Source organism: Salminus brasiliensis, chromosome 9 (genome assembly GCF_030463535.1).
Source record: "Salminus brasiliensis chromosome 9, fSalBra1.hap2, whole genome shotgun sequence".
NCBI classification, from domain to species: domain Eukaryota; kingdom Metazoa; phylum Chordata; class Actinopteri; order Characiformes; family Bryconidae; genus Salminus; species Salminus brasiliensis.
The window spans coordinates 26,264,572-26,407,269 of NC_132886.1; the positions used below are offsets into that span (position 1 = coordinate 26,264,572).

Sequence of the window (142,698 nt, forward strand, 5' to 3'; positions counted from 1 at the left end):
TACAGTCACTTGTACTGATGATCTTGGAATGTGCAGATGGTTTCGATGGGTCTGCAGAAGACATCAAAATTGTTTAGATATTTGGTTGCTGACTTCTTTGTAAACTCCAACCACTGTAAAGACTTGTTCAACTCCACCAGCAGCTCAATTGATTTACATCAATGAATGTCTGATTAGACAAACTAACCTTTAAATGGTACAGTAATGTAAATACTGGGATTTCTTTGAATGGCCATCAAACCAACATTAACATGATGTCAAGTTTCTTGTTAGCTACAACTAAGCACAGACCAGCTCGGCTGCATTTGTAACTGGAGACTCAGCGCTATGTAGGAACTCTAAACCCCAACCCTAAATTCATATGGTTGAAAGGTGATCCCCCCCCCCCCCCCCCCCCCCAAATGCTCTGTAAAGCAAAAGAAGCATGAATTGGCTAACATTTCCACACAGGTACTTGATATCCCAACTGGCTGAGGGCCAGGGGGCAGAGGTTAATGACTGGCTAAGACAAGAGCTATAGGACTGTAATGCAGGATGCTAGCAGCTGTCAGTGCAATCTATCCATCTATCCATCTTAAGTGTCTACTCTATAATTACTGTTTCCCCTGGTTTATTCCTTCCTGTCCTGTTTGTCTCTGTTCTCCTTCTTTCTACCTGCTCAGTGTCCTTCATCTAATTTAATCCTGCGTCCAATAGCCTTAAAAATCCATTTGAGAACAATTTGACAATTCTACATGATCACTGCGTAATTGTATTTAATCTCTTTATGTGACACGGCTTAGCGTGAGTCATTAATATTAATACTGAGTCTTCTCAGTTCATTGCCTTGGGAAGATCTGTGTCACAATTTAATTTCCTGCAAAAAAAGAAAAAAGAAATTGTTCTGAAAGACAGCACGGCGTGTTCCTGTCTCACTCTAATGATTCTGCTGTATTCCCCTGTATGCCTGATCTGATGTTCTCAGCGTAGTTAATATTTATTTCTTGTATAAATACTAAAAACGAGAGCATGGAGAAACGTTGTGGAGTCACTGTATCTTTTATTTCTTTTTTTATTAATAATCTATTATGTATTGATAACAGATTATCTCCCTCTCACCCTGCAACGCTCATCAGAGCTCAGAAATGTGGAAAAGGAGTGAGCTTTGAGCTTTGAGCTCTTAATGACAGAGGCAGCCCTCCCAGTATGTCAGTACTAGTTGGCAGTATGAGGACACACAAGTGACTGAAATGAACAGAGTATAACAAAATGTTCATGAGCTACAGATCACACAGGGCTCCCAACTACTGCAGTTCTCTTGGACTGAGATTAGGGCAGCAGTGATGGGTGGGGGTTGCCCATCATTGAGCTGACTGGCTGCGTGGGAGGGGGAGGCTCTCCTCTACCCCTTTTAGTAGGCCGTCCGCCAGTCCAGAGTGTGTTTAATGGGTCAAATCCAGAGCAGCAGCTGTAGGAAACTTTCTCAGCAGTGAAACTGATCCAGAGGTTGTTTTGAAGAGGAACAAGTAGCATTAAAAATGTGTGAGAAATGATTAGATTAGAGTTAACGGCGTGAGTCTCACGGTCAGTTGTAAGAGTTGGCAGTTCTGGATCACATACAGCAATACTATTAGCTTTTCTCTCAGAGCTGAAGTGGCTCTTTTGAGTTCTTTGAGTTTAGCGTTTCACTTTAATGACCCAACAGTTACCTCAAATGGTGCAGAGGCACCAAATTCAGCTCCAACCACGAAATAAACTCATTCACAGCTAACTGGGTTTATACACTGTAAAATCTGTACTACTGCACTACTTACTGCACTCATTATATGAGTAAATGCTAAATGCTACAGAAGAACAGGGATAACTTAAGGTGAATACAGAAAAAGAATACAGTTTAAAATATCATTTCTACTTGAATATATCACTTTACTAAATAGTAAATATTACAGTATCTACATTCTAGCACTTTGGACATAACCCAGCATTTGTCTTTTTTGGAGTGTTATTTATGCTATTGCCACTAGCTTTCAGATCATGTGAGGTGCACTGTTTCATGGTAATTTTAGAAAAAAGGCTGCTTTCCATAAGATATTTATGTTGATATGCATAATTTTTATGAACACTTATATTAATGCTTACCGAACAAAACAGATTGTTAAAAATCAATGAAGACTTGCTTAAAGATTAAGTGTTAGCAGTGCAATTTTGTATGTGTGCAAATTCCTGTATGTGGCAAATCAATTGGCCCGGGTTTACTGTTCTGATTTATTGAGTGATTTGCAGTACAGCGGTTATTCGGTTGTTTCTGGCATCTGCTTCTCGCTCATAATAATGCACTCTTGTCAGAAGAAAATTATAGCTAAGTACTTTTGCTTAGTGCGCATGTTTCAATCTTGAGCTTTCTGGTTGGACACATTGAAATGCAACTAGGTCGCCCAGTTTCATCATGCTAATTAGAGCTGTGTAATCACAGCACCTGCTTCTGTTTATGCTGCCAATGAGAAGTGTCAGACAGCATTACAGACACTGCTGTTAGAGGCAGCATCTCCAGAAGTATTTCGAAGGTAAGCTTACTCTGCTCAGTTTTTCTTTTTTTTGGATTATGTTTATAGATTGTATTGAACTATATGTTTACAAGAACTTTGCAAAGTGGAGCTGGGAAAGTAAGCAGTAATGGCTCCCCAGAGAGCATGTTTTATGTTTTATGTTTTTCTTAAAGAACACTTTAACATTCACATGCATATTTCAATAGCTCAGGTATTGGCTATTTTAAGCCAGATCAAGTTCTGACCCTTTGTTTTTACCACTGTGTTCTAGCAGAGCACCCTCTAGCATCCTCATATTCTTCACTAGGTGAGCTAGTGTATGCCTGCTGTCCACCAGGAGAACAGTACAGGCCTGAATGCCTGACCCTTAATGGGAAGGCTCCCTGTAAATCAAAGCAAAGTTATTCTGATGGATCCAGTCTTCTTCTGGATTATTCTGAACATCTTTGTCCCATGATGAAATCGTTCTATCCTGATGGCAGTGGTCTTCTCCAGGATGACCTGGAGAATGCCTCTATCCACCAGGCACTAAGTGTCACTGAATGGTTTGATGAAGATGCTATAAGAAAATGCTATAAATCGTATGCAATGGCCTTCTGCTGATCTGCTGTCTAGTTTGCAAGACTACTATCATCAAAATATCAATTGAGGGAATTTCTTTTAGGAGAGTGATGTTCCATCCCTGCAGCATAGGTCCAGAGACTTGTGAAATATATGGCAAAGAAGTACTGAAGTAGTTCTTCTCTCTTGGCTCGACACCTTCCTTTATATGGTTTTTTTGCCATTCCCTTTAAGAGCCAGGTGCAGGCTGACTTTTTTAGGTGGATTGCTATTTCGATGGGGCATCGCATGCGGTCTGGGAAGGCTTGCTGAAGCTGTGGAGCCTCACATCTAGAATAATGTTCTTTTATTTTGTATTTTGTTTTTTGTTGATGTAAAAATGTGCATAGCTGCCAATTGGTGTACCGGGGGTGTACGTGCCTGTGTTGACAATTCACTGCCAAAATAGCAATGAACGTCTGACTGTTGACGTCTGCCTAGGTTGTTTTCAGTCAGTGGTGCACCTGTGTTTTTCATTGCCAAGATAGCAATACGCCAGAAATGAACCTGAACACACCTCATTTCACGACCACCACGCCCATTGGCGTAGATATATTCTCAAGCACCACTGCTATTTAAACGATACAGGCGGAGGGAGTGAAAAGAGACTGTTGGCGGGGGTGTAATATAGAGCCCTATGTCCGACATACCCACTAAAGCACTGAATTGGTTGGATCCAAATATACATACTTTCCACATAAGCAAAATATATTACATCCATAATTGTTTTTACATACTTTTATCAATAACTGTGCTACTGTTATACCCCCTCTCCCATTCTCTAACCTTGTAACCAGCCAGTGACTCAGCAGTGGCGAGTAACTATTGATCTTTGTAACAGCATTTGTTGTAAAAAGGGCTACATATAAATAAATCCTAATCTTGCAATGAGCTGGACACTGCCAGAGAAACAGGATTCCCAATGAATGTGTTCCAGGAGAGTTGGGCCTTGTTGCAACTCCCATCTCCCACTCCCTTTCACCTCTAATACAAGTGCAATTCTTCAAGTACCCAACCTGAGTTCATTTATTTTAGCCCTCAGATCATGAGAAGCAATCAACAGTTTACAGAACATTAAACCTTAAGGCTCAAATAGCCAACCTACTCAAACACTACCATGTAATGGAAACCATGTAACAGTGCAGTTACTCTAAAGCAATTGTGGATACTCTAGGGATACTCTAAAGCAATTGTGGACCATTTCTATAAACTATAAACTATACATGTAAAAGGCAGCTGCATAAATATTGTAGAGAATTGAATACAGGACAGAATAGCAGACAAAAAAATGCACCTTCATTTACTATATACATTTAAAACCAGAGAAACATAATAAATGCCAACAAAGCACCCAAAAAAAACATCCTAATCAGAATTGCTGCCCAGTCAGCTTTTGAGACCACATCTCCTCTGGAAAATGCTTCCTAAAGATGTTGACTAGACAGAGAAATAGGAAGGTGAAGAACCACAAACCACGTAAACACCAGCTTTGGCTTCTCACAGGGGTTCAGAGCATTCTTTCTTCCTCAATCTGGCTTCAGCAGCAGATTTTCTTGCTTCACAGATTCACTGATTTGCTGAACTTGCAAAGCAGCGACTTAGCATTGCGGTTCAAATTTCTCTGTTTTTCATCACAAACCTGAGGTTCAGTCTTCTCAAAAACAGTTATCTTTACTCTCATATCTATGATCTAGAGCTTTAAGTTCCTCTTGCTGACAAAATCCTGCACTTAACAACAGGGGTTAAACATTGGGCCCAGCCCATCCTCTTCCCCCATACTCTACTCACCCCCAACTCGTAATCTCTGTTAGGTAGTCTCTGTCTTCTATGTTGCTGTGGCCGTTTATGAGCTGATCAGCAACATCAGTTGCAACTGATGTTTGCAGGGAAATAATACAGGATGACAACAAGACCCTACACCTAATAGTTAAGGTTACACATTGGACCCAGCCCATTAAATTCACCCACACTTTAATCACCCACTACATCGCAAACTCTTCACAGGGGTCATCAGCTAGGCACCTCCCTTCGTCAGTGTTTGGCTTTATTAAGCTCATGACACCTCCGTTAAAGACTGGCGTCCCAGACCCACTCCCCTCCAAGCTCACTTTATGGGATTTCACAGAATGTTACTCACAGCCCACTATACCAACATCAAATGCACCAAACAGCCTATAACAACCAACCATGCTACACCTTTAATCACACACTGCCCTCAGCATACGTCCTCTAATTCTGAATTCAACCAGTAAAGACATAGCAGATCTAAGTACCAGATTCTGCCATCGCATGTAGCGACACTGCGACAAACTAACCTTACATGCTGACTAAATGTGTGTTTATCATTCCATCCCACATAATTCACAACTCGAAGCTTGGTATTATTGCTCTTCTCCTTATGTTTGAGAACGCAGAGAAGAACATAGCACAATTCCTATTTTGCTAAATCATGTTACCCCCTTTTTTTAAATTAGTGCTATAACATATTACACTGAACCGAGTAATACAACTTACAACTTACAACTTACCCTGTAAGTGGATTTGAGTATAATTGAGGACATAGATGTTCCTAGAAAACTAGAGAACAGTTCCTAGAAAACTAATTTGTAAATTGATGCAACACAATTTATTCAAAACAAATACACAAGCATATTTGTGATGCAAAATTTGCATTTATATGGTAAGGATATAGTCTATTCTCATTGTTCCTTAATTCTTCAGAAGAAGTTCTAACACTGTGTTAAAACTAACCCTGTATGATGCTGGCTAGGCGTGGCAGTAAACTGGAAACACTTGCAGGGATGGAATGACTACTTTATTCAAATAGAACAGGGTAAACACAAAACAGGGAATATAAATAAAACAGGATAACAGAGGGGAGCAGCAGTCTAGAGGAGAAACTTTAAACTGAAAACGTAACGTAACTGAGGCAGGACTGGGCAAAAATAAAAAAACAGGGAACTGGGAGGAATACAGAGCTTGGAACAAGGAAGAAACAAACAATGCTGGATAGGGAAAACCAAGGCTGCTGAGCAGAGCTTAGAAGGGACAAGGAGAACACAAAAACACAAGCAGAGCTTGGGTGTGAAAGCAGGACAGGGCAGGAAGGGAAGACAAAACACGAAGCAGAGATTCGAACAAACAAAACCAACAGAATAATGAAAGGGGAAAACAAGGAGCAAGACAAGGCAAGGCTAGCCTGACGGTTTACCTTGGAGCAGAAGAAACCACACTCCCAGGTGCCGTGAATCATGAAAATGAGGGGGAAGTCCTTAAATGGGCCTGTGGGCGGAGTCCTGGAATTTCCCCGGGGGAGAGCGTGGCAATGTGGAAGCCGTAGTTTAGCATGACTAAATGTAGATCTACACTAGATTACATAAAAAAACTGAAATCTATGATTTACACAAGAAAAATAATTATGATGTAAAAATGCATTTTTATGGTCTTGGAGAAATATCGGCCTGATTGCTGTAAAAGTTACTGTAGTTGTTGCTACAGAAAACATGAGGAAAGCAATTCTTCTTCTTCTTAAAATCTGTTTACCTACATTAGAAACGACTGTGTCAAAGTTTACTCTTTCATTAGACTGGGCCCTGCTCTCCTCAACAAATATTCACAGCAAGGCCTGGTGTATTTTACTCCCTATCAGGCTATCATAACTTGGGTAATCGAATCTCTCCTTATAAGAAATTGCACCATGCAAGAGATCCTTGTGTACAAATTACTTAGTGCCTCATATCAGGTGTGCATTAAGCTCGGTGAGAAAGGTGCACCCTTCATAAAAGTGTGGAAATTGAGCTCCTTCATTGGAGACAGAGTGCATATAAGAGTAAACATAAAAAAAAGGAGGAAAGGGAGTCGCCTTTTCTGTAGATAATCAGGCCTTGTGGAAGCGTCTGATGAAACAGCTGAGGAAAATAACCTTTGTCTCTCATAGCTTCAAAGGATTGTGTTGTGATTTTTATGATCTAGTCTTGACCTGTCTTCCTCAAGGAGCCCAGGAGTAGTGTGTGCCAACTTCAATTTAGTCTTTTCTCCTACAGCTCACCTTTCATGCCCTATAGCTCATGCCACAGTGAACCAAGATCACTGACATGTTCTCAATATCCACTTCATCTCAGAGGCAGATAGTGGTGAAGCATTATTTATAGAGTATAAAAAATACATACAAACTGAAGACATAAGACATAAGACACAAAAGAGCATTTCTATTTTGGTCCATTCGTCATGAACGTTTGACACAATGTAAACAACAACGGTCAGATTTACATTATAGGGGGTGATAAATCTTATACTAGCCTCCTTTCACTCAGTTCTTCAATGATCTGTGACACTGACATGGTGGTGGTGTGATAGTGTGTCTTGGGCTGTTTCGAGTGGATCAGACTCACTGTCCACTCTATTAGACACCCCTACCTAGTGGGTCCACCCTGTGGACAGAAGCTCCTTTGTCGCTACACAGTTTGTGTGGGTCAGCCTCTAGTCCTTTATCAGTGCTCACAGGACGCAGTTGGCTGGATGTTTCTGGGTGGTGGACTATACTTAGTCCAGCAGTGATTAAAACAGTGTTTAAACACTCCAGTAGCACTGCTGTGTCTGATCCACTTATACCAGCACAACACACACTACTAACATACCACCACCATAATATCTGCTCTGTGGTGGTCAGCCCTTTGGGGTTCTGATGATTTGAAGAACAGGGTGAAAGGAGGCTAAAGTATGCAGAGAAACAGATGGACTACAGTGCGGAATTATAGAACTACAGAGTGCTCCTATATGGTGAGTGGAGCTGATAGAGCATTTGTATCGATCCCTTCATCATAAAATGTTGACACAATGTATAGAACAACTGTCAGATTTACATTATGTGGGAACCAGTGAAATTTGTAATTAAGGAGATCCATATCTGGGAAATGTATTTGCTGTGTAGAACACTAATATCAGAATAAATACCAACACCATTCATACAGAAAGTAGTGGTTTTACATCACTGTGTTCATTAAAACATATCCAAAGTTCTCCTCATCGGAGTCTAGTATTAGTTATAGTCCTCATCCAGCACCTGGTTTGGTAAATCAGTGCTTAATGATGGTAAATCAGGTGAGCTGCTGATTGAACTGAACAAATCCAAGCTCTGGTGTTTCTCTAGGAAGAATCTGGAATCAAGACTTTCTTCAAATTGAGAAAGTCTTGCTCCTTTCTAGTGTATTTATGTTTACATACATCTGATTTTGTGTGATCTGGAGTTTTTACAAGCAAAAACTCTTCTCTATCTCTGCTGAGTTTAAAATCACGAGCTTCATTGCCTACAATACTGTAGATGTATCAGTTTATACTGAGTGTATAAACGTGTTATGATGGTTGATATGCTGTTGTAATATGCTACATAAGATGCATGTGTAACTCCTAAAGGCTTCTGAATTTCTTCGCTGCTTTTTTTTAAGGTTATCTGTGAATGCTGCTTTTTAAATGACCCAGAATAGGTGATATCAGGCATATCTTCATTTATCACCATGCCTTAGCCAGAGAATAACAAAGAAATATTTTGTGAAAATAAAAGTGTCGGTTACAGGACAAAAAAAAGCACTAAATGTCTCCTTCCTTTGACTCAGTCATACGTTATCCTGTGGTTATGACACAGCCTGAGTCTGAATGACAAGTAGATCCTGAACTGCGGGGCTGCTCGCAAGGTCATCTGGATGAGAGAGAGAGAGAGAGAGAGAGAGAGAGAGAGAAAGAAAGAGACAGAGGGAGAGAGCTAGTGAACTCAGTGATGGACTCTTATTGTAGTGTCTTCAGAGGTTTCACTAGAAGTGATTGTATCCTCTCTCAGCTCACCTTCTTACAGCCTGAGAAGCTGCTTTTAAGTTGTCAGAGTAAATTTACCTCCTAGGCCACGATCCTGTGTATCTCTTACCTCAGTCTTTCTTTCTTTCGTTCTTTCTTGCTTTCTATCTTTCTTTCCATCAATACAATTAATCTCACAAAAATTACTCAGATGAGAGAATCAGAGGTTATCACTTATCAGATGTGTTTTTTCTTTCTTGTATCCACCTAAAAACATATTCTTTTGTAGCAACTAGCTGTTTTTAAGTTGGAGAGGTAGATATGTTGGCAGAAATCCCATTCAGTCTAATGAGAAATTATAGTGATCTATGTGTAGAGTCACTAAGTGAGGGTTTAGCATATGCTATGCATCCAAGCTAGGGTATATTGTTCTTGGTAATCATAAATAATGAACAAATAAATACTTTCACTTTAAGTTTTGCAAAAAGCTGAGTTGTTGAATGAGACTAAATGGGAATTGTACCAGCGATCCATAAAGCTTACCAAGCAACCGTTGCAAGGAGAGATTGTATTCATAGGACGAGCATAGATTCCCAATCAGAGCTAGTTAAATAACCAATTAGTATAGGTCAGTAAAGGTCAGCTTCCTATTGCTTTGTGTGATGAACTGTCAATCAAATTATCCTAAATCTTATTATAAATATCATGTTATATGACATACCTACATTTTAGAGCATACTATTACAAAACAAGCAAATGGAAACTCCTGGAGTTTATAACAATTTGTTTCTTAATGTTTCTTGTTTCTTAATGCTCTCTATACCCCTCTAGCTCACCCCTGGCATTTGGCATGGCACCAATGGATTCATGTTTATCTGCTCCAGAGAGTCATTCTTCACAGGGACTAGACTAGCTGAATGAGTGAGCGCGCTGGCACATTTATGTCAGTGATGGGTGCAACTTAAAGTAGCAGAATGCATTCATTAGAAGGGGTGTCCACAAACATTTGGACATTCAGTGTACATGGAATGAAAATGTTACTCTTTGAAAATAATCGAGGCCTAAATGTCCTGCGGGCCTCCAGTTGAGTGAGTGTTACAACTGTGTGCAGAAAGAGTGGCAGTTAATTAGTGTGTATTGAAGCAGAACACTTGTGTCAGCCTGAGCTAATGACACTGGTTCCTCTTGCTACTGTGATGAGGACAGGCCTAATAAGAGACATGGGATTATGAGAAGGTGAATAATCTTTTTCTCTCCCTGACTGCAACACACACAATAAAATACTGTGTTAAGTGAAGTTAGAGATCCATTAAAATCCTGCCCAAGGGACCACAAGCCTATTTTGACAAAAAAAAAATATTAAGATATGGCCATTGAGATCACTAGTAGTCAGTTTCAGCCCCATTGTAACGTTACCAAGCCATTTCAGATGGATATCAGGACTGGGACGGACATTTACGTTGTGTAGAGCATTTCCATCAGCACTGACCATTCGCTAGGCATGCCACTGACAGGTTACAAGAGAGGCCAGAAGACTACACGCTCATTGCTATGAGTTAAATATTACACAGATGGCTTTAATTGAGAAAGTAGAGAGCAGAGAGATGATGATGACACCCTTAAACATAACTATTATTCAAGAATGTTAGAAAAGAGTTGAGTTATTAATTAACATTACCTCAGACAGATGCACCGACCTCACCCCAAGGCCGAGGCAAGGCAAGGAGTCCAAATAAGGAGGAGAACCTGAGTACTACATCACTACTATAAGGTTGGTAATAGTGTAATACCAGTCAGTCCATGTTATAATGTGATGTTCTTCAGATTATGACAGCTGGGCAGTAAAAGCTGATCGTCTCTATTTAGTGATTTTCTAAAAATAACCTTTATCTAGCTAAGTCTGAAAGGCTGGGTGACATAGACTGAATTTTAAAATCCTTCCCTCCCAAGTGGCAACACCTGTGTGTGAGTTTGTGTGTGTGTGTCCTCCATCTGCATGTTCTCTTTTCATCTATGTCTCCTCCTTTGATTCATCTCTCATGAGGCACAGGCCTCTAATGTATTCCTTCATTTGTTCTCCAGGGCCGAGTGATATTAAACTCAGCGAATTCCCCAAATATCAGGAAAGTTCATCCTCTTTCCATCTTCCTCCACTTGACCTTTTCAACCAAGACCAGCTAACATGTGTCTCAATTGGAGCTGATTGCAAATTCACAGATACCGCAGAGTGCAGGAGTGCTGTACGCTCCCATGTAAAGCTCTTATGAATGTCTGAATCAGTCTTTTTGGGACAGTGTGATCCTACCTGAGCCCTTTCATCTTGGAGCAGATTGCGCTTTCTTGCTCATGGTCTTTTACACTGCTTGAGGGTAAGATTTGGGTCTTGATCACTTGGCCAGAACACTTGAACTTTAGCCAAAGGAGTTATGTAGTTCTACAGTGGATGCCACTGGAGCCTGGAGAAGTCTTGGAAATCTATTTCCCACAATTAAAAGCTGCATGGTTAAGAGAATGCTGGGTTTTGGAGACAAGAAGATAACGCTAAACGAACAATAGTTTTTGGGCAAGACCCCTTACACTACATTCTTCTACCTTTGTGACATGATTCACATGTACACTCTTAAAAAATTTGAGCTTTAAGTTGCACCCATTTCTGACACAGGTGTGCAAATGTGCAAAGCTTGTCAAATCCCTGTAGAGAAGTACTGCCAAAAGAATAGGACTCTCTGTAGACTTACTGTATTCTGTACACAGAACAATATGTCATACTGTGCCATGCACCACATCAGAAATCTCGTAAGTTATGTGTGTATGGAAAGAATTTCTGGAATGTATTTTTCTTGTATTTTCTGTGCCAGTTGTGCGTTCTGCAGAGGTCAGTAGGTTTTTTGCGTTGGAAGAGGTTTAGAAAAAAGCCTGTTCTCAAGCTTATTTACTGTAATATGCTCAGGCTGCTTCTTCCTGACATTAATCTTGACCTTTCCTGATATGCAATGTAGGTTTATCAGAAAATATAAGAGTGGGAGCTGATGAATGACACGATGTGGGGGGTTGCTTACATCAGAGGGAGGTGAGTGTGTGGGGATGGTGAGTGACTCATCACTTGTTGCTGTGACCTTCAGACCCTGTACACACTCGGCATGGGAAACTAAGTTGTGTCTTCACTGAGCCTGCCTTTTTTAGGGTCCTCAAGATTGAATTTCTCTGTTAGAAACGCAGCAAACAAGATTACTTCTGCATTACATTCTGTAAAAAAAAAAAAAGAAAGAGGACAGAGGCTGATTGGATGTGACATTTGGATTGATGGCTAACTTAGGTGCTTCTATATTCTGGACTTTAATTTTGCTTTGCTTCATTTTAATCAAAAACATCTTGAAGTTGTTGTGAAGTACAGTACAGAAAATACTATAGCATTTGAAAGTTTGGAATCAATTAGTATTAATAGTATTAATAATTTTGGTTATTTTATATTAAATTATAAATGATAAAATCTAGGTTTAATAACACAAACATTGTTCTACATTTTTTACATTTTATGTCAATATGTCAGTGAGAGAAAATAAACAGCCATAGATTTCTTCTACACTGTTAAAAGTATAAAGTTCCTTAAGGATCCTTTTTGGAGATTCTTCAGTTTGAAGCTGTTAAAGAAACCTTCTAAGGTGCCTTCATAAAAAGGTTGTCAGAGGAAAAAGGTTCCTTGAAGGTTCCTCAAAGCACTGTTAGTGGTTCCTCCACAGTTTCAAGTGAGATGCTTCTTGCTGTATCTCCTTCTATGGCAATGTTATAGTATTTATGTTGTGGCTGGTTAAGCAGGTTAAGTTCATTGACTATTTAAGTATTATTTTTTTGCTCTAGTGCTGTTTTATTAGTGCAGAGTTGGATTCACTTCATGGATAATGGGTTCAAATCACCAACTGTGGAGAAAAGTGTGAAAGTTTATTACACATAAACTATTTGTGTGTGTGTGTGTGTGTGTGTGTGTGTGTGTGTGTGTGTGTGTTTCAGTGGCAGTGTACACCAGTGTAATTGTAGCAGTGGTCCTACTGGCTATTGCAGTTGGTGCCACCATGCTCTTTTTCTTTCAACAAAAACACTCAGCTAAGTAAGTTTATAATAATAATAATAATAATAATAATAATAATAATAATAATTTGTTAGATTTAGATTAGGGTAATTGTTGTTGTTTACTGTGTTTTGGCTGCTCAGAGATTCCAGTTTAATTGCCAACGAGGAAACCAACAGTTCTGATGGTAACTGGAGAGGAAAGGTCAGTCAAAATGTACTTCATACATTGGTTTCTTTAATTGGCTGCATATAAACCTAATGAAAATAAACTAAAACAGAGAAATATCATACTTTGATTAGAGCTAAGGTTCAACCTATTATCCTGTGGAAAATCTAGACTAGTCTAAAGTAATAATGACAATGACTGGGAATGGGGTCAGGCCACGCTGACAAAGAAACTAGCAGAAACTCTGATATACACACACTTCCGCACAGTGAAAACCCAAGCATGGGTGAAGCTACAGAAGTTGCCATTAACAGGGAAGCATGCATCTGTTAAACTAGGGGTATTATCATTGCACACCAACTACATCCAGTAGGGAACCTAGCAGTTTATTATCTGATTAAATATGTTACCCACTTTTCACCTTCTTTTATCTAGTGACCTTTCAAGTTCCTGCAGTTTTAAAACAGCCTGTACCAAATTCCAGTCCCACGGTGCGGCGTAAATAAAAGCTTGTTTTTTTTTCTAATTTAATACGTATTTTGGGAAGCTTGAAAAGATAGATATTTTAAGAACATACCATAATTTTAATTTCCTTTTTGATATATAAAGTTACACAAAGAAGGTAAAAAGCCCAGTATTGATTTATACATGAACGTATACTAATGAACCAGCCTGTTTCTAGTGAACTAAGGTAAAGTTGTTTTTTCATAAAAATTATAAAATATATATATATATAATTCAAATGGACTGAAATTCCTTTAAAAGACAGTAATTAGCCTTAGACTTTCTTATTGCAACTGGGCACTTTTATAATTGCCTTAAAATCAATCAATCAACCACAGCTTTCCACGAACTTTAAGGTGGATGTCGATTTACAATTTTCGACATTAGGAATCAGATAAATCCTCTCCCAGTCAACTCGAATTAAGTTATGTATAAAACCTTGATCATCAAAACCTTGAACTACTGTGCTTTGCTGGAATTTAATGTTTGGCCTAGTATAACTATCAACTGACTGAAAAAAATGTTTCAAAATGATCAGACACTGACTGATTAAAAGACAAAAGTTGTGCTATGGAAGAGGCAGCATCACTATGAGCTGAGTGTGTTCTTTAACTATCACCTGTTGAGCTGATGAGATTTAGAGATCACAAATTTAAGAGCCAATAGTTTAAATAGCATTACACATTAACTTGATACTTTTTAATATAAATCACTACATCCCCACCCCGGTTTGGCCGATCAGTCTAAATTTATGTATATACTGTATGTCCCTCAATACAAATGTGCCTATCCAAAACTGACTTAAGCCACACATCTATTTTGGAAAACACACATTCAAATGAATTCTACTCAGACTGGCTCTTTTTTTTTTTATCTACAGGAGTATCAAAATGCTATTGTCAGTAGATGGAGCGGGATTTGGTAGTACATTCCCTGACATCAACAGCATAAGAATAATTAAGCATCTTTAGTTTGTTGCTTTTGCAGGGCTATCATGTTTCTTACTAGCCATGGAAGAAATGTGTTTAGAATATGAAAACAATGGTATGAAGTAATCCTGCAAAACTGATACACATGTCAGTGGGATCCAATTTTCAATGTTAATTATTGGTACACATCCCTTGGAATTGTGCTTCAAACAAGAACGCAATCTGCGTCCCATTTTCATGTACATCTGATACACAAAGGCAAGTGAGGGGTATGTACAGTATGTACACAGAGCACTATTCAAACCTCCTACCCAGACCCAGCATGCAAACCGGAGGCTTTTGAAGTTCCCCTCCAAACCCAAACCCTGCGTGTAAACCGGAGGCTCAAAGAGGTCCCTTTTACATGCAGACCCAGGGTCCCACTAAACATGCCCCGTGTGTAAACCAGAGGCACACAAAACTGCCTCATATACAGTGAAAAGACCACAATGTATTCAAACGCAGTCTAATGCAGCACTTCACTCAATTTAGCTGCAAAATCTTAAGCTTACCAACTTACCGGGGCAGTGGTGGCTCAGCGGTTAGAGCTCTGGGCTATAGGTGACAAACTTGTGGGTTCGATTCCCGGGCTTGGCAAGCTGCCACTGTTGGGCCCTTGAGCAAAGCCCTTCACCCTCTCTGCTCCCCGGGGCGCTGGAGTTGGATGCCCATAGCTCTGGGTGTGTGTGTGCTCAGTGCCCCTAGTTCACTAGTGTGTGTGTGTGTGTGTGTCACTATCACAGATTGCACCTTTAAGCTCATTTAAAATGCACACAGCTCCATACAGACATAGACATGGATCTTGGATTCGTGATACACTAATTTACGTGATTCACTAATCTTTAGTCCTAAACCTGAGCACACAAGTAAGTAAAAAACATTTCATTAAGTCATTATGTTTCATTTCTGAGTGACTGTTGACTGAATATTGTTTTTTTTAAAGAATGAACTAAGTGACCTTTATATTACTGTGGCAAAATGCTTGGTTGTGGCTGAGGATTAGCTAGCTCACGAGCTACATAGCAACTAATCTTCAGCTGTTAAATGAAATTGCTGATATGATATTGCTTACATAATGTCAAACTAGCACAGCGTATGAACTACCTTTTTGCATAATTAGCATGGGGAGCTAGCTAACATTAGTGTGGCTAGTACAATTTTAATTATAATGAAAAAATTTAACTAGCTAGGTAGCAATTATATGTCATAATTATATCTGACTTTAATGTTATAAAGTTGTAAATTCTTTGAACCTATTCACATTTTTAATACAAAAATATTGAGGGCATGAACATTAATATAGGGGAGAGTCTCATGCAGGGTAAAAGTTAACATGGATATTTGATGTAGTTTAGCATGTGATTGTGATTTTGATCATTTGACATATCCCCTCAGCACTGCTAACTTTACTTTTCAAGATTCACATGCAAGTGGTACAAGAATAAGCCTTCTTTAAAATGTAAGTATTTTTGGGACCAGATTGTATGTATAAATATGTATTTATTTAAGCAAATGTATTCATGCTGAGAAGGCAAATATTCGCTTAGCCCACATTGCTTAATATTGCCCGGCCCTGGCATATTTGCTTATATATTTGCCTGGCAACGGCTTCCCCATTCAAGACTTAGTCTGATCCACGCAGAGTTTTGTCTAACGTGCCAATAATATCACTTATAACCATCTTATAACCATATAGGGGGAAGACGCGCCCCAACGTATCATATATAACCCAGTTTTCTCTGCCTGCGAGCAGAGCCGTCCTTAACTTGCATCTAAATGCTTGTTGCTCTCTGTAAATGTTACTCAAAGGCTTTGATGGATTGATTTTTCCACGACAATGCATATATTAAAAATGTGCTGATTTTTTGTGCTTTATTCTTGCTCTTCAAAACCATAATCAGACTTATTTTTGGTATTTCTTGTAAAGCTGTCCAGTGTTGACAGGACAAAGATAGGCTGCTCTCAGAATTTCTTCCTCTTGTTCAGAGGGAGCTTTTCCTTGCCACTGACTCCTCTAGCTTGCTGAAAAGGGGCTCGACCCTGGATTTCTGTTAAGCTACTTTGTGACAGCGCCTGTTCTCAAACACGCCATACGAATCAATTTGAACGGAATTAAACTGAACACTTGACCAGATGAAGCCTTGAGGCAATTCTGTTTGGAAAAGAAACCCCCATGTCCAATTTACCACTGTACCAAAAACACTGATCCAGAAATAGCGTTAGCCTGTAACTATTTCTAACCCTAAACTCAGGACATAAAAAAATAAGCGGCTCTTTCTTTAGTGCTAAAAGATCTATTTTGAAAAGTGTTGTGAGGGCACACAGTCAGTTTCTCTGTACTGTAGATAGCAATTCTCTAAACCTCTGTTGAAACACTATGGGTATTTGTTTATACTGTCTTTTTCTGTTTCTCTGAGTCTTTAATTAAAGAGGGGAGTAAATGTCCTTTCTGTCTGCTCCTGAAGAAACACTCCTTCTGTTTGCTTGCTCTGCTTGCTCGGAGTGCTGTAACTGCTTCTCATTAGCGAGGCCGAAAGCCTGCAGACTTCAGATTCCACAGCAGGAACAGTAAAGAACATCCGAAAAGACCACCGGAGACCTGAAAGCACAGCAGATCTGAGCACGTCTAGAGGACGTTTCATTAGATTTCTGAGCTTTGCCTTGTGGGTCAAGCTTTAAAAGCATCAGTGCCAGAAAAAAGTAAACCTATGAGGGGGAGGGGGGAAACCCACATTTGTGTACGGTCATCTATCTATCTATCTATCTATCTATCTATCTATCTATATATCTGTCTATTTGTCTATCTATCTATCTATCTATCTATCTATCTATCTATCCATCCGTCTGCCTGTCTGTCTATCTATCTATCCATCTGTCTGTCTGTCTGTCTGTCTATCTATCTATCTATCTATCTATCTATCTATCTATCTATCTATCTATCTGTTTATCTATCTATCTTTATGGCTATCTATCTATCTATCTATCTATCTATCTATCTATCTATCTATCTATCTATCTATCTATCCGTCTGCCTGTCTGTCTATCTATCTATCCGTCTGTCTGTCTGTCTGTCTGTCTGTCTATCTATCTATCTATCTATCTATCTATCTATCCGTCTGCCTGTCTGTCTATCAATCTATCCGTCTGTCTATCTATCTATCTATCTATCTATCTATCTATCTATCTATCTATCTATCTATCTGTCTGTCTGTCTGTCTGTCTGTCTGTGTCCATCTAGTTATCTCTACCATTCTCTCTCTCCCTTCTGACGCTTTCTATATCTCTCTATCTTTCTCTATCTTTTCTCTCTCCCTTTCTCTTTCTCCTTCCCTCCACTCTCTCTCTCTCTCGTTGTCCCTATATCTTTCTCTATTTTTCTCTCTCCCTTTCTCCTTCTTCTTCCCTTCAATCTTCTCTCTCTTTTTATCCCTCTTTCTCTAACTTTTCTCTTTCCTCCCCAGCCCCTCTCGCTTTCTCTCTATCCCTCTCTTTTTCCCTCCCTCCACTTTTCTCTCTCTCTCTTTCTCTCTTGCTCTCTCTCTATATCCCTCTCTTTCTCCTTCCCTCCACCTCTCTCTTTCAGTCTCTCTCACTTTGTTTTCAGCTATATGGCGTTAATGGAAGTGTTGTGCTGTGCAGGTTGTATTAGGCAGTAATGGACATGGCAGCCTCAGGAATCAGTTCATTACCTCTGTGCATGAAATGTATAGCACTGCACTGCATTGGCCTGTTGTTAAAAGTGAAGCTCTTTCACATTTCTGTTCAGTCTGTGAAAATATAAGAGCAAAAAAAAAGGGTCACAGCTGAGAGAAAGGGGCTTCATGAATAGGGAGTTTCCAGGGTAATGGCCTGATCAATTATTCAATTGTTAAAGAGACAGAATCTTCTGGAATACAAATGAGATGGGGACCAAGAAGGTTTCTCCTTATCTGTACCAGCTCTCTTGCAGCACCTTAGGTGGACCTTTCCTTCATTTGTTTAAATAGCCCTGATTACCATCAAAATAGGGCAGGAGAACAACCTGCACCTTCCTCTTAGCCTGAAGATCAGTTCTCTTAACGTTCAGACGTTCTTCAGTTCTGTTTCAGTGATTAGATCACTCCCATTCATGCATACATCCAGTCACATATCTGAGAGTGTGCCCTGAATGCAAATGGCTTGTTTCGTCCTGCCTCATCCCTCTCTCTCTTTCTCTCTCTCTCTCTCTCCCTCTCTCTCTCTCATTCTCACTCTCATTATTCTCCTCTGTCATTCTCAAGGATTCGGCTGCTTTCTTTCAAATCTGACCTGAATTTGGAGCAGAATATTAACAGTGTACAGTGATCCATTTTTCATCATTTCTGAAGCCCTACCTTCTTCACCTTTATTCCTTCTTCTCCTCTCCCACTTAGAACAGAGGAGGAAAGTCAAACGGTTTCATGTTTTCATCACAGTCAGCTTTTCTGCTCTTGATCGTATCTTAACTCTTAACTCTGAGACTTGCCTCAGTATCTGTGGGGTTATGTGAAGCGCCTGGAGCAAGAATGTTGCTCTCCAAAGCACGCCGTAATTATTGGCGCCACTTGATGTTACACTGGCAGTCGAAAATAACTGCTCAGGTGCTGTTTTGTTTTGGTAAGTCTCTGATACACACTACTAATGAATGGGAAGGGAGCATTTGGTGTCTATAAGCATTCAGTAAAGTTCTACTCATTATTCACTGCTGTCCAGACACCTCCTATAGTGCTAGTCCCTCAAGTCCCATGACCACCTAACTTCCTCATTAATCAGCCCACTCCGTCACTTGATGAGCCGTGTGACATCTTGTCTTGTCTTGTTGGCTGGTCAAGTAATTTTAAAAAAAGAACAGATCTTCATTGAAGGTGCACCCTATTTACACCAGGTCAGGAGATCAGGAGGTGCTCTCAGACACATTTGAGAGACGTTCCAGCCGTCCAGTCGTTAAGACGTCTTAACAACCAAAATGCCTCCCAGTACAATCAATACACCAGTAATAAATGCCACCCAACTAACAAATTTGCACATTCCTTCCCACACAGGATTTCAGGCTGACTAACCAGAGAATTATTTTTTTCTCCCCAAAAGCCCATTATCCAACTCCAGTTCACAAGCACAACCAGCCACCACCTCTTTTTGATCCACCGTCAATGTGGCGTCACTGGGGAACCAATGCGCTCGGCGAAAAATGAGGTGATGAGGGTAGAGAGCACCATCTACCCACCTGGAGAGAGCATGGCCAGTTGTGCTCGCTCAGACTCTGGCTGCTGCAGCCTGGCTCGAGATTCAAACTCGCGACCCCTGGGTCATGTGTTCAAGAAAGATTATTAATTATTGATTTTATCAAATATATTAAATAACATTTGTCTGCAAAAATTCTAATGTTTACAAATGATATATCAGCACATTGGGCTGTTATAGTCATTGCTTAATTGCACCAGGAAGTATGTGTCTGTTACGTTTCTCCATTCATTTATTCATTCAGGTTTTTTCTTGAATGTGTCTCCCGTCTGTTTACAGTGAGTACTTTAGGCTGTGGTGAAATCTGGACACCATGACGTACCTAATGAAAGTGTTGCCCTGGTCCGTGTAGTTAGTTTCCCCTACAACACGTCACACATTGACTGCCCTTCCTGCATTTCAGCATCTCAGGATCGATGAGGTTAACGTAGTGATTTAGCTTCTTTTGTTTGGCCCGACGTTTCGACTGACATCATTATTAGGGAACATGTAGGGCGAGCACAGTCAATCAAATCACCTCCTTTCTCTGACGTTCAATTAACTCCATGAATCAACGAGGCAGAAAATAATCTAGAGGAAGCCCTGCATTTCTCCAGAGGTGGTGCGGGAGAGGGAGTGTGTGTCTTCGGTTAATTAATGACTAATTACATCAATCAAGGTAACACCATTATTGATGGAGGTTGATGGCTGTAAACAGCAGGAGGGTTGAGGCTGTAGGAGGAGTTCTAATTGGCCGTGCAAGAAAGCTCAAATGTTAAATCAGGCGAAATTGGCCCCATCCAGGCGTGCTACTGGGTACAAATGCGCAAGCATTTACCTAGGAGCCGCTAATGACAGAAAAACTCATTCAAATATAGGTTTCATAAATCTTTAAACCTATATGGCTTAAATCAATTTTTTAAGCAATTTTTAAGTCAGTTATATAAATTGGGTTACAATGGTTTTGCTGCAGGGCTCATCATGAGTCATGAGAGTTTGCCTGTGGCACATTGTCTGATACGATAGTATTAATTAATAAAGCCTACAGAATCTGCAGACATTATTTTAATAATTCAGAGTTAAACCCTTCTTTTTTTCCTTCATACCACTAATATTAATGCCTCACACATTTGTTCTCTATGCCAGTCCAGTGTAACCTTCAGCTCTGGACATGAAAATTAAACAGAATCTGCTCAGAACAAAATCACTGAGGGCGCATTGGTAATAAATGGGGTGCACACACTATTGATTGATTGGGTGGGGGATTGAGGGCCATCCTACCCACTCAGAGAGTGAGAACCTAGTTCTACCAGATGACTTTGGAGACAGGAGCGCAGTAAAGCATGTTTAATCTTGACAATGGGAACAATGTTAGAATAAAGTATAAGGAATAAAACTACTTGTATCAACTTTGTTGATAAATGAAATCTTTGGCGTAGGCCCTGTCGAAGCCCAGGTCTTGCAACACTGGGACTCTTGCAGATCTTGATAAACTACATTACCACAGCAACCCATGCAGACACTGTTGTTGTCACAAAGCAGCTTTACATAATCAGTAATTAGTAAGAGGACAAGAGATCATCAACAAGACATTAAAAGACATGAAAACCCCCAAACCTAAGACCCCCAGTGAGCAGCCAAAGAGACAGTGGCAAGTAAAAACTGGAGGTGGAGGATGAAACCTTCGGAGAAACCAATACTCACTTGCTGGTCGGATTGGTAGTTGGCAGCTGGTCTGACGCAGGTAGAGGGGACCTCAGCGGTCAGTCTTCCGGCAGGTCGGGCTGGGTGACCATTTACTCAGAGAAGGTAAAGAGTCAGAGTTAGTTCTGGATGGATTTATAGAGAGCAGAGAATGTTGAGCAGTATCAGAGTGTGTCTGACGACTCTGGCAGGTCTGACTATAACAACCTGATTAAAAGGAGAGAGCCAGAAGGTAACACAGACACGGGAGCACCCTGAAACGCTAGCATCCATCTGCTCCACCGTCAACAAACCTGAGTGATCGCATGCTAGCAGCGAGACGACATCTCCAGCATCTCAGTATACTACAATACCCTGTGTCCGCAAACCCCTGCACCTACAACCTTTATCTAAGGGGAAACATTAATTACCAAAAGCTAAACTAAACTGATGAGTTTTCAGCCTAGATTTAAAGATTGAGACTGGGTCCCGAACATTATCTGGAAGGTTATTCCAGAGCTTTATAAGAAAAGGCTAATACCCCTGCTGAAGTTTTCTGAATTTTGGGAACTTGAGTTAACTCAACTTTAGTTACATGTTCTTCTAGTTCTGCATCTCAGTTTAAAACAGCTTAAGTTCAAACACTATAAATTTACCTTTCCATTCTTTCTTGGAGTAGGCCTGGAGTGGCACAACTGAAGACAGGAGATCCTAACCCCTTAACTCTCCAAGGCTTATTACACACTAAGGTGTATTACCCAGTAACTACATGTACTTCTGTACACACTGGTTGGGCTATTCTTTGGTAATAGAAGTAATAACACTTTCGGTCCACCAACAGGTCATAGACTGTTTAAAGGGTTAAGTTTAACTCTCATCAAAGCACAGCTCCCCATGATCAGGAGTCTGAGAATAGGAAGGTCTCCCCCCACGTGATAGGGGGGAACCTGCAGATGGGAATTAACATTAAACAAATTGAGGGGAGGAACAGAGACTAAACATCTTATTTAATATTTCATAATTTTTTTGTTGCAGCTCATTTTTGCTATTGTTTTTGAGGCTCAACTCAAGAGGCCTTTTGCTGAATATGTAGGCCTATAAAATGTTTGGTTCGCCTTTAATTTACAGTCAAATAATGAACACAATGCATTACCAAAAGAGGGTGGGTTCCCCTTTTGAGCCTTGGTTCCTCTCAAGGTTTTGTCCTCTCAGTGTGAGGGAGCTGTTGCCTTTGGCTTGCTCAAAAGAGGCTCGGACCAGGACCTCAAACATTCGTTGAATTGGACTGAATTGAATAAGGCTGAAATGTGTTTCTCCAAAGACTCCACATGGTTAGCGGAATCTTCAACTCTGCCTCTCTGACACACACACACACACACTCACCCACACACACACACACACAATAAAAGCCAAAGCAATCTGATGATAAGCGCAGAAGTCAAAGATCGCAGGGCTCACCAGTGAGGTCAGTGATGAAAATGAAAATGTAATCAGCATTTAATCTTAATCCAGCACAAACTCGCAGCATGTAATTTGTGACAAATGGCTTCTGTTGTTACACCGTCCCCAAGGAATAAAATGAGGTGTCTGTTTTTATTTACGTCAGGTGCCTTTATGCAGCACTGTGACCTCTCTTCTCACGCTGAAGGTGATTTCGGGTTATGGACCTGCAAATTCATGAGAGAGAGAGAGAGAGAAAGAGAAGGGGGTAAAGAGATTTGCATTTACAAGAGATTAAGCCTCCTGTTGCCTCTGTCCTTTTTTGAGGGTCAAAATAGTCAAAATCTGCTTTTGCACCTTTTTTCAGTGTTAAAAGTTTGCCTTCATTGTCTAAATTGGGTCATCCAACTGCTTTATGGATTAAAAATACACAGAACTCTTCAATAATCGCACAATCAAAGACACAGCCATATTCCTAGCCATATTGTTTCTGGACTAGTGAATAAAATTAATTTCTAATTGAAAATAATTATGAGGAAGTAACCAGTAATCTCTGTGAAACAGAGATGTAACATCTAGGCCAGTTAAAAGATACAGCTATAGATAACATCTAAAGGTTGGGGCACTCCAGTCAGCATTTCTGAGTAAAGTGAGTAAAAGATTATCTGATTTCCAAAAGACAGAAGGTAATCAGCCTTCTGTTACCTGAGAATAGCCCCACCAGTTTGTACTGAGGTCCCTGTAGTTACTGAATGATACACCTTAGTGTGTAATGAGCCTTGGAGTGTTAGCCTTAATACACCATACCGTGTTAAGGGGTTAATACAGTATTTTATGTAAGCTGACTTTTTTTATTTCCATCTTTAACTTTTTCTAATAAAAAAAATATCTAAAGGCCCAGAACATTTGGGCACCCTGATTGCTGACCAGGACATCTAACTCACATTTGAAATACTGAACATTAACTACAGTTGCAGCTTCCTCACAGCCATTCTTATGCTGCATTCCTGGGCCATGTGTATCATATATACAGATATTTCTGTAGAATATTGCTAAACACAGGGGGATAGTTAAAATATTGTGGGGATAACCACTTAAATGGCCAGTGGTCAAAGGATTTATTACACATCAATTACCAAAGAATGGGCCCACCAGTTTGCACAGAAGTCGCTGTGCAAGATTTTTGATCCAACTATGCTTTCATGACATTTCATGGGGCTATATTAACAATGAATTACCATGCTCCATATCCACACTATAAAAATCCTTTAATTCCAATGACATCACTTTTTAGAGCTGTTTATACGCAAACGACAGCCAAACAAGTGGTATCTTACTGTGAACATCTGTTTTGTCCAACCTCAGACAGCTGAAGCTGTTTAAAAACTTTTTTTTAAAGTAGGAAATTCTGAGTTGTATAATTATGAGCTCCTAGTTTTCATGAACACAGGATTACGACAGTCTTCAGGCACTGAACACATTTTTTTTAAATGTATGTTAGCACATTTTACTGTAACTGTCCTTTTACTATCAGCAGTTTGACTGTGATACACTGTTAAAGTATAAGATCCCTGAGGAACTTTTGGACGCTCTTAAGTTTGTAACCTTTTCTTGAAGGTTCCTCAAAGAACCTTAAGAGGTTCCTCCATAAGGAACTTTATACTTTCAACAGTGTACAGTGAGCAATGGCAGAACCAGTTAGTAAAGAAACATTTACCTTCATGGCATCTGAGAGATTTGAATTATGCTACAGGGGTAGGTGAATATAGCAATAGGACTCTTGCTCAAGGATTCATTGCTATAGAGTAAGGTTCTTGCTTAGTAGCGCAACAAGACCCCAGTTTACCATGTGGAGGGCAGCAGTAAAAAGTGAGTGAAGTATACCTTATGACTAAACCTTAAAACCATATGATTTGTCAAGTAATGAAGTACAAATACTTTGTTACCTTACCTAAAATTTTGGTTATCTATGCTGTCCTGGAGTAATTATTTTTCTGCCGACTTTTTACTTCTACTTCTCATATTTGCACACAATTATCTGTACTTTCTACTTACATTTTACAAATAGACTCGCTACTCCTATTTAATCTCAGTTTGTTTTCATTCTGGCTTTTCATCATTCAAAAAACAAAAAAAAACGATCCGGATAAATCACGCCATCCGGAAAGTGTGCCACATGTATGTAGCATAGTATGAAGATGTCCGTGGCAGAGACTCAAGAAAACAAAATGTCCCACCTAAGCACCACATTTACATTCCAGTAAAGGTAATTGATCACATGCCTCTGAAGTTTGACTTTTTGCACCTTTACAATACTCTACAAAAGCAGCTACTTGTCATATTTTCCACTCCTTGAAACAGGTTAAGGCTCAGTAGTTCACATAGATGCTCTTTAATATATTAGATATTACTACAATGCATTCATTTTCAATGGGCACATATAAACAGGTAGCCTAGTGCATCCCAGCATTTTTCAACATGAATATTTTAATATAACATTTAGTCATTATGGCTTTTAGAAAAGTGTGTTTTTTGGGGAGGTGGGGTAGTGCACTATAGGCCCTTGTGGTGCGGCCTAAGCTTTTGGCCTTTGTTTTCATTACATTACTTTTACTTTTCTACTTTAAGTAGTTTTGAAACCAGTACTTTTACACTTTTACTTGAGTAAAAAGCTTAAGTTGATACTTCAACTTCTGTAGAAGTCTTGTTAAACCCGAGTATCTACACTTCTACCTGAGTAATGAATGTAAATACTTTTGACACCTTTGGATTTTACCCATACTGATTTTATCCTTATTCACTAAATTGCTGCTGCCCAGTGGAAAAAAACATGAATCTCCATTTATGTCCCTCTGTACGCTGTGTGAAGAATTCTGGATAAACAGACCAATAGAAATTCTTATTTTACCTTGACTTCCATTCAGAGTTAAGAGCATTTTTGCCTTTTCCTGTAAAGTCACCATTTTGGAGACACATATTTTTCAATGGACAGCAACAAATTAATAGAGAGTAGTCTAATAGGTTAATAATACCTTGTATCTTGAAGCTGCCAGCTGTCCTTTACTTTGTATCACAATTCTTTGATGATTGGGCTGATACAGATGCTCTAAAACACTTTGTCCGCCATTAAAAGTTGAGAAGGTTTTTGACTTCTTCTGTAATGTTGCTGCTTTGTAGACACAAGGTTTTTGTGTGCCAGCGATGATATTCAAGTACAAGGTACAGGGGTCTTTTCAGACTTGTTTAATAGGCATGCAGAATGCTGTGTTTAGGCAATCAAACCCATATACCTGAAAAGTATCTCCTTCCTTCCTTTAAAGTCTTTTCGAGCCGTATTTGTATGCGAGTCAGTGAGTGGTCGAAACTCATTCATCTGAATGAATGTAAGAAAGAATGTTAGGACGTTAAAGGACATGTTGGAAAATAACCTTCTGCCTCAGCCATTTGACGTGGAATAAGACGTTTAGAGATGGGGCTGTCTGTGAGAAGCTTAATGAAGCAGAATAACGTTTGTAATGGCAGCCGAGGGAACCAAACGTGCATTCCCAAGCAGCCTGGAAAGATGGATAAATCTGTCCTTGCAGTAATATATAAGGTAATTGACATGTTGATAAGTGTGACAATGCGTGTGTGTCTGAATTTTGATCATGCGTTGTTAATGATTTATCATGGATGGGGTGACTTATTCTGGGCCCTTTTAAATTGCTCTTATACAAATTCCTACAAGCTGATCCGACTACATGTCTTATAGCTGTGAGGGCTATACAGACAGGGTAGGGGTAGCTGCTCCTCTGTCATTATAAAATGCATTTACAAGGCTTAGAGCAAGGAAACTGAAGTCTAGTCCTGTATATAAAGTAATTATATTATAGATGTGAATAAAAACCTAAGGCACATCACTGAAAGCTTCACATTTTTAGAATAAAACATGCTTGTAAGGGTGGAAATCTCCAAAATCATTACAATTTCATCCATTTATGAGTCAGTGGAGCAGGAAATCTCCAATTTTACCCTGAAGTTTCTGTTGGAAACTACACAATATACACCAATCAGCCATAACATTAGTACCGGTGAAGTGAAAAGCATTGATTATCTTCATCTACAGTAGCAGATGTGAAGGGGTGGATATATTAGGCAGCAAGTGAACAGTCAGTTCGTGAAGGTGATGATGTGTTAAAAGCAGGAAAAATGGGCAAAGAATCTCAGCCACTTTGACAAAGAACAAATTATGACGGCAAGATGACTGGGCATCTCCAAAATGGCAGGTATTGTGAGGTGCTCCCAGTATGCAGTGGTCAATACCCAGCAAAAGTGGTTTAAGAAAGAAACCACCTGGGAACCAGTGACAGGGTCATGTGAAACCAACGGCTCACAGAAATGAGGCTCAATGGAGGTCCAGCCTGCTAACAAAGGCAGCTTATTTATATGCATACATGGGCAAGCATAAGAATCTGAGACACTTTGACAAGGGCCTAACTGTGCTGGCTAGATGACTGAGTCAGGGCCAGATCTTAAAATCTGCAGGTCTTGTGGGTTTGTCTGGTATGCAGTGGTCAGTACCTACTGAAAGTGGTCCAACAAAGGACAAGCGGCGAACCAGCGACAGGGTCATGGGTGGCCAAGCTCACTGATGTAATCCATGGAGGCCCCACCTTCTTGTTGCCAGATAACACAGGACCCCTTCAGAGGAGGAAAGATCCAACATCATTACAATCTGACCCATTTATTCAGTGCACCAGACAATCTCATTTCACCATGATTCCGTGGAGGAGTCCATGCCTTCGGCACAAGTGAGACCTACTCAATATCAGACTAAGACGTAATGTTTTGGCTGATCAGTGTGTATTACTGACATGTAGGCATAAAAGAACTGAAAACAAAAGATTTAATGACTCATTTAAATCCTACCGTCCTCCTACTTACCTTTGAGTCTCCTGTGGTGTTTTCTCTTCTCTGAAGGTTGTTGTAACATTATTATGATCGGCACGGCTCCTTTACCAGTTAACCCCATGTCCAGCTGGTGTCCTTTAGCCACTGATTCATGAAAAATTAAATTACATCTGAGTGAACATTTGTAAAGCGAGCACAAGGCAGCGGGCCGGCCTAATGGGCCCTAACACGTTGTGGCTCAATTCATGGTCCGCGTTTTCCATTTTATTGCGTTCTGTTGAACAGAGAACGCAATAAGAAGCTGCACTGATAATCCACAGTATGCATTACTGCTGAGCACCTGCCATTAAAAGTATGAGATTGAACTGTAGATTTTACAGTGGACTTATCTACGGCCAGTTGACTTTAGTCTCCTTTATACACACACACACACACACACTGAATATCTGTTGAGTAACAGCCATAAAAGGTCATTTTATGGCCTGCGGATTGTCCAAGTGAACAACTTTCACTTTGTGTGAATACATGGTCGAGTACGGACAGCCTGTGTAAGATTTGCGAGCTTCTTTCTGGATTTAGGAGGATCCCAGGAGTGCCGGGGTGTGTGACTGTTCAAGAGCTGGGCGTCACATAGGGTCGCCAGGTCGCTGTTTGTTGGAAATCCTAATGACAGCCTGCGTATGGGCCTGCCTCTTGGCCTGTGCTGTGGCATGTGTGGTGGGTCAGCCATGCCTGTCAGGCCAGTTTGAGTGTCAGAAGGGAAAGTGTGTGTCGGAGGAGTGTGTGTGTGACTTCGGTGAGGACTGTGAGGACAGCAGCGATGAGAGAAATTGTAAGTATGAGAGAAAACACTGTGGCCTTGTGATAAAGTCTATGTGTTTGTCGGTAAAGCTGTAGAAAAGCATTGGTGCACTATATATATGGTCATTGATCTGAACGGATCAATCAACTGCATTGACCTTGGAATGGTAGAACTGATTATAATTGATTACAGTCATGATCAGTAGAGTATACACAAGGCATAGATTCCACTCACTGGGGGCGAGATGTCAATGTTGTGTTGCTAGCATAGGTTCATACAGTTCTCCCTGTCCCAGAGTCCGAAAGGGAGCAGAATTGGTCTTGTTTTCTCTTGAGTGGGTTTGATGGCCTTCCCTCTCCCATTATTCAGAGTGATGCTAGGCAACACGGGTGTCTGTTAGCTGATTGTTTAAGTTTAATAGTCTAATATTGAAATAATAATAAAAGTTGCCAGTCTTATTCACATACACATCCCATCCCCCTAGACACACTGTCACTTTTCACTAGCACGCCTGTCAGTGGTGCTAATGTTATGGCTGCTAGGAGTATGTGTAATCCTTGGAATAATTGTCAGTAAAATCAGCCAGATGTTTCTCTGTGTCTGTGTACATGAAACCCAGGTTCAGTTCAGGTTAGTCATTGTCAATGTTTTCAGGTCACACCAGCAGTCTGCAGTCTGGTCGCAGCTGAATGTTTAAAATGATGTAGTGTGTTATTCATGTGCACACAGCTTTCAGATAATCAGTAGAGCACTGCAAAGCTATAAACAGAAATGAGGAAATGTCAAGATGTCCAGAATGATGGATGGGACTGCAAATGATTCTAAAATTAATATCCAGAATTCCTCAGGTTTCGAAAGTGGACGTCTAATATCTAGCTGGAGGCAGATGATTTTAAGGGGCCTTTCTAGAAAAAAAGTGAATCTGCACTGACATCACAAAAGAACCCCTTTTGGCTCCTTTTTTTTTTTGGAGTGGATTATAATTTCTTGGTTTTCCTTATTAAATTAATTATAAATAATAAACAATATTGTCTTTTATAATATATATTATCAATCCATATTATGTCAACTGTTATATTTAAAATAACAACAACTGTTAAAGCAGCATTATGTGAGAACTGGTATTCCCTGCTCCTGGGCCCCCCTCAGTCAGGAAGTGTGATTCACATTTGAGCCAACCCTCGAGTAGGACACAATTCATGTAAGCGTTGTCCTGACTGCTCCACCAAAGTTACATGGTGGCGGAGTCAGAGTGGCAGTGATAGAGATGCTGATCTCCCTAATAATGCTACATAGCGCTGCTTTAATATGGTCTTTAATAAACCTTTTCCGTTTTTAAGGTTGGATATTTGGGGCATTCAACAATTTGACCCAATGAAATATTGCCATTCTCATAAGCATTGTTTTATCTTTACTTGCATTTTTATGCTAAAATAATTCTGTTAACAGCTCCATTCGTTATGTTTATCCTTTATTCATGACCTTGCTTATGTAATCATAGGGAAGTAATAAGTCATTATCAATTCCTCTGCAGGCCTAAAAAGTCTAAAATCTTTTCACCTGCAACCTAAGTTTGCAGACATCTCCAAATGCAAGGTCTCTGATCTTAACGACTAAATTGTGTTCAGAAATGTCTCCAGTGCTCTCCAAAGCACTATACAGATTGTGTATTGTGATGTATTGCTGTATCTAATAGCTCCAAAGTAGCAACATGCTTTTAAACAGGCTATAATACATAAACAGTGCGGTTTATTGCAGTGCACAGGAATAATGCTCGTAAAGTGGCCGTCAGCGGCAAGTTTAGATATACACAGCCATATACAGCAGTGTTTTTATTACTGCATTTGCTTTTTGAATGTGTCATTTGTAGCCAGGTAGTATGTAATGATGAAGCAGTAAAGTTGGGGAAACATCAGGCCCCCTATTCATATTCAGATAACACTGTGTAACGACCCTGTGTGTCCCCTGCTGGCCACTAGCAGAATAGCTGTGGACAGTGATTAGGGGATGCACCAGGGATGAATTGAAACCTGCTGGTTTATAAGGGACGTGAGACCAGCAGTGGTGATGCTCGCTCAGATCTAGGGAAGACTCTCAGGGTGTTTATAGATCTTGGCTCCCACTGTTATTTAAATCTCTGTAGGAGAGGCTGTTCTCACTCTCTTTTTCTTGTTTGGTGGTCTTCGTTGCAGAACGTGAAGACCCTAGATGACCTCGGATCAGGAGTGGTGATCCTTATACCCCCTAGACATCTATTCTGTGTAGTTGTCCCTTTCGTATGTTGTATCATGTATGTCTACGGGCCGGCCGTAACAGCCGATGTTGATAGTGGCCTGATTACTCATTATGTACTCATGCCTTCTGTATTCTCAATTTCTGACCACAGAACTAGTGCTGTACAGATATTATTTGGGTACTGGACTCCCAGCACAGCACAGCAATCACACTGACATGGTCATGGAATCAAGCACAGACAGTTTGAGCACAAGAACCTTATACCAACTGTAAAGCACAGAGGTAGAAATGTCATGGCTTGAGGCTGCTTTCCTGCAACAGCCTGGCACTCCAGTATGAATTCTTTATTGTATCAGAGGGCGCTTGTGGAAAATGTGGGACCATCTGTCTAAAAACTGAAGCTGAAACATCACACAGCTGCAAGAGTTCTGCTTTCTCCCAGTCGATGTCAGAGAGTGGGTTATATGAGCCGTCTAATTGAGGTCATTTCAGCCAAAGGAAGAAATACCAGCTACACTACGTGGACAAAAGTATATGGACATCCGCTTATTCATTGTTTCTTCTGAAATCAAGAGTATTAAAAAAAAGAGTGTTTCCTACTTTTGATGGTGTAATTGTCTCTGCTGTCCAGAAAATACTTTCTACACAATTTTGGAGCATTGCTGTGAGGATTTTGATTGCATTCAGCAAGAAGAGCATTAGGGAGGTCAGGATTTCGGATGATCACCACCCCTCCTCATCCTCAACTCCTCAACTCATTCTAAAAGCACCAGAGGATTCCAGAGAACACAGTTCCACTGCTTCACAGCTCAGTAATCAGGGCTTCTATTCTACCCCCTTTAGCCCAAATCTGGTATTAGGTATGGTGTCAATACATTCATGTTTCCGCTCTGCTCCAGAGAGCCCAATTCACTAGTCAAGCTCTGTGTGTGTGTGTGTGTGCATTTTGCACATCTGTGTACATCAGCAGAATTCTTTAGAAGGGATGTCCACAAACATTTAAACATATAGTGTATCAGAGCACAGGATGTCCTTACTGGTTCCTCACTAATACAGCAGAAATGCTCTTAACTTTGAATGGAAGTCAATGTGAAATAAGTTACTTACATGAGCAGCTACAGGGTTCAAACCATGGAGAAAACCAAAATCAGACAACAATGGAGATACATGGTTTTCAGTGGACAGCAGTGATTTATTTAAATAGGTTAAAAAAGAACAAATGGGTGTCCTAATTTATCCACATGGCTGTATGTGGTCATTGCTCATCCTGTGGTCCATTTCCACTGATTGATCCAATCACTGTGTGATGGTGTATTTGAACGGTCATAACAGAGTTATGATATATTGCTAAACACTCTTAGCTGTCCAAGTTTTCTTCATTTTTTGGTGTTCATCAGTAATCATTACATCAAAAAAATGTAAGCAATTCTTATGGACTGCCACTGTACATATTTTTACATTTTATTTCAATGTTAGCAATACACCCTTCGGCTGTATACAAGCTGGTTCTGTTGACTCTGTTCAGAACTAAATTTGGCGCACATACTTGACCAATAAAGATTGTGATTTTTTTTTGTTGTGAAGGTGACTTTTATACGAGGTGTAACTTTGAAGATGGACTTTGTGGTCTTCGAACAACACGCTCTGATCAAATCTGGACTAGAGGCTCATGTCTGACTGATCCTGGGCCAGCTTTAGACCACAAGACCAATGCTACAGGTACGCAGACTCTACACACTCTACAAACATCTAGAAGTTCATTAACATAAATAATTAGGCCCATTCGTGCTGATTTGAGTGACAGTCATCATAAGAATATCTGCCTGTTATGCTTTGTTTGACAGATACTGGGAAAGAGATAAATATGTTTGTGCTTCAAATATGTGCCAGTATGCTAATTTTAGGCACTAATCCGGTAGGCAGTAGACTTAGTGGTGACAGCAGTGGCTCAGTGGTTAGAGCACTGGGCTATTGCTGACAGCACTGTGGGTTTGATACCCAGGCTCTGCAAGCTGCCACTGTTAGGCCCTTTAGCAAGCCCTTTACCTTCCTGCTCTCCGGGCACAGCAGTGATGGCTGCCCACCATTCAGGGCATGTGTGCTCACTGTCCACTGTGTGTGTTTGATCACTAGTGTGTGTGTTCACTGCATGGATGGGTTATAGACAGAGGCCAAGTTCCATCTGTGTCCAACACAAATGATAAATATGGTTATTTTGTCTTGTCTAATACACAGATAAAGTACACAATGATATTGTGTGTATATACATATACTTTGTATATCATTGCTGTTTTAAGAAAACTCCATTTTGTGGAACATTTTTCACATGTTTACATAATTTTAATCTGGTTCTTTAAAGTTTCTGGTTCTTGTTTCAAATGTAGTGATTATAGATCAATAGAAATGCTCCGAAATGACTTGGAATATACTCTATTTACATTAACTTCCTTTGAAAGTAAAATATTTGCCTTCTACTGTAAATACAAGGTGTTTGCCTGACAAGATTTTTTATTAGACGGCAATGATTGACGTTTCTTGTCACACATTAAATGCATAAAGGCAAATATGTTGTATTAAAGCGTATCCTAACTGTGTGTTAATGTTACGTTCTCTCTATTTAGGCCACTACCTCTACATGCACTCTGAAAATGGAGAGGCCGGCACTGCAGAAATAGCTAGTCCATTCTTTCTGCCTTCAGAATCCTGCAGGGTAATTTGACTCATGCTTCTCTAATGCAGCTACTCTGTGCTGTTAGTGCAAGTCTGAGACTGAGGCAACAGAGATTTTATTGAGTTTTCACTGAGTTTAGTTTCATTGACCTGCTCAAATCCAATGAATGCATATTCATGCAATATGTACAGCACATCCGAGTACTTACCAAACATCTTCAGGATTGCTGTCCAAACAACATGTTAACAGCTTGACTTGTTTGGAGAAGGTGCCTCAAAGCAAAAACTGGCTTTACTTCACTTGTCCATTTAGTCGGCTTATTTAGGTGGGCAAATGGTCTCATTTTTTAATATGTGTATTTTTCATAATGTGTTCACTTAATTTCATTGTGTAATGTTGGACCAAGTAGCAAGTAATTGGCCATTTAATGTTCATGTAGAGTTAATACAGAATTCCTGATATGAACTGGATATTAATTGGGTGCATTAATTGTTTGCTTTGGCTAAAAATGTAAACCAAGAAAGTATACTCTTATGAATAATAACACAATAATAATAAGGAGGCAAAAAAAAAAGTTTATTTGAGTGATACCTTTAAAGAACCAGTTTTAGTAAGTGTGAAGAACCTTTACATTGGTAAAATAAAAAACTTTTTAAACATTTAAAAGGTTCTTCACACTCACATCTCTCAAAAATGATTCCTCATTGGCATCCCTCAAAGAACCCTTTGTAGCACCTTTATTGTGTATGCCTAGAAGAAAAATGGTTTATCCTAATCAACTAAACAAGAGCTGTAGCTGGTAAAGGATTAGTAAATCCCCTAAAGATTATTCACTTAGCTTGGGATTAAGCCTAGTTCTGCACTGCAGTCCAAATCTTTCCTTATTAGAGAAATAGTGCACGAATTAGTGTGTCAGCCATGAGATAGCAAGAAAACCATTCTACTACACAGCATTTTGAATGGAGGTTCTTTATTTGGAGTTGAGCTTATGTGTGCTATTGGGGACAGTTGTTTCTACTAAGAAGTTTTATTGAACCACAAATGCAATCTTTACTTGCCTTGATTCAAGAAACGTTCAGGTATGTGTCCAGGGTTTGGTCCAGAAGTGTTTAGTTCTTATCTGGGAAAGAAAACCTGTGGGCCGATTTGCAAGACATGGATTATGCCTAGTTTTTAATTGCTGTGTCAATGGTGAATCACCACTGGAAATACTTTTTAGTCTATGCTTAGGCTTAATTCGGGTGAACAAATCCAGCACTGTAAGTCATAAGTAATAATGGCAGCTCTTGTATTACTTGAAGGTCTTTACTGGTGGCCTACAAGGAACAGCACTTCCCTTTCCTTTGATTTTTTTTTGCAAATATTGAGGAACACATTTAAAACCAGAGATGTTCCTAGAAATACATTTTACAATCCTTAAACAAAACCCAGACCAAGATTTTCCAACATGAAGATCATTGTATTTCTTGTTCCTGGCTTCCACAGATAACCTTCTACCATCATATAGGGCGGCTGGACGGGGCTCTGCAGGTTCTGACTGAAGATCTCCCCTCAGGAGAGCGGCTGCAAATCTGGATTGAGACCAAACCAAATACTGAACCACTTACAAAGCCCTGGCTGCGATCATCAGTGATGTTCACGCACAGTCAAGAGTTTCGGGTATGCGTGTGTGTTTTATGATAAATACATGATAAAAGGAGATCAATGGATGTTGTCATTTCTACAAGAATACATGATTGCTCCTTACACTCCACAAACAGTGCTTATATGGAGCTCAGGTGTGCCGTTCACTATCCCTGTGCACTGCCTTCATGTGCTTTTACATTTATAGGCCAGCAGCACTGGACTGATTAAACTGAACTGAAGTTGATCAACTTTAGTTTTCCCCGAGGTGCAACTTGTGCTGGGCATATAAACACTTTCTGACCAAACTACTTTTTTTTTGCAGTATTCACCACCTCCTCCACCCTTTTAACAACTGGTGCCAATAGTGCAGAGTTATGGTCAGCAGAGGCAAGAGAACAAAGGATTTGTAGGCGTTAAAACAAGAACCATAGCACACCTTGTGAAAGCATGTGGAAAGTATCATTTTGATGATACTTTGTAAGATAGAAGGCTCTGTTTTCATTCACCTGGGTCTGATTTATTTGCTTTTAATAAAACTTAAAAGAATAATAATAAAAAAGATCAAAAAGCCTATAATAACCTTCTCATAACATTACCCACAAGGGTTCCTAGTGCAGGTTGAATGAGAGAAAAAGCAGTGAAAGCATGAACAGATGGTCCTCGCTCAGTCAATGGTCAATCTGCAGACCTGGACACAGTCCAATCCTCTTTCATGTCTGTTCTTCTCTTACTTCACCTTCTGCCCTACTGATTGGATCGTGTCCTTCCTTTCATTTCCTGTAGTTTTTCTCTCTTCCATTCCAAAATGACTCACCACACCGCTTTCGTGAACCCATGTGCTGTCTGTGCACTTCTGAAAAAAAAAAAAAAAATCACAGTGCTAAGGCTCCAGACACAGGTGATATCTGGAGTGCACTAAAATGAAATTATTTAATATGCTAATTTAGAAAAATTGTGGATACACTGTAGAACAGTCACATAAATAAGTATTTAATGCAATTGAACAATGAAATTAATGTAATAGATTAAATATGTTAAATCTAATCCTAACCTAAACCTGAACCTCACCCTAACATTAGCCTATATAGCCGTTTCAACAAATAATTTGTTAATAGTTAGTAACAGATGTGTGCAGATTGTCTACAGGCCTCAGGCCTAAAAGACCTTAGCTTTTGTCGGATATATATCTTAATTATTCTTTGTAATTTTTCCCAAGTCTTACTGGGAATGCAATGTTATTATTCCTCTCAATTCGTTAAGAGATGAAGAGATGACCTAATTGGCTAGAGTTGACCTTTTAGCCGATACCCGCAGTACTTTTCCAGGAGGATATTTTTTCACTGCCTCAGGCTGTGCTCTTCCAAACAGCGCTTTTCCTTGCTGTTAGCTGCGCTCCTCTGAACCTCTGCTGTTCCTGGACATTAGCTCAAGTCTATGGAAGGATGCATTCCACGGCTGGCTAATCCGAACAGTGGCTTTTGGCTCTGGCTTTACCTTTCTGGCTCATCGAACTAGGCCACACTTCTGTGGACACTGGTACGAGCAAAACTGCAGTCACTACAACTAGTAAAACCCAGCAGTGACATGCAACCTGGAGAAAGACTGTCTGCAAAAACCCCACCATGTTCTCCACAAAGTGCCAATTGATATGTTGAAGCTATGATTAGGGATGGCAGTGCTTTCGCTAGTGGCCCAGGTGTATATCAGTGTTGAATCAAGACCGTTGCATAGCACTTTTGGACGTTTTCTAATATGCTAAGGTATATAACATAAAAGCACAGTATTCCGTACACTTCAGTATTCCACACAGTTGACCTTTTCCCATTGGCATTCATCCCTTTTTCCAGGAATGATGTTTGTGTGACCACCCTCCTTGTGTTTTGCCTATAAATCTCAGTAGGTAGCAAGGACCACAAGCATAGAGTGCAAATGGTAGTAATGCCATTGGTTAATGTACGTTTCATTCCGTTTTAATGTCAAGACTGAAGACTGCTCCATTCTGACTAGACGGATGATAGTTTTTTCATTTCTTCTTTAAAACTATTGGTCGAAAAAAATCAACCAATCTAAATGCATTATGGTTGCTGAGCAGATATTCCCTAGCTCAGCCAATCAATACAGCCTACAATATGACTTTGGGTATTCCCGCAATATCCACTGAAACCCGGAATACTGTTCTCCCACATTACAGTTTTTCATTTTAGATCACCTGCGGTGTGGTGAACTAAAGCCCTGTCCAGGGGGTATTTCTGCCTTGGGTCCCAGTATTTCCTGGTAGGTTCTGGACTCACCGCAACCCTGACCAGGAGGAAACTGATAAGAAGATAAATAGTTGATTTTTTTAGTGTTTAATGAGTCCACTCTTTAACTTTATTATGGCTTTAATTCTTCTCAGATGACTCTCTTTCAGTTTTTACACGGAGGTCTACCCATTCTTCCTATGATGTTGAGGTCTTGGAATCTGGGGTGGTCAGTCTATTGTCCTGAAAGTAGTGACTTCAGCAGCTTGATTTGATCTTTTTTTTTTGTCTGTTTGCTTTTCTCAGTAAGATATTCTTCTTCTTGAACAGCTCATCATCTTTTCAGACCTGCAGCACAGTGGAAGGATAGTCAGAATCTCCCCAATTGTTTTAAACCCAACCCACTCATTAGTACTTGCTCCCTAGTGCATATTATGCTCCAGACACAGGGAGGGGGAGGTATGACAACGCCTCTTCCGACACATGCCCAACCAGCCTCTGCATTGCCACTACATCACCGGGCAACCAACACATTCGAAGAGAAGCACCGGGTGCCCAGCTCTGATGCAACAGCTATCAGACGACTGTGCCGTGCATCCCACAGAAATGATGTGGAGAGAGAGAGCTATCTACCCCCCTGGAGAGAGCAAGGCCAATTGTGCTCTCATGAGCTCCGGCTGCCGATGGCCGGCTATACCTGCGATCCTCGGGTCATAGTGGCAGCGCCTTAGTCTGCTGGACCACTCAGAGACCCACAAGTGCATTTTTTTCCAGATCTAAAATGAGAATACTGCTTTTTTTTTTATTTCAAAGATGCAAGTGCTGTCTATCTGATGTTGAACTTCACTCATTTCCCTTTGACTTTCTCCTTCCTTATGCAAGTGGGATATCTCATATCTGATCTCCTAAAAATGAATGTACTTATACTTCATTACTGACAGGAAATTACATAAATGAAAGGTGGTCTCTGACTTTTGCACAGTACTGTAGGTATTGTGATTTTGTTGCTCCATAGGACCACTGCTGACCAGATACTATTTGAATGGTGCCAGCCATGGGCGCAAGTGAAATGGGCGTGGTTGTGTGTTGCACTGGTACGACTGTATCAGGTACATTTGGTGTTGTTTTCTCTCTTGTTGGGACACCATGCACAAATTTGTGTTAGCCATTCTCTACTCCATCATCGTGCTCGGATTCTGACCACAGAAGCACTGTCAGCTGGTAGATTTTCAGTTGGTAGATTATTTTCAACCCAGCGGTGACACTGAAGTGTTAAATGCTGCTCAGCCCTGCTGTACTGAGAATAGCCCACCACCCAAATAACGATCAATCAGCAGTGATCTTATTGGGGTCTCTCTTTATTGCTGGCAGAGAGGGGATGATTAAATAGCCTGCTTCTGGCCGTAACTGTGAAACTTCAACATTCATCTATATGGCAGATGTTTCTGATAAAATTGCCACAGATTTGAGCTAAAATATACTTCATCTGGCAGATCTGTATAATATAATATAAAATAACTAACATAATGACTGTACAGGTGGTGATCCGTGGGCAGATCTTTGACAGCAGTGATCCCACTGAAGTTATCGCTTTTGATGACCTGTCCTTCAGCCAAGGCTGTGTACTGAGTGCAGGTAATGCATGCACACACACACACACACACACACACACACACACACACACACACACTTGTTCTGGATTGTTTTCTATTTAGCCTCTGATAAGAATCAATTTTAATCAAACTAAATGCCCATTAACATGATCAATCTCCTCCCTGTAAAGACCCCCATCATCTATCAAATGATGTACTTCTGCCAAACATACGAATCAAGCTTTGCAACTTTAGGGGTGGTCCTCGTAATGCTGACTTTTACACTGCAATCAAATCAGCTTGTGAATGTTTTTGCAGATGTGTGATAGTGTTCATTCAGAGAGAGTCAGAGAGAGAGAGATATAAATCTGAAGGGCTGTGAGACTATTAAATGACACTGCAGAATCCTGCTTCTAATTTCCCTTTAGAAGTAGCATGAGTATCAATTTAATTAACATTCAAGCTTTTATTTAACACTGAGATTACCAGCAGGCCTTTACAAAAAACATCACTTTGACCCTTAGACCTTATTATTCAGAAGACGTCATTAGAAGGGGAGCTGTTACTGTTGTTTTGCTTTACTATTCAGAGGTAATTATGTAATTACATATTGAATTACATCATGAGTAACATAATTAATTGTAACATAAATCATTTATGCTTAATGTACATCTTTAACAATAGTAAAATGACTCCACACACAGTCGTAATTTGTCGTCTACCTAGAAGCACACGTGGTGTGGATTGAAAGTATAGAATCTGCATTATTTGCATGAATGATTTAATCAGTGTAAACTGGTCCAGATACTCAAAGCCTCCTAAAGGCAACGCCTTTAGGGTTAAAGAAATGACTCATGTTAACATCTTAAGCTTATGATCGTCAAAATAGCCTCAAAGGGGCTTTATGGGCCTGACCTGTGGCTGATGTTAGCTGTGTTTATGAGCCCATTTTGTGGCCTCAGGGTGCTCAGGGCATTTATCGGGTCCAGAAAGGTGTAATTGTCCTTTTGCATTTGTACGTGTGGGATTGGGACATATTGCTGTTGTGGGACAGAAATTCAGGAGCGTCCTCAGAGGGGCTGCCCAGTGGCCATAGAATAGTGACAAAAAAAGCAATAGGGTTTTGTCAAGGTGTGTTTCGTAGTGTATAATGTGTAGCCATTCGTTGTCACTCACTGTCTCTACTCTCCAGGGAAGGCTTTCCACAAGATTTTGGAGCATTGCTTTGAGGATGTGATTGCATTCAGCAATAAAAGTGTTAGTGAGTCTAGGATGTTGGATGCTTACCTCCCCAACTCATCCTAAAAGTATTGGATGGAGCACCATCATGCTAGAGAACACATTTTCTCTGCTCCACAGCTTTGCCTGTGATTAGTTGTAGTGGCAGTACGTTGATGATGACATGCTGTATGTGTGTATGTGTGCATGTGCCCATCCATGTCAGCAATGGATGCAACTTGAAGATACTGAATGCATAGATTAGAAGGGGCGTCCACAAACATTTGGGCATTTAATGTATCTATAATGGCAGCCGTAACTGCTAATATATATCTACAACTGCAGTCTTAAAGAATGTATATGTAAACTTTAGAGACAGTGACAGAAAGAGAGAGAGAGAGAGAGAGAGAGAGAGAGAGAGAGATGAGAGAGAAATTTGCTGCGACATCACTGAGCTGATCTGGATGGGCAGAACTGACCTGTGATCAGCTTTGGGCAGAATAAAATAATATACTTCAGCATGGAGGTTTAAGATGGTAGCTTGTTAAAATGTTGCTGCAGGGAACTGAGAAAAAAAGAGAGAGGGGCTGAGTGACATTTTTCATCTTAGAAATGGTGCGTGTCTAACTGTTGGTCTGTATGCAAATGGAAAAGAGAGGGAGAGTGGGAGAGAGCGGGAGAGAAGATGAATGACATTTTTAATCTGTCTCTGTTATTGCAAGTTGTCATTTTTATTGTAAATATGTTTTATGGCTCACTTCTTGCTACACACAGACACAAAGAAATATTTCCTCCCAGTACGTTCAGCTCCGGTTTCAGCTCCTCTATAAATTACAGGGCTGCATCTTCGTGTCACAGTGCTAACTACTGAAACAGTCACCAAAGATACGCATCCGGTCCTGCAGAAAGCACTGAGTCAGCACAGTTCAAAATTGGTCTGGTCTTCAGACATTACACTGGCCCGATGATATCTGATTAGCTCTGCAATAAATGGATGATTCAGGAAGTGTGTCATGATTACTTGGTCAGAATCATGACACATGAACGAATCATAATTATTGCCCTCATAAGACGGCTCCCCGGGTTATTGCATTTCGGTTGAGTCTCCAATAAAAATGGTATCAGTAATAAAGACTTGGTCGCTTGCAGTCACAGCCATTTCTGAAGTGCTGTCTAATATTAGAAAGGAAATATAATTCAGATATTTCTTACTGTTCTGAATATGACTTCCTGTATCAAGTCCTTCATTTTCACCATGCAGTGAAGCTAAGTGGTATTCGCTCACCACAGTCATCCAGAAATGTGTTTAATAGGGTGTCAGTTAGAGTTAGAACCTGTTCCTTACAAGTTTCCCCAGTAGTAACTAGTTATAACCGTAGTAGTAGTAGTAACTACACATTTATCTATCTATCTATCTATCTATCTATATATATATATATATATATATATATATATATATATATATATATATATATATGTATATATATATAAAATTTTATCAATAATATCTAAAAACGCAGAAAGGCATTTTACACACCAGGGTGTATTATTTAGTAACTACAGGGACTTCTGTCCAAACGGGTGGGGCTATTCTTTGGTAATATTTTGGGCATAAGCTTTGTAAGGGGTTAACTAATATACATCTAACTTAACAGCTTTGATAACATACATATAAAGATACAGTCTTGAATGTTAGCGTATATACAGTCATGAAAAAAAAAAAAGAAATATCCATATCAGGACATAATCATCTGATCCCTAGGAGACATTAAAATGAGGAAAATACAACCTCCAATGAACAACACACAACACATATTTTAGCATGTCATTATTTATTTAACAAAAACTAGGTAAAATGAAAAGCCATGCATGTAAAACTATGTGGGCTTTCATTTACACCCATCTGTTAAGGTCCTGCCAGAGGATTTCAATTAGGTTGGGTCTAGAATTTGACTGGGATGTTGCAACACCTTGATTCTTTTCATTTTCAGCCATTCTGGTGTAGACTTGCTGTTGGGCTTGGGATCATTGTCCTTTTGCATGGCCCAATTTCAGCAAAGCTTTAGCTAGAAGATAGATGGCCTTATTTTTATGGCTCTAGAATACTTTGGTATACAGAGGAGTTCATGTTTGACTCAAAGACTGCAAGGTGCTCAGGTCATGTGGCAGCAAGAAAAGCCCAAATCATCACCCTTCCACCACTGTGCTTTACAGTTGGTATGCGTTGTTGGTTTTTGTATCAAATGTCCAAAAGACAATGTTCCAGAGGTTTTGAGGTTTGTTCAGATGCAAGTTTGCAAATGTAAGCCACGCTGCCATGTTCTTTTTGGAAAAAAGAGGCTTTCTCCTGGTAGTCTTTCCAAACAAGCCATGCTTGGGGTAAATTAACTGGGATGTCCACTCCTGGGAGGAGTGGCAGCTTTCTTGAATGTTCTTCACTTGTGTCTTTTTCACTATAGATTGAAGGACTTCAAATTGTTGTGAAATGGCCTTATAACCATTCCCAGAATTATGGCCAGCAATAACTGCTTCTCTAGGATCACTGATGATGTCTTTCCTCCTTGGCAAGTGTTAAAACACATCTGAATGCTCCAGACCAGCAAACTGCCAAAAGGTGATCACACTTCCTGATGATCAATTAATCATAGGAATTTGATTAGCAGCAATTGTTACCATCTTAATTTCTATGGAAGCAGTAAGGGTGTACATGATTTTTCACACACTGCCTCTGCATTTTGGCCCAGTTTTTGTTAAACAAATAATGACAAGATAGAATCTGTTGTGTGGTGTTGTTCATCTAAGGTTGTATTTACCAGTGTACTTTCTCATTTCCATGGCTGTAGATACACTATATTGGCAAAAGTATTCACTCACCCATCCCAATCATTAAATTCAGGTGTTCCAATCAATGAAAACAATGTGAGACTTAGCCACAAAGTGGTAGGACATGTAAAATGACAGAGCAGGGTCAGCAGATGCTGACGCTCATTGTGCGCAGAGGTTGCCAACTTTCTGCAGAATCAATTGCTACAGACCTCCATACGTAATGTGGCCTTCAGATTAGCTCAAGAACAGTGTGTAGAGAGCTTCATGAAATGGGTTACAGCTGCATCCAAGCCTTACAACACCAAGCGCAATGCAAAGCATCCGATGCAGTGGTGTAAAGCACATTGTCACTGGTCTCTAGAGCAGTAGAGACGTGATCTCTGGAGTTACGAATCATGCTTCTCCGTCTGGAAATCCAATTAACGAATCTGGGTTTGGCGGTTGCCAGGAGAACGATACTTGTCAGACTGCTTTGTGCCAAATGTAAAGTTTGGTGGAGGGGGGATTATGGTGTGGGGTTGTTTTTTCAGGAGTTGGGTTCGGCCCCTTACTTTCAGTGAAAGGAACTCTTAATGCTTCAGCAAACCAAGTCAATTTCATGCTCCCAACTTTGTGGGAACAGTTTGGGGATGGCCCCCTTCTCTTCCAACATGACTGCGCACCAGTGCACAAAGCAAGGTCCATAAAGACATGCATGAGTGAGTTTGGCGTAGAAAAACTTGAATGGCCTGCACATTGTCCTGACCTCAACCCAGGCCCAACCCAGGAGACTGCGAGCCAGGCCTTCTCGTCCAACATCAGTGTCTGACCTCACAAATGCACTTCTGGAAGAATTGTCAAAAATTCCCATTAACACACTCCTAAACCTTGTGGAAAGCCTTCCCATATTAATATATACATATATACATATATATATATATATATATAGTCCACCAACCAAAAATATCCAACCAACAGCGTCCTATGACCACTAATATACACTATATACAGTATATATTATATGTATAATATAATATATACTGTATATAGTGTATATTAGTGGTCACAGGACGCTGTTGGTTGGATATTTTTGGTCTTTAATCCAGCAGTGACACTGATGTGTCTCCTGCAGCACTGCTGTGTCCACTAATACCAGTGCAACACACACTATGTTGATCCCTGGAGGTTTTAAATACGGTAATTCATCCCAGATATCTGACAGCCACATGGCTTCTTATCTCCTTAAATAAGGGTATATCTCTGACGTGTGGCTGTGGTTCATTAGGTAAATGCCAGTCTGTAATTACAGCCATGTTTAACAAGCATCTCTGAATGAAGCACATGCTCTGTCATCTTTAATTATAGAGCAAACAAATGATCTGGTACCGCAATAGCATAATATTAATGTGCTGAATCTTGGATGTGTTGCAAGCCTCTTAATAAAGGAAAGAAGAAAACAACTACAGATGCACATTTTACTGTATGTGCACCATGACTCATTTGGAAACTTACCCTTTTTTACCCTTATGCTTGTGTAATCACTTCTTAGAACCAAAGGACAGGCTTTGTAAGGCCTGATACAAAATGTGGGGTGAAAACTGGTAAAGTGGGCCACTTATGCTTGATCCTCATTGTCTTTGTGTCATTGTGCTTTACTGATAAAAACATCCTAGCTAACATGTCCTTGTGGGGCCTGTATGGGTAGCCCAACTGGGAACCTGAGAGTTTTGTCTTCTGGTTCCATGTTGGCCCACATATGTTTGCCCACCAGGGTCAGTGATGGGACCAGGGGGGGCTAAACATGGGCCTCATCTGGGTTGCACACTGCATACAGGGATTAGATGGGAAGTCCAACTGGGTCCCAGTAACAACACAAACCCACCATGTACAAACCCACTCAGAGCCCATGGCCTCCAGAGAACACAGGTCCATTGCTCCACAGCTCAATGCAGGGGGCTTTATACCCCTCTAGCCCATGCCTGACATTAGGCATGGTGTCAATAGTCATATTCTAATGGCCATGCTTCTCTACAAGGACTAGACAAGCTGTATGTGTGCATTTGCACATCAGTGTCGGTAATGGGTGCAACTTAAAGTAGCTGAATGCACTCATTAGAAGGCGTGTACAGAACATTTTAGACATAGTGTATTTTTGATGTACTTTAGTAGCAACATAATAACCACATACAAGTAGATAGATACAAACAATGTTTTATGAGTTTAGGAAACCTAGGCCTGTCTTTTTTATTATCTTTTATTATTGTCTTTTATATTATAAGATGACATTTTAAGTTTGTTTTAGGAATTCTTGTTGAGGTTATTTGTTTTGATAAGAATGTGTGATGTTTTAAATGTATAACTCTACAGATGTTTAAACACCTGTATTCATCCATTTAATTGATGTCATGTTAAATAAGACCGACTGATTGTTGTTGTATGTTTCAGTGTTTGATTATATATGAACAATAAATGAATGTTCACTCATTTCAAATTGAGTGTAACATTGAACATGACATTTCCTAAACTGTCCCACTTTTCCCAATCTTCACCTTAGTGTGGTTAATTACACACTCTTCTATAAAAACGAACAATAGTACAATGCATTGCTAAAAACAGCAAGCAGCTGGCATCCTAAAGCCAGCATTTAGTGCATATTTTTTAAGAGCATGAAGTCACAGACGCAAGTCTGCAAGCCTCTTACCCCTACCGACATGTGACTATGATTAAACCACTTGAACATCAACAAGTACATAACGACACACATTTACATTTATGGCATTTAGCTGACGCTCTTATCCAAAGCGACTTAAAGGGTTACTGGTATTACAGAGGTGAACCAATGTAGTGTTAGGAGTCTTGCCCAAAGACTCTTATTGGTGTAGCGCAGCATAGTCACCCAGACTGGGAATCAAACTCCAGTCTTTCATAGTTAGACTCACTGGCAGGTAGTGGTGTTATCTGTTGCGCCACACCAACCAACCTCTTATTAGAGATTACTCACCAACTGGACATGATATAAAGCAAATGTGCATGGCACATTACATATGGTTTGACTCGTAAGCTACATTAGCCTTGTAGCTCTGGTGTATATATATATAAGTTCACACATGTATTGGTTCATCATCTGCATTTGGTGTGGCAGGAAATGTGCATGCTCTGGGATGTTGGATTTCGATTTCGATGTTCAAAGAAGCTAACTTTGGCTATTTCTGTCTTTTTGTTTTGTTTTGATCACAGCGGGAGCTCTTCTCCCCTTTCCAAGTTCCTCTCAGTTTGACTGCGGGGCAGGCGTGTGTGTGGATGCAGAGAGAGTGTGTGACTTCACTCCAGACTGTCCCAATGGAGAGGACGAGGCCAGCTGTGGTCAGTATAGTGTGCTGTGGTGTGGCATAGTACAGGCCTGAAGGCTGCAGCTTTAAACTATTACAGTGATGTTTCTAGTGCTAAGAATGAAGATGTCTGGGATCAATAGGACAGCTGGAAGAAACATGCTAAAGCTAATGCTGCTATTTCAGCCTATGCTACTAAACGTTTTGAACTTTTAAAGCAACCCCAGCCAACATGTTCATGTGGGGCTCACATGGGTGGAACGGGGGCTAGCCGAGTTCCAGGTGGGCATGGGCTCTGAGTGGGTTTGTACATAAGTTTTTAGTGGGACCCAGTTGGGCTTTCCAAATGGGCCCCATCATTATAGCCCACCTTAATCTCTGTTCTGTTCCATGGATATCCCCTCCTGGTCCCTGGGACCTGTGTGAGTTGAAGCTGGGCTGTAACAGTGGGACCCATGTAAGATAAAGCTAGGCTGTAACAATGGGACCAATGTGAGATTAAGGTAGGCTGCAACGATGGGACCAATGTGAGATTAAGGTGGGCTGCAACGATGGGACCCTTGTGAGATTAAACGATGGGCCCCATCATTACAGCCCACCTTAATATCACACGGGTCTCATGGTTATCCCCTCCTGGTCCCATCACTGACCCTGTTGGGAATCTATATGTGTGGAACCCGAGAACAAAACCCTCTGGTTACTAGCATTGTGGTGCTCCACTGACCTGTAATAGGAAGAATAGCACATTGCCATTCCAGGCTTGGAACACCAGAAACTGCATTTCGTATCTCTGGTTCTGTATCTCTCAGCTTGTCTAGAAATGCGTGTCCTTTAGATGTGGTTCAAAGTGCAAATTACACGTCCTGGTTGTAGGGGGAGCCAAGGAGCAAGAAATGTCAATTGTCACATAATGCTGCTTAAAGCCTGGGGTTAACTTAGGATCAGTTATGTCCTGGATCAGCACTTTTACTCAAATTGTCTGAGTTGCATTTGTGCATTTCCCCATATTTTGGCATAATTATTGCCCTTATGGCAATAATTATGTACTGTGTGTGTGTGTGTGTGTGTCTGTTCTGCAGCTGCAGAGTGTGACTTTGAGATGGACTCATGTGGTTGGCATGAGTTTGCCCCAGGAGATGGTTTCGACTGGGTGAGGAGCTCACCAGTGGAAGTCCCCACAACATACCAACACCAGGCACCTCCCAGAGACCACTCTTCCAACAGCAGCAGTGGTGAGTGCACATGTGTACACACACACACACACACACACAAGAATGCATGCAAATTCAACTAAACGAGAGCCTGTTGTGTTTGAAAACACCAGTGAACATCTCTAAAACCATTAGTCACTTAAAATGACAGTGAGCATCTGCCCATTCATTTTTGGTAATTTAGACAGACATTAGGTGATTTTTTTCTAAGAGCTAATAGGCAAACAATGTTTCACTTAAGAAGATATGGTGGATGTATTGGCTTTGATTATTAAATAAAGGCACACAAAGCCCACAATAAAAAAATAAAGCTGGAAAAGACTTAAGCATTGCTAAAGACCTTGTGTGTACACAGTTAACAGTTAGACAAATTGCCTGCAAATAGGGAGAATCCAGAACACCTAGGAGTGGGTGTCCTGTTAAGATAACTCCAAGAACACCATGCGTGGTCCTGAAAGAGATAATATAGATCCCAAGGTTACAACAAAAGACTCTGCAAACTTCAAATATGTGTTTTTTGAGAGAACAATTCATTCAAAGGTATCTCAACACAGTTTCATAGGAGAATGTAGGAGCAGCACTCCATGACCTGAAGCTGAAGAGACGTTGGGTAATGCAACAAGACAATGACCCAAAGCACACAAGTAAATAATGGTTGGAAAAGTAGAGGATTTGTATTTTGGAATGGCCAAGTCAGATTCCTTACCTAAGCCCTGTCAAGATGCTGTTGCATGACCTGATAATTAGCCTGCTGTGATGTTTAACTGCTCCACTGATGCTTACCCAAAGGTCAATTTCTTGGCCTTGTATAGCATTTTTTAAATTTTTTTATTTCTGGCACCATTTAGCTTTACTCTCCTTACTCTTACTCTCCTCCAATATGGCACTGCATCTGCCCCGAGTCTTAGTAAAGGCAATGAACAGTTTCCTGGACAAAGAGAATACAAAGACTGTATAGATATGCAGAATTTACGTTCTGTCTATTCTGATATTGCCTAATCTGACATGATGTTGTACCTGTGATCTTGCCTGCCTCATGCATCAATGTGTCTTGCACTGGCTTTTATGTCTTTTAGCTCTGTCAGTCTTTTATGTACCTAGCTGCACTCATAATTCAACATGACATCAACAATGCTATTATATCTGTCTTTTAGGCCACTTTATGTTTGTCCTGAAGAACAGCAACAGTTTTTCTCAGCGTGCTTTACTCCATAGCCCAATATTCCAGCAGTCGGGCTCCAACTGTACCATTACATTCTGGTAAACATGGGGCCAGGGGGGCGGGAAAGCTATAAATCATTGGGTAATCACTGTACAATAACTAATATGTGTGTTATATTAGTGAGTGATCAACCTATTCATGCTCCACCTGCAAATTCCTTCTTTTATACCAAACGTGAAGCTTTGCTGGCCAAGATCCTATTTAACCTAATGTGAAGTTGTAGCTCACAGCTCAACATACAGACTTTTAGAGTGTGTTATTATTTCTAATGGTTATTTTGAGGGGGTGTAAAAGATCACATTGTTAGGATAGACTAAAGGGCAGCTTTATACTGTAATCATTGACTAGTTTTGATTAGCCAGAACAGCACAGTCCAATTCTACATTAAGAAATTGTAGAAACATTAAGAAAATAACTTTCTGAATTTTGTTAAAATCTAAAATGTTATAAAAATAAAAATGTGGTGGGTTATTAAAAAATATATTTTGTTACACTGTTAGACTGTTAGAAAACATTTTGATCTGAACCATGGGGCCCATTTGATCTTCATTTGAACAATATTGAGAGATGAAGGCGATATAGTTAAACACACGCAACTGAAGAAATGTCTTGTGAGTGTTAAGACACCCCTACATTTTAAAAATGTCATTATTAAAATTAGAATCAGGTGCAGAACATCATTTTGGAGGAGTTTGTCTTATTTAAACCTAAGACCATTAGGTTTGCTCTTGATTGCTGAGGTGAGTGGAATCACCATGGAAAGATCCAAAGATCTCTGAAGCCTTGAGAAAGAAGGTTGATCAAGATGAAGAGTCATAAATGACATACTGTGTAATTAAAACATAAACTTATTGTAATCATGAGAATAAATCTTGCTGTTATGAGATATGTCATCAATGACATGTTGTAATTGACATATTATTTCATCATTTTAAGAAAATATAAGGTAAAAATATTTTGTTATTATGAGATATTATGTTGCAAAAACAACACATTATTATGAACATCTCGCAATTATGAAAAAAATATGTTGTTAGAGAAGTGTCAAGGTCTGTGTTAGGAAAAAGGCCAACATTTTAAAAATGATAACCATAATGATTTTGCTGCATCATTTGTAGGTAATATAATAATGTAATTTTATAATAATATGGTTAATGTGTTTTTAATACAACAATATTTATTTTGTAATAAAGTATTATAAGTATTATATGTATGTGATATTAATTTAGAACCTGGAGACATATAAATCCCCCAACTGAAGAATCATCCAATAGCTCAGGTCTAATACATGCTGTCTTTTGCCATGTAAGACTTTAGGAAACATTATAGCATCTTTATAAAATTTTGTATGATTAAGAGTTAAAATTAAATTGCTCCGCTTTAGCCTTGATATTAATAATTCACATATTTTTAAAAATAATTGACAGTTTCTCAGTAGTGTTCAGTGAGACCTTCTCTGTTCTATATTGATACATAAAAGAATGCATTTATGGGAGGAGCATGGATCGGTCAATCGAATGGAAGGCTGGAATACAGGACCTTAATTACTACCGCCAAAGCCACCTCATTATTTCTTATTTTGTCCACAGGCATTTCAATGCTGGTCTGTCTGTGGGTGCTGCCAGCATGTATCTCCGAAGCAAGGACATGGACAACCTTACCGTCCTGTGGCGGACACTCTATCACCAAGGCAACCACTGGCTGCCAGTGGCCGCGCAGATTGGCCGGCAGACCAGGCCCTTCTACATATCAGTGGCCAAGCTGAGTTTAGGCGTGTACGAAGGCATCTCGGCCCTGGATGACATCACGTTTCATAACTGCTCACTGCCAGCGGCTATGGATGAGTGTCCCACTCCTGACTACTTCCACTGTAGGCAGAGCCGAGCGTGTGTGGAGCGCCTCCAGCTGTGCGACCTTGTGGACGACTGTGGAGATGGGTCGGATGAGGAAAACTGCTGTAAGTCCTTACTCTGACAGAACCCGGATAGACTTACTCTAATAGAACAGCTGTCAGCGCAGACGGAGTCAAGGACATGGGTAAAGTCAGGGAAGAGTCTGGAAATGTTTCATTTGTCCTTCCTTGGGAGAGCTGGAGGGGTAACTAAATGATATTTTAAGCCTAAAGTGAGCATTGTCCAATAGGAGCCTCTTCACTTCATGTGCTGCTGGAATAGTTTCTTTAGTGGCTAATGTAGCTACTTAGCAAGAGAAGCTATGTTTAGCTACACAGCATACTTTTTTCCATTTCCTAGATCGTATCACACAGTGTCATTATCATTATGTCATGTGGGTTGATCTACTGCAAGTGTGGTTGGTGTTGTGTGGTGTGATGTGTTGTAGTGGATAACGACATTACCTTCCCCAGTGCAGACTAGGGTTCAGTTCCCCAGCCAGGCAAGTACACCACGCTACACCAATCCGCAATAGGAGTTCATGGGCGAGATTCCTAACTCTACACTACTTTTGCGTACCTGTGTAACATGCGTAACTCTGAATAAGAGTATCAGACAAATGCTGTAAATGGAAATGTACACATGGTATACAGGAACAATTAGCTGTCTACTTTCTCTTGATTCGATCCCCAATACTTGACCACAGTCCTTTCTACTACAGTAATGTGAAAAAATTAGAACACCCCATGAAAACATTGACTGATGAATCTTGTTAAAAGGCACATGCACAAGAACTGCCTCATGTTTGCCTAAAATAGAATTTTCTCATACTGACAATCTGAGGACTACATTTAGCCTCACAGCTAAGAAGTATCTGTGCTGCTGAGGGGAGATGTAATTCTTAGGTAAGGTAAGGTTGTGTCTCATTACTTGAAATGTTATTGTAAAGGCATTAGCAACGCTACCGTGGCAACTGCCGGCCTCACCCAGCTTCACTATTGTGGTGTTAGCATCACTTTCACGGTGCCCAGCATCACTTGCTACGGTGGCATTAGTCACAAGCCATTTTCATAAGGTCCTCGGCCCTTCACATCCAAAACTGGTAAACATATTATCTTAAAGCTCTGAGGGCAAGGCTTGAGTCATTTACCAGACAGGGTCACATGAAATGGTACAAGTAACACAATATATGTCATTTTATGCCACGGAACCTTGTTCACAATTAAAGGCAGATATTTTGTTCCCAAACTCCCCATTATTGAAATGCCATCATTGAGTCTAGGCAGCCAATGGCAAAACTAGGCCTGTCTGTTTTTTTTCCTAAATTTTACATATTTAAATATGTGGCCAATTGTTCTTCAATTCAACAATATTGAGAGATTTTATAGAGGGAGCTCATATAACTAAACACATACAACAAAAGATATGAGGTGGCAAATTATAAATGTAAGGTTTTTATGGGGTGTACAAATTTGTACACATGACTGTATAATATGAAACAGAAATTAAGGGGATTTATGAGTGTGTCCCCATAGATTAGTAGATTTATCTGTGTTAAGAAATTAAAAACAGTACATTTTTATTACAGATGGCATATCAGTATGATATCAATACCAGGCTGATATCAGCAGGAAATGCTGGATTAGATAAATGAGGGTCTGATCCGGTCCTAGTAAAAACAGCTCATTTTAAAGCTCAGTAGTTTTTAAAGCAGAAATATCAGATGCTGGTATCAAGATTTTTGCACTGGAATTGTAATACTGCAAAGGACAAAGTGGTATCGCATGTAATCATTCTTTCCCTCCTGCCCTCTGCTTACTTCTCCAGCCCTGGAGCTGATGTGTGATTTTGAAGACGGCTTATGTAGTTGGACTCAAGACGAAGAGGGAGACATTTTTAACTGGAGCCGCATCCAGGGGCCCACACCCACTCTTAACACTGGCCCCTTCAAGGATCACACGTGGGGCACTGTGGAAGGACATTACCTCTACATCGAGTCCTCCGCTCCACAGGAGTTCAAAGACACCGCCATTCTTATTAGCCGACCCTTCAAGCCCACTGTCACTGATAGTCGGGACCCAGTGTCTCCATGTGTCTTCCGCTTCCACTACCACATGCTGGGCGAACATATCTTTTGTCTAGCCGTTTACATCCGCAATCGGAGTGGAGGGCGGGGCCAGATGCTGTGGGTTCGCTACGGTCAACAGGGCAACCTTTGGCACAGGAAGACGCTGTACCTCAACAGCGTGCGGCCCTTCCAGGTGAAATCCTCAAACCCTTTACTCCACGTTTACACAGCAGTTACACTCTTAATGCATCTGGAGGATCGAGAGGGGATTTGCTTGGCAGTTACTATAGTATCCCAAGTGGCTGCTATGGTGTCTTAGGTGGTTGCTAGCATGTTTCCAAGTGGTTAGTGGAGTCTTATTAGTATTACTCACAAAGGATCAATGTGAAAGCAGGTATTCATTCCAGCACCTCACCTGTTTGGAGACTAAAACATAGTAGATTCAGGTGTGTTACAGCTTGAATTAAATTAAAACCTCCAAGTGGTTGCTAGGTGGTTCCTATGGTATAGCTAGGTAAAAAATCACTGTATGATCAGCAGCAATACAAGAGGGAATACTGCAAAACTCAGTGACACACTGTAGAACAGACAATGGTAACACTAAGGTCAGACAATCAATCACTGCATAAAATACAACTGCATACTAAGAGAGGGTAGCCTGTGGGGACTGACTACACGCTGACAGTGAGTGAAGGAGTGCAGGGACACACCCAATATGCAAAAAGATGATGCCAAGAGCCAATGGGACAGTTTTAGGAACTGCATGTAGGGGCACTGCTCAAGGCCCCTGGTGTGCCAGATTGAGAAGCCCTGTAGCATTTATCCAAGTGACTTAGTCAACATGTGCACACAATAGCAGGGTGAAATCTGTTGGTCTGACATGCTTTTGCTTGTTCAACTCAGATTTCCTGACCTCAGTAAATCCCAAATTAGGGCGAACGAAATGTAGAAGCCAGGGTCAGGTGTGTGACTTCAGACTGGACTGTCCTGATGGCTCTGATAAAAAGGACTGTGGTATATATGTGTTTTCACCATCAATCTTTATACCCAGCCAGTGAATCCATAAATCTATGTCTCCATCCTTAGCCTTTGCATATACTGTCCCTCTCTCTCTCCACTCTAGTAATGGAGCAGTGCCAGCCCTGACCCCTCCGGTGCCACTTCACGCTTAGTGGCACTGTATTTGTATCATTGGCGCATAAGAAAAATGCACCAGCGTTTGTGCCTTATTCATTCCTATAGGAAATGATTTCATAAAAAATCTGTAATACAAAAACAATATATCAGATAAATGTGTACAAGCCCAGCTCGATATCTCAAAAATTACGGGATGAGATACTTTGCAGAAATGCAGAAAAAAGACCAACACAACTTATTTTTGTCACCAAACCAGTAAACCAGCTATTTGTCAGTAAACCAGCTATTTGAGCCCACTGTGAAATCATATTACCAGTATGCAGTCAGACACACCAAACAACTCCTAAACGGCAACCATAATCTAATAGTGGCAACTAATTACAAATATGTCCATTAAGTTAATTACAGATATGTCCATTAAGTACTGTATATTGACTCAATTAAGGTTATCATCAGTGCTGCCTGGCTCTACCCTTATGTTTTCCATAATCTAAAAGAAACAGGAGCTGGTCCTTGCTGTATTTACCAATTGTGCATTCAGAAAGGACTAAACACTGCCATTGTTCCTGAGAGGGGTTTATTACAGCCTTCATAGACTTGTTTCATTACTTTGAACAGCTCTCACCTACTCACATACGGAAACACACACACACACACACACAGAGCCCTGTCATTCAGCTGATAACTGTAATCAGATGTTCTCTAAAGCACTGTAACCTTGGTGATGTCTGCTATCAGCAATATTGAGGCCTCTACCCCAGAGCTGTAAAACTTTCACCGGTAGTTCATTAAGCGTGTACACACACACATATACACACACATACACACACACTAAAAATGCAGCCATGGCACCTTGAAAATCCCCACTTGAGTGATTTAAAGGGGGTTTCTCTTGTGACTTTGCTCTCCTTTCACCTGCATCTCTTAACCTCGGCTTTATCTCTTTCTCTCTCTCTCTTTATCCGGCTCAGATTTTAGTGGAGGGCACAGTAGGAGATGACTTCTCTGGAGATATTGCCATAGATGACCTGTCCTTCTTGGGCTGTGAGCCATATGAAGGTGAGTGTGATGCACTAAAAACCATTGAAAGGGCCAGATCATGGAAAACATGGATTTTAATGCCTCATGAAAAGATGTTCCACTGGGTCTCACAACTCTAACAATTCTGCCAAAATACTCAATGTATGTATTTTTGAGGGCTCCTGTCAATCACAGGCCCTTAGAGTCATCCTAAGTCCCCCCATAAAGCGCACCCCTGTAGATGCTTCACTGTCTATTCAAATATGTATGGAAAGTGAGCTCCAAAAACAGCATTTGTCTTTCATCACCTCGTCATGTTGAAGTGATACATTGAGGCGACTTCAGACATTGTGTATAAGTGTAGAGGGGCACTGTGCTGTGCTTTGTGCTTCAGACATTGTGTATAAGTGTAGAGGGGCACTGTGCTGTGCTTTGTGCTTCAGACGTGTATAAGTGTAGAGGGGCACTGTGCTGTGCTTTGTGCTTCAGACATTGTGTATTAGTGTAGAGGGGCACTGTGCTGTGCTTTGTGCTTCAGACGTGTATAAGTGTAGAGGGGCACTGTGCTGTGCTTTGTGCTTCAGACATTGTGTATTAGTGTAGAGGGGCACTGTGCTGTGCTTTGTGCTTCAGACATTGTGTATAAGTGTAGAGGGGCACTGTGCTGTACTTTGTGCTTCAGTCTTTCTGTATAAGGGGGTGGGGGGCATTGTGCTGTTCATCTCAGTATTAACTCATCCCATAGAAACATCAATTTCTTTGTCGAGCATAAACACCATTTGTTGGCACATTTGACTTATTTTACTGTATTTGTAACACAGAAATGTCTAATATCTCTGTAATGCTGATTTAGGTGGTTCTAGTCCCACTTTCTACATTCTATAAATTGGCCAATATTTTGTACAGGTGATCAACACTTGGCTTAGGACTCAGGGTGTAGGGAATCAGCTGTGATCAGCCTGTTTATATATGTTTAATTATGTACATTTAATGAATGCATTGATTGTTTGCTAGTATACTCTTAGTGACTTTAAATTAATGATATTTTTTCATGTTAGATTTTGGAGTTATATATAATCTTGTTGAGTCCAATCATTTGAATGAACAAATGTTCATGATTTGGTCCAAAAACACTGTTTTTGTGCTAAATTTTAGTAAAAAGGGAATTTGGAATATGTTCACTTAAAATAAACATCTACATAGTGATTGTTTAGTCGCAGCTGTAGATGGGAATTGCTCTTTGAAATTTTGGTTGCTCACCTACTTATATGTGTGTGTGTATGTGTATAGGTTCGCTCCCCTCTGTGGAGTCCAGCACTCCAGCTCCCCCCCCTCCTCATTCCTCTGTTCCTCCTCACAGCTGTCCATTGGGCCAGTTTGTGTGTGGGTCTTATGGAGAGTGTGTCAGCCAGGGTCAGGTGTGTGACTTCAGACTGGACTGTTCTGATGGCTCTGATGAAAAGGACTGTGGTATGTGTGTGTTTTCGCTGTCAATCTTTATACCCAGCCAGTGAATCTTTCCACCTATATCCATCAATTCATCCATCCCTTTCCTTAGCCCTTGCATATACTGTCCCTCTCTCTCCACTCTAGTAATGGAGCAGTGTGATTTTGAGGGCGGGGATTTCTGTGGGTGGAATCTGGCCAGCCCCGCCCCTCCGGTGCCACTTCACGCTTTCCGCTGGCAAGCAGGACAGGGAGAAACTATACACTACGGAGAGGAATTTCATAGGCCTTTTCATGACCACACACTGTGAGTTAGGCTGAGTGTGTCTGTGTGTGTGTGTGTATGTAGTGTGTTCTGCTTAAATGTGTGTGTTGATTATTGCTAGGTCACAAAGGAGCCTTTTTAGATTTGCCAGATAACTTAGGCCCAAAGTCAAGCCTGTCCAATAGGAACAGAGCTGAGGGTCATTTCTAATGCACAATCCACAACTTCGGGCTTAAGCTATCTGGCTTACTGAAATATCCTGCTTTGTGAAACCACCCGTCTCCCCCGAGATCTTTTTGTGTCTCTAATCACTTTCAAACGTTTGTTTCTTTATTTGTTTATTTAGTTGTGTCTATTTTTATCTATTGTCTATTATATAATGTATGTGGGTGTGTTTATGCAGTGGCACTTTGGAAGGGTGGTACGTGTATGCGGACAGCTCTAATGGAGGATATGGCCAAACCTCTGATCTCTTGACCCCGCCCATCACTGTCACTGGGCCCCAGTGTACTTTAGGATTCTGGTACTACATGAGTGGCCTTACTGTGGGAACACTACAGGTGAATGTCTCGTTAAATTAGTGAATTACTTCTTATAATACACAATAAAATGTTCCTCACCTGTCCTGGAACCTTCCTAATGGTATGTAAGTCTGTTGCTTGTCTTTTCTATTCTTGTGTTTGTAGGTATTTATCAAGTCTGCAAATGTCACGCATGAAGTCTGGTCCGAAACTGGGAACCAAGGAACCCGCTGGATGCGTGGCGAGGTGTTCATCGGAATTCGTCACAATTTCCAGGTCTGTAAAATGACATAAAGGAGAATCCCTTCAACATCCCGCTAAAATGAGTTCTTCTGCACAACATTTGAGCACAAGCCAAGCAGATGAGAACTACAAATTAGTTCAGAACAACTCCTACAGTCTTTAATAGATTTTTTTAGTTCTAAATTCCAAAAAATAATTCTAGGAATATTTTAGTAGCTAATGATACTATTTGTCATATTCAACTAATACTGACCATCTCACCAGAGGCCCACCCAGTATGAATGGTGCAAGGAGCCAATAAACGAGATGTAAGCTTTACTCAACATGATGGCACTGCCTGAACTTCCAGTGAACTCTACAGGTCGCTGTATTTCATTGCAACAGTACAACGAAGGCTCAGATTCACTGACACTATATGGACAAAAGTATTGAGACACCTGCTCATTCATTGTGTCTTCTGAAATCAAGGAGTTTATCCTTCTGTTGTTGGAGTAACTCTCTTGAGTCTCTACTGACCAAGGGAGTTTGATTGCATTCAGCAAATGAAGTATTAGTGAGCTCATCACCCCAACTCCACCACTCATACCAAATGCCTGGCATTAGGCGTGGTGCCAACCCCATTTCTACCGGTTTCTAATGCATCGGTCAGCAGACACCAGTGCTAGCCAGAACTGCACTGGAGTGATGTGGGGAGAAAGTGCCACCTATCCACCCTGGGTAGATTTGCAAGGCCAATTGTGCTGTCTCGGAGCCCTGGCTGCCGATGGCTAGCAGCATGACCAGGATTCGAACTAGTGATCCTCTGGTCATAGTAACAGCACCTTATTCCACTGGACCACTCCCCCCATGCTTGTTTCATTACATAGCACATTACAAAGTACTGCCATTACTAGCATTATAATGGTTGTTGGTATATCTGGGATATATATATATATATATATATATATATATATATATATATATATATATATATATATATACATATTCAATCAAAAAGCTTCCATTTTCATTTGAATGGAAATTGTACCTGATAATAATAATCTAGAAGATTTAATAATAATAATAATAATAAGAAGAAGAAGATAAAGCCATACCGCTTTAACCGTAGTCATCAATATATAACATGTATTCAAACAAATACCAGAACAATGAGCCAGCTTTAGGAGGTTTGAATGACAGTCTAAAAGGCTATTATAGCAGGCATAACTCTAGCAGTGTGAGCTGTGATTGCTAATGTCACTGAGTGTGTGTACTAATGACACTCTCAGGTGCCCTCAGGATGGAAAGCAGTAAGGAGCGTTCAGGTTTGTCAGAGTTTTATCAGAATGCAGCAGCCGATCGCCGACATTTCTAGCCTCAGGTTAAAGCTAATGTGAGCGTGTGAAGAGACTGTTGGGCTTTGTGATCTGGCAGAGTTGCTGGATAACTTGCACCAGCTGTCTGTCTGTAAGGCCAGAGAAGTTCACTTAACGTAAAAGATTTGAGAGAAACCATTGCTCTAATTAAATTACGCATTGTTGAACCAACAAACAAGAAAAATAAAATAATAAATACTGATAGTTCAGTCCTGCATTAGCTCAAATGTGGTCGCTGTAATACCAGCATATAACCACAGTTAACCAAGATATAAGGCATAGATGAGCCTCAAGTACTTTAGTAAATGGACATGAGAGTGTCTTTTAAAGGAATGCTGAACCTTTGCACACAACCATATAACATATGTCTGTGTGTCTCTGTGAGACGTCTGTGTGTGTGTGTGTGTGTGTGTGTGTGGCTGCAAAGCTCAAATGTTAGCTGATTAGAGCAGCTCTTGATCTGTAGACATCTATTCAGAAATATCACGACCTTTCTTCATCTGGTCCTTCTCTTGGCATCATTAACATTTATCCACACAGACACAGACTGTATGGTTCCTTCCCTCATCAGTGCTCGGCCTTGAAGTGCTCTTCAGAGGCTCCCTGTAGGCTGAATTATTCCCTCTTTGCTTGCTATCACACTCTTAATGCTCGTTTAGCTCCATCTACTCCACTCCACTCCACTGCTGCACACTTTCACTGCACAGTCTACTCTCTCTAACCAGCATTAGCAAGTTAGCTAGCATTATGAAATGGGATATGCCCCTAGTTCATTAGGTCATGTCTAGCAAGCTCAGAAAAGCATTTATTCTTATGCTATTTGCCCTTATGTTTTTAACCCAGAGTGACATGCTGGAGTGCTTAGTTATCCTCTTAGAAATCACCCCTAGCAGGCTAATACTAATACCTAGATTCAAAGATGCACAAAACCCAACATCTACGCATCTAATCTAATGGTTAACAAGGTTTACACACCTGGATTTAGAGATTTTCGGCCGCTCTTCTCTGCAGATCCTCTAAGGCTCTGTCAGGTTGAATAGGGACTGTCAGTAGACAGCCTTTTTTAGGTTTCTCCAGAGATATTCAATTGGGTTCAAGTCAGGGCTCTGTCTGGGCCACTCAAGGACATTCGCAGAGTTGTCTTTAAGCCACTCCTGTGCTGTCTTGGCTCTGTACTTTGCTCCATTCAGCTTTCCCTCAACTCTGACCAGTCTCCCTGTTCCAGCTGCTGAGAACACCCCCATAGCATGATGCTGCCACCACCATGTTTCACTGTAGGGATGGTATTTGGCAGGTGATGAGCAGTGCCTGGTTTCCTGAAGCCATGACACGTTTAGAATTGAGGCCAAAAAGTCTAATCTGGGTTTCATCTGACTGGAGAATCCTTTAGATACTTTGATTTTACTAAGGAGAGGCTTCGGTTTTTGCTCTGATATGCATTGCCAACTATGAGACCTTATATAATATGAAAGACAGGTGTGTTTGTTTTCAAATCATGTCCAATCAACTGAATTTACCACAGGTGGACTCCAGTCAAGGTGTAGAAACATCTCAAAGATGATAAAGAGAAATTGGAGGCCCCCAAAGCTAAATTTTAAAGAAAGTATTTTTAATAAGTTTACTAATACTAAAGTTTAGTACTAAATTTAATAAAGCTTAATACATTTTTAATAAAATCACTTTCTCATTATGGCATATTAGGTACAGATTGATGGGAAAACATGTTTTTTTTATTTTAGCACAATCCCTCAACATAACAAAATGTGAAAAAAGTGAAAGGGCACATTTTAGTGGACTCCCTGCTTTAACACACCCCCTGTAAAGGGCTTGTCCATGACCTGATTGGTTGAATCAGGTGTGTTGGGAGAAGGAAAGCACTAAAATGTGCAAGACAGGTGCCTTCAGGACCAGGGTTGAGAAACACTGCTTCATACTACGCTGTGCCCAAATGTCAGAGACACCAATCACATGCCTTTAGTAAGTGAAAATGAACTGTTCTTGAAAGTCGTAGTCATTCCAGCTCATCTGTTGGGACACAGAGGGGGATTTCGTTACAGCACCTGGGTGCCATGACAGCAAAATCTAGATGTTTGTCTTTCATGAGATTTAAAAAGTCGGGCTTTTGGTGTGGATCGGGTTTAAACTTTTGGCCTTAGGTAAGAAGGGAGGGAGAAAAACATGTAATGAAGCAAGAAGTCATGTTAAAAATGGTGAAACAGTGCAGGATGAATTCCATGTCCAGTCTATAACTATGTTACTGATTTTGCAGAATTATGTTTGTCAGACAAGGACTGAGCCTGGTTCTAGTCCCGGTCCTGAACTACACAGCATTCTGAATGCAAAAAAATATAGGATTTATCCTTGTCTAGAAAACCAACCCTAAGTGTATGCATTTGTGCATGTTTGTGTGTCTCTTAGGTGATCCTACGAGCTAAGCGAGGTGTTAGCTACATGGGTGACGTGGTGGTTGATGACGTTGCGTTTATAGACTGCTCCCCTCCCCACCTCTCTGGCCGTCCCTGTAAAAAGGATGAGTTTGCCTGTGCTAATGGCCACTGCATCCCCCAAGGCAACCTGTGTGACTTTATCGACCACTGTGGAGACGCCTCAGACGAGAACCATTACATCTGTAGTAAGACACGACACTCAAATGCGTTTACATATGTGTTTGCCTTTAGATTGTATTCTCTGCATTCTTTTTCAATTCTTCCCTGCATTTTATGTTCTTCATGTCATTTACCAACATTTACTTATTTACTATAGCTTAAGCAGATTTATGTGTGTGTGTTTCTGCCTTCTCCAGGGGGCTTTCTTGGCCAGTGCAACTTTGAATTTGACCTTTGTTCCTGGAAACAGCATAAGAGCGACAGCGTTGATTGGCTAATTAGAACAGGAAGAACTGCCGCTTTGGGTACCGGCCCCTCCACTGACCACACGCTGCGTAACTCTTCAGGACACTACCTGTACCTGGAGAGCTCCTTTCCTCGGGTAGCTGGAGACATGGCTCAAATCTCTGGACGGAAGTTCAGCCACCGCAGCAGAGACTGCAAGGTGAAAGGCTGTTTAACAGTTTACGATACTAACTGGTGGGGTAGAACTGAAATACTATATGTCCATTATATGTCCTGCTAGAGGTGTAGCATGCTCCTGTCATCTTGGTCGTTTGGCGTAAGGAGTTTGGGATAGCTGTCTTAATTGTCTTAATAAATTGTGCTGTAGACATTTTGGCTGATGTTTTCCCAACAACCTACTGCACACACAAGGGCAACTGTGGCCATAAGCTGCTTCTGTTTCTACTCAATTGTTCAATAACTCCTCTCATGTAACTTTTCAGAAGCATGATGGTAAATACGTTCAAGAGGAATCTAGTTGCAAACTGTGACCCTGCAAGATTAATAATCTTAGCAGAGTCGACTGTGCTAGAGAGTGTCAGACTCTTCTAGCGTTAGCATACATACGTGACTTTGGTTGGGTTGAAAATAAAAATAACCAGATACAGGATTTACAAGCCTATTACAACCCTGTTATTGTGCCTCAGAATGAAACACACTGAGTTTTATGGTGGGACCATTAAAAAGGGTCTTCTTTTATTAGCAGGCACTTACTGGAGACACGTAGCATAGCATATCAAAGCACAGCTTTGCTTTTAGCACTGCTTCTAAGTGTCCTCTCGACACTGTGCAGCTAAAGAGATTCTAGCACAGATCTTGCATCTTGCATCCCTGGATTTAGCTTCCTTGCTAGCCAGGTTTGAACTTCCCTTCCACGAACACTGGTATAGTTGTAATCACAAGGCCCGTTCACATAGAAACTTGTTTTCCTTTAACCAACAGTGTCTGGTGGTGACATGCTTCTTGTCTCAGAAAGCTGACCTCTTACCTTTTGACATAATGTGAATTTGACAGCTGTTCTTTACATTGTGTCAAAATGTCTTAATAAATGGACCGATAGAAACACTCCAAACTGATCAAGTCGTTTAACATGAACTTCCACGGAAAGTTAAGCTTTTTTGCCATGTTAAAAGTTAGGTGTCAGTGATGCTTTTCGACAGCTTTGACTAGGGCTAGCAATGCTTTGACTAGTGGAAAAAGTGTATGTGAATTTCGTGTGTGTAAAAAAAAAAGAGAAACAAATGAGTCCAGACTGTTATGTAAAAGTTTGGGGGGTCTAGAATTGGCCTGTTTCATAGCTTGAAATAGCATCTTTTGGTTATGCCAGATTTTCGGACACAACAAAATGTTTTTTTGTTTTGTTTTACAGTATAAACATTCAGCAAATACATCATCAAATGCTAATATGAAATATCAAAGTCAAATCTAAACATCTATCCTAGGCCTGTATTATATACAGTAAACTGCCAATACTACCACGGTGTGCTTAAGAATTAGAGCTGAATAGTATTGCAAAGCTACAGCAACTAATCGTATGTCAAGCATAGACTACTTTATGGCCAGTGTTAGGTAGTAAGGGTCTAGGTCTGAGACCAAGGGATAGATGAACAAACGAGTGATAGATATTGGGTGACTGGTAAGGTAAATGTGTGGACTGGCAGGGCATGCTGCTGTTTTGACAGTGGCTGACTCAAAGGAAAGGAGTATCAGGAGCTGTCTGTGTAATACTGGATCACATCAATCAGCCTCTGAGCCTGATCGCCCTTCTTACCTTCAGCACATAACACCTATCAATCATTCTGTCAGAGAGAGAGACACAGAAAGAAAAGGAGGGACATACATGTGTGTGATTGATATATATGTGTGATATATATACCAGTCACCCAATATCACTCGTTTGTTCATCTATCCCTTAGTCTCAGACCTAGACCCTTATTACCTAACACTGGCCATAAAGTAGTCTATGCTTGACATACTGTATATATACATATTGTGTGTGTATGCAATAAAATATGGAATTTGTCATGCTAGTAAAGTAAAGTACTGTTATTGTAATGCGTTTTTCAGGCTTGCTTGCATATATGTGTGTGTGTGTGTGTGTGTGTGTATGTGTGTTACATGTCTGTAGAAACAACTGCATGAATCGCTAGAGTCCCATCTAGCTTGACAGGCAGACATGCAGGCATCCATCAGCTTTTCATGCATCATGTGTGTAAGTGTGAGGTAGAGAGTAAACGAGACTGAGAGAGACTGAGAGAGAGAGAGAGAGAGAGAGAGAGAGAGAGAGAGAGAGAGAGACATGGACAATTAAAAGGATGATCAGCAGCTGCCTGCTTAATTTTTGTCCTCATATCCACCTACAGTACTAATCAGTCAGACACTGACTGAGGTAGCCAATTACAGAGACAGAGAGACACAGTGAAGATGGGGGAGTGAATGTATATAATAGTATTTTATCTGCAATAAGATGAAATGCCACCCTCACCCTAGCACCACATGGTGCTACCAGTGCTGGGAGGGTGAATGTTAGCATGTGCTTCCTCTGACACCTGACAACTGAACACAATGTCTGCATTCTGACGAATGCCAAGCTAACAGACACGGACAAGCTGGCTAGCATTGCAAGATGGAAGGAGAGGGTGGACCATCCTATCCACTGTGAAAGAGCAAAGCCATCCTTGACAGATTACGAAAAAACAAAATGCGTTTTAGGTTAAGCCGTTTCGAAGGTATTCTGTGATCAAGACTGTCCAAAAGTCACCTTGGAAAAGTGTGTGATTGTCTTGTGTGCTGTGCTGGATTTCTGGTCTTCTAAGTTTATATCCATGCATTGTTTTGGGTTAGCCACACTTGTAAACAGACACCCAGGCAGGGCAGCAAAATGGGTTCAATCTGGTCTTGTTGACTGTAAAATGTCCTGCAATCCACTTTCTGGTTAATTTTAGGACTATGACAGGCATTGGTTTGTTTTTTAAGGACGACATACTCATTGTTGACGTATTTACATGGGTTAAACAGTGTTTCTAATTAAATTTTTAAACTAGATCATCATCATTGCAGCCTAAAATTGAAATTTATTTGTAATACCTTGCTGGCAATATTATGTAGCATTGTAACCTTAAAATAACAGCTTCTACATCACTGTGATGTTCCACTGACGTGTGAAAGGGAGAATAGCGTCTCTGTCATTGCTACTCTGAGCTCCTGCACTATGTAACTTTGATAAATTGGGCTGGAAAATGCTCGTAAAACTGTGTATCGCTGCATAACCTGAGTCACATTTGTGTAAAATTCTGTAATGTGTCTCTACTGACTCAGCCCACTTGATTCTTTCACTTCAGTGAGGGTTCTGTATCCTGCAGCTTGTCCAGGAATGCATGTCCTTCAGTGGTGGGTCAAAGCGTGAACTCCACTTCCTGACTGTAGGTGGGAGACAAATTGAATGCAAGTGAAAACTGTTATGCTAAGCACAAGTTTCTCAGCTTACCTTTGCTGTTTGGACTGTGATGTTGAAGTCCTTTGACTTCAAGTCCTGCACCGATGAAATGATCGGTGAGGTCGTTAAGAAACCACAATTTATCCAAAGAACAGTCCTTGGCATCCTTGCTGAGTTTGTCTCGGTATGGTATCCTCTCACTTTAGCCTTCAGTTTTATTGCTTTCAGTGCTACCAAAGATTATAATAAAACATGTAACAATATCTTTAAAATGGCACTTCAGTGACGACAAATTAATTTAACAAACATGACCATCAAAGACCGCTAATCATAGGGCCAACACTTAGACAGTTGTACCATTTGGGAGCCTGACAGCTACTAATTCAGTTAAAATGATCAAAATATCGAAATAAATATACATCCACTAGCCTCGCCTCATCTGTTGCACAGTTAGTTTCTCAAACCCAAGGCATGAGTGTGTTAAGTGGAAAGGATGGCTAAAGTCTTCAGTGTTGTGATGCAATTTTCTGATGAAGTGATTTTTTTTCTTTATTGCAGATGATGTTTTACCTGCATATGTCTGGGGAGGTCTGTGGCACGCTGAGTGTGTATCTGACCACAAAGTCATCCAGCGTCCTCCTGCTTAACATCAGTGGGCATCAAGGCAACTATTGGATCAGGCAGGAGGTGTCCTTGTCTTTCAGCGAGCACTTTCAGGTCATGTTTGAGGGCACGGTGGGCCGAAACGGCAAAGGCTACATCTGCCTCGATGATATTGCGTTTTCACCTGGCTGTCTCCTTCACAACAATGTCAAGACAGGCATTCCCCCTTCTCCACCCTCTGGTATGCTCTTTGATCCAATTTTCCTGCTCACTTATAGATGCTCTATTTACTGAAATAATAAAAGCCTAATTACTTTACTTTTGGCTAAGGGCCAACCGGTACCAAGATTTGTTGGCTGATACCAATATGTATGTTTAACATACAGCTCTGGGGAAAATACCACTAAAATACCACTCATCAAATTCATTGATGATAATAGTATCTATGAGTATGATAGCCATTTCACTCCAGTCATTCCATCAAACAAAGCTCAGCTACTTAAATTTCTGTGCCATCAATGGCATAAATTTACCCAACAGCTGTGTGTCACCCAAAGACTGGTGAGAATAACATTCATTTTAGTGGGCCCTAGGCTCTTTAAAGGGTTTAAATATAACAACAAATAGGAAATCATCATAATTAATTAATATTTTGAATCCCTAAGCTATTTATGTTTTGTATGCGAGTGGCTACTCAATAGTGTCTAATCAAGAGAGTATATCAGACTACAAAAGGTTCAGAAACCATTTCTCGAGCATAGCTGGTTTATAGCGAGAGCCATTATTCATGGAACAATGGGGAATTTTCCCAGGAGTGGCTGGTTTGCCAAAATGTCCAAAAGGGCACCCTGGCAAATGAAGTTGGCAAAGATTCCAGTGCACTGTATGTCTCTCTAGCCTCAGCTAAGGTCAGTGTTCATGACTCTACAGCAAGAAAGAGACTGGGCAAAAGTCTATGCATGTATGGGAGAGCAGCAAGACAGAAAGCTCTGCTACCCAACAGAAACAGCAGTGCTTGTTTCACATTTGCAAACAGGCACCTGGACAATCCATATGCCTTTTAGGATGATGTTCTAAGGACAAACCAGTTAAAGTTATAGCATTTGTGATGGCAGAGGGCCCATTTATATCTAGGTTTATCTATCTTTATATCTAGGTTTATCTTTTGCAGTAGGAACACCATGCCAGCCTGAAAAACGTGCCATTATTTAAGAAACTATGAAATCTGTGTTAGACAGTTCCTGAGTAGATGTTATGAGCTACAACTAAGTTAGGATCAGATTATAAATTAAGACCGGAAATAAATGAATGAAGTTCAGAGTTCATAAGCAGATCATTCTCAAAAACCCTACCAATTTGTTCGTTGTGTTATTATGGCGTGACCTAATGAAGTCTGTAATTATTGATTCATTACTCTCAATCTTTTTGCCAATAGAGATAAACTGTAGGTTGTCAACATTGGACGACATTATCAGCCTATGGATATATATATATATATATATATATATATCAGACGCTCTCTACTTATGGTGCATCAGGCCTTTAATTCTTACAAAGAACAAGGGGTTATTATTTTTAGTTTGTTTTACTCAAAACAAGACCACAACAATACTTTGTCATCAAATTCCAATCATAATAAGCAAGTCTCTTATATTTCCAAACACAAATTGGCCTCTATTGTAAGTATGGGATCTGCACCTCTGACGAAATTCCTCGGCTTGTTTTGGATGAACAAATGGCATTTGTTTTCAGCAATTTTAACTGCTTCTTCAAAAGATTTAATCCTAAGGTCTTCTTCAATTTGCACAGACCAGAAAACTGGGCTTATGTACACTATATGGAGAAAGTATTGGGACACATGCTCCTTCATTGTTTCTTCTGAAATCAAGGGTATTATTGATCAAGAGTTTATTTGGCCTTTGTTGGAGTAACTCTCTTCACTGTCGTGGGAAGAAGCCTTTCTACTGTATTTTGGAGTACTGTTGTGAGGATATAATTGCATTCAGAGACTAGAGCTTTAGCGAGGTCAGGATGTTGGATGATCACCCCACCTCATCCCCAACTCCCCAGCTTATCCCAAAAGCATTGAATGTAGCACCATCTATTATTCCAGAGAACACAGCTCCACTGCTCCACAGGGCTTTATACCCCTCTAGCCCACATCTGGCATTATTAGGCATGGTGCCAATAAGTTGACATTCTATTCTAGTGGCAGTACTTCTCTACAAGGACTAGCGTTGTCAAGCTATGTGTGTACATTTGCGCATCCGTGTCAGAAAAGGGTGCAACTTAAACTAGCTGAACACGGTTATTATAAGGTGTGTCCACAAACATTTGGACATACAGTGTCTTTTGACCCCACAGAGTTACAGCACTGCGCTACTATTGCCCAGTTCAATTTGCCTGTCTATTACATTATTACTTTTCACCTCTGGCTTCCTCTTCCTATTCCACAGCACTCTCACATATCATTTTACTCTCTTCTCTCCGGATGTCTCCATTTTCATACTGGTACTGCATATCTTCATTCCAGACTGGACTACAGTAAAACGGCTCCAGCTGGTAATGCAGTCAAAACACAAATTCATATTTTGTCACAGTCACTTATTCTGTAACAGCTTCTCTCTCAATCTCCCTCTCTCTCTCTCTCTCTCTCTCTCTCTCTCTCTCTCTCTTTCTCGCTCTCTCTGCCTGGCCTCCCCTACTGCATTAAGTATTGATGGGTTGTCTTTAGTGAGTTTTGCCCTGGAGATGCATCTGTATTGCAGTGACTTGCTCTGCCAACATCTAAAGCAATAGTAAAGTGAACCCAGTGTGGACACTATATGTCTGGCCATTCATTTCCAATGGTCTATATGAAGAAATAAGATTTATTAGTATCAGAAAATTAAATGTTGTGAACAGGTATCTGTGGTTGGTTCGTTCATGCATTTGACTTTTTTCTGTGCAAATAAGGCAAACTTACATACAAAAAAAAATAAGTCGATTTTTTAACTTACTCATTCGTAACTGTCCCTAGCAATAGTGATGCTTCAAACACTAGGAGGGAAAAGGCTTAACACGTCTCCTCTCATACATGCAAAGCCAGCCACCACCTCTTTCCGAACTTCCAAGTTTGAGAAAAGCGTCGGGTCCCCAGCTATACCACACCAGCAAACAGGTGCCTGTGCCTGCCAAAATCACTTAAGACTGATGAAGGAAGAGAGAGCGCCATCTACCCACCCGGAGGGAGCACGGCCGCCGATAGCAAAGCAGCATGGCTTGAGATTCGAACTTGCGACCCCCGAGCCAACGCATTAGACCACTGAACCACTTTATTAAGCCCCCAGCCACCTTACATTTTTAAATACAACATGATAAACTGTTTTTAGCTTAGTTGTTCCATTAGTATTGTCTGCTTTGCTCGAGATACAGTGATTAAATACAGCAATTACAATTAATCTCCTAAGCCAGAAAGGCTTATTACACACTGAGGTGTATTACTCAGTAACTACAGGGACTTCTGTACTAACTGGAGGGGCTATTCTTGAGTAATAGAAGTTTGTAAAAACACTTTCGGCCTGTAATAACACTTTTCGGCCTACCAGCGGGCCACAGGCTGTTTAGGTGCCAATGAAAGTCAAGTAAGTTATTATTATAAAGATATCGGTCACACCTTGGGGTCAGCAAAATTAGCTGTGTGGAATATTATTAAGAACAAATAACGCACAGTTGAACTCATTGATCTCAAAGGGACTGGTGGGCCAAGGAAGTCCCCACCTCTTCTGAGAGTACTTGGGCGAATAGTGTAGAGTGGTCACCTTATTGACTTGTGTTTAGTAATGTCTAAGCTTAGAGGTATCTTTGACTGTTTAGCCTATTCAAACTAGCTGAGGTTATGCTTTGGGTAAATAGCAAAGCACTTTTGTAAGTCGCTCTGGATAAAAGCGTCTGCTAAATGCCTCAAATGTAAATGTAAGTCCTCCACTGCTGATGGCAGAGGAATCTTCACCGATACCAAAGTACGACAGCCCAGTGTGAATACAATGTGTTCAGCCTTTCTTTTTCAATAGCTCGTTCATATGAGGAAATAAGCTGGGAAATGTTATGATCAGAAAATGGAATGTTCTAAAGTGATATCTGTGGTTGGTTGGTCCAGTCACTTTGTTTTAAATACAGTATGATAAACTTTTATGAGTTATTCCATTCAAATTTTCTCTACCTGCTTGCAGTGACCCAGTGATTAAATGCAGCCATTACAATTAATCAGCCAGTCATCAGTTTTAGTCCATTGATTCCACTGGCAATGACTTCTCTTCGGCAGACACACACATCCCTCTGTGTCTGTCTTGTGTAAATTGCTGTACTCCTTCGGTTTCTACACAAAGCCAAGAGAGCCCTTGTGTGTCCCTTTAGTTATTTACACATCGGCTCCTCAGAGAGAGAGGGCGGAATGAGTGAGAGGGCAATGAAGAGAGAGGTGAGATGTTGAAAGTTATCGGCGCTGTTCTTATTGATTCCCAAGGCTGTGGGCGTGAGGGGAGGGAGCAAATGTTCCTGTTGTTCCAGGAACTTACCATTTATTTTTCTCAAGCGTATCAGTGTGTAACTCTGTGGGTTTGTCTGTGTGTGTTCTCTCCTATAAGACAAAGGCACTGTTAGAGTGAGTGGGAGTGTGTGTGTTTCTTGTCAGGCACCCCATCTGTGCATAAATGTGTGGATGGTATTTAGGCTTGAGCCGATTTGACGGTAGTATCGTGAATGCTAGGCAGTTTGCATCTATGATTGGTAATCAGTTTGAATGATTGAAATAGTAGTAAAATGTCTGTGGCTTTATGATGGATGGCAAGTCATCTCATGCATATCGTAGTCTGTGTTTTTATTAGTATTTATTCCATGTCTAAATCAGACTAATGTTGTATAACCTTAAGGAGGAGCGTGAAGTAGCAGTCCTGCTTGCTAAACAGGTAACAGGCCATGCTGCTGCTTTCCACACACAGGCCACCTGTCCTCACAAAACATGAACGAGGGCTAAAGTGATTATTATTATGTAGTTGCATAATCAATGAAACGGTGCCCTATTCACTATATAAGGCTCTAATTTGGGGTTCTGCCATTTTGTAGTGGTGTCCAAGAACATAGTGCTAATTTTTAGTGCACTGTAGCAATCCCACAATGCACCATAATATATAATATACAAACAGTGTACACTAAACGGACATGGGATACCCATAATCCATTGCGTTGTTTGGTTTGAATGTTCGCGTGCAGCTTCTCTGCGAAGGCCGACATCCAGACTGTTTCTGGTCTGGTTTGAGATTAGGATTAGGTTTTGGATTGAGGTCAAGGTAAGGACTAGGGCCAGGATGATAAACCTTAACCTCAATGCAAAACCTAATCCTAATCTCAATCCAAATCCTAATCTCAAACCAGACCAGAGTGCATCGTATAAACAGTCTGGATGTCGGCCTTCCTCAGAGAAGCCGCATATGAATAAAAGTCTCAAACAATCCTAATAGCCCATTCACTTCGCTTAGTTGGGGTCTATCCATCACTATTGCTGCTGTCAGGACTAGTTGCCAAATTAGCCATTAGCCGTAACACAGAGCCTAATTGCATCAAGGTTGGCAGTGTGAAAGTGAAGAAGTACATGAATACAGTTGTGTGCCAAATACTATCTAGATAAGCCTGATGAATGTTTGTGTCAGTGAATATAAGACAAGGTATATATATAACAGACTGTTCTATACACTGTTCCGTTTAAAAAAACAGTACCCTGCTGTTACATCAGGCACCATCTGCTTAATGACTGCTCCACAAAATAAATGACTATTAAGTTACTTTTCCATCTGGTACAGGAGCCTGGTCTGATGAAGGATGTCTGTAATTTGATGTAGGTACTCTAGGTACTTGCCAAGTCGCCTTGGTGATACACAGAAAACATCACTGTCAATGATCTACTGTAATTTCACGTGCATAGAATTTTGTAGAGCTTCATTAATTTCCTCCTTTCCTGCAAGGGAAAGCCTGTGCTAAACACACTATTGTTCATATTCTTTTTTGTTAGCGTTTCTTCTGTTTCTGTAGTATGAGACATACAGTGTATGTCCAAATATTAGTGGACACCCCTTCTAATCAAGGCATTCAGCTACTTTAAGTTGCACCCTTTGCTGACACAGATGTGCAAATGTGCTCACTCACACAGCTTGTCTGGTCCCTGTAGAGAAGTACTGCCAATAGAATAGGACTCTCTAAACATGAACCTGTTGACACCATGTTTAATACCAGGAGTGGGCTATAGGGGTATAAAGCCCCCCAGCACTCCACAGAGCTGTAGAGCAGTGGAACTGTGTTCTCTGGAATGATGGATGGTGCTCCGTCCAGTACTTTTGGGATGTGTTGAGGAGTTGGGGATGAGGTGGTTGGTGATCATCCAACATCTTGACCTTACTAACGCTCTTGTTGCTGTCTGCAATCAAATCCTCCAGCAATGCTCCTCCGAAATCTACTAGCTCTAATTCATATACTCACTATTTGTAAACAGGTTTAGATTTTCTAAATGTGTCATTTTAGATGGCATTCATAGCTACAAACATATGTGCACATATCCACATGGTCCTGCTGGGGGTATAAATGCATAATCATGACAGCCCTACAAAAATGCCCCACAAGGGCCTGTATGTGGCTCCAAATTTCAAGTCCCTTACTCTCCTAACTATATAATTTTAATTTTATTGTAGATATTCAAAAAATATTTTAAAAATGTATAGTATTTATACATTATTAGTTGTTCTAATTGCTGAACGTGGAGCATTAATATTAATAGCTAAATGATACGCCTGTAGGTTAAGCTCTTAATATGTACTGACATATTCTCATTTTCAACCACACATCTGCACTCTCAGGGTGTTTGAGGCCTCTTGGGTTTGATCAGCATCCTATCACACATTTGCAGTAGAGAGGCTTTGAGTTTTAATTACTCCCACGTTGTCCTGAAGCTATTAGAGCTGTGCTGCTGTGCCCCTCTCCGGAGATACACTGATGAAAGATAGCTTTCACACAGGCTACTGCTGTTCTCCTCATTTTTATCCTCCAGTCATTCAGTTCCAGCAGTCTGTCTTATTGTATTTGGTGTGCATGGTTGTGTAGTACGTATGCTACATGCCCAACAGAATTTTAACATTTAATTTAAACAGAACTGACAAATATCCACTGAAGCGTTAGCATAGTTTGATGGATTAGCCTGAATAATTTGAATACTTATTTGAGTATTTGTTGGTATAATTTGTTTCCCTATTTGGTATTCAAATCTAAATGATTGTAAATGTGTGAAATAACTTTAAAATTAATGAATATAGCTGTTTAATCATCATCATCATATATGCCACTGTTGGGCCCTTGAGCAAGGCCCTTCACTCTCTCTCTGCTCCCCAGGAACCACAGCGATGGCCACCCATGACTCCAGGCACAAGTGCTCACTGTGCTCAGTGTTTGCTCACTATTGTATATATATTTACCGCATGGATGGGTTAAAGGCGGAGGCAAAATTCCATCTGTGTGTCTGACACAAATGGTGAACATGGTTGTCTTCTCCTGTGTTTATGCCTAGCATCAATTTTGCCTTGTCTCAGCAGGAAAAAAAACCCTAAACTGCTACAATACCACAAAAAAAAGGATGTTGGTATATGAGGGAGACTCCATGTGTTGCACATTATACTAGGTCAAATAGAATCATACAGAAATCATTATTCTATGTTCTATTATTGTTCCTTGCAGCTGATTTCAGTCCATTCACTAATTCACTAATTATGCATTGTAGCCACCTATTGGATATATTTGAAGCTGTAGTGCTGAACATACTTAAAACAATGGTTAATAATGAAACAGTATGTTACTGTCATGATGCACACGGTCTGACAAGAATGGGTGAACACTCACAGGGGATGGACCAAGGCGAGAGAGTTTATTGATCACAATAAACCATAAACAAAACAGAAATGCAGCAACGATTACCAGAGATAAGGAGGAACAGAAACAACAACCATGACAACCAATACAGGGCAAACCAAAAGAACACACCTGGGGCTGGTGAGGCACTAGGGCTGTGCTAGCTGCCGGGGCTGAGCCAAGACCGCTACTCAGAAACATAAACTTCCAAGCCGAGCCTGGGAAAACTAAGAACTAGGACCTAAAGAGTAGCACTTGTCAGTTGCATTGAACTTACTAGACTTGAGAGCGTAAGGAGTCAGCCGCCAAACCTAGACGACTGATCCGGTCCGACGGTGAGGAGAGCTAACTGCTGAAACGAGCTGGAGAGTCGCTCACTCCCGGAGCTCCTGGACCCCAGCTCGCTGAACCTATGAAGCTGGGCGAGAGATCGCCACAGACCTGCAGTAGCTCCCTAATGGACCCTGAGACGAGAGCTGCCTAGCTAGTTAGCTTCCCCTGCTAAGCTAGCTAGGCTGAAAGCGTCCTCTGTACGAGGATGGACTCTACAGACTAGACCGATGAATCCTGAGTCTCTACCGTGAACTCCATAACCTGGGTGCATGTGGTGCACTAAGAGTAATTCTCGGCAACCAGCAGCTGACACTAGCCCTCCTTAAATACACCAGCCCACAGGTGTAACACATTAACCAAACAATGAACAGACACATGACAAACACAACCTAAAACCAAGATGGTGACGATGGGGGTCAACACAAGAGTCCTTTTCAACATAAAAGTCCAGGACTTTTAGAACTAAACATGACATGAACATGACAAGACTTTGGAGGGGGAGTTCTAGATTGCCTGTGAGCCGCGGCCCGAGACCGCCCGTGGGGCGAGCATGGCGGCGCGGGCGTGACAGTTACTGCCTTTAGGGATAGTTTTGAGAGTAAATTTGGAAGTACCAGAGAGTGTCTGAAGCCTGTAAAATGCTCAAATAAAAAGTTAACATTAGTATTGTAGGCTCATACAAATCTTTTGTTGGATGGTTAAAAACTATGGTTAACTAGTGAAAATTCGCATGACGGACCACTACAAACATTCAGAGTGTTCGACAGTGTTGGATAAAACCCATTTTAGGCTTTCAAAGACAATATCAATTAATGCTGATTATAAAAAACTCTTGGCCAATGAGACACTGAGGCAAGTCTAAAACTGTGCTCATTGAACAAATCTGATACCTGCACATCATGTAATGTTCTGTATAAATACTTCTTTATTTTTACATTCTTGGCCTCTGGTCTGCATCTCAGGCATAATGACCTATTTTGCAGGGGTTGGGAGGACTAGAGAACAAAACACAGATTATGGTGTTGAGAAAAAGATTCTTTCTGGCTTCTAGCTCTCTGCAGGAAGAAAGGATTAGAGGATTTATTCATTCATTTCTTCTGTGATTACAGAGACCTCCTCTCTTCCTCACGCCTCATCACCCCTTTAATGCCTAACAGCCCTGCAGGCGCGAACCTGCAGACACACACACACATACACACGCACACACAAGCATAAAGACACTGCAGATTTTAAAAATCCCATTGTACAAGGTTGCTGTGCAAATGGCAGAGACCACACTTCATCTTTTTAAATTTCTAGTCAAAATTCCCATTATACACAAACTGTATGTCTTCAGAGAAGATCAGACAATCCAAAATCCAAAAAAAAATGATACTGAGAGACCCCTAACAACCATGCAAGACCTGGTAGACCACCAAAACGCCCCCAACAAATAAACAGCACTTAAAGCTGTTTGAGAGAAAGGAGGAAATGAAGATCACTCTCACTTCAGATCTGAATAAGCATTCACAGGTGTTTCTGTCCTTTCTTCCACTGTGGAAGAAGACGACTCAACACTGTGGGTTTTAAAGGATGTGAAACTGATCAAGGATCTCTTACTAAGAAAAGACAACTGTGAAAACCAGCATTTGAAAGAGCATTTGATCAAATCAATCTGCTGAAGCAGCTGCTGGTCTCAGAACAATAGACTGACCAATCCAGACCTCAACATCGCAGATTGTGATTTATGATGACTTGGGTGTGAGATGCATAAAAATGTCTCTAAGCCTGAACTTTGAGGGTGTGGAAAAATCTTCCTGCAGATTTCAGTAGAACATCTAACAGCTCCTGAGTCAGAGGCTCAACAGCGTTAATAAAGGTAATGGGTGGAGGTATAAGATAGTCCTTTATTAGTCCCGCAGGTAGGCTGGGCTTCTGTGTTTTCTGTTCAGTTTGACCCCGTTTACACCTGGTGACTCTATGTAACTAGCATCTGGATTTACTCAGTTGTTTCAGTTGCACTGAAAGGGGTTTTAGATGTGGAATGTGTCTTGGAGAGGCGGATATGTTTACACTCTTATAACATGGGACTCAGTGTGTCTCAGATCACCTTCTAAAGTGGTTCAAGTGTTCAGATTTGTATCTGTTTAAATGCATATTGGGTTTGTTTACACTTGCATTGTTAAAGCCCCGTTACTCAAGACGCATGAAGAGACCTGGTGTAAACAGGGTCTTTCTCAATTACCAAATACTGGAAACATAACTGTTGTTACTGGAAATGTAATAAATGAAAGGTGGTTTCTGACGTTTGCACGGTCATGTATTGGTGCGTTTCTACTGGGTAGTGTGGTACAGCATGCTGCAGCTACTGATCCTACTGAATCCTCAACCAGGGTACCAAATAGTTGTGGGCTCTAATTTGAGCTCATAAAAGTATGTGGTGTTCTCTGCCTGATCAAGGTGTATAAAGCCACAAGCATTAAGCTGTGGAGCAGTGGACCTGTTTTCTCTAGAATGATGAATGGTGCTCCATCCAATACTTTTTGGGATGAGTTAGTTGTTCTCGTTGCTGAATGCAATCAGATCCTTACTGCAATGTTCCAAAATTCAGTAGAAAGCCTTCTTCCCTGGACAGTAGAGACAGCTACTCCAACAAAAGATGCATAAACTCTTTTAATCCCCTTGATTTCAGAATACAATGAATTAGCATGTGTCCCAATACTTTTGTCATTGTAGTGTATATGCAAGCTATTCACTTCTTAACTGAGTTTTTTAGACACAGATTGTTTTTAATGCTGTAGAAGTGTCCTGAGGTAAGCAGCCTTTGGCTAATGTTAACTACACAGCTAACTGCTCTTTGCATCCAGCCGATCTTACTTTTCATTCTAACCAATTACAAGCTAAATATGTTTGGTGTGCAATCTCTGCCGCAGGACCTTCAGGATCTTCAGTGTTGTCATACTTTGCAATGTTCAAACAACGGACGGACACAAATCTGTTGTCAAACACTTTCTCTTTCTCCAGTTTCAATCCTTTTTTTTTAGCTGATAAAGGGGAGAATTTTGTCTCTATAACCCCTAAATTTCCTTTAAGGGGTTATACTGGATTCTAGTATTAGCAGCTAGCACACAGCAGAAATGCACAGTGCTGATTCATAATCAAAGTGTTTAACCAGTCTGTGGGCTTCACTGTTTCTAGGTCCACTTAAATCAGCATAAGCAAAATCAGCATGGACACTAAGAGAAGGTATGATACAGGTGGCTTGGATGTAGAAATAGGAGATCTGCTCCGGAAGCTACAAAGCTGCTTGTTCATATGTTATTGGTTATTAATGGATATATGATGGTTATTTTTACACTATTTTTTTAGGCTTCTGTCCACTAGACCTGCTTCGCTGCGACAATGGTGGCTGCTACAAACCAGAGCAGTCTTGTGATTTTATTGATAACTGTGGGGATAACTCAGATGAGAAGGACTGCGGGACGTCCTGCTCGTTTGAAAACAGCCACTGTGGCTGGAAGACTTCTCCGATGGACAAGTTTAACTGGGTGTTGGGTACTGGCTCCGCCCATGGCATCAGACCGCCACATGATCACACTCTGATGAATGAAAGTGGTAAGAACATGAATTTGTAAACACGCCCACTGTACAGAGGCGGAGTTCTCTCATTAAACTTTCTCATTTATAATCAAGAGACTTCAAAACCAATGAAATCCATGTTTTTTTTTTTCATTTATAGGCTTGGATGCCATGATTAGAATAAGAATTAATCACAAATTATCATGGCATATGCTATTAATATATAATTAATAACAATGTTATTAATATTATATACATTTAAATGAAGGCTACTCACAGCCATTTCCCATCCTGGCTTTATTCGTTAAAATTTAAACTGGCAACGGTTTTGGTTACTGCGCCTTTAAGACAGATATTAGGTAAAGGAGTTTGGTTCCCATTGGCTGTCTTCCATTGTGCTTCATTTAAAGGCCACAGTCTTGACACACTCCCCACAACTGTCGTATGTGTGGGTGGTGCGAAACTGTGCTGAATAGGCGGAGACATGTAAATTAGTTAATGACATTAGAGAAAGAGTGAATTTTGAAAAAAATATCTGGTTGCCATGTGAACCATACCTCAAAAGAAGTATGCAAGGAAGCTAAAGTTTTGAAAGCATGCAAGGCCAAATAACAGGGTTGTAAACAGGCTTATGAAACTGCATCTGGTCATTTTTTGCTCCAACCAAAGTCACATACTTACCATTCATACATCAAACATATTTACTATGGTACCATTTAAGTGCATTAAAATGACAGTTAATGTAAATCTTAAATATCTCTCTCTCTCTCTCTCTCTCTCTCTCTCTCTCTCTCTGTCTCTCTCTCGCTGTCACACATTCTCTCAGGTCACTTTATGTACATGGCAGCCACTCCAGTAGGCTTAAGAGGGGATAAAGCTCATATAAGGAGTTCTGTGTGGAGGGAGTCCAGTGCTACCTGTAAACTGGCTTTCTGGTACTACATATCCCATAAGGCAACAGGAATAATCCGACTCTTCTTAAAGGTAATGGGCTTGATTGACATAATTTACAATGCACTGTGCATCTTGATTGCTGCCTTGCTTGCTTTTGGTTGCCCCTCTAGCCCAAGCTTGGCATCAGGCCATGGTGCCAAAGGTTCATGTTTATCTGCTCCAGAGAGTCCTATTCTATTGGCAATACTTCTCTAAAAGCACTAGACAAGCTGTGTGTATGTGCATTTGCACATCTGTGTCAGCAACAGGTGTTAAAGTACTCTATGTTGTATGTCTAGTACTGTATTGGTATGTATTCACTTTTAATTATTAGTTTACATGGAACGGCTGGTGGCAGACAGTGGGTCATTCAGTGTGAGTTACAGGCCAACATGCCTGCCCCCTGTTGCGTGTTGCTTAAGGGTCTTGTGGTCAGTCTTATGACATTGCTGCTCAGTTTTGGCCATCTGCGCAGAAGGTAATGTGATGCCAAAGTGGTCCTTGTGGTTTATCTGGTCTCTCATACACCAGAGCAGTCTTATACTACCATCTGGCCCTGCTCTGAGGAGGGAAGCTCCCCCAGACACTGTCTGTCTGTCTGTTTGTCTTTAATTGAGTGTGTGTGAGTGAGAAAGTGAGCTTCTGAGTGTGTGTGTGTGTGTGTGTGTAAGCATGTACCACATTTGTGTATGTGTGTGTGTGTCATACATAGTTCAGGTAGAAGTGTATGAGAGATAATTGCTGAATGGATTCCTTTACAAGATTGTGTCATTCTTTGTGACTATTCAGCACTTTTAATTAGACCTGCTGAAAGAAAAGATGACTGTCAGATTGTGTGCTTTGTGAAAGTGTAGCTGTGTGTGTGTGTGTGAGAGAGAGAGAGAGAGGGAGGGAGAGTTTGAGTGCTGTTCAGTGTAACTATGTGAATGTAAGTCAGTGAAGCGGAGAAGAGTCGGCATCTCTCCGAGACAAACCCTGCGAGACAATTATACAACCTAAAGTTGTCTGCCGTCTTCCTCTCCTTTTCTGCCTTTTTCTCTTTACTCTCTCTCTCTTTCTTCCTCTCTCTATTGTTTAAAGATTGTAGACGCCTGGGAAAATTATGCTCATTATCTGGGCAGTGTTTATTTGCACAGTAAAACATTAATATCAGAATATCATGGGAGTCTAGGATTATTTACAATCATCATCCAACACCTGGTTTGGTAAGTCAGTGCTTAATGGTGTTACATCAGCTGGTGATGAAATTGACCACTCCCACACCCTGGCTGGAGGCATTTCTCCAGGAGGAATATGGAACCAATCTTTGTTCTTTAGAACATACAGTACTGTATATCTAAAATGGGCAAGCATAAAGATCTGGACACTTTGAAAAGGGCCAAAAAGTGACGGCTAGATGACTAACTGGGTCAGAGCATCTCCAAAACATCAGGCAGGTTTTTTTTCTGGTATGCAGTGGTCAGTACCAACTAAAAGTGGTCCAAGAAAAGACAACCGGTGAACCGGCGACAGGGTCATGGTCACCTAAGGCTCACTGATGCGACCCATGTAGGCCCCAACTCACAACATCTGTCTGTCCATCCTATTTACCTTTTCTCTCTCTCGTTCTTATGTCTTTCACGTCACTATGGAGGAATTTTGGCCCACTCTTCTTTGCAGAATTGTTTTAGTTCTGCTGCATTGAATGGTTTTTGAGCATAAACTGCTTGTTTTACCTAAATTGTGTTTTTTTTGGAGCCATTCAGAAGTGGACTTGTGTGCTTTGGATCATTGTCTAGCCGCATAACCCAACTGCGCTTGAGCTTTAGGTCGTAAACTGTAGTGAGAAAATCCTCCTTTAGGATTTTGTGATAGAGAGCAGAATATATGATTCCATCATTTATAACAAATCATCCAGATCCTGCTGAAACCGCCACCATGTTTTTTTTGGTGGGCTTCAATGTTAGCTTTACGCCAGACTTAACAGGACCCATGTCTTCCAAAAAGTTCCACCTTCAACCCATCACTTAACAGAATATTATCCCAAAAGTCTTGGGGTTCATCTACATGTTTTTGGGAGATGGGAGATAAGCCGAGATAAGATCTGAAGTGAAGCCTGCATTTCTTTAGAAGTTGGATGAATTGTTGAGGCACTCTTGCTGAAATTTCGGTAGGCCGGTTACTCTTGAGAAGGTTCACCACTGTTACAAGTTTTCTTCATCTGTGGACAATAGGTCTGACTGGGGTTTGACCGCTGTTGTCTCAGAGCCTTAGCAATGACTCTGATATTTTCCAGACTGGTAGATTTCAATGACTTTGTTTCACATCTGTATCTTTTTAGAACATGGCATTATGTGCTGCTTTTTAAGACCTTCTAGCCTGCTTCTCAACACCAGACAGGTTCTGTTTAAGCGATGTTTAGATTCAGCTGATCTGGCAGTAATCATACCTGGGTGTGGCTCGTGAAATTGAACCCAACACTCAATTGAATTTGGTTAAGTGGTTGATTTAGATGATGTAGGCATTGAATAAATCTTCAGTAAATAGACTGATCATTTCTAAACTGCATTGTGTCTTTACTGATGTTGACTTTATCTTATATTAAAATGAGCTGGTTGACCTGAAACATTTAAATGTGACAAATACAGAAAAATAGAAGAAATTAGGAAGGGGGAAGGTTTCCGTCCCTGCCTCTATCTCTGTCCCCCCTCCTCCCTCTCTCTCTCTCTCTCTCTCTCTCTCTTTCTCTTCACACTGTCTCCCTGTTCTTTTGTCAGCACTTTATCTCATACATTAGAAGAGCCAAAGGTTTTATTTTCCCCTCCGTTCTTCTTCTATTTCACGCTATTTAGTTTCTAACACATAGGTGACAGTCTGATGTTGTCTGCCAGAAGCATTTTTTCCACTCTCCTTTTTCTCAGCCTATTGAATGAAAGATGGGAGTTTTCACAGTATAATACTCAAGATTGACTCTGATCCGATTTCTGCCTTGAGAATCTATCATATTAAACTGCACAGAGTGCCTGGCAGGGTTGCGTGTGTGTGTGCTTGCAGGTCTGTGAGCTCCATGTTATAAATGATTCTATTTAGCAGGTATTTTCATTGAGGTTTTAAACAGAATGGCAGCAAGTGTGTAAGTGCATGTGTGAAAGAAAAAGAGCGAGTAGCTGTTATTAAAGCTCAACCAGGGCAGCTGTGTATGATGAAAAGCTGTGAAATTAAAATCATGAAGAGAGAGTCAATTTAAGCAACAGAATGCTGAAGGCAGGCAGTGTCAAGAAGTCATTTTACTGCAATTACATCATTTACAGCATGTGTTAATTCCTACAGGGACTGAAATAACCTGACCAGTGTATTGTAGATGGTAGAGACCCAGCTAACATGTCCATATGGGGCCTGTATGGGTAGTCCAACTGGGAACCAGAAAGTTTTGTCCTCAAGTTCAATGTTGGCCCAACATATGGATGCCCATCAGAACAGAAAATGTATTTATTATTGTTGGCAACAATAAGCAAACAAAAGGTGTTGAGAAAAAGTGTGCAGAATTTCATGAAAACACCACCTCTCCAACTGTTAAACATGAGTGTTGGATTGTTCATGCTTTTGAAGCCAGTGGCAGGGGACGCAGTTCAGTACTAAAGATGTCTGAAAAAGCTGAAGATGAAAACAGGATGGCTTTTACAGGAGGATAATTATAAACACACCTCAAAATTCACAATGGACAACCTCAAGGTGCAAGCTGAAAGTTTTGCCATGACCTTAACAGTCCCCTGACCTCAGATTCATCATCCATTCACATCTTGGATTGGCCTCAAAAAAACAAATCAGCAAGAAGGCCCAATAATCTCTACAAGCCTTTCGCAAGAAAGAATGTACAAAAATTCTCCAAACAAGAATGAAGACTCTGTAGAACTGTAATACCTGCAAAATAAGTGTAAGATTTATAGAAGTGTAAGGCTGAGGAAATGAGAGTTACCTTTAGTCAACCTTTTAATATCAGAGACAGAGGTCACACAATCCAGAAGAACAGAAATATCCAAAGTAAAGATAAATAACAAACCACAGAGCACATGCCAAGGACCTCCAAACTAGATACATCTACATCAACAATGCTAGACCAGGAACAGCACAAACACAGGGTATAAGAGCCCAAGACACAAACAGGAACACCTGGGGAGGAGAGGGCAGGGCTAAGGGTAAAGGAGACACAGGTGGAAACACTAATGACTAGGCGGGGCAAGGGCAGAGACGAGAACACAAAACAGAGCCATGTGCTGAAGAGAACATGGGGAAACCAAAACAAATCACAGGACGAAATGGAAACACCTGTTACAATGATGTGTTACTAATTAGTGACCATGCAAAGGTCCCTAAAATGTACTTCAGAATTTTCCTTTTTGTCATTTTGAAACTGTAAAAGGCACAAAAACAAGTAATTATACATTAATAATCTTTAACTTTATGCCTTTTTTATAATCATATCATTTTACTAACTTAACTATTCACAAAAAAAAAAAAAGCTGGGGTGCCAGATGCATAAGACAGTCTCATGACAGAAGCAGTTCCGAAGCTTACACTTGGGCTATACTTTTGCATATTTAATACATATAGACTACATGTATATGTTTTACATTCTATTTTATATAATGTGCATATACAAATTGTATATATTTTCTAGAATTTTATATAATATGGCCTACAAATGCATTAACACACACTCTTGCTTTATACCATTTAATTCTCCATGGCTAATATTTGATTGAGTCCTCGCTCTCTGTGTCTCGCACACAAATCTCCAAAAGCCCTGCAGTGGGATTGACTGTTTATCTGTACTTACGTTTGCCTACAGCAATATTGCCTCTCTCCACACTACAGTGAACTGAGCTGCAGGCTGATGGATTGACTGTCTCACAGCCACAACAGCACAATTATTTTTCACGGCCTGCAAAAAAGTCTGGATGAACGGAGCCATTTCCTGCCTTCGATCACTACATGGACTCACTACTGAACTCGCTGGAATGAACTCCTAAGAAGGAAGTAGACAAAAGTAGATGATGCATTACTGACCACTAATTCAGATGGTTTGGAGATGTCTCTGTAATGCATGGTTGAAAGACACATAGTATCCCAAAGTTGACTGTAATTGAATGTTACTACAGATGAAATAGCAACTGATTCGTATTTAGCTATATGTTGGCAAGTTGGTAACAAAATCACCCAGATAACAGATGATTCTGGACCAAATACAGCCACTAAAGGGGCTACGTATGGGTTAGTTCATGCAATGGGAAGCGTAGCTCCTGCCTAAGCTGTAGCACCCATGTTTAAATGTGCCCTAGAATGGGAAACTCTGTTTATCTTGGTATAGAGAATATATGAGAATTTGGTACATGGAAGTAAACATACATGAACGCCTAAACTGTTGGGTAACAATCTTGATCTGTTATATTATTAATCTTGATCTGTTAAATTATATTACACAGAAAAAACTCAATGCCAATGGGAGAATATGGTGTAGTTGATGGAGGGCAGCACATCACCTTCAGACTCAGAATATGGGTTGCAATGTGAACCAGACCTTGCGATAGCGGCTTTTCCTGTGCCAGTGTTCACAAAAGGGGAGCTCAAACTCGGCCATGACCATGCAAAAGCCAAGAGAAGCAAACAGGGCTAGGCTAAAGGCTAAACCAAGCCCACTAGCGAAAGCCCTAGTGAATTCTGGTGAAGCAGTAAAACGCTGACTGGAGAATATGGTGTTGTTGATACTAGAGAGCAGCACATCACCTCCAGTGTCCGTAGAAGGGGAGCTCAAGCTCGGCCTTGATGATTCTAAAGCCAGGAGGAACAGACAGGTATTCACTCTAGGCTAAAGGCTAAAGTCTCTCCAAGGCCCACTCTCTTGAACACAAACTGGACTACCTCAGCTGACTAACAAACTGGAGCTAAACACACATCAGAAGGAAAAGTACAAGCATATATGTTTTACCAGTAAGACTCCAGAAAGCCACACCCAAGAAAGCGAGCAGAGGCAAGGCTAAAAGCTAACCCTCTCTAATCTCTTCAAGAGTTCTTCAAGTTCATCCGATAAAATAATAACTTCCAGACATAATTACAGTGTTTTTGTAACAATGTTAGAAATTTGCTATAATATGCTATAATCAGCGTATTTCATTTTCAGGTTAAATAACAGGGTTGTAAATAGACATGTTAAATGAAATCTGAGCATTTTTCTTCCATGCCAAAATCATATACTTACTATTTATGCAAAGAACAACATTTTGGGTCATAACCGGCTCAGCTGTAGTCAATTGTGATTGTGTTCCATCACCTGGAATCGACAAAGTCATCGCTGGTGTTCCACGGCAGTATCCAGGCCATATAAGTGTACAAATGTGGGCCAAACCTGGGCCATTATTGGTTTGCTATGTGAGCAGATACATCCTTTTTTAAAAGTCTAAATCTTTGCTTTATGTAAGTGTTTATGTAAATCAGTGATTCAGAGGCTTTGCGGGACTGCCTATGATATGCCTCTCTGACTTTTAAGCCTACTCTTGCCTTTGGCCAAAAGAACAGACAAAAATCATGAGGATAAAGGAAATTAAAAATAATAGTGAAGCCCTCACAGATGGGAGACACGACCTCCTGGGTAGGATTCATTTCCCTTTTTATTATGGGGTCATTAAAGAAGGGAATTAAGCAGCAATAAAATATACACTGTTAAGTATTGCCTGGAATTTGCAATATTCAAAGTCATTTTTTTGCAGTAAAATGCAACAGCAAGAGTTTCAGTTTTCAATTAGAAGACGGCAAATAACTGTAAAGCTGCATTTGATGTGGGCTGTTATATCCCAGCAGTAGTGGAATATAGCAGCAGCTGCAAAAAGAGAAGGTGAACCCAGTGCTAAAGAATACTAAACGAGATATGTTAAGTGATTAAGTGATAAGTTAATATTCACTGATATATATATATATATATATGTATATATATATATATATATATATATATATATATATATATATATATATATATATTGAGAGAGAGAGAGAGAGAGTCATAACATATTGTTTACTGTTTATATGTATATATATTTAACTTTTTTATTGATTAATAATAACAACAAAACATTTTCAGACGAATCAAAAAATTGTCCAGGTCTTCATAGTCCAAGACATAGGGTTTTACAAGGTCAGGATGTTTTAAGGAGGAGCAGCACTACTATATCTAAAGTCCGGTTTTGGTGGTTGGGGAATATATCAAAGTTCTAAATTTAAAAACTCTGAATGTCTGAAAGTCTACCCATTCAGAAAGTGTTGGGGGTTCCTTGCTCAACCCTTTCCTAGTTATTGCTTTTTTACTACCTGCTAATTAATAATATTACTAACAAATATCTGTCCTGTTTTTTTTTAATTAATTTTCACTTACTAGAGTTATGAATACTTTTAAGGCTTTCCATCTCATTTGTTTCAGTTTGCTGTAAATTTGCAAACTTAGCTAAAAGTTTATAAATGGTACCAATTTATGGATCTAGAAATTCAGAGAAACAAATAATATCAGTTAGCATAATTTAATATAGTCAAAAGAACAACAGAATTCCTTGCACACAGCAGTGTTTAATAGACCAGATATAGTTATCAGTCCTGAAAGGAGTAATCAAATAAACGTTTTATTTAAGAAAGTCTTGATCACTGCAGCACCATGGTCAGCGCTTTCCCCATAGTGTTTCTTATTTTCTTCCCCAGATTTCTAGAAGTCGCTAGCAGTAATGTCACTAGCCATGGAAAATGTGCAGCACGCTGCATCTCATAGTTGTGATAGCATTTCGGATCCCCCTCTGATAAGTGGAGCAAGGAGTGAGAGATATGACCTGATATGAGTTAAAGAGAAGAGATGGGGTGGTGGGTGCAGAAATTATGAAGAACCTTTTAAAAATATAAAGAACCTTCACTTGATGTTAAAGTTCATTTACCAGTTTAAAAGTTCTTTACACTCACCTCACACATCTCGACTCCAGAACTGGTTCTTTATGGAACCAACTGTAGTTCTTCTGTGGTATCATCGGAGAAAGAGCTTCAGGCACGTTCCTTCTATCAAAACTCTTTGTGTTTACCAGTTCGGCCTGTGATTGCGTCTATAAAAATGAGCTGGTGGTGCCGGCCACTGGTAACTTCTGGCCTTTCTGAGGATGTGAATGCTTCTCTGTAAACAAGGCTTTAAACAACCGGTTTATACTGATCTCACAGAGGCATAAACTGGGAACATTTTGGTTCCAAGTTTTCCAAATGGCTCTTTTTGTTTGGGTTTCTTGTCTCCTTATTGTTTTTTTTTTTCCTTCAATGCTCTCAGAGGAGCATCATGCTGTGGTCCACACAGGTCTATATGTCAGCATATACAATGTGTACAGCATCTTAGGTATTTGGCAACTTCCAATTTAATCATGTGTAACAAAATATGAGCTACATGGTGAGTAACTTTTCAGCAGTAATAGTAATTGTGTGTGTTTTTGGCACGATTTTGGTGGAACCATAATAGTGGCATTTTTACTGGCTAACTGTTGATGTATGAAAATACAGAAGATTACTGTTAGTCTAGAACTGCATAATCACCGCGGGGAGATTTTGTGGGCCATTTGAAGTGAGAGTAGAGAGTAGTTGATGTTTTACCTTTATTTTCTCCTAATATACTTGCAGTAAATGTCTATTATACACTGTCTATATGATCTGGCTATTGTATTTTACACTTATGTCAGACATGAGGCGCATTACAGTAATAAAACAGCTGCCCCCCTCCACACACACATACACGGATTAGCTTTGTAATGCAATTTAGCTGGAGCAGTAATCCTCTCCAAATGACTCCCTGTTCTAGTACATTAAATATGACGGTGAAGGGGGCTGTGTGTGTGTGAAAGTGTGTGTGCCTGGGATAGAATGAGAGAGCAGGGTATCTAATAAGCACAGAGAGGAGAGGAATGGGTGGAGGACTTGCATTCTAACCAGATGATTCATGTTTGAATGTGGTGAGCAGAGAAGGCATTAGTAAGACTTGTGGGCTTGTGGGCTTATCTACTGTATATGTGTTTGAGCCTGTGTGTGTGTGTAGTGTGTGTGCGCACCAGTGTTTTACTCATTTTATAGGGAAAGGTGTCCTGGTTTAGAGGACATTTGGGGACCTGTTATGGGGACATTCTGCTGGTCCTCTAAAACAAATGCTTTGTTTAAAAACCTTTGGTTGCTGAGGTGCACACACATTCACACTTAACCATAGATGTACACAGTCTTTTGTAATATGTGTGTGTTTCATTTCTAATGCTTTATTAATAATAACCCAAAAAGCCAACACAAGAGAAGACAGGACAACCATATTCACCATGTGCGTCAGACACAGATGGAATTTGGCTTCCTCATTTATTCCATCCATACAGTGAACACACACACCTATACACACCAGTGAAACACAGACAGCCATGCAACACAAACGTTTCTTAAATGTAGAAACAAGGACTAAATTCACTTGGATTAGCCATAACATTGACTTTTTTAGCCTCATAACTTAGTGTCCCCTAAACTAAAGCTTTTCCAGTGGACTATAAATACACCATCAAATATTTGTTTGAAACATTAGGACTATTTTATCAGAATAGGCCCCAAAAAAAGTTTACATTTAAGCATTATGAAATATTTTGTTTCTAACTGTTCTATCATTCTTTCATTTATGAAGTCGGTTTTAGACAACCCCCAGTGATTTCCAGTGTGGGTCGACATTTAATCAGTTTACGTCCAGTTAATAACCTGAAATGGTACAGGTATTTGGTTAACAACTGAACTGATGTCTTTTCTGTTACATGCTCGCTCGCTCTCTCTCTCTCTCTCTCTCTCTCTCTCTCTCTCTCTCTCTCTCTCTCTCTCCCCAACCATTTACCCCAGATAAAATGGGAAGCATTTTTGCACAAAGCATTTGCACTAATAACTTTACTACCTCACTGGACTCAATATTTATACACACTGCATAATTTGCACACTACCGCCAATTATTTATTATTCTCTGTCTGTATTGTGTTGTGTTGTCTGTCCGCACTTGTATTGTGTTGCACTAGTGTTCTGTATGCACTGTGTCTATGTTGCACCAGGGTCCTGGAGGAACGTTGTTTCGTTTCACTGTGTACTCTGTATGTAGTTGAAATGACAATAAAACCCACTTGACTTGACTTGACTTGACTCACCGCTGTTCTGTAGCAGTGGAAGTAAATTAACCCTTTAAAATCAATGCAATCAATTTACAAAGTACCTTTGTCTGTACAAAAGCAGTGTTGGAACTTTGTTACTGCGCTCTCCAACGCAATATACAGACAACAATGCACGATCAGATTGTTCTCAGAAAAAGACATAGAAGCACAGACCATTATAACTCTTAAATGTGCAGGTAAGACAGAGTGTGGTGAGAACAGTTTCCTACACCATCAAAAGACTTTTGGAAACTGGCGAAAAGGGAGAAGAAGTCGGTTTCAGGAAAAGATCTGACAGACTCAAATCCATAACAGTGTCAGAAGACAAGTTTCTGAAAGTCAACAGCTTGCTTGATAAGTGGCTCACATTAAAACTCTTCAAACACTTGTCCGCAAGCAGACCCGTCATCGTCTTGGACATCTGCAAACTTTATAATTTAGGAATTTAAGTATTAAGTATTTATTTTTAGGACTTTAAGATATCTGTTGAGTTGCAGGTATTGGAGTTTGTTTTTTGCACTAAAAGAACCACTAATTTGTGTGATTTAAAGATGAAGTGGTTGCAAATGAATAAACTGTTTTATGAACACACACAATTCTAAATCCAGTAAGAAACACATTTTATTGATTTTCAACCACTTTTGAATCAAGTCACATTTGAATCATGTAAATTCAAACTGACCTGTTTTTCAATGCAGAGCCTAGGTCAGTCTTTGGGCACCCCCATCCACAGTTCTGACCTGTTCCAGCTCTACACACACCTGTTTCCAAGCTGTCAGCTAATTGTTTGAAGTGTGTGTGAAGCTGGAACAGAACACATATCACCATTGCAGAACAAAATCATCTAAAATTTTCACTGATGTGCACTAGGACACCTTTTTTTGCCCTTATGTTAGGTCTGGGCAATTAATCAAAAGCCAAATATCTCATATCTCACATATTTAATCTCTCTAATCCACCACATTCAGTCTGCGACAAAGAAACAACACAGAGGAGAATTCAAATGCAGAGACAACTGAGCCACTCGAGCAGCTTATAGAATTGTTCATTAACCTCTTAAACAGTCTATGGTCTGCCGACGGGCTGAAAGTTCTGTTTCTAAAGAGCAGCCCCACCAGTTTGCACAGAAGTCCCTGTAGTTACTGATTGATACAAGCTGTGTAACAAGCTTTTGGCGTAAGGGGTTAATCGTAATCGAGGTAAAATGTTCAACTAATTGTGAGACTGATTCCAGGTCATATCGCCCAGCACTACTTTGTTGTAGTACATAGCTTACAAAGTTGATCATCATCAGCCAGAATAGGTCATGGCAAAGGTGTTCTTTCAGAGATCCAGAGCTGCACTGGCTGTGGCTCTGTGAGTAGCTGATTAAAAAGCCCTGACCTAGGTGGCCTTTGTGTTTTCTCTGTTGTGCCGCCCAGACGGAGAATGACCTGAGGGAGGTTTGGATGGAGCAGAGAATGAGAAATGAGTGGATGAGAGTGGAAGTGCCTCTGAGGAACCTGAGGAACTTCGAGCTCATTTTCGAAGCCGTGCGGGCCAAAGACGTGAGCGGTGGGGCAGCACTGGACGACCTGGAGTTTATTGACTGCGCCCGCAGTGAGTAACACACACACACACACACATACAAACAAACTCAAAAGAGAAACTTTCTATTTCCCAGACCTAGACTAATCCTAATGGCCTGCTCAGTTCAGTTCAGTGGTTTCCTTGCTCCAAGCAGGCCTGAATTCATTTAGTCCATGACAATTATCCTTCGCTTCAAGTACATATGAGCACTGAAATCCCTACATTGTGCAGCGCAGGTTACTCCAGGACTTGAACATGCACTCTCATGTGCTGTCATGTGCTCTTATGTGTTCTTGTAGGCTTGACTCAAGAAGTGAACGTGGGTAAATTGGTGATTTTCCAACAGGAATGAGCTGGAAGTCTTTAAGTCAAGTGCATCCTTAGAGAAGGAGGTTCTTTAAAGGCTTTGGAAAGACAATGGTTTTATGTAGAAACATGACAATTCAAATACGTACATGGTTCTTTGCCTGGTGTAGCATCAGCCTGGGGAGGTCTGATAGCAGGAAAGAGCCATTTAACCAGTACTGCCACACTGATTAAACAGCACTTGACTTAGAAGGGAAACTTCTTGTGGATGGTTCTTTATAAAACCGTAAAAGAAATCACTCTATAACACCAACACAAGCTTCCTCTTTAATGAGTCAATGAGTCAAAGAACCTTTTTTCACTAATGGATTGAAGCATGTTGAGCTTTTCTTTGGCTTTTGGCTTTTTATATGAAAGAAAAACAACACTTTTGTGAATAAGCAGTCATATCTGAACCTGGCCCCAGAGTTCTACAACAACAAGTGCGCTAATAATACATCTCAAACCTGCAAACCTCCTTCCTTCTATTCTTCTAAGTTTAAGATGACCTGTCAAGAATTCTGTCTTGAGAAACAACCATGTAGTGCTTTTTTTAGCCCAGTTGTTTTTTTTCTCATCTTTACTGCACCTCATTCACTCATAAACACTCATAGGAAGAGCTCTGTCCTGGTGTCTGGCTACCCTAACACAACTATACAACTAAACAGGACTGGGTTCCACAAAAGCATCTAAGCCCAAATGTTTGAAGGAGCATCACACTGGCACTCTCTGATCAGTTAAGACCAATACATGCCTCTCGAGTCTACAAGGGTAACCTGTGTAAGTGGCCATGTTGTTGTGAGCATTTATTCTTGTGTGTAGATGTGCTGGCGTCACTCAGCAGCCAAAGCACTAGTCTGGCGAGGGGGTTTCTTAATGCCACTGTGTTTTCTCTCGGGCGTGTTATTAAAAAAATCGAGTGGATTATGTTGGGGCAAACAATCATCTGCAACAAAACAGAGAAGATGTCAGAGGAGAGCAGAGTCCCTTTGGCCAGTGAACCGAGGCAGAGAGAGGGGGAACTTTCTGTGCTTGTCTATACGCTGATAGACATGGACGAGGAACTGCAGGTAGATTTGATGATTTGGTTGATGATCATGTGCAACCATTTATCTCACATCAGTGTACACAAAAGCATGCCCCCTGTTAAAAGTGGCAGTGAAGGGGAAAGTAGAAGTACCAATCAGACCAACATGCATTTACATTTCCGGGAGGTGTGCATCAGGCTATGGCGTAGGGTACAGCTCAGCGCACGTGGCTACACGTAGGCGTAGATTCAGCGCAGAAGGATAAATTTGAGTTCATAATTATGTTTATACTTAGATGCTTCTGGGAAACTGGGCACACATCATTAATAAGCCGTACCGGTTGAAATGGGAGTGTTAGAGCAGCACAGGACTGGAGGGTGAAGAAGCATGTGAAGAATCTATTACATTTGAAGGAGCCTTTGTGAAATAGCTGTAATTGGTTTTCTATCAATATCAGGATTTTTCCTAGAACCTTTGCAGTATGCAGAGATTCCTTGAAGGCTCTTTACACTTAAACATCAGAAGAACTTTTCACACAATGCTTCTTTAAAGCGATGGGTCTCACACTGGCTCTCCTTCTGGACTTCCAGAAGGTTTATATTTTTGCTCTTTGTGTTGCTTGGTGTTGTGGGGAGGTATAATGGTGATACAGTATGTGTGATTTGAGCCTGAGTTAGCTGGAACACAGTCTGTGATGTGGTGTTTAGCCTTGATAGCCAGCTACGAGTTCAAACACAGCAGAACCTATCTCTCATTTCGCTTTTCCATAACTCCCAGTCCCTCGACTTCGCTCTCTCAGACACAAGTTATGATCTTCAACACTGGTGTCTTCAGCTCAGCAGTTTTTCAACAGCAGCTGCACTGAGTTGTCTGATATTCGGTGGAGCTGTAGCCGAGCTAAGGCTTGCTTAGCTTAGTGAGTGGGCTACAGACCCAAAACCATGGAGAAAAAACTTTTAATTCAGCTGTCTGTCCTTTCAGCAGCAACCGCTCAATCATTACTCGCTTTCTGGCAGCCAGACTAACGCTAACCAGCCTCTCTTTCTTGGTTCAGAGCAGTTAAACACTTGTAATTGTCAGATTGAAGGTTTGTCATTTATGGAATTTGATTTAAAACTGTGTAGTGTTCACTTTGTCACCCTGCGAGCAAAATAAGGCAAGCCACCTAAACTTCAATCCTTCCTCATCTTTTATTTATGAGAAAAACTGTCCCAACCCCAACCCCAATGGTAACACCTGACCGGACATAAGCTATGACAACATTTGATATGTGCTAGTCTGCCTTCATTGGTGACGGGGGCATTGCGCGGGCATCGCAAATTGTGGAGAAAATAGGGAAAAATCAGCTAATATATATACAATAATTACACAAAATAGCCTTTTTATTAGTATTTCTTGTATTTTCTGGGTTTTCTTTTATTATCCTCTTGCTTTGTTAAGTGCAACCCTGTGGAGCTGTATTTCATTCCTCACCACAACACCCAGCTATGACAGCTGTGTCTGAGCTGAGTTCAAAAATGCATGTTTCCACCTGAGACTAACAGTACCTCACACTTTCTAAACATGGGACTTACACATTTTGAGTGAGTGAGTGATTACACTAGCCTTGGGCTAGAGATCTCAGATAGCACAGAGGTTTTTCCATCTGATGCGATACACAAAAACACACACGTTTGACATTCTGGTGAGGTGTCTCTCTCGGCTCTCAACTTTTAATTTCCCTCTGGTCTCACTGTTTATTTAATATTCTTGTAGATACATGACCATCAGCACCCCTTGGGCGGATCTCGGCAGTGCCTAATGAAAACATCACATCTCGCTGTTAATTGGATAGGAAAAAGACACTGATCTGCTAAATTTGACAAGCTTGTTTTTTTCCCCCCTTCCCACATGAAAGAGCAGGGGAGAGGGGAAAAATGTCATTTCTAGTCTGTCAATTCTGAAGTCTAATAATTAAAGTTGAGTCCGGGTATACTCTGGGATGTGATGCGTTAGTGGAGCTTCAAAGGAACGAGACGGCGCTTGGGGCCATACGTAGCATTACTCAGACTCAGATTTTATCACTTCAGATTCCTGCACACAGTACGTGAGCCATATACACTTACTTACTTGGACATACACGTGTTGTCTCTGTGTGCCATTATATGCAAAGGTCTTGGACACCTAAGCAAGTTGTTTAAACTTTTTTGGTTACTTTTAAAATACTAAATGACAAATACATAAAATCAGCTGAACATAACCATATGCATTAAAAAAGCAAGAAGAATTTCTTCCTTTTAGAATTTTTTTTAATCATTTTAGTTAGTTGGAACAACACAGCAGCAACCGCAGCCAAGCCCTATACCTAGACTTGATTAAAACCATCATATTCTACCCTGATTTAGACTGATTTACACTGATTAATTAAACAGAAATGGTTTAGGGAACACGTTTATAGAGGTTAGTGGTCGGACGTTTACATTTATTGGTAATTTTGGGCTTTCAATGATTTCTTTGAGCTGTATTCTTTTCTCTGGGGCAGAATGGGCATACGTCTTTACAACATATATCTCTAATAGAAACCAATTGGTGGGGTTTCTGAAATCAATACAAAATTAAACATACAACCACTTCCTGTTAGTGATCATGATTGACTACAGCTGGTAGCTTATTTGTTCCCACATAAAAAGGGTTTGTTTGCACTCAATGGATTCACCAATACTTGAAGGGAAGGGAAGTCCAAGGACCTCAGTCCTGATTTGAGAAGGATGGTCGTAGATTTACACAAGTAGAGTATGTTGTTAGAAGCCATTTTGTATCAACTACAGATTCCAAAATCAGTTGAAATAATTGTATCTACATAAAGGCTATTGGAAGTTGTAGCCACTTTGCCTGGAAGTCTGGAAGAAGATGGTCAGGAACAACCCAAGGAAGAGGCCTTCCAAGGTATGTCTATCTATAGTCAAGCAAGTTTTAGAAGAAAGAAGCTTTTGGAAAAGGCCTTCAACTTGACTTCAAGTTCTGAATTCAACCCTGTGCTTAAAGATCGGTTCCAAGACAGGAAACTAAAACAATTCTGACAAAAAGAGTGGACAAATATCCAACAGGAATTCTGATGGTTACTAAGAGCTTCAAAGTGTTCACACTTCAAAGTGTGCCTTAAGCAAGTATTAGGTGTGTTGTATTTCTATTTCTTGACCACATCTTTCACCCTGTGTTGATTTCAGAAACCCCATACCCAAAAAAAAAAAAAATGTATTATATATATATATATATATATATATATATATATATGTCACTCCCAAACAGGACATCTTCGTCAAATCTTCCTTCCTGCAGGTTTAAACGTCATACCAAATCAAATGAACTTATGAAGGCAGTAAATAAATGAATCAGGTGAGGTGGATTAGTTTTGAACCTGTGGGGCAAGGTCCCCAGCAGGGAGCATGGTTGGAGAGCACTGTTTTGAAAACTGGATGAATACAGTAAAAAAAAAAAAAAAAAAGTTCCAGTTATAAAGTTATAATTTAAGTTCTATCTTTTCCTGCATTCATGTGGAAACTCCACAACTCCACATACTCCTCTACTGTGGGAACATCTTACCACAAATTCTTCCCTCTAGGAAACTAGTCCATGAAAGAATGAGTGCAAAAAAGAATGAATTATACAGAGTTACCGCTTCAGTCAGTCATACTTTAGAGTGATGAATATGCAGGGCATGTAAAAAATGCATGTCTGAGAAATACAAACTCACTGTGGACTGATTTTAGGAGCTGCCCTTTTGCTTCTATTGTAAATGTAAGTCAACAGCGTTCCTTTTTACAGCACAGGGAAACACTGACATTATTGGGAATCGAAGTCACAAAGCTTATACCGCAGGCATAGATAAGGTTAAAAAACATAGCCTTTTGCTTTTAAGTCTCTCTCTTCCTGTTGTTTTATGCATCTCTCTCGCTCCGCTCCCATCCTGGTCGTAAAAGCCGAGAGGCATTTAACAGCATAATGAGAGCAGCACTCAGCTTAACTCTCATCAGTGCTACTTTAATACTCTGTATATGTGTGAGCCTGTGTGTGTTCAGAAACGCATAAACTGAGAAGCGTCAGCATGGAAAACCATATTCCTTCAAACTCTTTAGGGACAACAATGAAGGTGGATGGTGTTAAGTTGAGTTTGTGGGTTCTAAGTGCCGCCATTAATCAGGTGTGCTGCACATTGTTAAAGGTTGCTGTTAATACTGGCTGCTAATGCAGTCATGCCTGTAGCTTTCTCTGGGGGAACTATGAAGATAACAGTGTCTATGTGCACTGCCTGCAGTTAGCTGAGGCATGAAGTCGTTCAGTCTTTTCATGCAGTGTTTCTCAACCCTGGTCCTGAAGGAGCCCCTCACCTGCCCACTTTAATGTTTACCCTGCTCCCAACTCACCTGATCCAGCTAATCTGTTAATTACCGAGCCCTTTCCGAGCTGAAGATGGTGTGTAAGAGCAGAAAACCACTAAAATGCGCAGGGCAAGGGGGTCCTCCAGGACCTGGATTGGAAAGGGGGGATTTCGAGGATGTGTGTGATAGATGAAATGTTGGAACCTCGTGTGATTTCCTTGAAAGGTCTGCGGGATAATGTGATGTAATGCGGTTCCTCAGGGCAGCTTGATGGAGGATGTTAAGTCCGATTCCCTGAACATAGCTGAGTTTTGTTTGGGGTGTTTTGGAGGGAGTGTGAAAGAAAATAGCACCAACAGAGGTGTTGAGCAGCCAATAGTTGCTCACCAGACAACCACTGAAGTCTGAGGGTGGAGTGAGAGAGTAAGGGTGCAAGAGTGAGTAAGACAGTGCTAATGGGCAGTGTATTGATTTGTTAGGGCACATTCACACAGTAGCGGTTCAAGGTCTGTCTAAATGCTGTAGTCTTTGAGTCAAAAAATGACAGAGAAAGTGTTGTTTTCATGTGACGTCAACAACTGAGCGAATCATCTAGAGAGAGCTCCCTGACCTGCAGACCATCGACAACAAGTGGTGCTGGACCAAGGCCAGGAAGATATTGAAGAGCCTCAGCCATGCCAATAATGGGCTCTTTTCTCTGTTGTGGTCAGGGATGGGCTTTCACTACCTGAAGGCCAATGCAGAGAGGCTCTTCAGGCTATTACAATAACTAGATCTACTTGCATGTACAGATTGCATGTATAGCATAGGACAATACACTGGATGTTCTATGCTTATAAATATTCATATTATTATTTATTCTATTAACTATTACACAGCCTTCTGGAATGTACAGCTTAATGTAGCACACTCACTTTTGCACACTGCACTTTATATTTCCAAATTACCATCACACTATATCCTCGCCCTAAATCTCCATTTCTGTTTCTATATAATTTAATGTCAGTGTCCTTTATGTCTTATCTATTTTTGCGAACACAAGAAACATCCCTGCACCTCCTGATTAAGGAGGTTTATGCAAGCCCTTGGCACACTTTGGGCCTGTTAATACCAATCAAGCATCATTTAAATGCCACAGACTATTGGAGTACTGTTGCTGACCATGTGCATCCCTTCATGGCCACAATTTACCATCTTGTAATGGCTACTATCAGCATAAAAACGCTCCCTTGTTCTATGAGCAGGTGTCACTCATTAGAGCAACCTTCTAAAATAAACCATACTCAGACACTCAGCTGAACTTCATTTCACATTTCAGACGCTTCTGACATGTTGCATATATTTCAACTCCTATATTCTCATATTGTTCTGAATTCATTATATCTGCAGGTGTCATCCACCCTGGCGCCTGCCCCGCAGCCACTGATTTTCTGTGCAGCAATGGCGACTGTATCGACTCCAGTCTGGTGTGTGATAATAAGGCTGATTGTGCAGACAGGTCTGACGAACTGCACTGCAGTGAGTACATCTCCTCCATTTCCTCAAAGACAACACATATTACACTATATTCGGAACCCCTGGAGGTCTACGGTTATTAATGTTGCTTTGCTGTACTGTTCAGAGGGAATCACACAGTTACATGGATAATTAAGAGCTTTCACCTTTTTCCCTTTATTTGAATGTAAAATAGAGATGGTATATCAATAGGTAACAGGCCTGTGTCAGCAGAACAGGTTGGAATCGAATTTTAATGGAGAAAAAAACTGAATCCAAACCAATCCTGTAACAAATCTAGCCTGAAACAGCACATAGTTACACTGCGATCTGATGTTAGCTGTGTGTTGCTTCTTGTGTGGTAGTCCAGACTTTATTGTATTGAGAAGTTCTTATGTGCTTCCAAAGAAAATACAAATACATGTTATATATATAGCAAATTTTTAACCGATACACAAGATTTCAATATTGGTATCAGAAAAGAAAAACCTCTAATGTTAAACAAATGTGAAGAATGGTTTGTTTGTTTGTCAGTGTACACAGAACAATAAATTCTCATCAAATTATGGTAATGGTGACATATGAGTCAAACACCTACATCTGAAGCCACTGGGACTGAAATATATATATATATATATATATATATATATATATGTATATTATTATATATTATTATTAACTGTATGTCAACAGCTATTTAAAAAAGGCTATACTCAAATGTAGTTTACATAAAGGTAATTTAAGCAATACATGAAAATAATAAAGCCATTTGTAGCTTGTAACAAAGAGCAAGACAAATAGCTTGTGTGTGTGTCACATGTATTTGCTAAAATTAACATTTTGGAAAAAACACATGCCACATTTAATTTTTCAGCATTTCAGCAAATTCACAGTAATTATACAGTAAATTGTGCAGACGTTTATTCTTTGTCATTTTGAGAATCAATTAAACATGTACTTTGACCAGGGGTGCCCAAAAGATTAAAAGTGTGGTCTTCGAGCACCACGATTTAAACTTTTGTGTCTGTAAGTCAGAAACAGAACCCTGTGTAGAAACTAAGCTATATCTACAACCTTAATCTGTGACTTTTAGATTTCCTCAGTTGGTTAGCAACTATGCTCAGAAACTCCTTCATAATAATCACACTAGTATTGTTGAAGTAAGTACTGTAACATTAAATCCCTGTGTGATATTGCAGTCAGATCTGGGTGGCATTTGCTTACAGAACAGAAACTGGGCTGTTGTTTTTGTCTGTGTAAGAAATCGATAGACTCCTCTTTGTGTGTCCTCCAGATGGCCTGGTAGGAGCCTGTAACTTTAACATGCCGGAGGACCAGTGGGAGTCGGAGTGTCAGCTGCAGCAGGACCAGAATGATGATTTTGACTGGCAGATTGGTCAAGGTCAGGCGCATCAAGGGACTGGACCCTCCTGTGACCACAGCCCTGGTAGGTGCTGCTGGTGTACAACGGCAGTCTTAAAAAATGAACCCTGCTCATTACAGCAGTTCCATTTATTTCTGTAGATTATAGAGTGTGAAGTGATGCTTGCACGTGCAGCATGTAACATAATGTAATGTATGGGTAATGTAATAACGACCCTGAAATAGGTCACTTTCATGAAAAACTGCATCAAGACCAGTGTTCAAGAAAGTGATTAGACAGTGGCTGATTAGACAGCTTTCCGGTGTTGAATGGCAGTAAATTATTACTGTATTCTAGAATCATTATAGGAATTCCTAGAAAGGAAATTGAGCCATTCTTCCATTTATTGCACTCCTTGGGGGGTTATCAAGTCTGCAGAGAGAGAGATCAGAAGTTGAGTGGAAAGACTCCTGCAGAGTTGTGTAATAAAGCTCCTAACTAGTCTACACCTATACATGCACAGGAAGTGTGCAGCATGTCCATATTAGAAAATACAATATAACCAAATACTGAATATAGCATAGTTAGCATAAGTATAGAAATACTTTCATTTGTAAGGACTAATCTTTGATTTCATAACTGCATAACTTAATAATATTAATTATATAATTTAAATAATATTACTTCCAATTTATATTTGTATTTCAAGACTAGACTAAAAACTATTAAATCAATTAAAACGACTCAGTAAGTAAAATAAAATGAAATGTCAAGATTTCAATAAATGTATATTTCCATATAATCAGTATTGGAACAAAACATACAGGTAAATTTTCCTGTAAAATACACCTGTGAATTTTTACCTATACAACATCACTGGGCAACCAACGTGCTCAGATGAAAGTGCTGGGTACTGAGCTCTAATGCTTAGGCTAGCGGACGCCCGTGCCGGCCATCATCCTGCTGAAGTGATGTGGGGAGAGAGAGCCATCTACCCACCCTGAGGGGCAGCAAGGCCAATTGTGCTCTTTCAGGCTTCGATTGCTGATGGCAGGCAGCATCACCGGGGATTCGAGTCGTAGTGGCAGCAACTTAGCCTGCTGGACCACTAAAGCTCAGTTTTTATTTTGAGCACTTTTGGACAGAAATTTCAACACAATATAAAAGTAAAATAAAAAAAGAAAATTAAAATTCTGTCAATGATGATTCGCTTAAAGTATTTTTTCAGTGCACGAGCTTTTAATCATATAAACCATTTAACAATATTTGTTTTTGTCTGAGTTTGAGTCTACAGTATGAAAAGAGCTTTTCAATCGCATTGTTAAGACACAGAGCCGCAACTAGATATCGTTAAGATATCGCACACTCCTATAAACAGTATGAGAGTTAACACTACATGCATGAAATTGAAATCAGATTTATTTATCAGATTTATAGCGTCTGTAATGTGTGAGGAATGCTCTGCTGAATGGCTCTTGGGTGTTTGTGATTGTTAACCATGTTAGACGGGTCGGGGGGATACCTGTATGTGAACTCGGCCCTGCAGCGAGAAGGGGATGTTGCCAAGGTAACCACTCAGCTGGAGTTTCCGGCCAGCGTCGGTGTGTGCCATCTGCGTTTCTGGTTCAACATGTACGGCTCCGAGCGCATGGGGACACTGAAGGTGAGCAGGAGAAAGACTAAATGGAAAAAAACATTGAGTTATACAGTGGGGAGAACAAGTATTTGATACACTGCTGATTTTTCAGGTTTTCCCACTTGCAAAGCATGTAGAAGACTGTAATTTTTATCATAGGTACTCTTCAACTGTGAGTGATGGAATCTAAAACAAAAATCCAGAAAAATACATTGTATGATTTTTAAATAATTAATTTCCATTTTATTGTGGGAAATAAGTATTTGATACACCAGAAAAAGAAACTTAATATTTGGTACAGAAACCTTTGTTTGCAATTACAGAGATGAGACGTTTCCTGTAGTTCTTGACAAGGTTTGCACACACTGCAGCAGGGATTTTGGCCCACTCCTCCATACAGATCTCCTCCAGAGCCTTCAGGTTTCGTGGCTGTCGCTGGGCCACACGGACTTTAAGCTCCCTCCAAAGATTTTCTATTGGATTCAGGTCTGGAGACTGGCTAGGCCACTCCAGGACCTTAAAATGTTTCCTACGGAGCCACTCTTTAGTTGCCCTGGCTGTGTGTTTTGGGTCGTTATCATGCTGGAAGACCCAGCCACGACCCATCTTCAGTGCTCTTACTGAGGGAAGGAGGTTGTTGGCCAAAATCTCACGATACATGGCCCCATCCATCCTTCCCACAATACGGTGCAGTCGTCCTGTCCCCTTTGCAGAAAAGCATCCCCAAAGAATGATGTTTCCACCGCCATGCTTCACGGTTGGGATGGTGTTCTTGGGGTCGTACTCATCATTCTTCTTCCTCCAAACATGACGAGTGGAGTTTAAACCAAAAAGTTCTATTTTTGTCTCATCAGACCACATGACCTTCTCCCATTCCTCCTCTGGATCATTCAGATGGTCATTTGCAAACTTCAGACGGGCTTTGACATGCGTTGGCTTGAGGAAGGGCACCTTGCGTGCACTGCAGGATTTTAATCCTTGACGGCGTAGAGTGTTACTGATTGTTTTCTTTGAGACTGTGGTCCCAGCTCTATTCAGGTCATTGACCAGGTCCTGCCGTGTAATTCTGGGCTCATTCCTCACCTTCCTCAAGATCATTGATGCTCCACGAGGTGAGATCTTGCATGGCGCCCCAGACCGAGGGAGATTATCCGTTATTTTGCATTTCTTCCATTTTCTAATAATTGCACCAACAGTTGTTGCCTTCTCACCAAGCTGCTTGCCTATTGTCCTGTAGCCCATCCCAGCCTTGTGCAGGTCTACAATTTTATCCCTGATGTCCTTACAAAGCTCTCTGGTCTTGGGCATTGTGGAGATGCTGGAGTCTGACTGATTGAGTGTGTGGACAGGTGTCTTTTATACAGGTAACGAGTTCAAACAGGTGCAGTTAATACAGGTAATGAGTGGAGAACAGGAGGGCTTCTTAAAGAAGAAGTAACATGTCTGTGAGAGCCAAAATTCTTACTGGTTGATAGATGATCAAATACTTATTTCCCACAATAAAATGGAAATTAATTATTTAAAAATCATTCAATGTATTTTTCTGGATTTTTGTTTTAGATTCCATCACTCACAGTTGAAGAGTACCTATGATAAAAATTACAGTCTTCTACATGCTTTGCAAGTGGGAAAACCTGAAAAATCAGCAGTGTATCAAATACTTGTTCTCCCCACTGTATATAATTACATAATTATATATAAGTGGGCTATAGAGGGGTATAAAGACCCCCAGCATTGAGCTGTAGAGCAGAGGAACTATATGCTCTGGAATGATGGTGGTGCTCCATCCAATACTTTTGGGATGAGTTGGGGAGCTGGGGGTGAGGTGGGGTGGTGATCATCCAACATCCTGACCTTACTAACACTCTTGTTGTTGAATGCAATCAAATGCTCACAGCAATGCTCCTCCAAAATCTAGTAGAAAGCCTTCTTTCCTGGACAGTAGAGAAAGTTACTCCAGCAAAACCAGAAGAAACTCTCTGAGGTCTGAGTTGGCTGATTCGTTACAGGTGTACACAGTAGGCAGGAGTGGCGTTCCCTTGCTAATGTGGGCGGTCAGCGGTAACCATGGACGCAGCTGGCGCTACAGTAACGTGGTCCTGTCCAACCCGCTGCCCTTCAGAGTGACCTTTGAAGCAGAGGTGGGAGGGGACCAGTGGACAAACATTGCCATAGATGACCTCTCCTTCACCCCAGACTGTGCTATAGGAGGTACTGGCCCGTTCTCATCACCTGCCTTTGTGTTGCATCTCTTCCTTTGGCTCAGGGGTTCTCCTGTCTGCACGCCTGTCTGCTCTCCGTCACCTCCGTCTACCACACAGTCCCTCAGCCAGCGTAAGCAGTCTGGAATCTGTTGCTTTAGTGTTGCACTATAATAACAAATATCATACAAACAACTTTCATACAAAAAACACTGTTTAGACTGAGAACGGCACGGCCAGACAGATGCAGCAGATGGTGAGCAGATCTATCGGCACTGTAAAAGAGCAAATGAAGAGCAGATGTACAAACAGAGATCAACAACAAACTGACGAGGGGCAGACAGGTTAGCCAGCGTTTGGTCATGCTGGTTGGTTTAGCTTTAGCTCTCTAGTTCGGTTCTGCTTTTATATATGGTTAGCTTTTGGTAATGCTAGTTGATTTAGCATTAGCACTAGTTCCTTAGTTAGGTTAGCTTGGTAGCTTGCTAGTTCTACCTTTTGGTAATGCTAGTTGATTTAGCATTAGCACTAGTTCCTTAGTTAGGTTAGCTTGGTAGCTTGCTAGTGCTACCTTTTGGTAACACTGGTTGGTTTAGCTTTAGCTTTAGGTTCTGCTTGATAGATTGCTAGCCTTTGGTAATGCTAGTTGATTTAGCATTAGCACTACTTCCCTAGTTAGGTTAGCTTGGTAGCTTGCTAGTGCTACCTTTTGGTAATGCTAGTTGATTTAGCATTAGCACTACTTCCCTAGTTAGGTTAGCTTGGTAGCTTGCTAGTGCTACCTTTTGGTAATGTTGGTTGGTTTAGGGTTGGTTTAGCTTTAGCTCACTAGTTAGGTTCTGCTTGATATCTTGCTAGCTTTTGGTAATGCTAGTTGGTTTAGCATTAGCTCTAGTTCCCTAGTTAGGTTAGCTTGGTAGCTTGCTAGTGCTAGCTTTTGGGTATGCTGGTTGGTTTAGCTTTAGCTTTAGGTTCTGCTTAATAGATTGCTAGCCTTTGGTAATGCTAGTTGATTTAGCATTAGCACTAGTTCCTTAGTTAGGTTAGCTTGGTAGCTTGCTAGTTCTACCTTTTGGTAATGCTAGTTGATTTAGCATTAGCACTAGTTCCTTAGTTAGGTTAGCTTGGTAGCTTGCTAGTGCTACCTTTTGGTAACACTGGTTGGTTTAGCTTTAGCTTTAGGTTCTGCTTGATAGATTGCTAGCCTTTGGTAATGCTAGTTGATTTAGCATTAGCACTAGTTCCTTAGTTAGGTTAGCTTGGTAGCTTGCTAGTGCTACCTTTTGGTAATGCTAGTTGATTTAGCATTAGCACTACTTCCCTAGTTAGGTTAGCTTGGTAGCTTGCTAGTGCTACCTTTTGGTAATGCTAGTTGATTTAGCATTAGCACTACTTCCCTAGTTAGGTTAGCTTGGTAGCTTGCTAGTGCTAGCTTTTGGGTATGCTGGTTGGTTTAGCTTTAGCTTTAGGTTCTGCTTAATAGATTGCTAGCCTTTGGTAATGCTAGTTGATTTAGCATTAGCACTAGTTCCCTAGTTAGGTTAGCTTGGTAGCTTGCTAGTTCTACCTTTTGGTAATGCTGGTTGGTTTAGGGTTGGTTTAGCTTTAGCTCACTAGTTAGGTTCTGCTTGATATCTTGCTAGCTTTTGGTAATGCTAGTTGGTTTAGCATTAGCTCTAGTTCCCTAGTTAGGTTAGCTTGGTAGCTTGCTAGTGCTACCTTTTGGTAATGCTAGTTGATTTAGCATTAGTACTAGTTCCTTAGTTAGGTTAGCTTGGTAGCTTGCTAGTGCTAACTTTTGGTAATGCTAGTTGGTTTAGCATTAGCTTTAGGTTCTGCTTGATAGATTGCTAGCCTTTGGTAATGCTAGTTGATTTAGCATTAGTACTAGTTCCTTAGTTAGGTTAGCTTGGTAGCTTGCTAGTGCTACCTTTTGGTAATGCTAGTTGATTTAGCATTAGTACTAGTTCCTTAGTTAGGTTGGCTTGGTAGCTTGCTAGTGCTAGCTTTTGGTAATGCTAGTTGGTTTAGCATTAGCTTTAGGTTCTGCTTGATAGATTGCTAGCCTTTGGTAATGCTAGTTGATTTAGCATTAGTACTAGTTCCTTAGTTAGGTTAGCTTGGTAGCTTGCTAGTGCTACCTTTTGGTAATGCTAGTTGGTTTAGCATTAGCTCTAGTTCCTTAGTTAGGTTAGCTTGGTAGCTTGCTAGTGCTACCTTTTGGTAATGCTAGTTGATTTAGCATTAGCACTAGTTCCTTAGTTAGGTTAGCTTGGTAGCTTGCTAGTGCTACCTTTTGGTAACACTGGTTGGTTTATGGTTGGCTTAGCTTTAGCACACTAGTTAGGTTCTGCTTGCATAGTGTGCTTAGCTTTAGCACACTATGCTAGTTGGTTTAGCTTTAGCTCTAGCTCTCTAGTTAGGTTAGCTTGGTTGCTTTCTAGTGATTTAGCTTTAGCATGCTAGTTAAGTTCTGCTTGATATCCTGTAAGCCTTCGGTAATGCTGGTTGGTTTAGCTCCTGCTCTCTAGTTAAGTTTAGCTTGGTAGCTTTTGGTTATAGGATTTGATTTAGCTTTAGCTCGCCACTATTCAGACCTGTCTGAGAACTGAACGGCCAGATCCATGGACCTACAAACAAACAAGCGATGCAACCGATGAATAAACAGCTTTTGCTCCCTAGTTTCTCGGACTGGAACGGCGTGAGACGGGGCTGAATGGAAGGTTTTATTAAAACATATCAGCCCTGTGACTGGTAATGGTAGCGCTCACACAAGCAGCACCCACCATCTGCACCACCTTTTATAACTATGGCAACATATAAGAGATATTTATGAAGCATATTGTAGATGTATATTAAGTGCCAACACAAGCTTGATTAATCATATTAGAGAGAAAACCCAGGCTTTGCTTCCCAGGGACCACTCAGCATTGGCAAATGTGTGATGATTCCAGTCAGTTTGTGGGCCTCTCTTACCTCGCTACATTAGTCTTACACATGACCAAGGTGTCTGCCAAATTTATCAGGCGTCTCTCTTTAATTACATACATACATTACATACATTTAATTATTTAATTCACATATAATCTTTGTTCCTTTTCCAGCCCCCGTCACCTCCACCCCGCCTACATGTGACCCGGGATACTTCCAGTGTGTGTACCTGCTGGAGTGTGTGCCACAGAGCTGGCGGTGTGACGGCGAGGCAGACTGTGTAGACCGTTCGGATGAGGAGGAGTGTGCGAATGTGGTGCCCCCACAGACTGACTGTAAGGACAGACAGTTCCGCTGCACCAACGGCACCTGCATCCCTTCACTGCTGCGCTGTGACAGTGTACCAGACTGTCCTAATGGAGAGGATGAATACGAATGCCGTAAGACACGCACACACACACACACACACTTGTGTATATATACATACAGTAATGTGCAAAAATCGCAGTCATCTGAGGTAGAAACTTACCTGGGCAGTCATTTTTAATTAATTTGTAAATTAAACTTATAATATTCATACAAAAGAAGTGAATTATAGTAAAGATGCCACATCATTTATTTATTAAGTATCTAAAGTTGATATTTGATGTATGAATAGTGAGCATGTAAGTTTGGTTGGATGAAAATTATTTTCATCACTATTTAAAACCCTGGTATTTAACTCAGCATAAAACAAGCTTATTTGACTTTTAATGAGGGCTCTTTTTTATTGGCTGGTTTATGTAACTGCAAAAGCTTACTGAAGTCACATCGCATTGCATAGTTTTTAACACTAACAAAAAACACTGTAATCATTTTTTTTTTATTCCCAAGCCCCCCTGACAGTCTCAGCTGACATGTTCATGTGGGGCCTGTAAGGGTAGCCCAACTGGGAACCAGAACATTTTGTCCACAAGTTCCATGTAGTTCACTGCACATAGATGGCCTAGATGGGACCCATGTGAGATTAAGGTGGGCTGTAACAATAGGGCCTATTTGGGAAGCCCAACAGGGTTCCAGTAAAAGTGCATGTACAAACCTACTCAGAGCCCATGCCCACCTGGAACACACCCAGCCCACGTTCCACTCATGTGAGCCCCGCATCAGTATTCTGGCTGGGGTGTTGCTATCCTCTTGTTGTGTCCTCTTGATGCAGTGTATCTAGTACCTGTTTTGGTTATCAGGTGAGCTGTTTGTGGAATTGAAGAAATCGATGCAATGCTTAACCAATTTTCTTTTACCTTTTTTTACTGTATTTATGGTAATTTGCATCTTTTCCAAAGTATTATAGTGTTTTTCAAAACTCCCTCCCTCCCTCTCCCTCTCTATCTCTGTAGCTTTTGTTCAGTGTGAGAATGGGGATTTGGTGTGTGAGAGTACTGGTAGCTGTGTACCTCGCTCCAAGCGATGTGATCATACTCAAGACTGCCCCCCCTTAAACCCTGACGAGTCCAACTGCTATGGTAACGCACACTCACAGATCAGACACTTACATTTGCTTCACATTTGCTTGTGCTCTTAAGCCGGAAAAGCATAAGAACACGTTCTGAACCCACTGACCACTTACAAACAGCAGGCTTCTTCTGGTCCTCTGTTTTCCTCTGAGTAATTGTGGGCATCACTGTTGTACTGTAATTTCTGCACAGTATGTGTGCGTACAGAATGACGTAATTCCAGTCCGTCAGTTTAGAATCATACAAAAGAAAAAAAAGTATGGAGTCAGAGGCAGCACCAGTAAAGGGCTTAAGATTTAGATCTGAAGGCTTACACTTTAGTCCTATACAGACACAATGTCAAAAGTATTGAGACACCTGCTCATTTATTGTTTCCTCTGAAATCAAGGGTATGATTGTTGGAGTCTCTACTGTCCAGTAAAGGGCTTTCTACTAGAATTTGGAGCATTTCATTGCATTTAGTGACAAGACCGTTAGTCCTGGATGGTCAGGATGTTGGATGATCATCCCCAACTCCCTAACTCATCCCAAGGATCACCATCCATCATTCCAGAGAACACAGTTCCACTGCTCCACAGATTAGCACTCTCTAGTCCATGCCTGACATTAAGCATAGTGACAGTAGGTAAATGCTTATCTGCTCCAGTGATTTCTATTCTTTTGGCCAGTTCTGATCAGCTTGATATGGACCACAGAGTATACACATACAGCAATCATCCATAACATTAAAACCACCTGCCTAATATTGTGCCACTAAAATGGCTCTGACCTGGACCTGGACCAGACATAGCTAGCTTCACCTTTTAAAGCAGTTTGTGCTGCAGTAGCCCTGCTGTGGATCTCACAAGGTCTGGTCAGGTTCAAGTGCCTCCATACCTAAGAAAAAGGCCCAAAATTATGGCAAATGACTAATATTCACTGTCATGCTGATGTAACTCTACAGAGATATTTCTAGAGTTTGTTTTAAAGTGGATAAGTGGATAAATGTGGATAAATAGAAATGTGATATTCAAAAATTTACATTATCCACACTGAAATCACAGACATACCCTAAAAATAACTGCTCCTCAAAAAAAAAGAAAATAGTGAGATATCTGAAACATCTTCAAATAGATGTCTAATAAAACATTTACATATGAAAATAATGAAGTATAATATCTGAGAAATGTAAAAGTTTTGGTTTGTTCACCTTTTTTGGATTACAACATGATTCTGTAGTTTCAGTTACTATAAAAACAAATAAACCGGGCTGTCTGACCCTATGTGTATCCTCTTAAGAAGTTTAGTTCTTCTTACTTCAAAAATATATCTTCTACTTCTAGGTTTGAGAAATGGTAAAAACATGGAAAATTCACCTTAAAACAGTTGCATCCAGTCTTTAATTGGTGCTTTTTTATTTAAAATGTCTACTATTACAGTTGGCACTGTGATATAAGAGCAATATTAAACTGAATCAATAACATAATTACATAATTAAAAATAATTCCTTGACTAGGCCTTATCAATTTCCCTCTTTGATAAAGTGTAGGTGTGTGATTCCCATGGACACTCTTACCGAGTAGTACTGTATGTAGTGATGCAGTGAGTCAGACTGTGTAGGAGGTTTAGCTTTGGGAGAAAAAGACCAAGATTTGGTGGAAAAGGAGGGAGAATAAACATGACTGAAATGGAAGCAGATTAAATCAGATTGTATCCATATAAAATGAGCTTGATTCACTTTATATTCACAAGTGTAAACAGAAAGGGCCAAATGACAAAAACTCCCTACCAGTGCTGTTGTTTTAGTGTGTGCAAAACCTGGAAATGAAGCGTTTCAATTTACGTGCAATCAGAAATCAACTGAGCTTTAACAGCAAGCAACAGCTCCTCGTATTTCACACACTGGTAAACACTGGATCTGTTTCGGGAATAATGTGGGATGTGGGAGCCTCCAGTAATTGATTAGCTTCAGCAGTGATTTGTAATTGTGTGTGTGTGGCTGTGCTGAAATTTGTGTATGTGTGTCTGGTTTACAGCGTGCCCTTTTGGTTACTGCCTCAATGGTGGAATATGTCTTGTGGGAAACCACGGGCCTGTATGCATGTAAGTATAGCGCGCACACACACCCACACACATGTTCAATAGCTCTCCTTATACACAATGTAAAGGGAGATTGCATCATTTTTAAGCCAATAGTTTAGGCACATTATAAGACTTGTAAAAAATCTTATATTATAATCAATTCAGATTTATTGCTGAGATCAGTTTTGGCTATCTTGACATTTTACACCAACAGCCTTGTCCTTCCACTGACAGCTGTTCCTTTTGTCCATGACTGTTTTGCCACACTGCTGGTGTTGGCTAATGGCAACAGCTCTAAGCACATGTGGACAGGCCAAAAGCCATCCGATCTGACCATTCACGTTCATGTCGCATGCCCACAAATTGGATATGTGTCTAATCTAGGACTCCATAGAAAAGTCACTTCAGCCTGGTTATTTGAACATAGCCAAAGTGACTCGAATCTGATTTCTAAATATTGGATTTGATGTCCACACAGCTCTGAAAAAAATCTGACTCATTATAGAGGCAATACAATCAGAATTGAGTCACTTCAGCCTGGTAATGTGAACATCTGTGAATAAATATTTGTAATACCTTACTATATAAAGCAAATATAACGCTGCTGTATGTGCCTTTTGGTTGGGGTGAAATATGGCAGATGCAGTTTTACTCTTCCATTAAAAAACACTTTGGCTCCAGCTGAGGTTTAGCTGATTTATGTCACCACTTCGGCTCACAGGAGTCACAAAGCATAGCATAGCTTTGCTTGTAGCGCTTATTGTAATATTTTTTTCTTTTGTCACAGATAGTGTTGCAGTCCTCTCAGTGTGGTGAGCAGTAACGAGCTAAAGAGATAGCTTTTAGCCTAGTACCTGTCTAGCACCCCCTTGCCTCCCTGCTTTTGGCTTTCTCACACAGCACTTTTGGGTTCTTCTTCTCATGTGTGGTGAGCCCCAGTCTAAGATAGTCCTGTTTGTTATCACAGGAGTAGATGTTGGAGAAAAGAGATGGTAAATACAGATCCACCAGGATTTCCTTTTAGTCTAGCATGGATACCCGCTCGGCTGCCACAGCTTTTGCTGGTTCTGTCTGGAGTCTGGTGGGGATGTTCTGCTTGTCTTAGAAAAATGTCTAAAAGTATCAAAAACAACATTATCACAGGTATCACCCATATTATCCATGTTGGACAGTCAGGATGTCCCTATGGAAGACCAGGCTTCTGTGCTAAGGATCTATTTTTGTGTTTTAGTTCTCCAAGACCACAGTAAAACATTTTGACCATGGACCATTGTCCTTTGTAAGTGGCCATTCCCTACAGATGCAGCAGACAGAGATTAGGTTAGAGTATGGGGAAAGCCCCGGAGTGTTCCTTCAAGCTCCTGAACGCACAAAGATACTCAAAAGCTGGCCACCGTGACACAGTCATGCTTTGTAGAGCATGTGAGGCTGTCAGTGTGGATAGGACTTGAAATCTGCTGACAGTTCTGACAGGGATATTCCACCAGGAGTAGGCTATCTGTGCAGAACTGTATTCTTCACTATCAGCAGTAAATTGCTTCAACCTCTAACCAGCACTTTAGCTTTCACTGATCTTAATAGGTTGTAATGGGCCTTATATAGAAATAGAGTGGCAGTGGGTGTGTTCACTGCCACGGATGGGTTAAATGCAGAGCTTAAAATCTGCTGTACTGCTGTGCAACGGCCATTAAGGGTGATTAATGGAAGTTCACATAAGCATCCCATTCCAGCACCATGAGCATTGACAAGCGGTTGCCCCTTTTTCAGCTAAAACAGCCTACATTCTTCTGGGCAGGCTTTCTACGTTTTGGAGTGTGTCTGTGGTAATATACATTCCAGTTCATGTCAAAGGTGTTTAATTAATGAGGTTAATGAGGTTAGGACCATTATTTCTCCACCACCAAACTTCACTTTTGGCATCACACAGTCTAGAAGGTCTACTGCAAAAGAAGAACATGAGATAATCCATATCTGTAAGTGTGTGCACAGGCAGGTTTGGGTCCGGTTTGGGTTTACAGTTTGGCAGTACTAGTTGAGCCTGTTCAGATCAGGTCTCACAGTCACGGGTATGGGTCTCAGACTTAGATTAATTAGTCAAGCCTGTTTGCCTCAGATCTCAAACTCATGAGTATGGGTCTGAATAAGGCTTCAGTTTCATGCCCATGGAATCATCACACACTTGCCTCAAACCATGTTATCTAGCCCTTGTGTTGTCTAATGGATCAAAAATGACCCGCCGGCATGTTTAACAGCGGGGACAACCCCACCAAAATGATCTTACCTAAGAGTTTTTCCTAGAGTGATCCCAAGCTTAGAGAAAGTGAGACATCGTCCTTTGTTCACACTTCCATGAAAATGGATTGCCTTCAGGTCATTTGTGAGTACATAAAAAAGCTAGCATGTTGAGCTAGAATCTTCAAATATTTGTTACAAATATTTGTTACAATCCAAGCAAAAATGCACTAAAATGGTTCTATAACTATATAAGTATGTATAGGTGCTATATGGAACCATATTTAAAATGTGTTATAAAGACCCACCTACAAAAGGTTTTATAAAGGCACATCTAGTTTTTCCAATGTGAAGGAACATTTAATCAGGCAAAGAATCCTCAAAGAAAGTGTCCAAATATTTTTGTCTTGTATTGTATTATAACCTTTACAACCTTTACAAAAAAAGGAAAAACCTTAAGGAATCTTTTTTTTTCTAGCTGTATCAGCCTTTTAGCTCTGGTGCAAAATTAACAAGACATCAAACATGTCTTGGCTGACCAGCTACATTTGGGTTAGGCAGAAACTTGCATAAATAAGATCTTTGGATCTTTGGAACTGTCACTTGAAGGCTGTGTGGGACATGTTTCGCAGTGTGAGGTTTTTACCCTGAATTGCAGTATTTATGCTAACCCAGAATGCCAAGTGAATGTCACACTGAATTGCAAGTGGAACATGGGGCACAAGCTCAGAGTTTAAACCTGAGCCTTCAGACCACTGCCAAGGCACTGAATCTGAGATTACACCACTGCTGCTGCTAAGAAACTCAACCTCTCTCTATTCTCCTCTCTCGCTCTCTCACTATCTCTCCATCTCTTTCTCTGTCTCACGATATCGAGATGGCATTGTCTGTCAGCCAAGCAGCCACAGTCAACTCACAGCGCTTATTGATAAACCCTAAGAGCTACTTATGCCTCATGGCAAGGTCATAAGGCTGTGTGTGTGTGTGTGTGAGAGAGTGAGAGAGTGAGAGAGAGAAAGAGAGAGAGAGCGAGAGAGAGAGAGAGAGAGAGAGGCACACCGAGGTTGTACACTTTGCGAGCTACAATAGAATACCAAATGTACCTTTACTCTAATCTGCATTCTGCACAGTCAGTGTTTTGTGTGTGTCAGCTCATTGCTCATTACAGACCACACCTACAAACAGGATCATTTTTATTCATCTGTGAGGAATGGGGCCATCTAGGTCTTTAGGGAAGGTTAATCATTTCTGGAAATTAGAAAAACATGTCTGTAATTTCAGTTTACTTTATTCAACAATTTCATTTATTTAGTTTATCTAGTACATATTCCATTTTTCAGTTCTGAAAATGTTAAATAAACTATTGTCCAATCAGGATTTTTTTTCTGTGGTATCTGGGTAGATTCAGCAAGCTGTCCCATTGGTTGGGAAATCAGTGGTAGAACTGAAGACCTAACACATCAGACTAACCAATGTATTTAGGAACGGATGGAAGAATCAGTCAATCAAAAAAAAAAAACAGTCTTTTTTATAATTATTAATTGGGTGAGACCAGTTTCATCAGAATAAATGTCACTCTGGGCTTTCTTTAGGTCTTAGATATGTCACTGACTGTAAATATGAGCAATCATGTATTCACGTTTTAGTCAGTTTAGTCACGAAAAAAAAGTTTGTGTTATGAATCCAGTATAGACATTTTATCAAATTCTGTCCCACAGGGTTATATTTTAGAGCCTATAAAACTGCTGTAATCTTTGACAGTACTGACACACAGAACTTGAAGGGTTTAAGGTGTTATACTGCTGCACGCAAGCTAGAAAATAATTTCATGTCTGTTACAAGTTTCAATTAAAACACAAAATGTTCTTTTACAAGCTTAAAATGTCTGTGTTTCATCTAGAATATCAAGGAAATGTGTGCATTGCTGTTAGGGTGGCAAAAATGTATGTTATTATTAATTGTACGCCATGATCTGAAGGCCTAGAACTAACGATGTACTTATTTTTTTTACCTATTTACTATGTTAATAAACACCAACTAGCTGTGATGGTGTGTTTAAGTGGCAGCATACCCTAGAGCAAATATAGCAGGTGTCCTACTGGCTATCAAAGTTTCTGCCAGTATATGTGTGTGTGTGTGTGTGTGTGTGTTTGTGTGTGTGTGTGTGTGTTTATATTTTGTTAATTTTGTTCATTTCTTTCCTGTTCAGCTGTAAGTCAGGATGGACTGGCAACCGCTGTCATGTGCAGCAAAAACCAGCCACGCCCACTCCTTCTGATGTGATTCCTGACACTGAATTAGGTATGTAAGTGTAAGTGTGTGTGTGTGTGTGTGTGTGTGTGTGTGTTGTGTGCAGAAGTGTTAATATATAACTATAGTGCCATAAAAAAGTGTTTGCCCCCCTGCCTAAAATGCTGAATATGTACCCTTTTCAAACACTGAGTCATGTTTCATCTTAAAAGAGAGCTCCAGGGAACACAAAACAGAACAATTTGATAGACTTTTAAAAAGTAATAAACATTTCATTCGTTTATTAAAAAAATTATAATAATACCAATTTAACTCCAACCAGACACTTTCTGCTTTCTTACCACTGTTCCAAACCTTCTCTGGACAGTATGGCACTGATTGTAGATTGGCAGAGCTCTAGAGCTGAAGAAATGGTTTTGCAACCTTTTCCAGACTGACCCACAGCCTTTCTTCAGAGACCTTCAGGAATCTCTGATCTCTGTGGCATGGCATGCCTGACTGCACAGCCTTTGCTCATTCTAATTTAAAGGCCCAGGGTTAGAATTGGATTGGACAGGGCTGCGCTAAATCAAAGCTGTTCCTTACATTAAATACTCACCTCGGTTACCGATCACCCATCCTAATTAATGCAACACATTTCCACGCCTGAAGATTGCATAATAAATACCTTGCAAGTACTAAATCTTTCGTTTTTCCTGCCAGTTTGTATCCATATAAAACATATAAATACTCCTAAAATCCAGACTTGGTAAAGTGAAATTCAATAAGGGGGACAAGCACTTTTAGTCACAGTTTACCACTTTGTAGGGAAATTCATATTTTATTACACATAAACTATTTGTGTGTGTGTGTGTGTGTGTGTTTCAGTGGCAGTGTACACCGGTGTTATTGTAGCAGTGGTCCTACTGGCTATTGCAGTTGGTGCCACCATGCTCTTTTTCTTTCAACGAAAACACTCAGCTAAGTAAGTTTATAATAATAATAATAATAATAATAATAATAATTTGTTAGATTTAGATTAGATTAGATTGTATCTAGTTGTTAAATGATAGAATTACTGTTTATTTTTGTTGTTTACTGTGTTTTGGCTGCTCAGAGATTCCAGTTTAATTGCCAACGAGGAAACCAACAGTTCTGATGGTAACTGGAGAGGAAAGGTCAGTCAAAATGTACTTCATATATTGGTTTCTTATTTGGCTGCATATAAAATAAACTAAAACAGAGAAATATCACACATTGATTAGAGCTAAGGTTCAACCTATTATCCTGTGGAAAATCTAGACTAGTCTAAAGGACATGATATAACTCCTCTCAGGGTTAGGGACACCAGTAGGCAGTAGCCAACATACAGTGATTTCTACATAATACTACATGAACAAAAGTCACCATATTCTAATGAAACTGAATGTGTTATATGTCAGTAGTAAAACACAAAAGGGAATAACAACATCATGGATGTTCTGCTACATATTTAGCCTAGCATTTAAAATGTTATGATAACTAACGATAATGCATTTTTCAATGAATTACTTTGTCTAATATCAATGTTGCTATACATACACTATATGGACAAACGTATTGGGACACCGAACACACCTACAGGAGCTTTTCTGATATTCCATTCAAAGGCCATAGGCATTAATATGAAGTTGGCCCAGCTCTAACAGCTTCCACAGTTTTGCTCATTCACCCAGAAGAGTATTTGTGAGTGCCCTCCTGGCTCTCAATCTCCGTTCTAGCTCATCCTGAAAGTGTTTGATGGGGTTTTGGTCAGGGCTCTGTGTTTTTTTCCACACCACACCCACTCAACCATACCTTTATGAACCTTGCTTCCCCAAACTGATTCCACAAAGTTGGCATCATACAGTTGTCTAAAATGTCTTGGTGTGCTGAAGCATTAAGATTTTCCCTCACTGGAACTGAAAAGGGCCTAAGGGGCCCATCCCCTGATACACAACCCCATAACATTAGCATCCCACTTGGATCTCTGCAGTTATTGAGTCAGCAGAGCGTTGACCACCTTTATGCACTATGCTACTCAGCACTCGATGACCCCGCCCTGTAACTTTATGTAGTCTGTCACTTGTGGCTGTGATTCCTAAGCGCTTTCACTTTTCAATAATACCACTCACTGTTGATGGTGGAATATCTAGGAGGGAGGAAATTTCACCAACTGACTTGTTATTACAGGAAAACACTGGAATTCAGCCAGCTCTTAAAAAACACCCATTCTTTCACTGATGTGTGGAAAGGTAGACTGCATGGCTAGAAGCTTAATTTTATACACCTGCGGGACAATGGGACTGAATGAAACCCCTGAATTAACTGATTAAGAGATGCGTCCTAATACTTGTGACCATATAGTATATGTATAAGTCAAATGGTAAGGCATAGCCCCTTACCATTAAAAAAAGCTAGTAATGTTCTATTTGAATGAATGATTCTGTAAACTAGCCTTAATCACTTCAACAGTTCCTCTAAAAAGTCAATTTCTCTGTTTTTATTATGTGTATTTATTGCAGTATGATGTGCGGTTGCTGCAGATGCTCTATAATAAAACACATTATTATCCATATTGAGTTATTGGTGTTTGCTGTCTAACAGTGTAATGAATGGTTCAGTTTCCAGATGTGAGAGCCAAGGCCAAGTACAATTGGAGTATTTTTCCCAAGCTTTCTATCAGTGTTTACCCATGGAGAGATGAATTAGAGGTATGCACACACACACACACACACACACACACACACACACACACATACAAAGAGTGTAGGAGAGAGAGATAATATATGTATATATGTATATGTAGTTCCCTCACCTATCTACCCATCATTTAACTACTTTATATATTAATGCCTAAGAAGGGGGTAAAAGGGGAAATATGGTCAGTGCTTATTAACTGTGCATAAACTAGTGGAATTATATATTATATAATATTCACCTACTGTACTCACTTAGCAGGTCACTGTAATATTTATGTGTGAAAACATTAGCAAAAACACACTATTAACTATTAAGGCAGTTTTATGCTAATGATGATAATAATAATAATTACAATACAGGATATCTTCTAAAACCCAAATGTGTTTACTAATGTCAGTACATGGAGCATCAAAAACAAACAAGAAAACAGTAATAAATAAATAGAAGGTGCTACAGAAGAAATGGGGAGGATCTAGTGGAGAAGTAGTTTAAGCTTGAGGACAGTTTTAAATGAGGAAGATGAGAGATGTTTGAAGGGCAGATGGAATATGGAAATAGGATGCGCTGTTCTCATGTTTTATGCAGATCTGGCCTATCAGCCTAAAGACACAATATATTTTCAAGGTACATTGAAAAACTAAATGTGTTTCTATCAAAGTCAAAGTCAGAGTCAGCTTTTTTGTCACATTTGCGTGTTGAGATAGGAGCAAAATATATATCCTCAGGAACACAATGTTACAGCAACACCACAACAAACAGTACAGCAGAATTGCTATAAATATTATAAATACTACACCTCAGTCGGTATCAGCGGTACAAACCTCTTTTAAAAAGCCTATGTGCCGCTGGTAGGCCAAAGTATTATAAACTTCTATTACCAGAGAAGAGCCCCATCCGTTTGTACAGTCCCTGTAGTTACTGAGTAATACACCTTAGTGTGTAATAAGCCTTACTAAGCCTTAAACCATTATTAAATTTACTGCAGCTGAACATGAATTAATATTTTGCAAAATATTTAGTTTGTGTCTGGGACACAGATAGACAGATATATGTCCAAATATTTATGGACACCCCCATAATAAATGCATTCAGTTACTATAAGTTGCACCCAATGCTGACACTGATGTGCAAATACACACACAATGTTTGTGTAGTGCCTTTAGAAAAGTACTGTCAATAGAATAGGACTCTCTGGGGCAGATAAACATGCATTAAGCCAGGCATGAGCTAGAGGAGAAGTATAAGGCCCCCCAACATTGAGCTATAGAGCAGTGGAACTGTGTTCTCTGGAATGATGGTTGGTGCTCCATCCAATACTTTTGGGATGAGCTGGGGAGTTGGGGATGAGGTGGGTGGTGACCTCACTAATGCTCTTGTCACTGGATGCATTTAGATCCTCACAGCAACGTTCCAAAATCTAGTAGAAGGCCTTCTTCCAATATTTAAAACCTGGACTTTCGAAGTTTAGAACGGCAGCACAACTAGAAATCCTTGCAGATTATCATGATTTTTCTAGGAGGGATAAACTTTCAGCATCGAACATAGGCATTTAGATAGAACGTCACCCTTATAGTGAGAGGCTGTGCCTCCTTACAATGCACTGCCTTACCCTGAATCCACCTGCTTCCACTGCTGGTGTCACAAGCATTTTTAGAACCTGGGTGATGTAAAAAGCGTTGCCTCTTATTATTCTCAACTTTCGAGCTCTGTGTTGTAGCTGAAATGTGGTAGAAGCATTTCCATGGCCAGCAGACCTGCTAGGTAGAGATTCTGTGGATTATGTATTACCCAAGAACAAGAAATGCAATAACTTAAAGTCCATAAAGACGACTGTGCGATGAAGACAGAGTAACTGTGCATTAGCATTTTCTGGAAGTATTGTGTTTTAGGATTTTATTATATGTGTTAGGCTGTGGATTACACTTCTCGACTTAAAAAATGAAATGAAATATTTGCCTAAGACTGTATATATCACCATAGCTCTCCCTGTTGACTTACATTCCTTTAAATACTCATGTGTTATGTCTGTTTTTCTGTGTTGCTTTTAGTATCCTGCCAAACTGTCTTTCACCAACCCATGCTATGAGGAAACCAGAAGCTGTGAGGCCTAAGGATACACACACACACACACACACACACACACACACAATGACACTGCATGCCCTTTCATGGATCTACTTTCCATGTAATTTAAACCTCCTTGACTGCATGACTGTACTTGCACAGCGTCCAAAACCCTGTAAAAGAAAATCTATGAAAATGTATTTTTTTTAATAGTCATGGGAAAACAGTGAGAGCAACTGCAAATTATCAGCTTATTACTTAACATATTAGAGAAAGGCGGCCATGTAAAGGACTAGAAAAACACACTTATTATAAGTCCATAATTCTTCAATTAAGACTGTAAATCTACTGCTTATTTTCTCTTCTTTTTTTGAAACGTGTGGTTTTCATTATTATTCATATAACAGACTCAGCCGCGCTCTACTGCGAAACATGGGGTTCATTTCAGATTTAAATCATGGAAACTGCTTTTCTGTTGGACCACAGCAGACACCAATAAAAGTGGACATACTACCAAAACCAGACATTGGCTTTGACAGCATGAGATTTCAGATTCCATCTCTCTCTCTCTCGCTCTCTCTCTCTCTCTCTCTCTTCTACTCAGAAATACTACCAATAAACCAATAAATTCACAACTTGTGGTGATGGTGCTTCCAAAGCCATCTCTTAAAATGATGTTTTTATTACAATCAGGAAATGACACTCCCCATCCACTTTGCCAGAAAGCCCTACCATGTACTTCCACTCACTGTCTACTTTGAGTATTTAGGCTGCGGCATGGTAGTGTGTGTGATGTATAAATGTATCACTCACAGCTGTGTTTCTGAAGGCTTTATGCACATCAGTATCACTTCTGGGTTGAGAGTTGTCATTCACCCAAAATCCAATATCCAGCCAGGAGCAGCGCTGTGGTAGGATCAGGAAAAGAGGTCTATAGGGAGATTCATGAAGCACCAAATAGACCCATATGTCATAGAGACTGAAAGAATAATAATAAACTTGTATTATAGTAAATTTGTATTTGGTAGATTATTTCTTTGTTGTGACAATACTTCTTGGCAATAAATCTTATACAGTAAAGCCTGTTCATTTCCCTTTTAAATGGTGCCACATTTGTAAGGAACATGCATTTTTGGGATGAGCAGCAGAGCTGAGTATGTGGGTTGCGTCCATGAAAAATTTGCCAAATCCTCTCTGCCATTGCTAAACAGCTTATTCTGCCATTGACTCGTTTGGTGTTTGTTTTGGTGGACTGGACGGTTGAAGTTTGTTGAAGAAACATATTGGCAATTTAACTATTTATTTATTTAACAGACAGAAGCCTTTACAGAGTGTGGAAGAACCATACACAGCCACAACAGCCTGGCACCTCCTCGTCTTGCTCGTCACCAGCCTGGTCACACACTGCTGTGGAATGTCATCCCATTCTTCAACCAGCATTTGTCGCAAGTCAGCCAACGTGGTTGTTTTGGGACAGCACGCCCAAGCACGCCACAAGTGTTCAATGGGGTTGAGGTCTGGACTTTTTGGTCCTAGACTGTGGAGATATGGGATTGCCACTGTTTGCAGAATTTCATCTCGATATCTCTCTGAATAGAAATTGAGCCTCCAATGATGACAAGCCTTGTTTTTCCAGTGAGGGAGATACCGCTCCATCACACTGCCTCCACCAAAATATGTTACTCTATCAGTGCAGCAATCAGCGTGGCGTTCTCTGCGTCTTCTCCGCAATCCAACTGCCATAGGCCGAATCTGGACTCATCGTTGAACATAACGTTCCTCCACATGTTTCGCTTCCAGCGCACGTGTTGCCGACACCAGCGTAAAACAGGCCTGGCAGTGAAGGACAGTCATGGCAGGCCTCTTGGCAGCCCGATGAGACTGGAGACCATACCAGAAGCTCAAAACAAGTGCCAATATCAACAAAAAATAAGGCTGGCTAAGATTTGGCTAATGTTTTACGGGCGGAACCCATATACTCAGCTCTGCTGCTCATCCCACAAATGCATGTTCCTTACAAATGTGGCACCATTTAAAAGGGAAATGAGCAGGCTTTCCAACTGTATAAGATTTATTGCCAGGAAGCATTGTCACAACAAAGAAGTAATCTACCAAACACAAATTTTCTTACTTTGTGCTAAGTGTGTACAGATCTACAGACCCTAGAGGTCTACAGGAGATCTGTACCATATAAATCCTTATATCATAGGGATCTGTGAGAGATCTATATTCCATAGTAACCTGTTGAGCAATACCATAGAGATCCACAGAAGATAAAGGCTATATTTATCCATATACCACAGAGATCTATGGAAGATCAATGTAATATTAATCCATATACCACAGAGATCTATGGAAGATCAATGTAATATTAATCCATATACCACAGAGATCTATGGAAGATCAAAACAACTTTGATCCATATAGCAAGGAGATCTTTGGAAAATAAATGACCCATATACCATAGAGTTCCACAGAAGATAAATGCCATATTAATCCATATACTGTAGATGTCTATGGAATATCAATGCAATATTGATCTATATCTATTGATCTATAGTAGATAAATGCCATAATAATCCATATATCATAGAGATCTATGGAAGATCAATGCAATATTGATCCAGATACCATAGAGATCCACAGACAATAAATGCTATATTAATCCATATCCTGTAGAGATCAACAGAAGATGAATGCCATTTGGTCAATATTCAGTAGAAATCCATAGAGGATCAATACTGTATTAATCTGTTTGATTATCACATTGACACTAACACATTTAGTAAATGAACAGTTACATACTCATGGGGAGTCTTCCAGCTATTTACACACACACACACACACACACACACACTGTCACTATAATACAGAGAGTCAGCACTTCAGTCTCATTTGTGTTGCTATTGCGTTACAAGTGAACAAACACACATACACACACACACACACACACACACACACATACACATTCTCTCCTCTCTTCTTTACCAGTCATTCACATGACTGTCAGCTGACTGAAACAAAAATGCAGCCACTGCGCTTCAGTCCTTTCTCTGTTTCTCTTCTTTCATTCTGTGTTTTTCCTCTTGCTCATTCAGTGGCGGCTCTGGAAGGCTCGTTTTTCACTGTGTGTGAAAGAGGGAACAAGTGAGTGAATACTGTAGAAAAGAGGAAGGGGTCCATCACACCTGCAGCTTTACAGTCCAAACATTTTCAGTCTAGTTCTGCTGAAATGCTGTTCAAATACCTATAAAAAGACCTAATGTGTGTGTGCCTGTCTGTGTTTATTTCTGTTTCTGTCAATCTTTGTGTGTGTGCTTTAGCTACAGTGTTACTATAGGCATACACACACTCTAAAACATGCCCTGCTGCCAATTTGTATTTAATACCATTATACTTAATACTAAAGGTTACAAAACCAATACAAAACATGTCTGTTAGCCACATCTATTAGTAGGTTTCGCTACTGCATTAATATCACATCATACAGGAGGAGGTCTCTCTGTCAGACTGTAGAAAACTACAGACGAAGCAGGTTTGTCTTAAGAAAGGTAAAGATCTCTATTGTTAAAACGTAATAGCATTGGTTATACCAGTGTAATAACAGTAAAAACATTATTTAAATTAAGATAAATTACATAGTAAACTACATATCAATACAATCCTCACTGTGAGGCTGTGAAAGCTACCAAGGAAGCAGGGTTGTCCTGAACTTGTCTTAAATAAGTCATAGATGGCATCAATAATCACTTCACCCACACGTGAAGTGTAAGCCTTTTTTCTAAAATGCTTGTTAAAATGTAGTTAATAACAATTATAATGACCATGTAATAACAGCAACAAACAAAGTAATAACAATTAATTACATCTAAATGTAATCCTCACTGTGAGGCTGTAAAAAATTTAAAGGAAGGTTGTTTTGTCCTAAATTACCACTTAACCCTAGTGAAGTTTCTATTACTATTCAAATGTAGTTACTATGTAATACTATAACAGCAATTATAATAACAATGTAATATGCAATTACAAATACAAAGGTAATAGTTTATAAGGGAATTAAATATATCAATTTCAATTACATTCACATTCTGTATAGAGAAAACAACTCCACTTTATATTGATTTGTATTGCAGGCTTCTTATTATTGGTTGCAGTTGTTGTGTAGCAGGTTGCAGGACACTCCCTGGCAGTCATCCATAGTAGCACAGTTCCATTCGTCACCAGCATTCAGAGTGATACAGAACAAGGAGGATATGGATAATAGTTGGGCTAATAAGATGCAACCTAATAGTAGGCAATAGGCCTGAGCATTATGATCACACTGTTAACTAACGTTAATTAGCTGAGCTAAATGATGACTGGCCACTCTGTGGGATCATTTTTCCACACTGATTTCGGGACAGAAGGGGACACTGACAAGAGTCCAATCATATTTAGCTTATGCATATATCTGGCCCTTTCTTCAGGCAGAAGGGTGTCGAAATAGCCTGCCACTGACATTTTATGTTAAAGCTGTTTCAAGATAATCTGACCCAATTTCCTGTTCACTCCCTTTTAAACTTTGCAGGACGTTTTGCTTCATGATGATGGTAATTTGCTTTGTGTCTATAAACACCTTATAATAAAATAACATGGCAACGTGAAGGCTTTTTTCTGTCTACTGGTTTTAAATAGCTAATAACATTTATTTTAATTCTAAATATATGCCACAGAATAAGCATTTGCCAATGTTATATCCAATATATATTTATGTAGTATATATATATATATAAGCTTTTATTTTTTGAACAAAAATAATTTTGCATAGTACAGCAACAAAACAAACCATTGTCTATTTGTATATTTAGGTTTACTAATACACTAATACAATAAGAATTGTGTGAATTGTTTGCTTTCAAGCATTTTGGACAAATGACAAATGTTTACTATGCGTTTTCTAGAGAATTAGTAAAATTCGTAGCATTGATCTTCCATAGATCTCTATGATGTATGGATTTTTATGGCATTTATCTCCTATAGATCTATAATATATATAGATCAATATGGCATTGATATTCCATAGATATCTACAGTATATAGATTAATATGGCATTTATCTTCTGTGGAACTCTATGGTATATGGGTCAATATATCATTTATATCCCAAAGATCTCTTTGATATATGGATCAATGTTGCTTTGATCTTCCATAGATCTCTGTGGTATATAGATTAATATTATATTGATCTTCCATAGATTTCTATGGTATATGGATAAATATAGCCTTTATCTTCTGTGGATCTCTACGGTATCAACAAATTACTATGCAATATTTCTCTCACAGATCCCTATGATATAAGGATTTATATGGTACAGATCTCCTGTAGACCTCTAGGGTCTGTAGATCTGCACACATCAGTGATTTTTGATCAGAATCAAAATTTTGGATAAAGTTGGAATTCTGATAACAGTACTATGTTTAACCAACTGTACAGTATCAATAAAAATAGCTAGTTCCTATTATTGGTAGCAATGACTATACAAAATCACTACCAGTTATTATCAGACCTCTTAACGATAGAGCAGTTACTTAACCTTTATTCAAGAAACTAATTCAGATACTAGTGTACTTTCTGATTACAGACCTATTTCTAACCTACCTCATATATATACATATATATACAGTGAGTCCAAGAAGTATTTGATCCCTTGCTGATTTTCTTCGTTGGCCCACTAATAAAGACATGATCATTCTATACTTTTAATGGTAGATGTATTCTTACATGGAGAGACAGAATATTAAAAAGAAAATCCAGAAAATAAATCTAAGGAATATATATTAATTGATTTGTATTTCATGGAGTGAAATAAGTATTTGATCCCTTAGTATTCATTAGCAGTTCTGGCTTTTACAGACCAGTTAGACACTCCCAATCAACTTGTTACCTGACCTGAAGCCACCTGTTCTCACTAATCACTTGTGTGAAAAACACCTGTCCACAGAATCAGACAGATCACACAGATTTCAAGTCTCCAACATGGGTAAAACCAAAGAGCTGTCACAGGACCTCAGAGTCAGAATTGTTGACCTTCACAAAGCTGGAATGGGCTACAAAAAGATTAGTAAGGTGTTGGATGTGAAAGTAACAACTATTGGTGCAATTATCAGAAAGTTTAAAGAGTATAACATGACAATCAACAGACCTCGGCCCGGTGCTCCAAAGAAGATTTCGCCTCGTGGGGTGGCAATGATGCTGAGAACAGTCAGAAATCGTCCTGCAACCACTCGGCAGGAGTTAGCAAATGACCTGAAGGCAGCTGGGACCACAGTTTGCAAGGAAACAATTGGCAACACTTTGCGCAACAATGGATTCACATCCTGCAGTGCCCGAAAGGTACCCCTGCTGAAGAGAGCACATGTGGAGGCGCGCCTCAAGTATGCCAATGATCATTTGAAAGATGAACCAAGTTATTGGGAGAAGGTTTTGTGGTCAGACAAGACCAAAATTGAACTTTTTGGCCTCAACTCCACCCGCCATGTGTGGAGGAAGAAAAATGCTGCCTATGACCCCAAGAACACTGTGCCCACCGTCAAGCATGGAGGTGGAAGCATAATGTTTTGGGGGTGTTTCTCTGCCAAGGGTACAGGGCTACTTCACCGCATCACTGGGAAGATGGATGGAGCCATGTACCGCACAATCCTGAGGGACAACCTCCTCCCCTCTGCCAGGGATCTGAAAATGGGCCGTGGTTGGGTCTTCCAACATGATAACGACCCTAAACATACAGCAAAGGCAACAAAGGATTGGCTCAAGAAAAATCACATTAAGGTCATGGAGTGGCCCAGCCAGTCGCCAGACCTCAATCCGATCGAAAATCTATGGAGGGAGCTGAAGGTCAGAGTTGCCAAGCGACAGCCCACCAACCTTCATGATTTAGAGAGGATCTGCAAAGAAGAGTGGGCCAAAATTCCCCCTGGTGTGTGTGCTAAACTTGTGGTTAACTACAACAAACGTCTCACCGCTGTGCTTGCAAACAAAGGCTTTGCCACTAAGTATTGAGTGTGTTTGGCAAGAGGGATCAAATACTTATTTTCCTCATTGAAATACAAATTAATTAAAATATATTCTTTAAAATTATATTCTGGATTTTTGTCTTGATATTCTGTCTCTCCATGTTAGAATATATCTACCATTAAAAGTGCAGAAGGATAGTGTCTTTATTAGTGGGCAAACAAAGAAAATCAGCAAGGGATCAAATACTTCTTGGACTCACTGTATATATATATATATATATATATATATATATATATATATATATATATATATATATTTCAAAGACCTCTCTCTCTGATCAAAGTGTAACCTTGTTTGTTTTATTCAACCTCAGTGCAGCTTTTGAACGATGTATCTTCCAGTTATACTAAAGGGAAATGTGGAATCTTGCAAGGCTCTATTTAAGGGCCATTGTTATTTAAACTACAGTGGGGAAAAAAGTATTTAGTCAGTCACCAATTGTGCAAGTTCTCCCACTTAAAAAAATGAGAGAGGCCTGTACTTGACATCATAGGTAGACCTCAACTACCCCAACAACCAAGCAGGGGAACACGTCTGGCACTGCAAGATCTGAGTCCCTGGCGGCGTAGTGTGTTCTTGACGGTAGCCTTTGTAACGTTGGTCCCAGCTTTCTGCAGGTCATTCACTAGGTCCCCCCGTGTGGTTCTGGGATTTTTGCTCACCGTTCTTGTGATCATTTTGACCCCACGGGCTGAGATCTTGCGTGGAGCCCCTGATCGAGGGAGATTAGCAGTGGTCTTTTAGGTCTCCCATTTTCTGATTATTGCTCCCACAGTAGATTTCTTCACACCAAGCTGCCTATTGCAGATTCAGTCTTCCCAGCCTGGTGCAGGTCTACAATTTTGTTCCTGGTGTCCTTCGGCAGCTCTTTGGTCTTCACCATAGTGGAGTTTGAGGTTGTGGGCAGGTGTCTTTTATACTGTTAATGAGTTCAAACAGGTGCCATTAATACAGGTAATGAGTGGAGGACAGAGAAGCCTCTTAAAGAAGTTACAGGTCTGTGACAGCCAGAAATCTTGCTTGTTTGTAGGTGACCAAATACTTATTTTCAACCATTATTTGCAAATAAATTCTTTAAAAATCAGACAATGTGATTTTCAGAATTTTTTTTCTCATTTTGTCTCTCATAGTTGAGGTCTACCTATGATGTCAATTACAGGCCTCTCTCATCTTTTGTGGGAGAACTTGCACAATTGGTGACTGACTAAATACTTTAGTCCCCACTGTATACATGTTGCCACTGCTGTACAGTTATAAGCAAACATTAACCTCCACTGTTACGCCGATGATACACAACTGTGCATATCGTCCGAACCCAATTACAAATTGTATTGACCTGAAGTTGAAACTGTCAAAATCAGGTCTGTGTAAAAGATCATGCGATCACCCAGGTTTGTGGACAGTGGAACAGATGGATGCCAGTGTTTCAGAGTGCTCCTGTGGCTCTGTTACCCTCTGGCTCGCCTTTGACTAGGATGTTATACTCAGACATGCCAGAGTCATTAGCCACACTCTGATAGTGCTCAACATTCTGTAAATTTAATCAGAACTAATTCTATCTCTTGACCATCTCCAAGTTCATGACTGCCCACTTATCTGGCCTGACTTGTTGTAACACTGACCACTGGGCTCCCCTGCACCTGCGACAGACCAGATGCCCACCCACCAGGCTGACCGCAAGGCTTCCCTGCCAACCGTGTCAGACAAGCTGCCCACCCTCCTGCCACTACATGTGGCAAAATCTAGCATTTTAAAATCTACATGGACTTTAACTATCTGCCAATATTATTATCTTTTCCAACATTAATAATCATTACTTTGGCTTGCTGACCAGAGGGTGGCACTTTTCACAATAGAAAGTAAACTGCACCAATCGAAGAGAAGGTAAATGAAAAATGTTTAATATTCTGAGGGTAACACAAAAATAGTAGAAGATGAAAAACAAACAAACAGATTAACCCTGATAGTCAATTTCATCATTGAGTTAACTTCATAAACAGTGAGAAATTTACATTGATTCCAGGAGTTGACTAATGTTACAACCTAGTGATTATTAATATTATTGTTATTATTGTTGTTGTTATTATTACTATTATTATTATTACCTCCATAATTTATTTAATTATTTTCTATTATATGATGTAGACTCTTACATCTCTTTAACACATCTTGTGAGGTCTTTTGAAAGTTACATTGTTGACACTAACCAATTTTTCTTGAGAAGCACACTTTTTAGTATACATTTTTAATAACATTGAATAAAAAATATTGTGTTATGAAGTGAATAAAGTGTTTATTTTGAAATAAAACATGTAAAATGCTAACATTGCATGAAAAAGCTTGCTTCATTTACATTTGACCTTGGACAGTGTAATTTTAGAGTTGTGATGAGTAAAAACAATAGCTGTAAAAAAAATGGACACCATGGTTCCATTCCCAAAATTGTCTACCATGTTGTCAAATTGTGTCAGAAAGTGTGTCTGAGGCCACCTTCATTTAGCTTACAGCGCAGAAGTGGATTTGTTAAATCATGGAAGTGCCACTACAACACAGCTACTTCATGTGACAGATAAACAGAACAGAAAGGGTGCAATGCAGGTCCTACAGATGGTCTCTTCCAGCCAAAGCTGTCAATCACTTAATTTCCAAGCTCTTATATAATACAGTGGCAATTCCTGGGAATAAATAAAACATTTGCCAAAATTAGCACAGGCAAAAGTCCTAAGAACGCTTAAGTGAGAAAATGGGATGGGAAATGTGCTGCGTTGTCCATAATGCCTAAACCATGTGGGGGGAAAACACTCTCATCACATCATTATTCTTGAATCGTGGCTGGTTAGAAACTACAAAGTATTGAGGAAAACTGCCCACACCTTGTTCGATTTTACCTGATTTCCACTCAGGCAGTAAAGGGTTAAGGTTTGACAGTGGAATCATGTAGTAACCTGTGCAGCTAGCGTGCATTATGACACAGGCTGGGTACGTAGAAATGGTGTTGTGCATCATCTACATTGTGACATCACAGGTGTAAGGTGGTGGGGTTCATCTGCATTATGACATCACAGGTGTAAGATGGTGGGGTTCATCTGCATTATGACATCACAGGTGTAAGGTGGTGGGGTTCATCTGCATTATGACATCACAGGTGTAAGGTGGTGGGGTTCATCTGCATTATGACATCACTGGCATCCTAGACTATATAAGGCAATTCGCCACTTTCGTCAGAACCTCAGTAGACACCCACAGGAACACATTGTCCTTCAAGAGTTAGAGGAGCCATGGTGACCGATAAGGTGGAACCCATGGAGGTGGAGGAGCAGTGGGAATATGAGGTGGAACCCATGGAGGTGGAGGTGCAGTGGGAGTATGAGGTGGAACCCATGGAGGTGGGCTAAAGGCAGGCTTCTCCATACAGCCAATGGAGGTGGAAGAGAAGGCAACCACCAGGAGAAGCACTGTGGTTCACTGCGGGGGCTTGAGCAGCAGAAGCTCACCCAGCACCGGCTTGCCCAGCAGTGGCTCGCCCAGCAGTGGCTCGCCCAGCAGCAGCCTCCAAGGCTTGGAACCTGGGTCAACAACAGCCCTTCTTGTAGCTACGATTTACTGAAAACTTCACAGACTTGTGAAACAATGAACCCGAACCAGAACCAGAGAAAATGATCTCCTCTACAAATTGTACAACCTTCACACTCAACATACTTCCAGTCTTTAAACAGCAGTACACTCATCCCTTAGCCTGGGGCATGTAGCCATGGCTTTACAATGAGCAGTTATTAAACCTTTGATCAACAATCCAAACCTTTATATCCTAGATTTTAGATGGCTTATGGTTGGATGGCTTCTTCCAGCCAAGACTGACTTCTGGTAAAAAATTTAAAAATGTGCAAATATGATCACAGTGAAAACTAACAGTTGAAATTAGACCCCAGAGGTAGAAAGAATGAAAAAAATGAGATGGGAAATGGTCTGTTAGTGGCGGTGCAGGTGTTGCCAATGCTAGCTAACTGTGCAGACCAGCTCGGATCATGGATTCCCAACAAAAGTTATATGCCAACAACTGGCGGGTTCTAGACTCGCCTGGGTAACCAGATGTGAGAGATAAATGAGCCCAACAAATGAGCTTATTACGAACAGAACTGGCGACATAAATTCTATCAGTAGGACACGGATTGGGAACCTTCACCTTTTCCAACTCCCTCTTTATTTCTTTGGACCGCCCTATAATAGGGATGTAAGTGGGGCAGCGATAGTACTGAAATTCTGTACAGTAAAACTTTGCAGAACCCAAAAAAACGATGCAGTTCCTTCACTGAGGTCATCCATAAGAACCCCCTGTGCACTACTTTCTTATTAAGAAACGGACTGGAGGTGGACTTCACATTTCTCCCCCTTGACAAACAACTGATTCTCTAATAAACGCTGTAGGACTGACCTGACATGACCTACATGAGTTGCCATATCTGGGGAATAAACTAGAATATCTTCCAAGTAAGCTATTGCATGCTTCCCCAGCATGTCTTTGAGAACTTCATTAATGAAGGCTTGGAAGACAGGGGGCGCTATCGAGAGTCCAAAAGGCTTATTGCTGATGTTGATGTAAGAGTCTAGACTCTGATGGTCTAGTCGAATGGCCAATGTAATAAGCTGATTCAGACTGAGACCATCATCTTTGCAGGCTAGTTCTGTGACTATCTCCGTGTTAGGTCCTTGAGGAAATGCTACTAATAATGCTGCCTCATTCCAGCCACTACTAGCAGCTAACATACGGTAACATCCCTACTGACTTTGTCCTCATATTGATTATCAAATACCATCTTAAAGTCTTTAATGAACTGGGTATATGACATGCAGTTCATCTGTCCCCATCTGTCGCCCATTCCAGAGATATAATAAACGAGATATTGGCTTGATCTGAGCTACGAGGGGAATTCTCACCTATCTGGGTTCCCTTCGTACTTATCTAGCTTGCTGATGGGAAATTTTTACAGGATTTTCTTCTGTAGAATTTTAATATAATCTCCTCATTAAAGCACACAGCATTTCTGATATTATTATATTATATAATAATTCTACTGGACCTCACAGCTCAGCTGTCCACAGCATCCACAGTGTGGAAATATCCTTTTGTACAGTATTATTTGTTTAGACATAATAAAAGGCTCATGTTGAAAATAATTCATCATTAGTATTAACTAACGTTAATATTATTAAACTAGCTGTAAAGTTAGCTGAAAAGCTAGCTAGCTAGCTGAACTCCTAGGTTAGCAATGGCTTTCACTGTTTAGCTGTATTTTTATTAAATTAGATTTACCAAACGTACTTCATGTAAGTAAGCACTACATTATGTGAGAAATATCAATATTTTATTATTAAAATTGATGTGTATATATACATGAACTGCACAGCTAAGTGCTCTAATGAGACTCTGTGAATGTTAGCTAGCGAGCTAGTCACAGTCAGGGGCACATTTCTACAATTAAAAAGCAATAATCTTTGAATTGGACTGATAAAGTGATATTAATCTCATAAATAATAAATATGTGTCAGCATGTACTGTACAAACATTTTCTTTACAGATTGTAGCTAATAAATGTCTTATATATTAATAGACATCTAAATGATCTAGGTAGCATTCTGCTAGTTAGCCACAGACCTTCGTTTTTATGTGTGTGTGTGTGTGTGTGTGTGTGTGTGATCTATAGGGTGTGTTTTTCTTTATGATTCATTGGAAAATAGTTTATTACTAATATGTGTTCATCTTGCCCCTTTCCCAGCATTCAGGCTTTTCCTGGACTTTCAGTGGTAAAAAATAGTGTCTGAAAGAAAGAATCTAAAATTCTGTTTATTATTATTATTATTATTATTATTATTATTATTATTATTATTGCTGTTATTATTATTATTATTTTAGTTTTAGACACATTTTCTTTCCTTAAGGACTAAAACTGGTCTTCTGGAAAGCACAGATGATGTCCTTTTCTCTAAGCCTGTAGCTATTCTGACAGCCAGTGTTGCCCACGCCTCAGTAAGGAAAGTAGCTAATGACTGTCCTAAAGGTCGCAAGAGGTCGCTAAATGATGTCATTGCTTAATTATATTTGCTTGAATTGGAAGCTGTAGAATAAAGGAATAATGATGTGTAAGTGAGTAAAAAACACCCTAAATATGTCAGAAGTACAAATGAACTCTGAATAAATGAACTTCTACTGCCTATTTTGTTTTGTCTTTAAAATAGGACGTCCCTTTGCAGAATTACTTCATGACTTTAATGCTTTGTCTAGACCCACATTACACAAATCATTTTCACATAAATTACATAGATCAGTTTTGTCCTGTGTTGTTAAATGTTAGCATATAAAATTGAATTAAAAGACTGTTCTGTGGGGTGGAACTGCTACTCTACGTTCAACCCTCCTCCTTTATCCGGGCTTTGGACCGACAAAGTGATGTTAAAAGAGACACTTTGGCAGAGTTGCTTTTTCTTTAGTGTTGAGGTGAGTGAGTGACTGAGACTGTGTAAGTTAAATGCAGAGGTTTATTTTCGTGTCGCTCTAAGGACGCATTTATATTTACATCCTGCTCTGAAAAACAGGGGGCGGGGTCAGCGGCGGCTCTGGGCATGCTCAGTTCATTTGCAGTGTGGACGTGGAGCGGCGTGGGTCTGCTCTGACTTTGAGACTGAGCATTGTGAGTGTTGTGGGACAGGCAGTATTTTTGTAAATGACATATACTCCACCTCCTCTGCCTGATAATCGAGGGCTATGTACTTAATTATTACCAGCAGGAGTGGCTTCATTTAGTGCTAAAAATTGATCAGGTTTAATCCAAGCATCAGTAAAACAAAAAGAAATCTCATTTCTGTTCACTTTTGATTTCATTTACAATGACTGCTTTTAGGTTTAGTGATCTAATATTGAGTATCTACGTGGTGTCTACCCACGTGCGGTAGAAACCATCCCTAATTAATAAACCAGGCTTGCCCACTCACACACACACACAAGTGAACTAGGGGCAGTGAGCCCACACGCACCCAGAGTCGTGGGCAGTCAACTCCAGCATCCGGGGAGCAGAGAGGGTTAAGGGTCTTGCTTGAGGGCCCAACAGTGGCAGCATGCCGAGCCCAGGTATCAAACCCACAACCCTGTTATCAATAGCATCAATTGTCTTAACCTTAATCAATTGTCTATGAAGCCCAGAAGATTTTCTGAACACCACTTGGACATCCAGTGGTTTAGTGCTGTGAGTCTGCTGTAAGCAATTTGATGGGAAATGTGCTGTCTTGTCCATAATGCCTAAACCATGTGGTGGGAAAACACTCTCATCACATCATTACTCTTGAATCGTGGCTGGTAGGAAACTAAGAAGTATCGAGGAAAACTCTGTTTTACTGGCAGGAGACAAAGGCTGGGTACATAGAAATGGTGTTGTGCATCATCTACATTGTGACATTACAGGTGTAAGGTGGTGGGGTTCATCTGCATTATGACACCATCCTAGACTATATAAGGCAGAGCAATTCGGAGGTGGAGGAGCAGTGGGAGTATGAGGTGGAACCCATGGAGGTGGAGGAGCAGTGGGAGTATGAGGTGGAACCCATGGAGGTGGACTAAAGGCAGGCTTCTCCATACAGCCAATGGAGGTGGAAGAGAAGGCAACCACCAGGAGAAGCACTGTGGTTCACTGCGGGGGCTTGAGCAGCAGAAGCTCACCCAGCAGCGGCTTGCCCAGCAGTGGCTCGCCCAGCAGTGGCTCGCCCAGCAGCAGCCTCCAAGGCTTGGAACCTGGGTCAACAACAGCCCTTCTTGTAGCTACGATTTACTGCAAACTTCACAGATTTGTGAAACAATGAACCCAAACCTGAACCAGAACCAGAGAAAATGATCTCCTCTACAAATTGTACAACCTTCACACTCAACATACTTCCACTCTTTAAACAGCAGTACACTCATCCCTTAGCCTGGGGCATGTAGCCATGGCTTTACAATGAGCAGTTATTAAACCTTTGATCAACAATCCAAACCTTTATATCCTAGATTTTAGATGGCTTATGGTTGGATGGCTTCTTCCAGCCAAGACTGATTTTTGGGGGAAAATTAAAAAATGTGCAAATATGATCAGTGAAAACTAACAGTTGAAATTAGACCCCAGAGGTAGAAAGAATGAAAAAAATGAGATGGGAAATGGTCTGTTAGTGGCGGTGCAGGTGTTGCCAATGCTAGCTAACTGTGCAGACCAGCTCGGATCATGAAGCTGGTGGCATTTATATTATTATACCTGTTTGTTTTTTGCCGTTTTAATAAAGTGGCGACACCTCATGAGATGGTTACTTTTCCTGAAGCACAGAAACACAGAACTAGTGGAATTATCTAGAGGTGTCGAGGAAGGGAATAAACACATTGTAATGTGCCAAACAGAATCAGATGCTCGAAGTGCTGAGATATGAATGAGGCTTTACTAATGGAGACGTAATCCAAGTTTGCAGTTAAAGGTCAATTCCAAAATGTAGAAAAGAAAGAGCAAACTCATAACACTGGCAAACAGTCCGACTGGGCAAAGGCAGAAACGTGCTCCAAAGTACAAATAAGACAAAAGTCCAAAACACAGGCACATAATCCAAAGGGTAAGACAAAAGGCGTAGTCGAGAAAAACAGATACAAAAGGTCATACACAGGAATAGTCACACATAGAATGCTCAGTAGTTTCACCAGATTGGGAAGACGATACCTCGCAATGATCTAAGCTAAAGCCCAGGCTTAAATACTGTTCTCGTGTGATTACAGGTGATAAACATTAGTATTCCGGAGACCACAAATGAGGATAAAAGTTTTGAGTCATGTGACTCATTAGGTGACCTTCCCGGGGATTCTGGGAGATCGAGTCCAGAACCTGTGAATCACTCCGGGAATGTGTGCCACACATTGCCAACTCTGTCAAATGGGCCGCATTTACTCCCACCCAACTTAAATCTAACAGAGAAAAATGATAGAAAACATTGCTTGAAAAACTTCCTGTTCTTCCATCTTCCGTTCATCTCTCCACGGAAAAGACCAGCATCATTTTTTCTCTGCCAGTTTTGCATAAATTTATCAGAAAACTATAAACTATAGTTATATAAACTGTGGTTTAAAGTAATAATATAATAATAATAGAATCGTGGAAATGAGTAGACAGGCATTAACCTCATCACAATATCTCCTCTACATTGTAAAAGAAATGCCCTTGTAATGCTCCAGACCCTCCATCCTAAAGTCTCTAACAGTCAACCATTCTCTGTTCCCCGGCTGATAGACCGGAGTGTTGGCAAGATGACAATCAGCGTGATCCTTTTGGTGTCACAGGACCAGTTCTATCCTCTGATGCGTCTGCTCCCACACTAGCTCAGCCCTTTGCATTCAGGCGTCCATGGCAGGTGCATCAGAAACTGTTCCAGTCCAGGGAGCTAGGGGAGGTTGGTATCCCAGAAAGCACTGAAAGAAATGGTATCAAACCAGTGGCAGAACTTGTAGGAGAGCTTTGGGCAAGCCCAGGCCAGATACTGGGACCAGTCCGAGGGGTTGTCGTGACAAAAGACATGTAAATATTTACTTAGTTCCTGGTTCATCCGCTCACATTGTCTCACATTTTTATGAACCTCGATAAAAATTTGCAGAACCCAAAAAACGGTGCAGTTCCTTCACTGAGGAAGGAATGGGCCACTGGCGGACCATAAGAACCCCCTGTGCACTAATTTCGTAACCCAAAAAGGAAACGGACTGGAGGTGGACTTCACATTTCTCCCTCTTTACAAACAACTGATTCTCTAATAAACGCTGTAGGACTGACCTGACATGACCTACATGAGTTGCCATATCTGGGGAATAAACTAGAATATCATCCATATAAGCTATTGCTTTTATTCCCCAGCATGTCTTTGAGAACTTCATTAATGAAGGCTTGGAAGACAGGGGGCGCTATCAAGAGTCCAAAAGGCTTATTGCTGATGTTGATGTAAGAGTCTAGACTCTGATGGTCTAGTATTCTGTAATGCTCCAGACAAAGTCAGACGCTCTTAGATCTAAAAGATGAAGGAGGCGTTACTAACAGATTCAAAATCCAAGTTCGTAGTAATCACACAAGCAAACTTCAGCTCCAGAATGTCACCAAACAAAATCACAACAGACACAACAGACAACAGACATATAATCCAACAAGGGTGAGGCGGAGATGTAGTCGAAAATACAAGTAAATGGTCGAAATTCGAAATCCAATACACCAGTAAAGAGTCCAATGGGAAAGGCAAAAAGGGTTAGTCGAAATACAAATGCAACGGTCATAAACGATAAAGGCATTTACGATGGATAACGCTCAGTAGATCAACAAACAAGTGCTGCAATACTTCGCACCAGACTACTCTACAGTCTGGGCTTAAATACTAAATGAACGTCCTATGATCAACAACACAGGTGAAACAGACTGGAGTAAGGTGAGCAGTCAGGTGATCTCCCAGGGGAGTCTGGGAGATTGAGTCCAATGAGTCAACTGGCTGAGGTGTGACAATCCTAAATTTTACAGGATTTTCTTCTGTAGAATTTTAACATAATCTCCTCATTAAAGCACACAGCATTTCTGATATTATTATATTATATAATAATTCTACTGGACCTCACAGCTCAGCTGTCCACAGCATCCACAGTGTGGAAATATCCTTTTGTACAATATTATTTATTTAGACATAATAAAAGGCTCATGTTGAAAATAATTCATCATTAGTATTAACCAACGTTAATATTATTAAACTAGCTGTAAAGTTAGCTGAAAAGCTAGCTAGCTAGCTGAACTCCTAGGTTAGCAATGGCTTTCACTGTTTAGCTGTATTTTTATTAAATTAGATTTACCAAACGTACTTCATGTAAGTAAGCACTACATTATGTGAGAAATATCAATATTTTATTATTAAAATTGATGTGTATATATACATGAACTGCACAGCTAAGTGCTCTAATGAGACTCTGTGAATGTTAGCTAGCGAGCTAGTCACAGTCAGTGGAACATTTCTACAATTAAAAAGCAATAATCTTTGAATTGGACTGATAAAGTGATATTAATCTCATAAATAATAAATATGTGTCAGCATGTACTGTACAAACATTTTCTTTACAAATTGTAGCTAATAAACGTCTTATATATTAATAGACATCGAAAATGATCTAGGTAGCATTCTGCTAGTTAGCCACAGACCTTCGTTTTTATGTGTGTGTGTGTGTGTGTGTGTGTGTGTGATCTATAGGGTGTGTTTTTCTTTATGATTCATAGGAAAATAGTTTATTACTAATATGTGTTCATCATGCCCCTTTCCCAGCATTCAGGCTTTTCCTGGACTTTCAGTGGTAAAAAATAGTGTCTGAAAGAAAGTGCCCCCCCCCCCTCCAGAGCTGGGACCAGGATGCAGACAGACAAGCTAAACCGACCACCTGTGAGCTGCCTTGAGGCGTCACCTAGGTTCAACTGCACTGTGACTGTGCCTGTACTACAAGGGCATGAACACACTTGGCACATGCATACTGCCAAAAAATATGCGTATAAATAAAGCAATATCACAGTAAACATGAATTGTTTTCCATAAATGTTTGTACTAAAACTTACCCTGAAATACAGTTTCTACTAAACAACAAAACAACATTTATTTCACTATCTATTACTGCGATTTACGTATTTCATGAAATTGGAAGAAGTCACCGTGCTTCAGTAATATTAAGCTTAGTTTGCCTACATATATGTTTAGAAACATTAAGAAAAGTCAACAAATAACTTACTGTTTTTAATGAACAGTAAGTTCCCGTTAGCCATTAAACCCAGTGTATTCATTTCAATGGATGCAATTAGTATAGTTTTCATATGGATTAAACTTAGCATTTTCTTCATCAACCTGATGATTTTGCAACATGAAAGCAGCTCTACTGATGTCATTTCGCAGGAGGAGGAATAGCAACACAGGAGAAATCATAGTCTTTGGCTTTTCTTCTTTTATAACTGAGAGAGGAACTACCCTCCTCAGTTAACTGGCCCCCTAGTGGAATAACCAGTATGAACTAAGAACTGAAAGTTTTCAAGGTTTAGAAATAGGCAACAAAATGATGAATAAAGACATTACATAGTAACCAAACAAAATCAAATGCAACATACACTACGCTGGTCAAGAGCTGGATAACCAGCTAGCTTCCCAGGGTATGTTTTCGCTGGATGGCGATCCACCTTCAACCACCTTAACCATCGAAAACCAGCTTACACCATCCGAAACTAGCTACAAGCAAACACACACTACTTTTAAAGAACCATGCTCAAAATCCTGTGATGTCCTTCAGCCCATCCTTCGCTAAATCCGAGCGGAAATGTTTCACTTTGTCGGACGTGATTCTGAAAATTTGACCACCCCGTCACATAATCTCACTTTAACATTTCTGCCATCAAATTCAGAGATTGCTGACACTGAGAACAAACCTGACTCCACCCAAGAAGCTGAAGTTATTTTCCAGCTTTTTACTGGAATTTTCCATTCCACCTTAAATCGTTCAGAAGCCACAGGTGCCAGAATGTAACTGATGCATTAATTTAAGGTGGTATTTCATGCTATGAGGAAAGCGCACTGAAAACTGTTCGTGTTGTTTATATCTGTACCATAATAGCGAAAACATATTATATCAGTCAGATCCAGTGAATAATAAAAAAATAATAATAATCACTTTATTAAAACATGCAAAAAAAAAACCCACAAACATTTCTACGACCATACAGCTGCACTTGTGGTAAAATAACTCACTCTGAGCAGAACATTACAGACAGCCTCTCAAGAGTTAAGTGGAAATTTTACACCAATTATATGATAAATTATGGGGTAGAGGAGATGGGCAGTAGAGGGGGTTAGTTCACATTTGAATGGACGTTTATTGCTGAGCTGTGCTTGAGTTCTAGCCAGACCCCATGGACATCTCTCTGTATTCTCAGTGAGCAGTGCAGGGCTCAAGGGGATCAAAAGTGATTTTAGACGACAGGAAAAATGATGGGAAAATGAGATCAAGCCACACTATTTGATTAAATAGATAGTCAAATGTAAATGTTTCCATGGTTGTGACATCATACTCATGATAAATCTGAAGAAAAAACATTGTAAAATATGTACATCCAATTATTTAATAAAAAATAACTTTAATCCCTTAACAGGCATTATAACCGCACAATCAGTGAAGAAAAAAAAAAAGAACGACTCATCTTCAGCAGTTTGACCTCGTTCTCCTGGTGGAACAGTGTGTACCATGCCAATTATATCCATTGTGCGACAGTGTCGTATAGCAGGATATCATTTTCTGGAAGCTGGGAAAAAAAACAGAAGCATATTTCTTTCACTCCAAATTTCCTTGATAGGCTGAATTGTGTTGCCGTCAGTTTGGCAGCTCTTTAGAGACATTTACTCTTTACATTATAAGATGAGCTAGTAGTACTCATTATAACTGCCATTGTCAAAATATCTGAGCTTCTTTGAAGAACACTGTGCATTGAATAGCTACAGCTATCTGGATAGATAGGAAACCATAAACATTACATTTTACCCTAACATGCAGATTATTACTGTCACAAAAAATGTCTCTCAAATGTCAACTTTACAGGAGAAGGAAAAAGACCTTTTTAACATTTAATGGAAGTTTAAGTAAGAATGTTTAATTTAGGGTAATCTTGGTCCAAATCTAACCCAATGTAAAGAACAATTGCAAGATTCACATACAAAAATTCAGTGTCAAAAATTTTTTAATGGTCAAAATGGAGACATGTTTTTTGAGGGACAGCAGTGCTATGGAGCTATAATGGCTATTGTTTAGCATAGTAAACCTGATTATATTCTAGTTATATTGTATTAGTTAGTTCATGCCTAGACTTACTGGGCAAGCAAACAAGCTGGTTGTCTTCTGTATCTTCTTCCTGCGTGGGTCATTTAAAAAATAACATTTAAAAAAAGCCAGTAAATGTTTTTGTGAATGTGTTTCCCATTGTTACTGTTAAAGTGCAGATGTTGTGAATTATTATAATTCTCATTAGCACAACATAGATTACAACAGGTCATATGTTTTGATTCTATTATTAGATCACATATATATTTGTATCACATATATGATTTAGATGTTTTAGTTGTCTTACTCATTTTATATGATATAAATCCCTCTTTGTTATTTAAATCTATATTTTATCAGCTTGGCTACATTATAAATAAAGGTTCACTCTCAGTGTACTTAGAGGAGATTGATTGAACATACTTGCTTGTCTCTGAGTATTAATGAAAACAGAATTTTATCATTAACAGATTTTTCCTTTTTCTTGTTTTTCCATATTTTCAGTGAGTAACATCTACCAAAATGTGCTGATGCTCATGCTTACCTTTTCCATCTGGGCCTCACTAAAAGAAATGATTGACTCGTCAGACAGGTCCATGCTGTGAGCTGGGGTTTGAACTTCAGAGTGAATTGTTGGAGGACTTTATGTGAAACTGGCTCACGGAGGCACGCCACTGTCCCGCCGCAGAAAAGCCCTATCAAAGGGCTCCAGTCGTAAAAGCTAACACCAGAATCCAAATTCAATTTATCCAAGACCAGCGCTTTCGCTCGGCATTTTAATGTGGCCTGGCCTTTTCCACAGCTACATCATAAAGAGTGTTTGAGCTGGACTGCTTTCCAGTGGCATCGTCGCTAAACAATTTTCCCCGGCAGCTTGTTCTGGCCTGCAGGGCTGATGGGGGCTGGTTAGCGCTCTGGTGGCTGACTGCCTTTCAGAACCCCCATGGGGATCATGCTGGCAAGCAGAAAGCACGGGCCCTACTGCCAACCGCTAATGACCCCCCTCTCTCCTTTTCTGGTCTGCCGGAGGAGCAGAGGAACGGGCTACCGTTTATCTCCACTCACCTCAACAGCGCTTAGAAAACAGGAGCGCTTAAAGCAGCATCTCGGTCAAGAATATCATTTTCATTACTTTACTATAAATGCAGTTGATCAGCCAAGACATATTTGGTGTGTGAAGTTTGCTTCCCAATGGAGACACAAGGCTAATGTTGCTAACCAGTTACAAAAGTTAGTATTTCACAATTTAGCTTTGTGTAAACTGCATTCCTAAATCTTCACTTATTCTGTGTGGACCTGTTGAGTAATCTCAAGAACATGAGTTTATGAGGTTCTCTAAACATTGGACAAAAGTACATGTATTAACATAGGGTGATTACTGGGGGACACTGGGCACACAGGCATCTATCTATCTTTCAATATAATGTGTTGCTTTAAAGCACAGACCACATATTTTAATATCAGTAGGGTTGAGGTCAATACTTTGGGAAGGCCATTCCAAAAGCTCAATGTTAGCCTGCTCTATTCATTCCATTACCACCTTTAATGTGTATCTGGAGTCACCCTTTGCGGCAAAGTTGCAACTATTGGGCTGATGGTTTGAGGTTATGCTGAAAAATTCAGAGCTAGCCCATTATTCCATCCACTTTGTGCAGTGGACCAGTTGGTACAATGTTCTTTGGGTTGAATGCCCTTCCTCCAAACACACCTCCGGTCATTGTGGCCAAATGTCTCAAGGCTTTTCTTTGTCCGTGTCGTCAACTGCAAACTTTAGTCAAGATTGAACGTGTCCATTTGTTTTGGATGGCAGCCTCTCAGTTTAAGCTAATATAAAACTGTTGACAGTGACACTGGTGTTTCAGCAGCTACCACTTCATGGACGGCCTGAGCCTGGGTGGGTCGTGGGCTTTTCCTGACCATCTGAACTACTTTGCTCTCAGCTGAGGCTGATAGGTCGGTTCTTCTTCCAGACCATGGTGAAGTGGCTACACATCCAAATTATTAAATTGATGATCTTTGTACTGTGTGTTGCTGTCAAACACACTCTTTTTATGTGGGAGCACAGAAGCTACCAGCTGTAGTCAATCATGATCACTAACAGGAAGTTGAGGTCTTGACCATTTAAAATACATTTTGGAACTTTCAGCACCACTGAATTAATAATCAAAGTGGGTTTATGTATATTTCTGATCTTTTATCTATAACTATAGATAACTATAACTCCCAAAAATGAAACAAATATTTGTATAGACAAATATTTCATAGTATTTAAACTCAGATTTACTGAGACCCAATACAGAGCAGCCAATCAAAACAGAGCACATTTTCTTCAGGGCCTTTCAAAATTAATCAAATTAAAATAAACAAATAAAACAATAAAAGTTAGTAAAATAACACATGACACAGATGACAATACAGGACTGCTTTTTAATGAGACGCAATGCAGGGCAGCCAATCAGAACTGATATTGATTTGTCGTATCAGCATTAAAGCAGCATTATGTAGCATTTTTACTTTCAAATAGCAGCTTCAAAATCATGTTGATGCTTCACTGACCTGTAATAGGGAAAACAGTACTCCTGGCTTTGCTTTTGAAACTGTAGTATGTAACGCTGGTGAAGTGGGCAGGACAACCTCCATGAGAATCACGTAATACTGCGTAACCTCATAGTCATATCTGTCATTTTAATCTATCACCTGTTACCATGTTCTCCTTTTACTTTCAGTGAAGGCTCTGTATTTGTATTTTATTGTAAAATGCATGTGTAAGGCATGTCCATTAGAATTGCACTTCCTGACTGTAGGTGAGTCCCAGGAGCAAGAAATACATATTTTTGCATAAAGCTGCTTTAAATGCACAGTAACACAAACAGTGTGTTGCATTCTAAGGGATAAAGAGAGGGCATATGTGGACCTCAGTGGATAGAGATAAAATACAAGGAACATTCAGGATGTGGGATTTTTCAAAACAGATCTTGATGTAAATGATCTTTACTTTAATTTAAAGGCTCGTCAGACCAACACATCTCTATTACAAACATGTTTTCTACATTCTTCAATAGCATCCCTCAAAGAACCATTTGAAGGCCCTTTATTTTTTAGAGTGTATGTCAGAAACCACTTAAGCAGATGTAGGAGAAATTACGGAAGAACACAACGCTGTTTGTGGCCGCTGTGTTGATAAGTGGTAGGGTATCTAGTATCTGGTCTTGGCATAACTTATTGGCCAGATTGAGCTTGGTGCAGTCTTTTGCATAATGTACAGCAAGGGTTCTTAACTCCAATCTGTTGTACGTTAACATTCCTGGTTGGTGAGTTCATTAAATATGTCTATTAAAAACAGGCACAAGCTAATTATGCTCCAGTGACACAAACAAACTGACCTAATCAGTATTGGTTTGTCATACCGTGTTTTTCTGTGTGTGGAATATTA

The 142,698-nt window shown here is 40.2% G+C and overlaps 1 protein-coding gene and 1 long non-coding RNA gene across 2 annotated transcripts; one reads left to right on the plus strand and one right to left on the minus strand.

Annotated features, from left to right (window-relative positions):
- The first annotated feature begins 28,514 nt into the window (after positions 1-28,514).
- malrd1 (MAM and LDL receptor class A domain containing 1) lies at positions 28,515-118,968 on the plus strand. The gene is made up of 33 exons (XM_072686909.1): positions 28,515-28,680; positions 32,470-32,604; positions 33,507-33,595; positions 35,042-35,215; positions 38,961-39,057; positions 46,275-46,400; positions 47,446-47,598; positions 48,732-48,837; positions 50,389-50,756; positions 52,519-52,952; positions 54,868-54,955; positions 56,207-56,386; positions 56,510-56,669; positions 57,031-57,187; positions 57,314-57,424; positions 61,165-61,378; positions 61,550-61,797; positions 65,632-65,917; positions 77,284-77,529; positions 78,320-78,477; positions 90,050-90,227; positions 97,318-97,446; positions 98,717-98,869; positions 100,291-100,448; positions 102,431-102,632; positions 105,727-105,993; positions 106,930-107,055; positions 109,062-109,128; positions 113,549-113,640; positions 114,457-114,553; positions 114,686-114,746; positions 116,211-116,300; positions 118,338-118,968. Exons 1-33 carry the CDS (start codon positions 28,515-28,517, stop codon positions 118,398-118,400), a joined length of 5,379 nt encoding a protein of 1,792 aa, XP_072543010.1. The 3' UTR covers positions 118,401-118,968.
- Positions 118,969-138,568: 19,600 nt separating this feature from the next.
- Positions 138,569-140,126, minus strand: LOC140561676 (uncharacterized). The gene is made up of 3 exons (XR_011980086.1): positions 139,810-140,126; positions 139,317-139,356; positions 138,569-138,753 (listed from the first exon to the last, which is right to left on the minus strand). It is a non-coding gene; the product is annotated as an uncharacterized lncRNA (long non-coding RNA).
- Positions 140,127-142,698: the final 2,572 nt, after the last annotated feature.

What these genes read in the sequence shown, in the direction of transcription:
- malrd1 (XM_072686909.1), top strand. Translation starts at nt 28,515, where the DNA reads ATGACAGCCTGCGTATGGGCCTGCCTCTTGGCCTGTGCTGTGGCATGT. An exon ending in CTCTTCCAACAGCAGCAGTG is followed by an intron (nt 47,599 to 48,731) that starts GTGAGTGCACAT and finishes TCTGTCTTTTAG; the next exon opens with GCCACTTTATGTTTGTCCTG. An exon ending in AGAGGATGAATACGAATGCC is followed by an intron (nt 105,994 to 106,929) that starts GTAAGACACGCA and finishes CTATCTCTGTAG; the next exon opens with CTTTTGTTCAGTGTGAGAAT.